At 37.4% G+C, this 121,896-nt stretch overlaps 2 protein-coding genes across 2 annotated transcripts; both read right to left on the reverse strand.

Annotated features, from left to right (window-relative positions):
• Positions 1-11,069: 11,069 nt before the first annotated feature.
• On the reverse strand, positions 11,070-84,603 carry DENND5A (DENN domain containing 5A). Its single transcript, XM_032223077.1, is given in 31 exon segments — positions 11,070-13,801; positions 15,954-16,122; positions 17,022-17,145; positions 19,491-19,573; positions 21,694-21,875; positions 23,256-23,374; positions 25,722-25,867; positions 27,708-27,829; positions 31,934-32,062; positions 33,561-33,645; positions 35,026-35,110; positions 40,832-40,936; positions 41,573-41,646; positions 41,649-41,716; positions 42,569-42,577; positions 44,608-44,689; positions 44,692-44,715; positions 44,718-44,736; positions 50,395-50,488; positions 53,350-53,422; positions 53,425-53,499; positions 55,024-55,182; positions 55,185-55,202; positions 55,205-55,256; positions 56,229-56,444; positions 60,199-60,519; positions 61,182-61,369; positions 67,456-68,116; positions 70,184-70,293; positions 70,820-70,891; positions 83,924-84,603. Coding segments are annotated over 31 exon segments (3,990 nt in total). The 5' UTR covers positions 84,066-84,603; the 3' UTR covers positions 11,070-13,617.
• Positions 84,604-95,452: 10,849 nt separating this feature from the next.
• On the reverse strand, positions 95,453-118,828 carry TMEM41B (transmembrane protein 41B). Its single transcript, XM_032234181.1, has 7 exons — positions 118,628-118,828; positions 111,781-111,898; positions 109,536-109,664; positions 102,516-102,609; positions 100,954-101,058; positions 100,048-100,186; positions 95,453-96,201 (listed from the first exon to the last, which is right to left on the reverse strand). Exons 1-7 carry the CDS (start codon positions 118,731-118,733, stop codon positions 96,032-96,034), a joined length of 861 nt encoding a protein of 286 aa, XP_032090072.1. The 5' UTR covers positions 118,734-118,828; the 3' UTR covers positions 95,453-96,031.
• Between the last annotated feature and the right edge of the window lie 3,068 nt (positions 118,829-121,896).

Consider the following 121,896-nt stretch of genomic DNA (forward strand, 5'->3'; position numbering starts at 1 on the left):
AATAGAAGTACAGGTATTTCAACATAATATAATATAAAAATCTAACTGAAGGTTTTATGGACTAGAAGCTCCTTGGTCTGGGAATGTGATACGTAGCATGCAGTGGAGGATGTTGCACTTCCACGGAAGAAGAAGGCATGCATCTTAGGGATATTCTTTAATCTATTCTTGTCAGTGGAGATTTCGTAACTTTGGTCACTCGAAATGGTTTTGGATAGCTTCACTGAAATAGTTAATAGACAAAAAACGTGATTGCATAGTCCATGCGCTGGTAACTTCTATTTTACATTACTGCATTTAAGTCTGGAACTGATTTTTTTTTTGTACTATCTGTAGTTTATAAACCACATAAAGGCAGCCCGACATATAAGCCAATGCAATACTATACTTTAAATAAGAAGTTGCTATACTTTAGATTTCATACTAAACTTATCTATATCCAAGTATGGGCACACTTTAGTTATTAAAAGATATTTCACACAGTCATTCATTTATTTATTGTCAGAGATGAATCTGGAAGCCATCCCGCAGTCTTCAGGCACTGCATCACCTTCCAGAACAGGTTAAACAACTGTTTCCCATAGCATATTCACTACCAACATTCTAACATTGACTAAGTCTCAGTCTTGGCTCTGATCCTGTCTATTATTGCAGTCAGGCACTGATTAAGCACTTTGATGAATGTGATGAGGAGGCAAGATAATGTTAAGTGCTGTTGGCATAATGATGACTATTTTAACAGTCGGAACGATCTCACACAATAGCATCCTGTAGCATTTAAAACTAGTTGGGGGATAAATAAAAGTGAAAGTCCCTCAGTATAGAAAGCTATACACATATGACAAATGTGTTCACCTACACTTAATCGAGACCTTCCTGAACAATGTTCTGATATTAAAAGCCACTGAAAGATCCAGGAGAATCAATGATTGTGTTCCCCCATGTCTGACTTGAGTGACAGAGTATTTCAATATTAAAACCAGAAATAAATCCTGCTTCAGATGGATTTAGAAAATCATTTTTTATGAAGAATATCTGAATTTGCCATCACTTGCTTTAGTATTTAGCTCAGCTTAGTGTCCTCTACATAATTTAGATTTAGTTTTCATATTTCTATCAAACAAAACCAAAAACATGTCTAGAAATGATAGAAGTCCAACATACTGTATCTAGAGGACTTAAATTTGGGATAACTACTTCAGAGTGTAACTATATGTATTCTATGGTAGTTGGAAGATAGAGTTCCTTCCATAAATTTATCTAATAATGATTGGATCACTGAAGTTGATGCCTTTCACAATTTCTTCATTTCTTCTTTTAGTTCTACATATCTACAGCATGTTGAATATTATGCCTAGTGTATTACATGCATGCATTTGTTTTTTTTTATTTATAAATTTTTATTTTAAACACATAAGCACATCAACAGAAACAAACACATGACTTAAAAACAACATAGGAACAATAAGTTCCATCGTACAGCAGTTCTGAATCGGTTTCTTTGCAGTTAGTGTTTTCCCTTCTATACATTTCTATCTTGCATTCATAATCTCCTTATTCGTTATCCATTTTTATGTACAATTCTTTATTTATTTATACTTATGACCAAATATTATTTACCTATATTGTGCTTTATATTTTTACAGTCATTTATTCTCTTACATACAGTTATAGGTATACATTCACATAGTTATTCTTTTTCTTTGCCATTCTTATATTATTATTATTCTATTTAAAAGGTTATAAGGTATAGTTTGGAATGCTTTGTTTACCATCCGCACCTGCTATGACACCACCTTTCAGGGAGTCTGTACACTAAAGAAACATGTTATATACTCTTGAAACAAAGGAGCCAAATAAGTTGGTATGTTTAAAAATGTGACCCAGCTCCCCACCCTCCAATCCCAACCTCATCTAGTCCCCCCCCCCCGAGGATATCCCAAATATTTACTGAAAAAGAGCAAGCAAGAGACCATAGAAAATGTTCAAGTGGTGCACTATTAGAAAAGAGTATGCTAAATACCTGGAAGCTGCTTTGCCATTCATTTAAATAGCAGATAGGAATCTGAGGAGAAGCTTTTTCGCATGTCAAATGCTTCAGACTTGTCACTACATGCTAGGTTCTCATATAGCTGAGAATGTATCATTGTCTTTCAGATTTATGTACGCCTATAGCCAGTGCATCATAAAACAAATATCTGTGAAGTGTTTAATCTTTTTATTCACTATGAGGCATTTTAAAATGTTCTTTGTTTGAACAGCTGTGCACACACGATTTCTCAGGAAGAGGAAGTATCAGTGTGAGTATCATATTTGTCAACAATAAACATTTTTATAATTATATGTATTTGGATAGGAAATTAAAGCATGACATTGGATTCATTTAGCAGGCTCATTATTGGTTTAACAGTTTAAATCAATACTTTTGCGTCGAAGGCACACACAATTGATCTTGGGCTGTATATTAATTGTGTTCAAAAATAAGATGCAGATTTCTAAGTTACATAAATGTATGTACTGATATAACTTTTAAAAGAAAAAAGCAAACAAATAGAAAATATTGCAAATTATTCTTAATATAGATAAACAGTAAGCTGTAAGACAATGGCAGCGCTGGCTGGCAATGGGTGGCTGTAGTTGGTAGAATCTAGAACAGGTGTGTCAAACTGATGTCAGGGTTCCAAATAACATCCAAAATTAAATCAGAATCCAAGGCAAAGTATTGCTCAAAGTTCCCATTTATTAAGAGAGTCATGTTGGCACACCTGGGAAAACCCAAATCTGAAAGCTTCCGGGTTTTCCCCACCCAGTTGAAAGTTCAAGATCCTGCCCCCACAAATCCATCACATGGTCCAATCTTCCACTGCCATGCTAGTAGTTCCACCCATCCAGTTCTGGTCGGGTGCAGAGGTGTAGAGACAAAGGATGACCTTGGATTCTAGAAAGGAATTTTATTCTGACAACATCACATTCTACTCCTTACTATTCCCCCTCCAGATTCCCCACTAATGAAATATCATAGTAGAATAGAATATTAGTGTGGCAGGCCAAAGATCGCAAAAGGAACCGGCTGCCGGCCTGACAACTCAATTTCTTTGAGGGCTGGATCAACATTGTAGTTCTCTGCTGGCCGGCTGGGGAGACGGGAAAGACCGGGTGCACGGAGGTTGCACGATCCCCCATTCCCCATTTTGTCTGGCAGAGTGTTACAGGCTATCCAGGCCAAAAACGGGGCATTGGGGTATGTACAGTCCCCTGCCGCATTTTTTCTGGCAGAGTGTTGCAGGAGGCCGCTCAGGCTGAAAATGGAGCACGGGGTAGTGGTGCATGCACACCCCATTTTGACCAGCAGAGGCACTGTAGGCCGGTCCTTTATTATTTCCAGGCAGGCCCCAGTGGCCACATTTAAGCACCCCGCCAGCCCACTGGCCTTGCGTTTGACACCCCTGAGCTAGATGAAGTCTGTAGGATAGGCAAACTATCACTCCCTGCTCTCCCCTCCACTCCAAAATATCATAAAAATAGTAAAAACTACAATTGCATAAAATCTCTTCTTAGTGGAAGTAGAAAAACAAATGCACTGGTATAGAATAGGTCAGTGATAGTGAACCTTTTAGGGACCGAGTGCCCAAACTGCAACCCAAAACCCACTTATTTATTGCAAAGTGCAAACAAGGCAATTTAACCTGAATAGGATTTTACTACCAGTGTTGGGATTCAAATAATTTAATAGCTGATTCCTCCTAATGACCTGGTGGGCATGGCTGGGGGATGGTCATGTGACTGAGTAGGCATGGCCAACTCTACATCACTCATATGGGTGGTGGCTGTATGAGACAGGCAGGGTTGAGGAGTGAATCCAGAGGTCTCTGGTGTGTGGGGTGGGATGGGGAATGGGAAGAAAGAAAGATCCAACTTCCCTTAGGGAGGCTTAGAAAGTTTGCCATGCCTGGCATGCTCGCTCACTCCTTTGCCTGGCTTTCCTCCTCCAAGGTCGCCTCTGTGCTAGTTCAGGTTCTCCCTGCCCAGTCTAGCTTGGTGCATGTGGCAGTGCAGCTCAGATTGTCCTTTCTAAGCCCGCTGTCGGTGAAGCTGGGTGCCAGTGAGGGGTTCCTTTTTGCCTAGCTTTATTAGCTGTTGTGGGGAAAACGAATGGGGGCCTAGGAAGGAAGCCTGCGTCAAGCTAGACTAGGAAAGCTGGCTGAGAGAGGAAGAGAAGCTGGGTGATCCAGACCCAGATGCTTCCCAAGTCCAAGTCCCCCTCTCTGCTAGCCCACTTCTTCACATGGGATTGCCCAGCAATGGGAATGGAGAGGGAGAAGGGGGCGGAATTCCTGCGTGCTGCTGTTTCTGTGTAGCACTTTCCCATCAATGCTAATGACCGTCAATGTCCCTTCCCCCTCTCCGATCCCGCTGCATGGGGGATCCTGTGTGAAGAAGGGAACAGAAGCTTTAGCACACAGAAATGGCAGCAACACTGCCCCAGCTCATGGCTTTCTCAAGGGAAAGTCTTCAGGCCTTGCCTCATGAAAGCCACAAGCTGGCGTATGCTGCGTGGCCGAAAAGAGGAGGTGAAAGGAGGAGGTGGGCGGCGGCGGGAGGCTAGCTTATGCCAGCACGCGGCCAAACGGAGGTGGGTGGCGGCGGCGGGGGCACGAGCTGGCATGCTGAGGCATCAGGGGGTGTTGAGCTAGTGGCGGCGGCAGCAGCAGCGCTAAACTGGCGTGTGGCAGGGGCGGCGGCAGCCGGGGGTGAGCTGGCGTGTGGCAGGGGTGGCAGTGAGGTTGGTAGCGGCAGCAGCAGCAGGGTAGCTTACGCCAGCTTGCAGCTTTCGTGAGGGAAGGCCTTCAGGATGGGAAAAAATAGAATTATATTTTCACTATTGAAACTTAGATCTAGCTTTTCATTCAATACCAGTTGTAGGAAATAAAGTAATGCAGGGCCACTAGATGCCAAAAATACTTGTTAACTTTAACAAACCTCACTACCTGAAATTATCACATGGGTTTATAAAGAAACACATATATAATACATTGCATTTATGCTATTTTTGGCATTTAAATTCATTTTTCTGAGAAATGGTATGTAGTTTTCATCAGATTCTCAATAGAGTCCATGGCACAGAAATATTAATTCCTGCTTTTTGTCAGACCTTTTTACCTTGCCATTTCTTTATGTCTCATCTCCATACTCAGCAACAAGAAGACCATCATCTACTGGACTTGAGTACCTTTTAATTTGCTCTTGCTACAAAGTGACAAACTTACTTGGAACTTTATGAAAGACACTGGAATTGTGTAAATTATGGTGCTAGTTCAATGAAATTCAAATAGCAGGGTCCACAGGATCTTGTTCTTTTAAATGACAAACAGTGTCACATCATCATGACCTTGTGAGCATGCATGCAAAGTTGCAATTTGTATAGAAATGATGTGGAGCTTATGTTAACAATGTAACTCTTACATTGAGAGGAGGCGCCAATGTCGTGACAATACAGACATGCGGTCTCAATGCTCCGAGACCGCGGCCTATACTTTTGCTGCTGGGTGGTCCAATAGGACCTAAACCGTCCCGAAGAGACAGTGAACAGGAAGAATACATCTTGCTGACCTCAGGGACATCGCAAAGTCCCTGATCGATGCAAGAGAAGTTCTTCAAGCCGGCAATAAAAAATCCAGCCAAGGCTGACAAAGTCGGGGCGGCTCCAAAACAGAAGGACACAGAAAGAGAAAGTGTTTCCAGCTGGTGAGGAACTTTTACTATTTTAAAAAGAGACTACCTATAAAAAACTTAAAATTAATTTAAATTGGAGAACAGAAGAATCAAGTGGCGGAATTAAATTTGGAATGGTTTTGGACAGTGGTTATCTTACTTTTTAAATGCTATCTTCATGGATGGAATTTATGCAAGCCTTTTGAAACGGATGGATTAAGTTTTCTTCTATTTTTTCTTTTATTATTTTCTGTAACCCATGGTCTAAAATTTTCCTCTTTCATCACTGTAGGTGTTGTTCTAACCCATTTAAAAACTGGACTCTTTTTTCTAACTTGAAATACAAAAAAGATACAAAAAGAAATAAGGAAATTTGCAACAATAACACTGCTACTCAGAGGCTGGAGGGTTTGTGTAGTGGAAATGGAACATTTTTTTTTCTTCACTGATTGTTTTGGCTTGGCATTACAAGGTCTTACTGCTTGGTTATAGAGAGTGATAAGAAGGGAAGCACGCAGATGTCCCTTTGAAGTATATCTCTAAACAGAGAAAAGTGAAAACAAACTGTTTTTTTGTGAATCTATGCTTAATTTTATTAACCTTCCAAGCTAGAGCAGCTGTGTTTGTTAGGTGGATATAATGGCACAATTTCAAAAGCAAACAGAAAATTTAAGCTTGCAAAAGATATTTTCAGAAATACAGAAATTATCAAATACATATGAGAGGATAGAGAAGAAGCTGGAAGACGTAGAACATATAACGGCAAAATATGATGAAGAAGTTGAGGATGTCTATCAAATGGAAAACGTGGTGGTTAAAGTCCAAAAAGTTGAAGTGGAAAATGAATATAAAGAGATTAAATTTGCTGATATTTATGGTGATTGGTTTGTCTCTGAAAATGGAAATAGTGGAATACTGAAAGAGGAATTAAATGGAGGGGAAATTTATTCCAGAGGGCAAGATACAGAAGAAGAAAAAACCAAAGGATCTATGGATTTAAAGATAGAAAATTTATAAGCAATAACATTGATAACACTACTGACAATCAAAGATAAGGTGACTAAGGAAACAGAAGAAGGGCATCAAGATTACACGAGGCATCTTATAAGCAAGGAGTTGCTAAGAGGAGTCCATACAAAGTTGATCAAGGAGATGATTAAAGGACTGGCACCACAAATGGCAGAAGATATGAGACTGTTTTGCTATTGGAAAGATACAGGTTGATAGATGGAAGAATATAATTTAAAACTAGTTAAACTTAGTGAAATTTATTGACAATAGATATAGTTTAAATAAATAATTGATAATGTTACTAATGTATACAATATATAGTGTTACGATGAGTATAATTGGATATGAATATTGAATGGTACCCATGTAAGGAAGATTAGAAATCCCTTTGGATTATAAAAAAAAGGAACCAAGTTAGATACAGTTAAAGTTTTGATTATTAGGGGGAAAATGTTATGATACAGGATATAATTAAATAAAGGAGGGATAAGACTAACAACGTATATATAGATATAGGTATAACATAAGGAAACTGGATATAAATTTTAAGCAGTGATTTGGAAAGGAGGATTAGAAAACTTTGTTATTAAATATTATGGATGTTTAGCTAGGACATAAGGATTTACTGTTACTGGAGGATTTTAGAAATAGTAATTGAAAGGCCAGTATGTGGATATGTATTAAATCTTGGTATATTTTATGATGGACGCTTAAACAATTATATTTGTACATGGTGACATGTACAAATATTTGAGTTAAAATGCTTGAGTTAATATGAATTATGTTTGCTGACTGTGGAAGAGATGCACGAAAGTCTTTTTGTAACCACTTTCTACAGCATGTAAAGAAGGATGTTGTGTTTGTTTTAAATAAAACATAAAAAATCAATAAAAAACAATGCAACTCTGGTTTTCACCATTCTGACCATCCACCTTACTCCTCCTGAGGACTCTGCTGAATTCAAATATGTTTTTCCTGAGAATAGAGCACACTGTTTCTTGTCTGTTGTGAGCCGCCCAGTCCCTATAAACTTGAAACTTGAAACTGTAACAGCCAAAGGGGTCAACAGGAAGAGCAAGTTACCTATTGTAATTATTGTATGCAGATGTTAGCAGCGCTGTTCTCATTGTATATTCATTGAACAGTGATGCAACACAATGGAAAGTGTCTTTATGTTCTAGATTTAATTATTGGTTAAAACAGTGATCTACTTACATATTAATATTATTTAGATTTTTTGCTTCTCCTCTTAAACTCTAATTTATTTTAGTCACGTGTGTGTTTGTGTGTGTTTGCACTACCAGTGTTTTATTAGTTTTTCTGTTCATTTATTAAATTACACTAACATATTTGAACAGAACAGAATAACAGAGTTTGAAGAGATCTTTTAGTCCAACTCCCTACTTAGGCAGGAAACTAGTGGTGGGTTGCTAACCGGTTTACTACCGGTTCGCTCAGGCATGTGCTTGTGTGCACAAGCATCCGGGTGGGTAGGCGGAGCCTCCCGCCACCACCACTACTGGTTCAGCCAAACCGGGCCAAACTGGCAGCAATCCACCTCTGCAGGAAACCCTACACTACTTAAAATGTTTTTTTAAAAAAATCCTTACAGGAATTGTGATTTTCAAATGGTCATTTCTGAATTCATGGATATAGGCTGTGCATCTGCATGGTAGCCAGTGAAAACATTCCCAAGGATTTTCTTATTGTAGTAATAAAGAATCAGACTATAATTAAGGTGACCAGACGTCCCAATTTCAGCGGGACAGTCACGATTTATAACAATTTGTCCCGTGTCCCGGGGCGTTTAAAAAAAGTCCTGATTTTCTGGCTTCATGTTGAAAGCCCAGTGGATTTGCTTAAAAATCCTAACCGGGGCAAGACAAAAGACACCCTGTCTAATCCCTCTCTCTGTCTCAGTACTTTCATTGAAGATATTAAAACATTAAAGCAAGAAAAAGGACTCCCCGCACCCCTTTTACCTCATTTTATAAGAAAAAATGACCAAGTACCATAGAGCTCCAGAAATTACTTGGCTAGAGAAGCCGCGAGTGTTACTTCCTGGATTTTCCGGAAGGGAGCCGCACGGAGGTTGGAGGTCGGCTCGTGTGGGAAAAATGGTGGCAAAGTTTCTTTGAAAAATATTTCCCTGACTAATTTCACAATTTTAATTTGCTCAGTTCTTTGTATTAACATCTACATCATTCTGGATTGATTTGGAGTGCTCACTTGTGCCTGCTGGTAAGTGAGCTGGGTTTTTTTCTTTTATTTTTTTAATGTATTTTAAAATAATATTTTATTTATTGTGCATAGGATTTTTTAAAATTTATTCTGTGTGGATTCTTTTTTTAAATTGTCTTAGACTATTTAAAAAAAAGATTCTATCCAAAATAAATTGAAGTGAAACCATTTTTAAAAATTCTATGCACAATACTTTGAAATATATTGTGCATAGAAAGAACAGTTTGAAATGTTTTATTTCAATTTATTCTGTGTGGATTCTTTTTTTAAATTGTCTTAGACTATTTAAAAAAAGATTCTATCCAAAATACAAAATACCAGCTACAGTTATTCACTTAAGAACTGTGGCAAGAAAGGTGGTATAATAGGCTTAGTGACCAAAGTTACAATAGCATTGAAAAAAGTGACTGATGACCATTTTTCACACTTAGCTACCATTTTCACACTTAGCGACCATTGCAGCATCCTCATGGTCACGCGATCAAAATTTTGATATTTGGCAACAGATTCGTATTTATGATGGTTTCAGTGTCCTGGGGTCATATAATCACCTTTTGACAAAGTCAAATGGGGAAACCAGATTCACTTATGTTACTAACTTATCAGCTGCAGTTATTCACTTAAGAACTGTGGCAAGAAAGGTGGTATAGTGACCAAAGTTACAATGGCATTGAAAAAAGTGACTGATGACCATTTTTCACACTTAGCGACCGTTGCAGCATCCTCATGGTCACACAATCAAAATTGTGATGTTTGGCAACAGTTACAATTTATATTTGTAAATTGTAGTTATGTTGAAATAAAAAAAATATTACAATACTATTTTTGCATTATATGAAAATTTTTGTTGCTCCGTATAAAATTTTTAATCGCCCCCCCCCCCCCAGGTCAAAGGTCTCCCTCTTTACCAATCTGAAAATCTGGTCACCTTATACTTATCTAGTTTATAAATAATTGGATATTGAATTTGAATCTGTGTGGTTTGCATCCTCATCACAGAACAAATCCTGTGGAAAATGAAGTAGCTCTGAAACGGCAACTTATGAATGAATAAAACAGGTTTCTAGCAGAGCTTGCTGCATGCAAGAAGTATTTCATTTATTGAATTTTATTGGAAGTATCAATGTGTGATGAAATACCTCTACATAATTCAAGCCAATACCACAGATGGCATATTAAATTAATCTTGTTTATCATGTTAGAAAAAAGCTTTATTGCAGTTCAAGTAAGCTATATCTATACAGTGTTTAAAAATACAAATTACAATTAGAAAAGGAATTAAATACTTGAAGTTTCTGTTCTATAAAAATGACTAAAATGTGCCAAATTTCTTCATATTTTATTAAAATTACAACTGCATTTTGAGGAAAGTAAAGAACCCTAAGTATAAAATGAAAATTAAAACCATGTAACTTTCAAGATGTTTCATGTTTTCCGATAATTTTAACTATGACAATGAGAATACTAAAAGACAATGAAATTCATTCTTGTAGAGATCAACATAGATGCATTGTCTATATTGTTGGAAATACACAAAGCGCAAGCACAGTTCTGAAGTACTAGTCTGAAACTTAAAATTCTTCACAGTGGAAAAGTATTTCTCCTCTAGATAGAAACATGATTTAAAAGTTTATGTGCTGGTATAGAAGAAAATTCCATTGAAAGGAATGGGCTGCAACTGACTTGTTAGTAAATGGAAAAAGCTATACTTCTCATGATGAATTTCAATTTTGATGACAAATGGTATAGTTGCCTATCAAATAAATACAATGCAGTCCTTGTTATTTTCTTAAACACATGAAAGTATTTAAATCATACAGCTTAAAGGAAGAATTCTGTTAACTGTTATGCTTTAACAACAATAATCTTTTGAGTTGTTGAAACAGCATTCTATGAGAATTAGGTCATCAGTGCCATGTTGAGAATTGAGTATTTCTCTAGTTTTGCAAGATATATATCATTTTGTGTGCACGGTTTGAATATAAAAGTGCTTTTGTGCCCTCCGTTTAGCATAAAAGAATAACTGAACTATATTGATATTGCCTCTATAATTGAGGCATTTTGAGATATTTTGTTTGGAAATGAGTATCTACTGTGTTTTATCTGAAGATGTATAGTTATGAGACAGTGATTTCCTAGACCTTTATTTCTTGTGTTTTCATAAATGCAATTGCACACAATGTTTAAAATATTTTCCTAAATTTATCACTACATGTGCCCTCAGACTGAAGAGGTCTGTCATGTATTGCAAGATTATGGGAGATAAGGTGGATATTGAAAGATTACAAATCTATAATTGATGTTCATAGAACCAGTAACATGGTTCTTAAATACATCATGCTTGACAAATGTGTTGCTTTAGATTCTTTTACCAGAAGCAATTTGTCCCACTGCATATTAGGCCCAGGAACCACCTAAAATTAAGAGTTTTGTATGTGCAATGGGAAGAAATTTAATAAATTTAAATACCACATATGTTTGAAATATGATAGGGCAGCACCAATAATCCTTCAACAGTAGAGAGTGATTTTTGCATTCTTGCATAATGCAAACAAAAACAATGATAATACAACTTTCCAATATTTTCTCTGTATAGATGCTGGTGATAATTGCGATTAAGTCAAGTGTGATATACATTCATACAATTCTTTAGTCACACTCTGCATTAGCTACCATTGTACAAACCTTCTATTAAGTTGTTATCAGAAGACATTTTATACAAAAAAGTTTAAGGAATATGGCATTTCAAAAGAAAGTGCCTAAAAGAATATGTAACAGGTGTTTTTATCTTGACAAGTTTTGTGTGCAGTTAGCTAAGACTTTTCCTGATAAAATTTTGGGGAAAAAAAATGTTTAGATGAACACACAGAGAGATTTCAGTATAGCACAATATATAACAAATAAAATAAGAGTAAAGGTGCTCCTTTGAGAATCAAGCATAGACCCCTTAGGATAAGAGTAAATAGATTAAAAATGAAGTGAAAGAAGGCAATAATGAACACTTATCAAGATAATAATGAAAAACACAAGGTAAGTAAAAATAGTAAAATTTAATACATGTGCTGTACTTTAAGTTACTGGAAAAATGACAACAAAATGTAGGAATTAAGAATAATGCTACTTGAGTAAACTGACAACTGAAGACTCCTTTTTCACAGCTCCATATGTTAAAGCCTAGTGTTCATACAGAAAAGGCCTCCTACTAAAGTACAGAGATTTCAACCCTTGTCCTATGTATCTCAGTATTATCTCTATTAGGTATGCATTTTCTAAGGATTTTAAATTCTCAGCTAATAATAACAGTTGTTTCTAGGCATTCACTAAAAAATTTTCTTGATTGGAATTTTGCTATTTATAAGAATCCACATCTGAACTTTATTAGAATAGGCTAATATTTTTACACAATGTTCACAAGTATCCAAGAAATCTTGCATTTAACAAAGCAAAATTAGAACATAACATTCGGCATATGAAAAGAAAATGTTTGTTATTTTCTGCCTATGAAGTAGGGTTAACCAAGATCTGAAAACCTTTACATGTTAATAGGTTGAGTAACAGCATAAGTAAGTCACAGTAATACTGACCTCACTCATACTCATCCCAAATATTTGACCAAAATGTGTGCTTATAATGCTGTAATAAAATTGTGCCAGTATCATAAATGTCACACAAGTGTGAAATTTTGTTCTATGTGACTCTGCATATTATATGCTATTCCAGCAAGTGTCACATCTTTACACTGTTAGCCATTACATAGGGGATATGCAACCTTAAAATAATCACATTTGTATTTTATGTTCTGAAATATCATTATATATAAACTGATTGAACTTGAAAGGCATGTCCATGCTGAGACATATTTTTCTGCATACTTATTTTGGAGCTTCGGTCTAAGGGACTGCACTCAAGTATATAGCATTCTTTTTTTACAGGCAAAGACCAGATCATGACGAAAAAGTTAAATAAATAAATGCCAGTTAAAACACACTTATAATTTTCTCTGTGCAATTTCATGTATGAAAAAATACTACTGATTTCTGAACATCAAACTGCATGTTTCACTCCTGAAAAATCTGCTAAAAATAATACTGATAAAAAAAGAAAAATTGCTAATGAATTCAGTGCTTTGAGCCTATTAAAAACATTTACATTTCTAAGTTTCTTGCAGCACAGCAGTGACTCAACATTGAAATGCTAAATAGCGTAACTTACATAATAAAATATTAGTTTTTAATTGCTTAGTGACTTAGCAGAAATTGGAATGTGTTAATTACAATTTTTCAGGATACAGTCTGAAGGCAAGTTGAGAGAATGCTAAAAGCTTCTCACTGCACCATTATCTATGGCAAAGAAATATTACAGCTTTAAAATAAGCTGCACAATACTCATCTAACTCTTTCACATGAAAGCGTGTAAAAGCAAATCAGCAAATAAACTCTAAAAGTAATTTATAAGTATCCTTTTTCCTTTTACACACCGGATGTAGAATTTTTGTTATATTTTTGCACACCATTTGGATCTTCATTCCAGAAGAGTTGCATTGAGTCACATGAATATTCTGGATGCAATGTATTAGCAGATATATCTTTGCATACTAACAATAGTTTGTTCCTTGTTGCTTTTATTAAACAGTGCTTGTTTCATGAAGCAAAATCAGATGTCAATTCCTTTGACAAGGGATGCTTCCAGTGTGATATTGAACTCTTGTAATGTTTGCAACACACGGATCAAAGAATTCACAAGCGTGTGATCTTTTATCAATGCTGTATCCTCATACATCTGAGCAGTGATGGGGCAGTCTGCCAACAGAGCAATCCAATGGTGTAACAGATGATCTCTGTAAGGGAAAGTTTTAGAGGTTGAAAACAAGCATGAAATATTATCTTCTTTTGTAAGAAAAATACTAAATTTTCTTATATTATCACTCCTTAACTCAAATTTAGCAATCACATATCTACTACCTAGCTTTGGTATGGACAAGCTAACTTGAAGCTCATTTTTTTTTAGAACTATAACTCTCACAAGTCCCGAATGTTAGCAATCACAACTTTAACAGAAAGTAATTGCATGGTGAGAGCAATTTGTAGATTTCATGCTGATACCTTGCTTCAGAGTTCCAACCAAAATTCTGAAGACAATAAAAAAGAATTCCAAAATCTTTGTTTCCTTTAACATGTATTAAGTTTAACTATTTTAAGTAGAAACAACTCTCTTAAAAAGTATATATAATACTTGGATAGAATTTTTGCTTTAGTTTGTGCAATTCTTACCCTCACAAACAAATAAAATAAAATAAAATATGGGGTGTAGCTGAAAAAATTTCCTCCTCTGAATATTTAGAATTCTGAGACATAGGACTGGAAGCAAGAAGAGGTTTATCTTTTTTTTGGAGGGGGGGATTCTGGGATAATAATACTTTCCAGAAGATTCATATGGTTACTCAAATATTAATTTTTTCAAAGGCCATGCATATGTATACATGTATGTAATTTGTGCATGTGTGTCTGTCTGTCATCTCTCAATGATTTGGGGTTTTAATCAATACTGGCAGATTATGTACCTATTTACTGTGGGTTTTTACTCTATTATTATCTAAAATTAGCTACAGCTTAAATATTTTTCACTAACAGGACTTAGTTCTCAAGTTAAAAAAAACTATTTACTTCTCTCAATAAACCCATAAGCTAAAATAGTTCCAGATGCTAGCAGTTCTGAGGATGACTGGAACTTGATTGTGAAGAAAACTATTAATGAAAGAACTAAAAGGATTTTTTTCATTCAGTTACAATCCCATTATAACATTTGAGGAGCTCAAATACAGTACTTTTATTATAGCATAAGGTACAAAGATTAGAACTGGTGAATGCTCAAAAACAAAAACTCTAACATTTCTTTTTCCAACACATTAATTTCCTTTTCATATCTAGGGTTTCTTATATTTTCAGTCTTTTAATCTATAATTATGAGCATTTATATATACATGTACACCATCTCTCGTTATTTGGGCACTATCTAATAAAATGAAATTCAATGGTGAAAAGAGTAAGGTTTTACATTTAGGCAAGATAAACGAAATGCACAATACAGTATAGGTGGTACCTTCCTCAATAGTAGTAACTGTGAGAGGGATCTTGGAGTCCTAGTGGACAACCATTTAAATATGAGCCAGCAGTGTGCAGCAGTTGCCAAAAAAGCCAACACAGTTCTAAGCTACATAAACAGAGAGATAGAAACAAGATCACGTGAAGTGTTAATACCACTTTATAATGCCTTGGTAAGGCCACACTTGGAATACTGCATTCAGTTTTGGTCACCACGATGTAGAAAAGATGTGGAGACTCTAGAAAGAGTGCAGAGAAGAGCAACCAAGATGATTAAGGGACAGGAGACTAAAACATATGAAGAACAGTTGCAGGAACTGGGTATGTCTAGTTTAATGAAAAGGACTAGGGGAGACATGATAGCAGTGTTCCAACATCTTAGGGGTTGCCACAAAGAAGAGTGAGTCAAAATATTCTCCAAGGCACCTGAGGCTAGAAGAAGCAATTGATGGAAATTAATCAAGGAGAGAAACAATTTAGAACTGAGGAGAAATTTCCTGACAGTTAGAACAATTAATCAGTGGAACAGCTTGCCTCCAGAAGTTGTGAATGCCCAACACTGGAAGTCTTTAAGAAGATGTTGGATAGCCATTTGTCTGGAAAGGTATAGGGTTTCCTGCCTAGGCAGGGGGTTGGACTAGAAGACCTCCAAGGTCCCTTCCACCTCTGCTATTGTATTGTATTTTTTTTTCTTTAACCATACTATTTTAAAAAGGTCCCTTGTCAAAAAATAAATTGTTACATCATCTTCTATTTTAAGCTTTTATTTTAAGCTTCTAAAAGCTAATTAAGTGACCAAATACTTCTTCACAGAACAAGGAAACAAAATAATTAGGGAAACATTCTAGCAAGCAGCTTACATATAAAGCAATAGCCATAGAGTCATACCTAGCTCCAAGGCAAACTAACATCTGAAATTTGCCATCTTTCCCAATGTTTCTAGGAGTGTTGTTGATGGCTGTTACAAAGCGACAAAAACTCCTCGCCCTTTTCTGCCAGTTTTCTTCTGGGACCAGTTCATTCTGATCAAGAGCTTCATAAAATCCTTGTGCTTTTTCTGAAGGTAGACATAAAACACACAAAAAAATGGTCATCTAACCGTATCGGATTGTAACTGATTTATTTTTGTGTTTCTAAATACAAACATAAAAATTTTACTCTTATCACCTAATATCTATGAAGTACAAATAGTCCTTGACTTACAACTACAACTGAGCCCAAAGTTTCTGTTGCTAAGAGACATTTGTTAAGTGAATTTTGCCCCATTTTATTATCTTTCTTGCTACAGTTGTTAAGTGAATGGCTGCAGTTGTTAAGTTGGTGACATGACTGTTAAGTGAATCTGGCTTCCTCATTGAATAAGCTTGTCAGAAGATCACTCAAGGGGATCACATGACCCCAGGACACTGAAACTGTCATAAAGATGAGTCAGTTGACAAGTGTCTGAATTTTGATCATGAGACCATGGGAATACTGCAAGGATTGTCAGACTGAAAAATGGTCATAAGTCGCTTCTTTCAGTGCTATTGTAATTTTGAACGATCATTAAATGAACTGTCGTAAGCTGAGAACTACCTGTAGTATATTATTGTTTTCAACTTTGTTATAATGAGAATTAGTAGAGAATGTATATAATACATAAAAAAGCAAATATCACTGCACTTTCAAATTTAAATTTTGACATTCAAGCAACTGATAAAATATCACTCATATTTTGGCTTAGTGTTCTTCGTATGAAATATTATTTGATGACTTTCTTCCATATTGCCTTGTTTCTTCAAATATTATCTAGAATAATTGCTTCATTTCATTTTCATTTAAGAATGGGTGTTAAAAGTTGTTTCTAGTACTAAATAGTGTTTACCACAATAACCAATAATTCAAATTACAGGCTGATCTAAGAAGACAAAGTAGATACTATAGGATTATATTTCCAAGCAAGTGTTCTGTACTTACCTAGAAAATCCCAAATAAAAACATTTTTGAAGAGCCTAGGAGATTTAAATCCATGCTGAAACACTTGCTCTAGAGCTGAAACAAGTCCACCTTCTCCACAAAGCAAAAGTGTTAAACTGCCTCTCTGCCAATGGAAAATCAAACAAACATATTTTAAGTTGTTTATATATCTATCTAACCATAAACCACTATAGCCTGTGATAACTAACTGAACACTATATACATTTGCCATAAGCTACCTATATTTTATGTTGATTCCACTTATTATATTAAAAAGATTCAGGAGTAAGGCCACAACAGAAATTGAATTTTTTTAATACAGATTAAATTTACTTAAAAGGTAGCAAAATGAGAACTACTGAATGAATAACACACTAGAACAGGGATAGATAATCTATAACTTATATATAACAACAGCCCTTTTACTGTATCAATGGAGACCCCCAGATTGTATCAGCAAGAAAACAATCAACTTTTACCATACAATAGCGGCCTCCAACTTTTTGGGCACCAGGGACCATGGAGAGAGGTTTTTCCATGGACCAGAGGGGGCTTGGTTTCATGTGCTGCCTGCATCCTGTGGATGGGGCTTTATTTGTTTGCACAGCCCAGTTTCTGACATGCTGCGGACCTGTGCCGGACCATGGGCTGGGGGTTGGGGACCTCTACCATATATCGTCAAGAAAGGACAAAATAGGCAAAATACTAGCAGGCAATTGAAACTGTAGGGAGAATAGTAGACAACTTCTGTTTGCTATGGATGCATGCTACTGGGTATCTGTAATAGCATGTAGGAAACACCTTGGGAAAGGACAGAAGAAATATCACCAAAGGAATGCTCAGATATGAGAGGATATAGCCTGCAACTGGAAAGAGCGCAAGCAAAAGGAATCCTCCCTAGCTTCTCAGATTGTAAAGGAGATGGAATTTGAATTTGAACTTTAACTTGTCAGATTCTCTTAATGTAGCTTTACAATAAAATAGAATTAGTTCATTTGATCATGTTTCCTGTTTGTCCTGAAAGGCCAGACCTACAAAGACTGAAGCACCACAGGATATGTGTACTACTTCAAAATAGAAAAACTAGTAAAAAATCTCAAGATGTGCATGAAAATGAAGGAAAGTATTGTTGATCCAGATTCAAACAAATCAAAATCAAAATTGCCTCTATTTCCACAGTGTGGTTCACCCAGCCCAGTGATGGCTAACCTTTTCTGGAGCGAGTGCCCAAAGTGTGCGCACACGCACCCAACCCCCCAAAATGCAATGCGCATGTCATCCCCGCACATGCCCCACCCCTTGCGCCTATGTACACATCCCCCTGCATGTGCTCCTCCCACACATGTGCGCCTCCCCCCCGCACACGCCCCACCCCCGTGTATGTGTGGCAGACATCCGATGAGCAGCTGGCCGGCAGTTGAACTAGAGTGACAGCTCTTGTTGTTCTAACCTAGGCTTCCTGATACAGTAAAATGCACACAGCTCCTTTATTTCAAAGGCTGTGAATTATATTCATTCACAGCCCGTAATGAGTTCCAAATAATAGTAAAGAGTTCTACAGCAGACTGCCAAAGTCCTTCAGGATAAGGCTGATAAGCACCCACCTTTATCTTTCTTAAGTCTGCCAAAGACTTAATTGGCAATTAGCTTGGCAAGGCCACATGGAGCAAAGAGTCCAACAGATTTTCAGAAGGTAAACTGACCAGCATGAACCAAATCGCTCCCTGCAAAGGCTCATGTGCCTTTGCTCCTCCTTTATGTCCTATGGGAGGGGGCCAATCACCTCCAAACCTTACTCCCGAGTCATCCCTTCTGTTTTAACTGTTCTTGCCTTCTGGCAGCCCTGTGCATGTGCGCACTGGGAACAGGGGGAGCGTATTCCTCTGCCTTGCTGCTGTCCAACTCTGGAGACTCCAGAGGCAGCACATAACTTCCAGATGGTGCTGGTCCCCTCTCTGCCTCCGACGCAGAGCCCTCATCTGAGACTTCTCCAGAGTCCAGAACTAGCCCATGTTCTTCTCCAATCTCCTCGCTGTCCAACTCTGCTGCTAGCTCCTCAGTCCACCGATGGATCACAACACACATGCCCACAAAGAGGTTGCTGCGTGCCACCTGTGGCATGTGTGCCATAGGTTCGCCATCAGAGACCTAGCCCCTTCTGATCAGATAACAACAATTTACCAAATTTGTATGTTGCCTGACATAACAATTAAAAGAATTACAGTAAAACATAAATTAGATGTAAATTTATATTTCACCTCTGCTAATACTGATCAAATGAACTTAATAACAGCTTCCAAACACACTTGAAAGTCCTAATAAAAGATGTCACAATATGAAATTATATACAATATTATGTATTTGATAATCCATACCTTTATATTAATTAGCAATTATATTAGTCAATTCTAGGCAGATATCAATCAAGGAAGAAATTATCAACTCCCATTATTGCCATGTATTGCTTACCTCTTTCTCTGGCTTGTGGAAATGTTTGACAATTCCATTTACTGCTTCACCAATAGATTCTTGTATCTGACCTGTATTTAACTCTGCAAAAGGAAATATATATATATTTAAAAAATCTAATCCGATATCTAGATTATACACAGATAAGTCAAGTCCTTTTAAAAATAATAATGGAGAACATATTCTCTCTCTTTTATATAACTTTTTAATTTCAGAGCAGCATACCACAAATAATACTTCTATAATAAACAGCAATAACGTAATAAAATATATTGAACTATCTGTGTAATAGGTTAAAAAATTAACTTTGTAGCTTTGTCCTAGTTTTGAATCAAAGGTCCGAAGAGAGCACCTTAACCTTAAGGACAAATCCTGTTTACTGCAGGAAGTGAAATATCCCCAGCAAATAATTGACAAGCTTCTGCTTGAACACATCTACTGATGGGAAGCCGTCTAGCTCTCTCAATAATTGGTTCTCCTGTAAATCTGTTCTTCCTATTAGGAAGTTTGATTCCCTCTCCCCCAAACATTAAATACTAACTCTTTCCTATTACTTCTGCCTTATGCCAGGGGTGTCAAACTGGCGGCACACGGGCTAGATGCGTCATGCATAGGCTACGCCCACCCCAGCTCTGTGAAGGGGAATAATATCGCGAAACATCACATGACAGCAATGTGACATGGTGAGTTTGACACCCATGCCTTATGCTGTGCAGCAGTATAGAAGAGATTATCTTTTTTGTATCTTTCAAATATTATACAAAAATGGTACACTATCCTCTCTCAGCCTTCTCATGTTTAAACATTCTCAGTTTTTTTAATCACTCCTGTAGGATTTAGCTTCTAATAAAGAACTGGATACACTGGATGGTGGCTGACCAATGCAGACCAGCAGAATCTAATGACTTTTCATGATGTAGAAATTATACTTCTATCAATGGGGCCTAAAACTGCATTTGTCTCTCTTTTTTTTGGCCTTTTTTTGCAGTTAGGTCACATTGTAGATTCTGATTCAGTTAGTGATCAATAATAATATACTTGTGCATTCTGCAGTTGTCTCTAGTAAAACAGAAACATACTTTTTCAGTACTGTTGTAAGTTCAAATGACCGTTAAACAAGACTGTCATTAATCAAGGACTACCTGTATATACTTGTTTGTAATGCACACAAAGTTAAAGCATCAAGATGCCCATATTTGTTACTATCAGCCCTTCCAGGTAAACCAAACAGGACTGGCTGCATCTACCTGATATTGATATTGTAACAATGTGGCTACCAGATGCTCAAAGGCTACTAGTATTCTTGGACGATGGGAAGCCATTCTCAAAATCCCTCTCTTTGGAAGAGAATAGGAGATTTGCAAGATTGATGTCAGCCTTCCCAGGCAAATCAGACAAGAAACAGGACTAGATGAATCAATTCTACTTTATTGTAAAGCTACATTAACAGAATCTTGCAAATCTGAAGGCACAAACTTCCCAACATCATTTTTAAATGTTTCACCCATCAGGATGGGCCCTTCCTAAATGACTTTCTCTGACCATTAGCCACTGGGGGGCTCCTGCCTCTCTTGTCTGATTGCTTCCTAGGCAGCATCTCTTCCCCTCTTTCCCAACGATAATTCCTTTATAGTTATAAAGCAGATACCTGTATATAGGAAAAATTGGTATTTGGCAAATGATGATAGTAGTTACCATCAACTGGCTAAGTGCAATCTTCATAACTTAAACAAGAAAACCTCTAACAAGTTGTTATCTATCCAGCTTGTAACCATTTATGTTTTCAGCTTTATATTATACATTTAATCAATAAATGTTGTCTTTCTTACCTCAGTCAGTAAATAAATCAATACGCAATTCATTTGCAGCAATATTTATGAACTCTCACGTATATTTGACATAATAACCAAGTATAATGCACAGTTTAGTTTTAATAGTATGAAGTTTAGAATTATTTACAACTGATAATTACAGAGAACATATCAGCAGTTTTGAGATCAAATGAGTGGGTCATGCAACTGTTAGGATACTGAGTCCCCCTGAGTATTCTATGCCATTTTTCAGGTAGCTCATTCCATCAATACAGTGAGGGAACCCAAAGGTGCTTTTTTCAAGAGGCAACTGGACTTTCTGGTTTTTCTTTGAAGACTGAGAATCTCCATAGACACTATGAGTGGAAGTAACTACAATCTACCCAGCTTACTTGGCTTGTTGTTGGGTGATATGGTGACAAATCTTCTGATCATGCTGGGGGACTGCTGCAATGGGGGGGTTCTGCATTGTCTTTCATCTGCCTCAGAATGAGATGTCAGCAATTCACCCACTAGGATCCTTTCTAAGCTGCCATCATCTACACCTTTTCCAAGCCATCTTCCACATGGAAACCTGAGGGGAAAAAATAAAGAAAAGAAAGTACTGTAAGGTCATTGTGCTCATACTGTACTTTTAAAAAGACAGCACACAACAGATTTGACTTTCCTCTGTAAGCTGAGTGTGCTCCATTGTAAATATTTCCAATGACTGTATAACTGAGCCAGCAGAATTGTGTTCATGCACTTGAAAATAGACAATTCTTGGGGTATTGAGAGCTACAACTGACCGTCTTGAGTTTTGAAAGATCATTGAAGGCTATTTGAGGATGCAATGTTTCCATTGGAAGAGGCATACCAGGCCCCTCTAGCTCTTTTGTGGGGGAGGGAAGAAACAGAAGACAGCGAATTTCCACAAGGAACCCTTAACTTAGACCACAAACTTAGCAATAAGATTTAATTGATCTACTATAATTTTGACTATTTTGTTGCTACATTTTGGCAATGCGGGTTTAGGATAACAAGAGTTTCAAATAAACTCATTGGGTTGCCTATCTCTGATATAACTGTTTCTGTATCACAGGAACACATAGCCTACCTTTTGGAAATAAAAATAATTGAAAATTGTGGATTTAAGCATACAAATATTTAGAATGGACTACGAATGGGGTGTAATACAGTAGAACAATTTAGGCTGGCAAATACTAATGTAAACAATCAGGATGTGTACTATATAAGCTCCATTCTTCCATTAGATTCCAATTTATACAGAAGTCAATGCACTTTTTTTGTGTAAGACTGAAACTAATAAGAAGTTACTGTAATAGATAAAATATTATCTATTATATGTGAAGTAGAAAATTCCAAATAAATCAACTTGCAACATTTGCACATTCTGTTGATAAAAGATTATGATGATTGATACATCCTTGAAGAGACACCAAATACCTTCTGCACATATAGGATTACTATTTAGAACTGAATTTTATGCCATTTGTAGATTATTATATGTAACAACATTACATTGTTACATATAACAATGCCAAGGTGGCGCAGTGGTTAAATGCAGCACTGCAGACTACTTCAGCTGACTGCAGTTCAGCAGTTCGGCTGTTCAAATCTCACCGGCTGACTCAGCCTTCCATCCTTCCAAGGTGGGTAAAATGAGGACCCGGATTGTTGTTGGGGGCAATATGCTGACTCTGTAAACCGCTTAGAGAGGGCTGAAAGCCCTATGAAGCGGTATATAAGTCTAACTGCTATTACAGGTCATCTGCATTAGTAGCTGATTTATTTTCATAAAATAAGAAAACAAAATGATTCCTATCTGACCAGATGAAATCTTTATTGTTTGGAACAGTTACAGAATGAGGCCATCGTATTTATTGTACTATAAATGAGTTACTCAAGAATTCAAATATTATTTGTACAATGCATAAATTGAAAGGAACCTTACTTGTAAGTGTGACCCGTCACTTCATTTCTGACCATAACATATTCCACTAGCCACTTGGCATACAATCCAGAATTATCATGTCCTATTTGTACCGTAGTAAGTTTTCCCAAATTCTGACACTAAAAATTAGGAAAAATAAAATACATTGAGTAAAAAAAAAACCAAGATGCCTTTATTAATGTACATTAGAAGAGGGAAGATATAACTGGACTTTAGGCAGACATTGGAGATGCACAAAGACAAAGATCTGGTTAAAGTTTCAAAGTCAACTCTGTTTTGCTCTGCAATTGGAAAGCAACAGAAATGTAAGGGGGAGAAGGCAGCTGATACTCTCAGAAGCTTGGAATATTAATATTGGTTAAAAAGATAATATGATAGTTGCTATTTGCTCCAATATGACTCAGTAATTGTTGATGGGATCCTCCCGCTCTGAAGGAACAGGTCCATAACCTGGAAACATATGCCTGCTTCAGGATATCAGAGGAAAGCCATGGGCAGAGAACGCATGTCCAGCATTGGCTAATCTGCCAGCTGCACCCCTTTCTTGATTATAAAGTTATGGCAACATTTATTTATGTCCCAAACACCACTCTAACATGCTCTTTATTGCCTTCAAAATGATCCAAAATTTGCAGATGGTGCACTTTGCAATGATTGGGATATCAATAGCTGACAATTAGCACTATATTTTATCTACTTATTGCTCAAGCTACCAATTAGTTTCCAAGTCCAATCAAAATTCTTTATTACTTATAAAGCTCTATGGGAATAAACTCCAGGTTACTTTAAGATTGTCCCCTTCAAGTGGACTTTGATGATACATGCATTGTAAAAGGGAAGTTTTGCTTAGGGTGTTATTTCCATGACAGATCAAAAGACCACTAAGGGGAATGCATGCAGCAGTTCCTCCTTCCTTTTACAGGAACTGGGCATGGCTAGTCTAGTGAAGACAAGGACCAGGGGAGACATGATAGCAGTGTTCCAATATTTCAGGGGCAGCCACAGAGAGGATGGGGGTCAAGCTATTTTCCAAAGCACCTGAAGGCCAGACAAGGAATAATGGATGGAAACTGACCAAGGAGAGATTCAACCTAGAAATAAGGAGGAACTTTCTGACAATGAGAACAATCAACCAATGGAACAGCTTCCCTTCAGAAATTGTGGGAGCTCCATCACTTGAAACTTTCAAGAAGAGATTGGACAGCCATTTGTCAGAAATGGTGTAGGGTCTCCTACTTGAGTGGGGGTGGGTGGGGTTGGACTAGATAACCTATAAGGTCCCTTCCAACTCTGTTAATCTGTTAGGAATCTGTTCTTTGTACACTAATCCTAGAGAGGTACCAGTTCCTTCCTTGCTGATTTTCCATAAATCATTGAAAGTTATTTTCATTAGACCAGGAGTGTCAAACTCGATTTCATTAAGGGCCACATCAGAGTTGTGTTTGACCTCGGGTGGCCAGAGTAGCATGGCCAGCTCTATGTCACTCGTGTCAGGGACATCTCTGGTGGCCCAAGCGCTGTGCCAGCAAAAACGGGCTCCCAAGCTCTGATTTGTCTGAAACAACCTCATGCAACCCTCTGCCAGTGAAAATGGAGCTTGAGAGTACCCCCTGTGGCCCTCACAAGCTCAGTTTTTGGCTGCAACTGCTTCCTGCAACTCTTTGCCAGTGGAAACAGAGCTCGAGGGGGCCACATGCAGCCCTCCCGAGCTCTATTTTCACTGGCAGAGACCCCGCGGGCAAGTCCTTCGCTGTTTCCAGGATGGCCCCATAGGCCAGATCTAAGCACTCTGCGGGCCCCCGGGCTTTGAGTTTAACACTCCTGTGACAAACCATCAATGACTAATTATTTATGATGATGAATTTTTCGTTTTGGATGACCATCTTTGCCCCCTTTTTGTTCCATGGTAAATTAATTTTTACTTTATAAAAAGCTTGAATCTATTCTATAAATCTGCCAATTTTTTACTAAGGACATAGTAGATTATAGTAGAACTTTCTCAAAACTTCAAATTAAATGCAGATAAGGGAAATTTAGTTTCTCCTTTAGTAAACTTTCTTTTGTGATCATAGTTATCAAGGTTTGCTGGAATCCACAAAAATAAATATTTTCAAAGGCCAATCTATTAAATTCATTCTCTCTCTCTCTCCTTCCTGCCCTCCCCCACAATCTCCATGCTTTTTTTATTTTGTGTTCCCTTTAACTTGAGGTAGATATCCCATGGCTCAGATACTTGTAGTTTTGAAATATAAAGCTGATGAAAATTTAAAGGCCAACTGTCAAAGGTTTGTAAGCTATTCCCTGTTTTTTAAAAAAAAACATTGACGGACTCTTAACCAGCCTCCACTACTTATTTTAGATTATTACAATGTAGCCCTTGATCATTGAAAAATATTTATTTGAAACAAAGCACAAGGCTTAGTGATTGTAAAGTTGCTTTCTTCTGTTCAACAACATGAGAGATACCTCAAATGTCATCTCCAGCATATTTCTTGGAATCTGCAGGATTCCTGTTTCACCCAATTCTCCTGAAATGCATATCCATGGGTTGGCTGTAAACATTGAGCCACCAAGTTTTTTGCTAGGAACAATCAATATATGGTATGGAATCACTGTAAAAAAGAAAACACACATACAGCTGGGTAATTGTCTCCAAAAATAAATGCAGGGGGAACTTTACTGAGCTTATTCAGTAGAATCTGCTACTCCTGAAATGTATATTTCCCCAGTGAAAAACTCCCAGTAAGAAACTTTTCCACTGAAATTTTTCCCACATCATTTTGTCACCTTTTAGGCATTAATGCATTAAGCTTTTTAATTTTATGTTTCAATTGAGTTCTGAAGCCAAGCACATCTGCTTAACTTTTATTGATTTATGTTATAAATTATATTTAAAAAAGTAAGTAATAATTTAGAGTTTTATACGTTTGCTGGGGATATATTTGAAGAGTAATTCAGCAAATTTTGAAATACATACATACATACATACATACTCTTCTTAAATCTCTTTTTAAAAGTATTGCTTAGCAAAGCTGTATTTAGTAACTGAAATCTTTACAAATCATGAACAAGCTAAATAAGGTTTTAAGGAAATGTGTGTAAAATCATCTTTCTTCTTTAATACTTTTAACTTCCAGTATCAGCCCAATACTGGCCCCATGAGCCAAATGAAAAAAAAGCAACAGCATATAGGAAGATGAGAACAGATCTTAATTCTATCCCTTATACAATTTTAGTATTTTACTAAAGTACTAGGTATGAATTATATAAACCAGTTACAACTGTGTTTAGCAAATTTATGGATATGGTTTTATTCTCTGTTTATAAATGAGGCAGTTTCAAAATGCTTTTAAAAATCACTGCTTCTAGAAAACCTATTTACATAATTACACTAATATTTTTGACCCAAGGCAGAAGCAGACACAGTAGGTACCCAAATATGCGCATACAAATACCTGTCTCACAATTAAAAATATTTATATCTATAAACTGCCTTTTGAAAATTACTCTTCCAAAAACCCACTCTATGTAAGACAACTGCATGCTCTATAGCAGTGATGGTGAACCTTTTCGGCTCAGAGTGCCCAAACTGGAATGGGCACCTCTGCATTTGCACATGCCGGTGTGCATGTACATGCCGGCCAGCTGATCTTCTGGTTTCTGATGAGCACACGTTCACCGGCCAGCTGATCTTCGTGCATGCCAAAACCCTGGAACCCCAAAGACCAGCTGGCCGGTGTGCATGCACACAACGGCTACCTGTCTTCGGGGTTCCGGCACATGTGAAGATCAGCATGCATGCTAGAAACCAGAATAGCAGCTGACAATGACGCGAGTGCCCACAGTGAGGCTTCTGCATGCTACCTGGCACATGTGCCATAGGTTCGCCATCACGACCCTATAGCTACTGAATTGCATTCTGTGTCTTGTACTGAGCAATTTTCATTTTAAGTATCCTGAAGCATTTTGGTAGTTTTCCTTTTTTTCATTTCCCACAAAAAGTCATCTTTCTATAACAAACTTTGAGGATATATGAGTATCTGCATAGGGAGAGAAAATGCTCTCTTTCTAGCTTAGTGATAAAAATCAATTACAGTAGTTAAATATATTTTCTATCACATCTCAAAATAAATATAATTATAGCCTCGCTGGCTTGAGAAATCCAAAGTTTAGAATTTGAATAATGTGTTGAGATTAATATTGCTTTATGAATAATAGGCTTATTTTTATTATAAGATAATTTTTAGAAGCTGCATTTCTTGAATTTCATTTTCCTGTGACTTTTCTTCTAAAACGTTTAGCTCTCTACAGTGGTATATATGTACAAATCACATGAAAATAGTATTCCATGGATCTGACAAAGTGGAGTCTGAACTACAAAAGCTTATTGTAGAAAACTGGGAACCACAAGATAATTTGAAATTTTTTCCAATAATAAAAAGTTATACTTACAAATTGTTGTAAAAACATTGGTGAAACAGAAGTAATCTACAGCATTGAATGACAAGAGATGATAAAGAAACTGTTCTTTTTCATCATCGCAACGGAGGAAAGCATAACGCTTGTAGAGTTTTCTGGCAAAGAAAATAAACACTTTATAATTATAATAGAAGTTTTGTTCTGAAGATTGCACTGACAAAAACTAAACCAATGGATTTCTGTTTTAGAGTCTTTTAGATTTTGTGTATGCTTTATATGAATTTTGATCCATATTTCTTTTTAAAGAATGGAAACTATTTTAGAAATATGAACAAATGTGATTGTTGAAGAGTAAAAATCCAGATAAAGAAATTAAATACTGAGAACTTTTGAACCATTAAATATTTCAATCCTAGATTTAGTATCATCAGAAACTATTTGGAATGTACAATGCAAGTGTATTAATGCTCTATTCAGATTTAAGAGTTGTATTTAATGGAATTAACTAGGTGTAGGATGTATAGACTGCCATTTAAAAGAAAATAGAAATAGTAATTAATAGAACAAGAAAGTTGTAGATCAGTGGTCCCCAACCTTTTTATCGCCGCGGACCAGTCAGCCTTTGATAATTTTACCGTGGCCCGCTGAGCGCGCGCAGGGGTGGGGGGGCGTTGTTCACGACGACACATTGATTGTTTATATATCAGATTGTTTTGATTAAACAACTTTTATTTTATTGTATTTAAACATGCCTTACAAAATAAAATACAATTACATAAATATAAAGTGCTTTAATATGCCCCCCCCCCACCCGGACAGACTTATGTTCCTCAAAGACCATCCTGAACCCTCAACCCAGACCAACCTTTCTGCCCGCCCTCCCCCTCCCCACCACATTCGGCGGTCAAAGAACAGAGCGCGCGCGCGCGAATGCCGTGGAGAGAGAGAAAATAAATATATATATAAATATATAACTGTTTGGGAGTAAAAGCGGGGAGGCGCACCTGGCCGGGGGGGGGGAGGAGGAGGAAGGAGGGTGGGAAGGAAGCTGGCAAGTGAAGAACAGAAAGTAATTAGCAAGGATTAAAACGACCTGCCGGAAAAAGGAGAGGGGAAAAAAAAACACCAGATCTGACGGCTAGTCCAGCCTCCACCGGAGGGGCTGCAGAAACACACACCGCCAGTCCTGTCCTTCCTTTCCAACCAGTCTCTCTCCGCGCGCACATACACACACACACACACACACACACACACCACACAAACACACACCCGCCGGCAGATATGCACGCACACACACTTTTTTTTTTTTGCAATTGGCAGAACTACGGTTTTCTTTCTTTTAAAAAAAAATAATTAAATGGAGGTGGGGGGTGTGTGGAGAGAAAGGGAGAGAAGCGGACACATAAAACCGAGCCGCACTCGCAAACCACAGCATGCATCTGGGTGACAAAATTGCAGGGAGAAAGCAGGAAAAGCCAAGGAGAGAGCAAAAAAAGAAAAGAGCCAGACCAAGCGCGGCAGGGCGGGAAGGAAGGCGATGATGATTGGGGGAGGTTTGAAAAAGCAGATCCAAGCGCAAAAGTTACTGAGTCATTTCAGCGGCGGCCGGAACAGTTTTCTTGACTCCCTCCCTCTCTCCCTCTCTCTCTCCTCTCTCACTCTCTCACTCTCTCTTTCCCTGGCGATGGATCGGTGCGGGAGGGGGGGAGAGAGAAGGGAGGAGACGGCGAGGGAGGAAGGGAGAGAGAGCCGAGGGTGGGACCAAAGGGGGGGGGAGAGAAATGCATTTAAGAGGAGCGGATTTAAAAGAGCGATCATGGCCCCCGGCCGCTGCGCGGCCCGGTGCCAGGTACTCCACGGCCCGGCACCGGTCCGCGGACCGGGGGTTGGGGACCACTGTTGTAGATTGATTTACTCTCTTGGCTAAGCACAATTAATTTTATCCTCTATTACCTGAAAAGAATGGGAGAAGAAAGTGCTGAATATTAGTAAATATTTATTTAGTAGATTTAAAGAATGCCTTCACTCAAGAATTCAAAGTAGTATATTTAATGCTTTCTCTTCCTATTTTTTTTCATAACATCAACTATTCTGAGAAATAGATTGGACTGAAAGGGGCTAGGCAAAGGTCACTCATTGAGTTTTGTAGCTTAGGATACTCAATACATTGAATCTTTTTGTTCCTAGTTCTAAACTTAACCATAATTATTTCGCTGCTCTGCCCTAATCTATATGTCCTTTTCTGGAATAGTTTCATTTAAAAAAATCTTCTAATTAATATTTTTTCTTAGATAAATCTATCTCAGAAAATAATTTTATTCCCTCCAAAACTGGAAAAAGACATTAAAAAGAGGTTTTTTGCAATATTTCTCAACATTTCCAAAACCATTATATGTTGATTTAGAAAACTAAAATAAAATTAATAGGCTTATAGATTTTGTGAAAGTATGAATTTTGCCTGGGTAGTATATGACAGAGGTAAATCATTCATGCTTTACCTCTGTCATATACTACCCAGGAAAAATTATACTTTAACAATAAATAAAATACTCAGAAAATGGTTCAACAGTGGACAACACAAGTATGTAAAATAATTCTTGGTTGTGTAAATTATTTACATATGAATGTGTAAGATAGTTGTATATTAAATGTCCACTCTGCCCACTTTAAGATATTAAAATGAGAGTTGCATAGATCAGGAGAAAGTTGAAAGTGGGACTAGGTTACTAAAAGATGTGCATGGTAAAAGAAGAGTTGGGATAAGAATGAATGAATGCTAAATGAAAGTGGATTGAATGCAAATTGAATCGTGAGAAAGAAATACTTGAAGTTATTTGGTCATATATAGAAAAGGAACATCAAGCTGAAAAACAAATATACGAAGGAAGGGAGATTGGACCAAAGAATGAGAAGACCAAGAAAGCCAGGTCTGGAGAGAATTAATGAGATTGTCATGAAGAGAAGTGAGAAGTTTAAAGAAGAGAAGACAAAGTATGAACAATGTATGGATATGGTGGAAGAAAAGATGAGTTGCAAGGTTAAATGATATAATGAATGGATTGGTATAAGTTATATTTAGCTTTCTTTTTTTTCTCTCATGCCAATTCATAATGGCATAGAATTGGAGGGGGACCAACATCGCAATGCTACAGACGTGCGGTCTCGATGCTCCAAGTTCGCAGCTGATACTTTTGCCGCTGGGTGGTCCAATCGGACCTAAACTGTCCTGCAGAGATGGTGAACAGGAAAAATACGTCTTGCTGATCTCAGGGACATCGCAAAGTCCCTGATTGATGCAAGAGAAGTTCTTCAAGCCGGTGACAAAAAATCCAGCCAAGGCTGATGAGGTTGGGGCGGCTCCAAAATGGAAGGATATGGAAAGAGAAAGTGTTTCCAGCTGGTGAGGAATTTTTACCGTTTTAAAAGAGACTGCCTATAAAAAAACTTAAAATTGATTTAAATTGGAGAACAGAAGAAATAAGCAGCTGAATTAAGTTTGGAATGGTTTTGGACAGTGGGTTATCTTACTTTTTAAATGCTATGTTCACGGATGGAATTTATGCAAGCCTTTTAAAATGAATGGATTAAGTTTTCTTCTTCTATTTTTTCCCTTTTATTATTCTTTGTAACCTATGGACTAAAATTCTCCTCTTTCATTACTGTGGGTGTTTTTCTAACTCATTCAAGAATCAGACCCTTTTTTAACTTGAAATACAAAAAAGATACAAAAAGAAACAAAGAAAATTGCAACAATAACACTGCTACTCAGAGGCTGGAGGTTTGTGTATTTGAAACGAAACACTTTTACTTTTCTTACTGATTATCCTGGCTTGGCACTCCAAGGTCTCACTGTTTATAGAGAGTGATAAGAAGAAAAGCATACAGATGTCCCTTTGAAGTATATCTTCAACCAGAGAAAAGTGAAAATAAACTTTATTGTGAATCTATGCTTAATCTTGTAAAAACCTTCCAAGTTAGAGCAGGAGTGTTTGTTAGCTGGAGATAATAGCACAATTTCAACAGCAGAAAGAAACTTTAAGCCTGCAAAAGATATTCTTAGAAATACATAATGGCATAGAATTCTTAGATTAAATTTTTGAACTCATATCTTAATTTGAAAATTATCTTTTAATATAACTATGAAATTCACACCGTATACCTTAAGTTTCTATTAGTTTTGTTATAAGGCATGATAAGTGAATATAAAAGGAAATAAGAATCGATTCATGTCCATTAAGCAAATGATTGTTTCAACGTACTTTGTGAGTTCATAATCAGAAAGAAGGTGTTTCAGATGTCTGGAAAGTAATTTCTTTTCCATGGAGAGCCTAACCCAAGCTCTAGCTTTACCAACATCCGTTTTGATCTCACTTATATTCTGAATATGCCTGAAAGAAAAGCAAAATAGATCATACTGTTGTTATTGCCAAACCTTTTACTGAGCAACAGAAATAGATTCATTAATAATATAGTATCAATTAAGAAAATGTAGTTTCTCTTCTAGCATAAAGATAAAATAGGAAATGTATAAGTGTAAAAGGAATATAAAAGATGCATACAACAAAAATACATACCAAGAAAAAAAGGATTTTTTTTCTACTTAAGTGACATGTAGATTTCCCAAATTCACCTATGACTTGCATTTTCTGCAAGAAGTTTTTCTAACTTCCAATCCCCTGAACTTCATAGTCCAGAGAAATTTGGGCAGTGGTGTCTGCACCTAAGACAATTTTTGAATTGTTTCTTAAAAATTAAGATTTTAGCTAATTATACTAAAAAAATGGGTTTGATTTCTTTTTGTAGAATATTCTGTGAGTTAGAATTTTGAATTCTACACGATAAGACAAGTTTTTAATATTGAAAATAAAGTATGTTCTAGAAAGTGTATAAATATTATGTACTTAGAAATTATGTAGTTTCTATCTGGAAGTTCATACTGACATGGCTAGAATGCCTGGAAGTTAGAAAAAAGAATTCCTTCTTTAAAGCTTAGAACTGGGATGTAACACTGATCCAGTAAAAACATGTCCTTGTGTATTCCTGTACTCTTACATGACCTGAGAGCAGATGCTTCTAACAAGCTGTCTTGCTTGGTTACTCCAGTTTTGTATTATGTATTAGTTAGTAGAACTTTGAATTAATCTGCCCCACCAAATCTAGCCAATAAATATAGTGTGTGTTTAATTATTTATTTTATTTATTTTTTATTTTTGGTAATTATTTTATTCTTCAGTCTCTTAAAGGTATACAAAATCAAAATCTACATTTCATTGTCACTCTAAGGTTGACTATAGACGTATTATTATCTTCATGTATTGTCAACGGGATCCAGCAGATGAAAGCAAATTGTTCTATTTGTGAGTCTTAGCCTGATAACGTTAACAAAAGCTTAAAATGTTTAATAATATATCTTCTGAAACTGTACTGAAATTTTAAATATTCCTTAGAGTATATTACATTAAAGCAAACTATATTTTCATACTGTCTTTGAAAGTTTGAATTTTTCAACAACGATTCAACAAATATTTTATTTAAAGTAGCTATTGTCTCCAATAGGAAGCTAACAACAAATAGATCCTGAGGTAGCGATCTTAAATAAGAGCAGAAATTTTAACAAAACTGGAGTGAGATCATTTTTCAAATTAGCTGAAGTTTAGATTTCAATCTTTACCTGATTTACTAAATGTTATATTCCACTGAATATACCTGGTACATACTTTTTAATAAACTGCCTTAAGATTCTGGTTCTTGCCTAAATACAAAATGATAACATATAATCAAAATAATAAGAGTGAAATTAAATAATAAAATGAAATATTTTAAACTTAGCTGTCCTAAAAATATGATTAAAACTTTATCAGAGCTTTAGGATTTCAAAAATCCAACCTCATGTCCTGGATAAGGGATACTCTTAAAGGAGACATTCCTGGATTGGCATCTGACTTCCTTCTTTCAGCATCTAGAAGAATTCCTAAAGTAAAGATTACCCAACATTTGATTAAAAGTTTAAAAAATGCAAATGCTTTGATTCTGAACATTTGAAGTCATTCTTATATAGGCTCCTATAGTCACATTTTACATTAGTTGTAATGCTCATATTAAGGCATGTTTTTTTCTAAAAGACCTATAGCTTGATCAACAGAGATCTGTGTTTCCTTATTTGACATATTTTCTGAAAAAATCTATTCTACCTTGAGTTTCTTCTACTGAGAGCTGGTAGATACAAGAAAACATGGTAAAAATATTAAGAATGGAAGTTAGTAGATCTGAAATCTATCACATAAAAATCTTCAAAACTATTCTTGAAAATGAATACTGTACAGACTTTGCTTTTAGAACAATTAAATTAGGTTTCCAAAATGCAGTTGGATCTGCATAGCCATAGATAATAGTTGGGGAGAATGGGGGCAGAGGTCACAATATAAGTGATGAGGCTAGCTGAAATTGTTTGCAGGCTTTGAAGTGCAGTTCCAGTGCATACTATGGTATGATTTCAAATGTGTACAATGAGCTAATCAAGTCTGATTAACCAAAGGCACTGCAGAAATGCAGGATATATACTTTTCTTGACTCAAAATAAGCTATATTTTATACATAAGAAACTAGCTCTTGGGTTGTACCAAATGCTATGATATTCTTTTCACTGGTTACCATTATAGTCTTTTGGACAAATTAAACAAGCCAATTAAACAGTTTAAGGGAACTAGAAAGGCAGTTTGACTCAAAACACATCTTTAGTAACTCCAGGTTTTTTTTACTAACATTTAAAACTCTATGTTCCACAATTAGTCCAATAATTGAACTCATCCCAATATATTTGACTTTTAAAATCCTAAAATGAACTTGTAACAGGTACAATGCAGTGAAAATATAAACATATTACTTCAAATACAATGATGGTGCCTTTCTCATAAAGAATTATTTATTTTAAAATAATAATTATAGGTGATAAATTATAGAATATTTATATTTCAGAACAGTTCTCGAAGTAAGGTCCAGAGACTCCTGTGCACCTCCTTACAGGGTTCACAAAGAAAAACAAATATTTTAAAAATGTTGTAATTTCAGTAAATGTGAGTAGATGTAACTCACACAACCAAAGCTCTTTGGTGTCCTCTGTAATTTTTAAGAATGTAAAGAAGTCTTGAAGCTAAAATGTTTTAGAACCACTGTTCTAGAATAATTAATATTACCCTGAGAATAGAATTTACATCAGAATTAAGCTTTCAATAAGTAAATACATAATTATATCTTCTATGTACCTCTGTTTTTATTAGAATTAAGAAATATATTTGTTTTGTTTTTTTCTTGTACAAAATGGCAACATAATTTTTATGGAAGACAACTGTACCTGAGGTACTGAAGCTTCCAGATGTAGGTTTTCGCTGTCTGTTTTCTTGGTAATGTAACAAGTGTGACCACAAAGCAGATTTCCCCTTAGATTAAAAAAAAAGGTTCATTGTCAAATATAAAATAAATTACTAATACAGAGCATGACACATTGTATATCCTGTACTTTATTATAAAAAAGATCACATAAAAAGTATCCACTGTATTCAACCGAGATAATAAAGTTCAGTTATAGAGGAAAAAATATATTCTAAGTCAAGTGTGCATATTTTGGAATAAACTTCAAAAGATTTTCAGACTATTATGAAAATTCCCATGCTCATATTCGAGATCAATTTGAATAATTCTATAGACTGAGATGCAAAAACACCAATTCCCTCAAGAAGTCCACAATGGTGGGAAAAGTGAAAGGAAAGAAGAGGATGGTCAGCAAGACAGATTGACTTAGTTGCATGATGTGTGCATGTTTGGGAACCTTGAAGGGCCAAGATGAGGACAGATCATCCTGGAGATGGTTTATCTATGTGGTCAGAATGGACATCTTGATGGGATGTTTGTTCTGATATTTTGGGGAGTAGTCTATATTCTCTAACAAAGTGAAGAGATTTTTAGTGGTTTATAAACGTATAAACATAAAAATGATAACTCGGTACCAAGACTATGAAAACTATGAATTATAAGCCTACAGACACACATAACATATTTTATACAGAAAGTTGTTCTTCATTTTAAAACAAACAAAATGGATTATCACCTTTTATTATCTTTTTTCTTTTGGCAAAGGGAAATTAATGTAAGGAGCAAGTCTGATTCAATTTATTTAAAAAGTGATTTTCTCAATCATTCATTCTCATTCTCAATCTCAATCTTTTAAACACTATGTGATGGGGTCATTTTATAATACATACTGTAAATTCACATTTCACATGACAGTATGGATTATTATTCTTTGTAATACAAACACAACAATTCTCGGCATATTATTTGAGGGGGGAAAGGATGCCTATTTGAAATTTGTCAATAATATTATCTCTGTCCTAGGACAGGGACATCATTACAATTTTAGTTTACATTATTTTTTTATATACCCACTATTATATTTTATTTCTTTCAAAATTTTATTTTGGTCCAAAGTCCTTATACAATATGCTCAGGTTGTTCAGAGTCCTGAGTTAATCTCAAAGCCTTTACTAGATTTTTGGGTTTCCTGTAATATAATACAGAGAGCACACTGTAATATAGTTTTATAAAAGGTAATTCCATAAAATTATATGGAACATTGTCATAATTCCACCCAGAAAGTTCTATTAAGATAGGAATAAAAACTTGGAAGTGAGTGCCCTAATCACTATAGATAGCTAAAACATAATGTAATGGGACACAAAATAATCACATAAGAAAAAGTGTTCAACGTGTGGAGAAAATACTTGATTTACAAATGGGTGAATTATTATTCTGCCTATTTCTGCCATTATACTAAAAACATCAAGCACTTAATAATAATCATGGAAGCAAACTTTCCTAGCCAGTTTCTAATAACAAAAGAGAAAGGTAGAGCATCCATTCACAGAAAGAAATTTTATATCAATCCAATTGTCTGTCCAATCTTTATGGAAGCAGGAGATGAACAACCATAAGGCAAATGTCTCAGATATATGGCCAAATGAGAAAAGCTTATATATTTCCTTGTTTGTTTATATAGAAACTGTTATTCTTCAACAAAATAGCAAGATAAAAATACAGTTAAGAATAAAAATAACACCAAGAACAAAAACAAATCTTATTACACATCCACAAATGAAAATACCTCTATTTTTTTCCTCTTTTTAATTTATTCTTGGTTTTTTTTTTTCCTAAGCTCTGTACTTTTTTGTTTGATTATTGCAATGGGCTCTACATGGGGGCTACCCCTGAAAAGCATTTGGAGACTACAGCTAGTGCAGAATGCAGCCGCGCGAGCGATATTGGTTGTACCGAGATACACCCATATCACACCTGTCCTCCGCGAGCTGCACTGGCTGCCAATTGGTCTCCGGACGCAATTCAAGGTGTTGGTCATTACCTTTAAAGCCCTACATGGCTCAGGACCAGCGTATTTGTGAGACCGCCTACTGCCACATACCTCCCAACGGCCTATAAGATCCCACAGGGTGGGCCTCCTTAGGACGCCGTCAGCCAGACAGTGTCGGCTGGCGGGGCCCCGGAGGAGAGCCTTCTCTGTGGCTGCTATCCCCAGAGGTCCGGACCTCACCCACCCTCATGGCCTTCAGAAAAGCTGTTAAAACCTGTCTGTTCTGGCAGGCCTGGGGCCGTTGACCTTATTATGTGAGGTCCAGCCCGATCAGAAAGTATGCGTGTTGGAGAATTTTTAAATTATTATTTTTTATTTTGCTTTTCTTTTCTTGTTCTTTGTAAGCCGCCGGAGTCCTCCGGGATTCGGCGGCCTATAAATCTAATAAATTGAATTGAATTGAATTGAATTTTTTGCCTTGATACTTTTTGTTCAATGAACACACATATCATAAGTAGAAACTTTTATGTTAAAGAGAAACTTTTAAATCAAACTTTTGATTTAAACTTTTAAACATTTAGTATTTGTATTTGAATATTTTTGTAGGTATAATTTATCTTGTTAGAAAAATTGTGCTAATATAGCTAAAAATAATGGACAATTTGAACATATATTTATCATTTATTGTATGGTTTCTAAAACTCCTTGTATTTAGTTTTCAGCCCAAAAATGCGGACCCAGCGCGCAACAAGTACGTGTGCAGTGTGGCCACAAGCGAACAGGCAGTAGTAACTGCCAGAACCCACCCCTGGTACAGAGTTGCCAGAATGCCTCCTCCTCTCTGCTCACTGCTTTCAATCACACTGTGGTAGACCCCATCTAAGGAGATAAACATGACCATGTAAAACCTGGTCCTCTCTGTCCTTGTGGACAGGTGTCAAAGCAATGTTTCACTGGTTCTTATTCACCTGTGCACCCACTGTATGTTGAGAGCTGATCAGAAGGGACCAATAAAGTACAGGACTCCTCTCTCTCTCTTACACACAAACACACACACACACACACACACACGAAACATAAGGCCTTTAAAACACAGTTTACAAGTGAACTAGTAAAATGATTATCTTTCTTTGTTTAGTAGGTGAATTGACAAGAGTTCTGCCAGTTTCCTGTTTTCATCTAAGTCACAGGTAAATTGCTATTGTTGGCTTTTCACCTTTCTGTTCAAGTACAAAAGAGAGTCAATGGGGGATTTCTTAGTGGAAAGTTACATGCCTTCAAACACCCACAAAAATGGAAATGACTGCTATTTGTGCTCTAGAACAAGGGAACTGAGAGCAGAGACAACTGTTGCTCAGTCATGATATCTGGCCAGAGCTGAAGAGTGGCCTGGAATCCAGATATTCCGTGCAGGAAGACTCAGTCAGCCCACAACCATAGAGCTTAGTCCCAGAGCGGCCACTGCCGGAAGACTTGGCAGCAGATCTCCGGAGTTTGGAAGCCGGTTATGCTTGGAGTGTGGTGCCAGTGGGGGCAGCGCAGCCCTGGTGGCGCCCTGGCTCTGCAGGGAGAGGTTGGCAGGGCATGGTGAGGCTGGGAGGCACACGAGCTGGGGTGGAACAGGCACTCGTGCAACCTCCCTTTCCAGCTGGGCAGAGCACCACGCGGCTTAGCACCTTTGGGATATTGCTGGGTTGGTGAGTGGCGTTCTGCCCGGTTGGAAAGGGGGGTTGCCAGGCAGCTGCTCATGAGCGTGTTCACCTCATGGGTGCTGTGTTGCACTGCTGTGACAGCAGAACACAGCCATTTGCCCCTGAGGCTGTGCCAGGCTCTTCGGGCACCCGCTTGCAAGAGAGCAGTCACCCAGTAACCTCAAACCAATAACCCTCCCCCCCAATAATAAGACCCAAGCAACATTTGGGGGGGTCAAAGGAAAATAAGACCCTGTCTTATTTTTGAGGAAACATGGTATTTGAGTGGATTTATATTGGAAATTCAGTGAGGAAGGCATAGTCCCCAACTCTTACTCTAAGAGAGGGTTTTTCTTTGAAAAAAGAAGAAAAAGTAACCATTAGAATTCTACAACAGTTGAACAGGAATTGGAAATAAGGGATTAAGTATGCCTAGAAGTAGAGTCCTTAATAGAGCACCTCCTGCTGAAAAATATGCTTCTTTTCTAGAAAATTCCAACAAAGGATTCTGTGCAGGTGCATTATTCATACACAGGAACCACAAAGAAGATAATTTTTTTAAATGCTCAGGTACCAATTGTTACAGTTATAAAATTTTGGGGAAACAATTCAAAGACAGAAGCTTTCCCCAAAAAGCTGATAATCTCAAATTTAATTTAGATGATGATAAGATTCATGTTCAGCTTCTTGGTGTCAACTGAGAAAGAGAAGTAGGTAGAGTGAATATGGATATCCACAATTTTTTTCCTGGGAGTTGGATACATATCTAGTATTATACTGCATTGTTTTAATTTGTGGCTTAATGTCAATACAAAATGTGTTTTGTTTTCATTAAATGTGCTTTGTTATCTAATATCATGTTCCACAACAGTTCGATAGTACAGTGATTTTAAGAATCTATTTAAATTTTGGCAATACCATCTATATCGTAAGTTTAATTATATGTATTTATCTTTAAAGTAGGACTATGAGAAGCTGGCAGAGTCACATATACATTTATGTAGCTTACTTCTGTCCAATGTAAAAGTCAAATTATGCAAAAGCCTTTGGTTCAGGCGTGGAAGCTCTTCATTACACATATAGAATTTCAGAAATGTCTAGCTAATTGAAATCTAATATTTATACAAATTTTAAAACAATAGCTACCAGTTCAGAATTAGTAAGGATCTTAATCAAACTTCCAAGCTATATTATTGTATGTATGTATATTGTAGGCATTGTATGTAATGCATAACAATATTTCTAAATTCAAACCAAAGTAGACATCATAGCTGGAGATTCTCTAATTTAATTACTGCTAATCCATCTTGTATGTGTGAACTAAAGGCTCATGCATATTTTGACTTAATGAAGTATGAGATGTTAGTATACTTCTATTTAAGGTACACTACAACCCAGATTTCACAATCTTGCCTTAAATCCAAGGTAGGACAAGTTTTTAATTCTAATTTAAATATTGATGGTTTCTATAATTACAATTGCTATTTACCACTGCAAGTAATACAAAATATGTTTTATATAATAAGGGCAAATATCCCTGAGAACAATACATCTCCATGTAACACCTACACAATGAACAACAGGTATGCTGACTCCCAGTGCTGGAACGGGGGTCATGAAAAGAGCACAAAAAACTGTGTGAGGTGAAAACAAATGAATGCCACATTATATGGAATTATGATTAAGAGCACATTTTCAAAAGCCTAGGGAGAAGAATGATATGTATGTACATGGGAATAATAACAAAGAAAATGATCCCAGAACTGACAATGATCAAACACCTCAAAATAATTTGATAATAAATAAAAATGACAAATGATGAAGAAAAGTGATAATTAGGTAACAAAAAGGATCCAGTTAGCAAGGGAATAGGCAAAAGCTGTATATGGTATGAGGTGTTAAAAGAAGCTATCCTCATGAGTATTATAAAAGGCATAGCTTTCTGGAAAATATTTTAGAATTAGGTTAATATGGGTATAAACCAAAACTGGTTTTGCAAAGAATACTGGATCTGTTGAATCTTCCATCAGATTCCTGAATACTCTACCACAACAGGACCGTTCAGCACTGTTTGCCAACATTGTCAATCAGTTCAAAGAATTAACCTTATGTATGGTTGGCCGCTTGGTGGTCTGAAAAGCCCAAATCTGAGTTGTAGCAGAGTATACTGATGCTCTATCTTCTAGGATGAAAGTAGTACAGCTTCTATCCTATGCAGCATATAAACGGAAGGGAAAAGTCAGACAGCATATCCTTCACACACAGAAACTATTACAATTTAGAAGTGGATTCAGACAAAGGGAGCCCTACTTGAATGACCAAAAATATTTTTTAATGTTTTTTTATTTCAAATGTATTGCTCTAACTTTGTATTCATGCATAATCAACAAGGTGTTTACAGAGAAAATCTGCAGTTTCTTTCTCTAAAACAGGTATTTCTGAAACAAATTCATTTTATCATCTTCTAGTTAAAGCTCACAGTAAAGTTGTCAGAAAAAAACCAATTAGGAATGATAGAGTTGGATCCAAAATTACTACAAGTAGATTTCTGGTCAAAGAAAGGGTCTTACAAACACATTTTTATCAGTTCAGCCTTTTCTCTGTGCATTGTGAATGCTCTAAAAAATCTGCACTGAATATTTAGGGAACTCATTGAAGAATAAGTCAGTGATATTGGAAGGTGGAAGAGTAATGGAAAATCTGCAAGTATTGATGACTATATCTTTTTTGTTCATGGCAGCCTCTTCTGGATCCAACTCTATATAAATAGTTCTCATTATATTAATATCTCAAAGCCTATAAAAAGTGTAATCAGCATTAAATATCCCTAAAAGTACATTTCTTACCTGCTTCACTTGAAGTCCGTGGCTCCATATTCTTTCCAAAAGATCACAGAGACTGGCTATCAATGTGTTTTCTCCACCCCTGTAATGTTCACCTCACCATGACCAAGTTCTACTGCTTCTCGGCCCATTTTTTCCACAAGCATCCTTTTGTCTTTTAAAATAGAAAGCACATGCAAAAGTTATGACTGCTTTTGAAAAAGTCAGAATCATCTATTACCTCAAATGAGCTAAATAAGCAGCAATACAATTAGTTGTTGAACTGATTACAGTATGAAATATACTATATTTCATAGATATAAAATCACCAAGTTTTTTTTCCATTATCACACTTTGCCAGTACTGATTACTTATCTGCTGTAAACATTCATCTGCCAAAAAAAAAATTAAAATATTTGATTGACTCAGTATTTTTTCTGCTATGATTTATCATTTATATCTGCTTTCATTTGGTATGTGTGCTAACCCACAGCATCCGTTCTGCATTATTTGAATAACAAGCAAGAAAATTGCTAAGTATAATACATAGGGAGCTGAATCTCAACAAGGAGGAAGTATATACTCTTCCTGTTGTATTTCAATATCTGCTAAAAGCCACTCTTGAGCACTAGGAAATCCATAGAATATCATGATTGGTATGTGTTTCCAAAAAGGGAAATCAAAGGGGAAAAGTTTTCATTATATAAGAAACTTTCCTACATCCTGCTCAATACCGGTAGGTTAAAATAATGTGCTTACATATGTGTGAGATATTGGAGGTTCTCCCTTTTTATCCATAAATGTTAAAAGTATGATCATTTGTAAAGGAAAAGTAGAGGAATCTAAAACATTAGCACGCTATCTTCGAAATGCCTAAGCTATACAGTTCATCTGATGTACATGAATTCAGAAAAGAGAATTATATTACCTCTGAATTTCTGCAACATATCAAACCCTTAGATAGACAAACAATATATCAAACAATATGAACAATGTGTTTCATTTTTCTAATTGAAATACCTACTTGTCCTAGAATTTTCCATTGGGCAAGCTAGTCTTTGTCTATTTGCATGGATCATTATCTCAAAAGTAACTCTAAAGGGGACATACCTTCTTCACTTGATAAAAGCTGAATTATCCACTCTTCATGTAGAAAATCTGGGTAGCCAGAGATACTCTTGGTGAAAGAGAGGAGCAGCCAAACACACTAAGGATTTTTTCTTTTTCCTAACAGTGAATTTTTAACAGACTGCTAGAATAGAAATCTGAGGCTAAGGTCAGGTCGGGTTTGATGCCTGCTGTTCTACAGTTTAAAGGGGTTTTGTGGTTGCTGCTGTTGTTGTTCCTAGTTTTTCCATAGGAATCATTTATTACACTGATTATGGAGGGCTAGTCATAAACTGTCTGTGGAGGAGTTAACATGTGGAGATATACCTGAAACTGTTGTTACATCAAAATACCAAGAGAATAAAATTTCACTGCAGCAAAATAGAAGAGCTGGATGCTTTCTGATACTTCACTTTTTAAGGTAATCCCGTTGCTAGCATTCTACAATGAAACATTTTTCACTCAGAAATTGTTAAACAAATCTTCCTTTTTTTAGGATTCATGAATATGCTTTTCCAGTTTCATGTTTTATCAGAGAATGCCAATAAAAGAGCCTAAGAAAAATCTGACCCTGCAGAATATTTTGCAGTTGCCCCAGGAAGCAGAAATGTTTGGTAACAGATTTAATCACTATACTATTCTTAACCTACCTAATTAGCCTATAAACAGACAAAATATGGAATAGTACAAATAGCACAACAATACTGCCTTGATGATGATGACTTAAATGAATGTACACTATGGGAATTCACATTTGAAACAAATGAAGCTTTTTGTCGAAATCCTGTGGACTGCAGATGTTCACATGGTACCTATGGAGATTCTCAATCATCCAGGTCAATGGTTATCCCAGATGTGTTTTTCAAAGGCAACTGAACTTTTTCTTGAAAATCTTCAATTCTGACTGAATGATGGGGAATGGAAGGATTTATATTTTTTTGTAGTCAACTGGTGTTAGCACTCTGAAGGTTAGCACGGATGACTACAAAGAATATAAATCCTTCCATTCCCACCATTCAGTCAAAGCTGAAGAAACTTTCTGGGTGAGAAGCAAAATGTTTTTTTTAAAAAAACAAAGGAAGTTCAGTTGCCTTTTGAAAAGCACCTTTGGGACATGTTCACATGGTGAATTTTTGTTACTGGAGAAGATGAATGCAACAATTGTTTGCTAAAAAGCTTATAATTATTATTATAAAGGTGTTGGAATAAACCAAATTAAATATTCAAGATTATAGGGATATATGGAATAAGGAACTGTAATATATAAGACACAATATTAATGGAACATATTTGGGGCAGTTATGTATTATAATCTAGATTTAAAATCATGGTTAACAAAAATAGCAATCACTAAACCACTCCAAGTCTTTTTATGATCACTGCTTGTATAGAACAGAAAATGTGACTTAAATCATAAGATATAGCTATGTTTCATATGCTTCTTTGTTTAGGCAGAAGATATTTCACATTAATTTTATTCTGGAAGGCTCATTGTATTTTGTAGAGTCAGAAATGGGACAACAGAAATGGATAGTATATATATATATATATATATAGTGGTATCTGATTTTGGCATTGTCAGTAAAAACTGAACATTAATTAGTGGTCTTTTTCTGAAGTTGTTCCTATTCATCATATCACGTTAGTAGTATTATACTACTTGTGCATTTGAGTCTAAAAATTGAAGTTAAAATATGGAGAAAACTGTATGTTATTAGAATATTCCATGATTAGAATAATCACATTAGCAGAATGTCCTAATCCACAGACTCATTTCCATCCCAATCAGGGACATTTTGTATTCATTTAAATGATCAGTTCTACCTCATTGGTGTGAAGATGTTACATCAAAGGATATCAGTATTATGAGAAATAATCTACTATAATGTCCAGCTATTTGACTGCTCTGAATAGCAGAACTAGAAACAATATTGTCAAGAAAGATATCATACCTTATTTCGGCATCTTTCAGCAATCCTTCAACAAATTTCCAATTGGTCTGGGCAATTACTGATGGTGACAGATTAGACAATTGGGCTGGCGGATAGTGCTGCCCAAATTCGAGCTTCTTGGATGTATTTCTATAGAAGAAAAGAGCACAAAAGAGATATAAAGATATATTCTTAATTTAACAAGAAAGCAAAATATATCTCATAAAACAAGACTACATTTTATGATGGATTGCAAATAATATTTTTAATTAATGTTCCCACTCAGTTTTAAATAGCCTGACTGTAATTATGGTACATTTCACTGCAAAAGTAATACTTTCTCACTGTTACAGAATTATGTTTCTTATGTTTTGAAATAGCACAGTAAGGTGTTACACACCTGTAACTGAGGTTCTTCCAGTGGCCTTCTGTGCAATGTGTCATTGAGAGCTGAGCTGTTTTTAGAGGAAGGATATTCTACCCCTATATGTATGAAAATGCTAAGAAGGTACCTCATGCCTTTCATTAGCTGATGTAGACCCTTAAGGGAATGATTGCCTGTGAGAGGATAGAGGGTGGGTTGTGTGAATGCGCAGATAATGTGTCAACAACGTACAATTGCAGTAAGCAACATGTTCTTCTATGCAATGATTCTGTGCATCACACAAATGGGTGACTAATAAGTACACTTATAGAGGGCAAGTAAGTAAAAAATAGAAACTAAAAGACAGTTTTCTACTTCCAAAGGCTTCACTAATTCTTACCCTGATTTCCAGCTTATTGTTGAAAAATATGTGATCATGTTGCAGTTTAGTAAATATTTGGTAAGAGAAATGTCTAAGCCACAAAGCTGTAAAATAGTAAAGACCTAGCTCTTTTTGATGAGGGCAGGACCTTGTCAGCTAGCATTCTAGATGGGTAGTAGCTGCCACCCAAAGAACAAGCTATTGAAATGAAATCTCTGCTCTTGCTTGAGGGAAAATCACAAAGGGCAAGTCAAAAAATGCTGCAGAAACCAAGAGGCACTATTACAGGAGATATCTGTATATGGGGTCAAAGAGGCTGCGCAGCTGGCCAGGGCTCCAAAGTAGATGGAGTCAGGCAAGATATGGTAGGAGTAGAGATCACTGAATGAGCCATTAGAAGGAAGGAGAGTCCTGCAGTCTGGTGCTGGTCCCTATTTGTAGCCCAGCTGCCTCATTCCTAGAGCCTTAAGGATAGATTGCTGTTGATTTTGGCCTCAATTTAACTCAAAATCAGTTGTTAGTGAATTCTAGGTTTACCTGTAATTTATCTACATTTATCCACAAAGTAGTAGTGGATAGACTGAGCTAGCATATATTACTAAAAGATTGTTAGGTGAAGGTTGAAATTTAACACTCTCAGAGATCTGTCATGCTAGGTTTTGGGTAGCATAACAGTGGTGAAGCAACTTAGTGTTGGGCAATGAATGATAGATTTACAGTTATCAGAATTGCTACTTTTCTGATGATATGTGTAAGCTGGTATAAGTTGAAAGATTCTACTTGTGTATTGTTCTTCATGCTGATGGGCTTCCTGATTTTTGATGTAATTCTCCTACTATTGCGCTTGAAGATATAAATCTCTATGCTCTGAGATGAGGTTCTAGGAAGGCCTGGAATCCATGGCTTCCATGGTAACCTCATGCTCGCCCCACCATTGCTGGTCTGACACCAATAGTTAGTTCAACTGGATTTTGGTTTAACCTCAGAATAATTTGATAGTGATCTGAATATGAGGATGTTGCTGGTGAGTCCTTTGCTATGGTCAGATCATTTCCTGGTGTGAATGCCACTAGGATATTCATAAAGTTGTAGGGCTGATATAAGATTTAGTTAAGATGCTGTATACCAGCCAACAAGCCAGCATCTTAACCTTTGTACCTTTAAGGTGCTTATTAATACAGGTTGTCCCTAACTTTAAACCCACAATTGAGCCCAACATTTTCATTGTTACGTAAAACAATTGTTAAGTGAGCTTTGTCCCCTTTTATGAACTTTCTTGCCACAGTTGTTAAGTGAATCACTATAGAGGTTAAGTTAATAACATGGTTGTTAAGTAAATCTGGCTTCCTCATTGATTTTGTTGTCAGAAGGTTGCAAAAGGTGTTCACAGAATGTCATAGGGCCACTGTGATGCATGTGCACATGTTACAAATATGGCAAAAGGTCTTAGGTCTCACCTCTTTCGGCTGCATGAATTGCATTCAAAGGGTGACTGGACTGATGCTGTTTAATGTGGTATTGGATTATTTCAGCTTGTGGACTCTGGTGAGTAGTGAGCACAGTACTTTTCTAGCATGACATTGCCCCTTGCGAAATGCTTCTCTTTTGTGACTTGGGGAAGAGATCTGAGTAGTTTGATTGGGTAAGTGGTCAGCATTTCATAAAAGAGAATTATGCTTCATGAATTGAAGATGGCAGTGGTGCAGCACCTTCATAAGGGGTTGTTGAGAAGGTGGTGGGGCTTCAGTTACACAGAGCCATAGAGGGAGGATATTTTTTTGTTTCTTGTTTTTTATATATGACTTATCTGTTTGTAGCATGCTGCCCCAAGTCAGCTTTCAGCTATATAAATTTGATTAATAAATAAATTTAACCCCTCTTCAGTCAAGTTCAGAGATGGAAATAACTTTGATAATTCTGGAAGATAAAATTCATCAAAACTTGGAGAGAGGTACTGTGATCCTCTAATCCTTTTGGACCTCATGATGATCTTCAGCATCTTCATTTCCTTCTGTAATGCTTGTGAGTGCTGGGAATTCGGAACATGCTTTATGATGTTTCATAGTGCTGATAAAAAATATTTGTGGGGGCTCTCCTGCAAGATGTCAAAAGGCTTAATCATCTCTACTATTTAAAATGTATATAAATTTAATATGTATATGTATATCAGTTTTGGATTAGATACTGTCACTATGCAGATGTTATTCAGTAGTGTATCTCCACTTGACACTAATTGGAGGTGTCACAGAAGTCCTGAGACTGTAAGTGCTGAAATGGATTGGAAAAGGCTGAGGTGGTACCCTACGAAATATGAGTTGCTCGGTCCAGAAATTATCTGTCTTGTGAGCTTCTAATTTTAACCTTGGTGAGGGGGCATTCCCCTTGATGGAGCAGTTGTTCCTGACTCACTGGAAGTTCTGACTCACTACAGGATGTGCAATTTGAACCATGAGTAGGGAAGCTTTTCTCCAACATTACCGTCACCTGCTGAACCAATTGAGGCCCTACCTATAGTGAGAGGCTCTGGCAACCAGTGATTCATAATTGTATCCACTATTTGAAGGGACCCACAACAATGCACTTCAGGCTCCATCCATGTAAGGCTTTAAAGGTGGCAAGAAGGTGACAATTGTACCTGGAAGGTAACTAGCAATCAATGTAACTCAGTAGCATTAATGTTACAAGGATGAATTAGCATATCTACCTATAACTACCCCGAGCTACTGCATGTTGTAAAAACTGAAGGTTTCTATAGTATCTTCCATAGTAGTATGATAATGTAATCCACAATGTCTTCTAGCAAAATGCATTGTCAAAGGAAACTGTCTTAAATCAGGAGATAGGGCATATACACAAGCAGAGGTGTAGGATATCCTATCACCCAAAGAGCTCAGCCAGAATGTCCTAAATAATACACTGCACAGTACTCATTTGTGAGATAGACAGATAACATGACCAAAATTATGCTAAATTTATGCTATATACATAATGTATTTGGATTAAAGAAAGAATTTTTTTTCAAACCAGTTTCTATAAATATTGGAATTCTATGAAACAGTGTTTGTGTGTATGTAATTTTGTCTAGTACACATATATATTCAGTATTTTGCTATATGGATACAGACATAAACAAACCAGAATAAATAGTGACACAGATTTAATAGAGTACCTAAAACCAATTTTGCAGGTTTATGTTTAAATATAATAGCAGCTGACATTTTCAAAAGAAAATCTAGCTGCTGATGAGATAAAAAGATAGCAAAATAACACACTACTATATAAATCAAAAATCAAATAACGGATATTAAGTAGAAGCATGATGATCAGAATAAAATTTTAAATATTCATATGCAAGAACAGGATAGAGGTGATTTACGATACTTCATGTCTTTGTAGTAAAAAGAATGATGCAATATAATGTACAATTAACAGAAGTTTTAACAAGATAAAGGAATATAATTGTTACATGAATGTATAGCACAGTTAAAAAATTGAAAATCAGAAATGTAAATCACAGTTTTATGAATAATTCTACTCCAGAAATTATTATTTTCCTTTAAAACTATTATCATTTATATCACATTGATTTTTTTTCTTTTTCTTTTGCTCAGTACCTTTAGAGTACAGTGAAACCTTGATTTAATAGACCAGGTTAGCGGATTGGATATCCATTATTTCTCAGTTGTCTGCTAAATTATAACATGTGATCACAACAATTTATATCATCTGCAAGTGTAATGATGTCATGATACCAATTAACCATTACAATCTAAGACTAATAAAAGTTATGTAGTTGTATCATTTGTATGATGGTGTCATTTTACAAATGATTTAAATTGACATGATTGAGCAATTGTTAAAAATGTTTGTGAAATTTGATGTATTGCCTACAAAGTTTATTGTATCATGGTTTGGTAAATTGAGTTTCAATGTATTTTCATGATAGATAATAATTGTTTAATGGAAAGTAGCCACATGACTGATTTTTGACAACTAATATAGGCAATTTTTAGCCCAAACATTTAGGTAAAAGAATATCCCATCTCATAATTCAGTTAGGTATCGTGGCGGGTTTGACTCCTAGTAACAGTATGGACAAAATACCTCCTTCTTGATTTATTTCTGATAATAATCTATAGTTCTCCAAAGAATTCCAATTATTTCTTTGATATATTCATTCACCTTATTCATTCTGTTATTCTTTTCTACTTAACCTTACCAAGCACAATATTTTTTCTAGTCCATCATCCTGCTGGTAAAAAAATGTCCAAAATATGTAAGTATATGGTTTAATGATCATTGCTTCAGAGAGCATTCAGAATGAACATAGCCTCCAGTTTGTTAGTAACCACCTGTAGATTACTGATTGTATTAATCTACATTGCATAAGTAGAAATAAGGATCATACACTTATTTCTCTAGTTCCCTTTCCTTCTGAACCACTCTGTTCTTCAGTCTGTTTTTCCTGTAACTTCTGTATATAGTATAAACCACATTCTGATATGATTATACAATCAAGGGCTGGCTGAACATAGCAAAGCAAAGGGAAACCTCTTTACATTCTCTTGCTCTCTTCATATCTATCTTATATGATTTATCCACCCTGCCCCTCCCCTCCCAGGAGTCCCCATGCGGCCCGTTTGAGATGCCAGGTAAGTACAGGGCCCAACGGAGGCTCAGTGAGAGGAAAAAACAGGCCTCCGGAGCCAGTGGAGACAATTTTTGCCCTCCCAGAGGCTCAAGAAAAGCCTCTGGAGCCCGGAGAGGGTGAAAACACCCCTCTACCATTGTGCAGGAGGCAGACTAGGCTATGCACCCATGGCCACGTCCATCCAGGAACCGGGCAGAGAACCCGTTGCTAAAAAATTTAAAGCCCACCCTGAAGGAATCAAAGCCATATATCAATCATTCTCCTGACTAAATAACATAATTTTAAAGCTTTGGAATGTATTTTTCCTTTTTTTTTGGGGGGGGGGGGTAGAACAAAATCAGGAAAAATTGCATTACTATTTATAGAAAATGTTTATTCTATAGCTGGATAATGTAACAGAACAGTTTTTACCTCTCTCTGATCGTTGTCAAGACGCAGGTGTTCTGTGTCTGTTTCTGTCTGTCCTTTCCTCCTCCACTGTGCAGGTGCATTGCGTTTGGTCCATCTAGAAAATCAAAAGTGGTATTCTTTTAGGTACATTAGATACAAATATATTCATCCCTATCTGGAAGTGCTAATAGTAATACAAGTTTAATTGTCAACATGTCGTCAGCACCAAGTATGCTAATAAGAGTGAAAACTATGATGTGGAACTACGGAGTCAAACACAGGAGAAAATAATTAAGGTATCTTTTTTTTTGTTCATCCATATAAATTGAACTATGTTTGACTGTGAGATGCTTGCTGTTGTTTAACTTTTAAAGGGAATGAGACTTGCTTGTATGCTTTGTTTGCTTTTCCCCAGTGAAAACCTAAACTTTTAAAATCTACTTTAATTACAATTCCTAAATGTTTACATTTTAATTAATAAACATTTCATTTTCTAGACAATGTCTGCATTTGCATAACACACTTAAACTGGGTCAAATGAGTTGTGATGGTATGTTGTGACAGCAGGGCAACAGAATAGGAGAGTTGATTTTATTCCAAACTGACTTAGGGTGAAACTTTCCCTCATCAGCTGTATCAAAGCCGGTTGACAGAGAACAAACCTCTTTTACGCAGCTGTGAAACAGCAACTAAATTCTATACAGACTCCAGAAGAACAGGTACTCTCTCTTTCTCTCTGTTCTTTATTTTTTGCACCTTGTGAAATATTAAAGGAGGACGTCTGAGAGAGAAAAACATAGAAGGAAATCAGCATTCCCCAGGCACTTTTGCAGTGACCACAGGTTTCATAATTGGCTGCTCCTCCTTTTCACCTGGATACAGATGATCATATGCTATGATTGTCGGGTCGTAAGAATCAAAAAAGAACATGGAACTCGGGAGTTTCCTTTATTGTGGAGCTAGTTCTGGGAAGTTTTCTTTTATTGTTTCTCACTTATAGACTTGCCAAACTAAAGCTACTATTTGCAACACTATAGATGTATTCTGGGAATCGTTAGTCTTTCTCCTAACCAAATTTTTCATGCTTTACTGCCTCTTTGCCCTCTGGAATGTAGACCATCCCTCCTGGGAATCCAGACTACATCCCACCCAATGGTGGGATTCAATTTTTTTTACTACCGGGTTCTGTGGGCGTTGGCTTGGTGGGCGTGGCAGGGGAAGGATATTGTAACATCCCATTCTCTCCCCACCACACCAACTTGCTTTCCAGCTCTATTCTCCTGTGCAGGGCAACAAAAGAAGACCCAGACTCCTTTCTAGACTCCTTTCAGTCTGGTTTCAGGCCTGGATACTGCACCGAAATCACCCTTGGTCGCGTTGACCGATGATCTCTGGCGGGCCAGGATAGAGGACATTCCTCTATCCTGGTGCTCCTTGACCTCTCAGCGGCCTTCGATACCATCGACCATGGTATCCTTCTGCGACGGCTGGAAGAGGTGGGAGTGGGAGGCACTGTTTTACGGTGGTTCTCCTCTTACCTCTCTGGCAGGTCTCAGCCCATGTTGGTTGGAGGACAAAGGTCGACCCCTAGGCCCCTTAAATATGGGGTGACGCAGGGCTCGGTCTTGTCCCCCCTCCTATTCAATATCTACATGAAGCCACTGGGTGAGATCATTCGCGGCACGGGATTTAAATACCATCACTATGCGGATGATACTCAATTGTATCTCTCCGCCCCATGCAACTCAGTGTAGTGGTGGAAGTGATGTGCCAGTGCCTGGAAGCTGTCAGGGTCTGGATGGGAGGAACAAACTTGCACTCAATCCTGACAAGACCGAGTGGCTGTGGATGTTGCCCCACAAGGACAGTCCAGATATTCCATCCCTAAGCCTGGGGGGTGAAACTCTACACCCCTCAGAGAGGGTCCGCAACTGGGTGTCCTCCTGGACCTGCAGCTGACATTGGAACATCACTTGTCAGCTGTGACCAGGGGGGCCTTTGCCCAGGTCTGCCTGGTGCACCCGTTGCGGCCCTACCTGGACCGGGAAGCACTTCAAACGGTCACTCACGCCCTCATCACCTCAAGACCTGACTACTGTAACGCGCTCTACATGGGGCTGCCCCTGAAAAGTGTTCGGAGACTACAATTGGTCCAGAATGCAGCCGTTGCGAGCGATATTGGGTGTACCAAGATCACCCATGTTACACCTATCCTCCGCGAGCTGCACTGGCTTCCTATCGGTCTCCAAACGCGTTTCAAGGTGCTGGTTATTACCTTTAAAGCCCTACATGGCCTAGGACCCGGATATCTGCGAGACCGTCTTCTGCTGCATACCTCCCAACGGCCGATAAGATCACACAGGGTGGGCCTTCTCCAGGTGCTGTCGACCAGACAATGCCGTCTGGTGGCTCCCCGGGGGAGGGCTTTCTCTGTGGCCGCTCCGACCCTATGGAATGATCTACCCCCAGAGATCCAGACCCTTCCCACTCTCACGGCCTTCCGAAAGGCTACCAAAACCTGGCTATTCTGGCAGGCCTGGGGCTGTTGACCTCATGAATGAGGTCCAGCCCCACCTAGTTTGAGTGCATGAAGTGATCTTTTAATCTGTTTTAATCTGTTTTTTTTCTCTATTTTTAATTCTTTATTTTTTTAAAAATTGTATTTCTGTAAGCCGCCCGGAGTCCTTCGGGATTGGGCGGCCTATAAATTTATTAAATACTTAATACTTAAATACAGTCGATTAGCTGGGACTTGGGAGGCAGCAAATAGATTGGGGGCGGAGCCAGCCAGAGGTGATATTTGCTGGTTCTCCGAACTACTCAAAATTTCTGCTACCAGTTCTCCAGAACCTGTCAGAATTGGCTGAATACCACCTCTGATCCCACCACATCAACACACTGAATTACTGCAAGTCAATCAGCAGAAGCCAATTCAGTCACCTATGTCATATTAATACAGCAATACAAAATACTCACTTATTGCTTGCTGGTCCCGTTGAAAGTACATCGGATTGTAGCTTGGGGAAAAAGCCAGGTTCATATTTTCCTGTCCAATCTTCATATCTAATAAATGAGGAAGGACTGCAGTATGGTCTATTTTTGCCAGTCTTAACTCGATAGCTTTTTCTGGGAGGGAGGGGGAAATAAACATTGAATCATATTATTATTTAGCATAGCTGATGTTAAATTGTGAAATAAAAGAATGAAAATCTAAATCCTAAAATATGAATTAGGACATTACTGCTAGAAATACATATTCTGCACAAATACATAAAAGGAGTGTCTCAATACAATTATATTGCATGCAGTAGTTCGTTAAAACACATTGACCCTACATCATTTTTCTCAACTGTTTGATAATGTAATTTGCTTGCATCCTGACTTTATGTCATTACACTATGTATTGTTAGTAGAATACGAGCAACAGAAAGTGGATTACACAGATTACAAATTACAGTTTCTGACATAGTATATCATAATGTGAGCATACTGGTAATAATTGCATGGCTTATTTTATTGAAAATTATGATTTGGAATGCATGTCCCAAAAGTGCTTTGATTAAAAGGCAACTGGATTTTCTTGTTTTTTTTTTCTTTGATAACGTTTTGCTTCTCATCAAAGAAGCTTCTTCAGTTCTAACTGAACTTAGAACTGAAGAAGCTTCTTCAATGAGAAGGGAAACTTTTTCATAAAGTTTTCACAAAGTCATAAAGTTTGAAGTTTCATTTTATTTATATGCCGCCCTATTCCCTAAAAGGGACTCCACCAGTATGAACTGGTGTCCTCTAGGATGTTGTGGATGCATAAGAGAGTAGAAATCCATAAGCTTGTGAAACCTATATGTTACATCCTCCAAAATAGTGATAATGGTAGATCCAGAATAAGCTTTTGGAGGAAACTATGCAACATTCTGAATGAATATTATCCAGGAGAAAAAAATACTTTATTTAGTGATTAGGCAAGAGAGTACAAAAAAATTGACTGTGCTGAGACTTAAGAACAAATGAGAATAGTGATTTTTGTGAATAGTTGCTTAGACAAAGTCTACTTGTTTCAAATAGATGGTTTAATAATTAGCCCATTGATGTCTCTATATGGAAAAGAAATAAATTTAAAAGCATGACTGAGTTCATTATTTATGATGAAATATGAGTTTACTGAACGATATAAGGGCTGTGATGGCTTCTGGATATGGGACAACTATATGATGGCAATGGATAATTAAAATGTATCTTAGAAAGGAAATAATGAAATAAACTAGTGAATGTATAGTGACTGCAGGAAGAGAAAGTACAAGTACTGTATGCAAATAATAAATAATGAGAGGCTGTGATAACAATTTTGATAAAATTAATAATTGTTCTATAAGTGGATAAGGACAGCTATTCAAAGAACCTCCAGCAGAATGACTAGAAAGATATAATAAATGATATAGATGTAAATTAGTTGTAGGTACATTTCTTTTCTTACCTTTTTTTTTTTAATTTTCTAAACTCATGTCTTGCTTACCCAATTTATCATTTAAAAATGTTGCTGCAGTTGTATTTTAAATACACATAAGTGAATAGTAGCTAAGTTTTATTACTACATTATTAGTGTCCTGTACCTCTTACATTTATTTAAATAGAATTCAAATTTGCAACTCTTACCAGCTTCATCAATGGTACTGCATTTTTGATACATGGATGTGCGCAAAGTTGGTGTTCGAACATTTAACAATCTTATTTTATCAACTCTAAAATCAAACACTCTCAAGATAGGATCTTTATCTTCTCCATCATGACACATAATCTTGTTGTCAATAAAGAAGCAAACATCTGCGTTTCCAAAATCTTGAGAGGAAAGGCAAATAAGGTTCAGGCTGATCAGACAAGAAGGATGCCTAATAAAATGAAAGAAGCGGTATTTATGTTTCTTTAAATTGTAATTGCTTTTTTTAAAAACGACATGAATGCTTTCATTCATCTGAAGTTATTTTCTATTTTATCATATTCTAAATACAATGCACTCTGAAAAACATTAAAGATTCTATGTTTTTCCAACTGCTAAAATTGTATAATTCTAAGAAAAAAATGGAATGCATACAAAGGAAGTGACAACAATCATAAACATTTGAAAACAACTTACACTAGGATTCAATTACTGTACTTGATCAATTTTTAATTAATGGAAATTATAACATCTGCACTTTTCTATTTTGCTGGAAGAATTCCTGTACCAAACTGTACATACAAGAAAACTGCTTCAAATGAAATCAGATCTTTAGTCATTTAGTTAGTAAACAGTCAAAGATTTCAAACATGAATCTTATATACATCCTTGATCAGAAGATATTTAAGCAGTAAGTAAAAGCATATTTTCCTTTAAAATGTTGTGACATTTCAGGAATTGTATCAACAATATACAAAGAAGAAGGGAATTACTATTGGATGAAAAATACTTTAAGCCATCATGTTCTCATATAAGCCTTCTGGATGTGGCCATGACAACTAATACAGAAAATATATTATAGCAGATATAGCCATTAAATGTTTCCTCAAATCTTAATAATATATCTACTAACATGAGTAGTATCTGAAACAAAACATTGAGCTATAATTTGTAGAAATATATTGTGATTCATCTGAACAATACCATTTCTTATTGTTCATAAGGCATAGCCACCCACAATTTATCAAATGGTTCTAATGAAACTTAAATGTATCAATGGTTGTTCTCAAGAATTTTTAAATAATCTTTCTGTGCCCCATTTCAGATCTCCTATTTCCACTTTTACAAGCTATAGTATAGACATTTGCCGTGAGCCTGTATAAATCTTCTTCCTCATTTTAAGAATATATATTTTCATACTCACTTTATCAAAGTTCTGCATCTGTTCTCTATTAGTAAACCACGACTCTTTGTCCTGACTGGGCTGAATAACAAATACTTCATAATCTGCAAACATCTGAGTGAAACGATTTGCAAAAACTTCCCGTATTTGAATGTTGAGCTGGTAAATCTTTAATTCTTCTTCATCACACTGCATTTTCAGATCCTTCTTGCTACTCATCTCTTCTCGAAGTTCAACCTTTAAGGAAAGAAATGCTCATATAGTGGTTCAACTTTACTATCTTGAGGAATCAAAATGTATAAATGCTACTTAAACTGAAATGACAAGAGCTTTACCAAATAGTATTCCATTGTCTTATACACTGCTAGGCAAAATATAAAGTAACTGCATCTATATACAATAGATTAGCACTTATATACATGATTAAAAATAGAGTCCAAGGGAAATTGTCTTTACAATATTTAGATCTTCATACTCATATTCCTGCTAGGAGAGGGAAGAAAAATGAGTCTATGTTTGAGTATGTGAGAATATGTGACAGAGGTAAGTGATATCAGGGACTACATATTATATGCAAGCAATTTTAATCAGTAGCATCAATTCAAATTTTTGTCCCGGCCTGGCCCCTTTCTTTAAATTATCCTGATAACTGATCCAAGAATGTAAATGGTGGCATATGCATGATAACATGACATGTGCATGTGTTTGCCCCTCTACCTTTTATCCATGGATATCCCCACAAATATAAAAGTAAGATGTACTGTGTGGAGGAAAATCTCCAGATAAATTCAGCAGGATTTGAAAACATTAGACTAACAAGATGGACAAACTGGTATATACTGTCTCTATTTTTTATTTCTTTTCCTTTGGAGGGAGGGTGGCCATCTTAAATTTTGAATTATATTTTTCTATTAAAATGTTTTTATCCTACCGTTTCCCTGAAAATAAGACAGGGTCTTATTTTCTTTTGACACATGAAAATATGGCCTTGCCCTTATTATTGGGAGGTGTCTTGTAATTTTGGGGATGCAGGAGGTGGCAAGTATGGGACTGCATGTCCTGTCGCACCCATCACCTCCCTCCCTGTTCTTTGCGCTGGCCAAGCAGCTGGCCGGCACTGCTCTGATGTGTCCCATCACCGCCCTGCATCGGGTTGGGCTTTCTTGTGAGGGGGACAATCTGGGGAGCAAGAGATTTAGGAAGCCTGGCTGGCGTGGGGCAGGTTCTCCAGTGAAGCGTCTGATTCATCCCCAGGGGTGAGTGTTTTGCCTTCTCTTTGCCCTGGCTTGGAAGCTGCAGAGGAAGCCTGCCATACCCAGTGAGGGGGGGAGAAGAGACAGCAAGAGAAGCCACGTCTCACTCCATACCTCTCATTTCTCCTCCACCCCACCTGCCACTCCTCTCACTAAAGTGATGGTGAAGGAAAGCAGCCTGGATTCTGTTAGCATTGGGGTGGGGTGGGAGGAATTGGGCTGCAAAACATGTGTTCTACCAAGACTTGCAGCTCCATTGCGTTTCTTGCTGTTTTGTTTAGGGAAGCACCCTGTAAAAAAAAATCTTGCAAGTTCAACTCCCCTGCACAAAACAGTGAGGAACATGATGTAGCTGAAAGTCTTGGGTAGGACGCGTGTCCTCGCCCCAATGCTTACAGAATCCAGGCTGCTTCCCTTCCCCATCGTCTCTTTAGCGAGACGGGTGGCAGGTGAGGTGGGGGAGAAGTGAGAGGCATGGAGCGAGACATGGCTCCTCTTGCTGTCACTTCTTCTCCCCCCCCCTCCCCTGTCGCCAGGCATAACAGGCTTCCTATGCAGCTTCCAAGCCAGGGCAGAGAGATGACGAAGGGCAAAACGTTCTCCCCTGGGGATGAATCAGATGCTTCACTAGAGAAACAGCTCCACACCATCCCAGGCTTCCTAAATCTCTTGCTCTCCAGATCATCCGCCCTGCAAAGAAAGCCCAACCGATGCAAACGCCGCTCCAGCCACCTCTTCATCCTGGTGAAGTTACGTTTTTTAAAGGATGATCTGCAGTTGGGGGGGGGATTTGCTGCATATTAGCAGTGGCGTCTCCTCACAGGGCTTCTCCCGATGTCCAGGTGCGAAGCAACATCCTGTAAAGGAAAGCATGGAAATCCATACAACTGGGGATGTCGGAAGAAGCCTTGTGAGAAGACGCTGCTGCTGATGTGCATGAAATCTCCCCCCCTCCACCTTCAGATGGTCTTGTGGGCTGACTGGAGAGGTCTTCAATGAACTTCGCTCTGTCTGTGTCTCTGCAGGCGGCAGCATCTCCTCACAGGGCTCATTCTTCCTTCTCTCTGGTCTGATTCTCAAATATTTCAAGCAAAACACTGCCAAGAGAGGGAAGTATCTCTTCTCCCTCCCTTGCAAACTTTGCGTGTAGGCATAACGTTTCACAAAAATTCCTTAATGCGCAGCTGCTGGATCCCTCGCTTTGTATTTTTTATACACATACCGACTTACCCACCCTTCCTGGGAATGCCGTTTCCCACTCCCAAGGAAAGAAGAGCACTGGGGCCGCACTGGACTTTCCGCCCTGCCCTGACTCCTGTCAGCCTCAACTTTGCTCCTGAACCCTGCGGGCCACTTCTCTGCTGAGCTCAGCCGAAGGGGGGGCTGAGGGCAAGGGTGAGATGAAGCTGATTGCTTCCTCTTTGCCTCCTCTCCCAAAGCAGTCTCAGGGGCAGCCACTTTTGCAGCAGGAGACTCGAGCCGGCCTTTCGAAGGGTACTGTAGCAGCAGCTATCCACAATTTTTTTACCCATATTTTGTCCCAATCCATGTGGCTCACTGGCCCATGTGGGTCGGGATGAAATAATGATCAAAAAAATTGTGGATAGCTGCTGCTACAGTACCCTTCGGAAGGCCACTGCAAGGCACGTGGAGTGCATCACTTGGCCTCCTGCTGCTTTTGTGGCCACAATTAATGGCAAAAGCAGCCGCACTTTGCAGAGGCCACGGCCTGAGGAGCACCCGCTGCTGATCCGATTAAGGAGCCAAGAAACGCTGAGGTGACTGGGGATGGAAAGGGCTTCCTCCTGTACTTGCCATGGCACCCTTTCATTAGGGCTTATTTTGGGGGGAGGGTGTATATTTACACCCACCTCGAAAACCAGGCCTGTCCTTATTAGCAGGACATGTCGTATTTTCGGGGAAACACGGTACATACTTCTTTTTTAAGATTCTGTGATACTTCCCCCCCCCCTCACAATTAGATTTTACTTATTTGTCTTTTAAAAAGATGAAAACAGTCATATTTGATATATTTAGTAGCCAGTTTCCATTCATTATTCCACATAAACCTTCTAATAGAAGAGAATGCATAGGCTATTTACAGTATACATTATCAAATATATCACATGTTATTTAGTACCAAAATGTGCTGTTATGAGTGTTAAACAGGTTGTCCTTACTCCTTAATGGTATAAGAAGAAATAAAAGGGAAAAATTGACATATCAGAAAAGCACTCTTTTTGTGTCAACATCTAAGAAATAGTTAACTGGTACCTAGCCACTGAGAAATGGAAGAAAAAATTAGGAGGAAAACATCCTGAAATCGGTGAGAAAATGCTTACCAATTAATGAAACAATCTCATTATTATCTTTATAGGTAGCAAACTTTTAAGTTTAGTAGACAGTATATAGGTAGACTGGGAATAAAGCTAATTAGCCAGCAATGTCCAGGGGGGGGGGCCATGGGGGAGCAAGGCAGCAATTGCAGCTGGGTGATCAAAGCTTTGCCTCTTGTGCACATGTGCGATGTCAACACATAAACAACATGAGCAGGACTTTGTCTCCATTGTCACCATAATCAACTTGCTTTTCTGACTCCTGTCCAGGGACTGACTGATTTAAAACATTCATGTGACCACCAAGGATGGCGCTGTTAGTTCAAGATAACATTTCCGAACAATCCTACATTAATCATGCATGTACTGTTGCAGAACCCCTGTAACTATTATGCAATTTACCTTTTCTAGACTAACTCCTGTTCTTTTAACAAGCGCTTGCAGTCTTGCTAGGGTTTCATTTTCTTTCAGTAGTTCGTAAGAATTCATAGTTGGTCCTCCTATGTTGCCATTTCTCTTATCAGATACTATGTCACAGGTCCTGAGACTTTTCATCATCTTGGAGGCACTTTCATTACAATGTAGGTTTCCCTCAGGTGGAATCCCAAAAGCCATAAGTACTTCAGAGACTTCCTGAATGAATTCAAGCTTATTTGGAAATTGAGGCAAGTCTTCTGGCAACTCAACATAATGGTTGTCTATATCCACAAAACATAAATTTGCCTAAAAATTAAAGTAGGAAGAGAGGTAAGAGTAATCATAAGCAGAGGTTAAACATTTAGCAGCATCTGTTTGAAATATGCATACTATATCTTATTTAGTGAAAGACATGGAAATTTAAGAACAAAAATAATGTAAAACAATGCAACCTTTTTTTTCTTATGCCCCCCATCTAATATATCTCTGTAACTAGCCTCATAGTTGCTGATATGATTATTATAATTATATCTAAAAATATAGCCCACATTGAGGACCACTGATCTAAAGGATCACAAGTATTCCATACTCAATATAAAATAGATATTTCCCTTGTTGCAAAAACATTTAAGTATTCCCACTTCACTCTCTCCACAGTGATTTCCAATGGCAGCAATATACTATCTGGCTGTTTTTTCCCTCCATCATCAGAGCAACAGAAAGCAGAAGAAATTTTAATTCCTCCTGATATATGATAAACCATAGGCTAATCATAGGAGCGGTTGTCCTATTAAGCAAATAATGAGGCTTTGAAGAGGTTGAGGAAAGAATAGATGAGTGATGATTCTGGTTACAAGGCATTTCCTCCCTTAGTAAACTATCACTCTTCTTCTAAGGACTCATGCGCACAGCAAAAATACATTTGAAATGTATTCAGCATGAAATTAAGCTTGATAAAAATTTCTCACCTCTTGAGGGAGCTCGAGTTTAGACCGGTCATCAAGCCCATTAGAGTGCAATCCCATTAAATATGGGACAGGAGCATCTAGAAAATGTAGGAGAGAGGCCGGAAGGATGGGAACATATACATGCTGCCATTGGAATGGAAACATCAGTGCTGTGATTGTCTCTGCCACAGTCATCAGTCTCTGGTAATCTAAAAAGCAGATCAATTGAAAACAATCCTTTGAAAATTATCCTCAAAATTTGATTGGCACAAACAGAGCATTTATTCACTGACTTCTAGGAAACAAATAGATTGAATGAAAATGCAAAAAAGATAGATTGAATTATTTGTATCTTAAATTAAATATTAAAGTTGTTAAAGAATAGGGACTCAATATGAAATAAAATGTGTATTTTATATCTATGTACTATGTATGTATGTATGTATGTATGTATGTATGTATGCATAATATACATATTATTGTACAATCCAAATTATAAATAAGAAAATAAGTATTTTTTTTAAGGATGCCATTTTTATATTAACTTGATTTGAATGGAGACAGATAATTTTTTATTTCTCTTAACATCTATTGCAGTGGTGGGTTCTGGCCGGTACGCCCCGGTACGGATGTACCAGTGGCAGCTGGGAGCAGCCACCATGGTACTGGAACAGTGCTATGGAGGGCCCACCTGCCCGCCCTTGTTCCTTACAGAGCATACGGCACCTGTGAGATCTCCACTGAGCAGCTGGAGCGTTGCAGGGCACTGGGTGTGCAGGGGTGCACAGCGCGCGTGCCTGTGGTGGATGCCCGGCCCCGTCACAGCGTACCAGTTGCGACGGGATCCAGAACCCACCACTGATCTATTGTATTGTAAGTATACCAGCAGGGTGAAGGAATAGAGGTTCTGTAAAATCCACGGAATCTGCTATGTGGTATTGTAATTTCAATGGATTAAGTCATACCCCCTGGGGTTTTTTAATACTACATGAAATAATTGTTTCAATTACAATATTCATAAAGCCTATTCATAATATCATTGTACTAATCTTAAGAACATCCTTTATTTTAATCCGCATAATCAGCATATGTTCACATAGCTTAACTACTGTAGGCCAGTGGTTCCCAAACTTGGCAACTTTAAGACTTGTGGACTTCAACTCCCAGAATTCTCTAGCCAGCTCTGCCAAGTTTGGGAACCACTGCTGTAGGCTAAGCCACAGATTTATTTTATCTCACCACTCAGAAATGTGATCAATCACAATTAATGTATCACAGGTCCCAATGACATTATTTGAGTTCAATATACATAGAAGTATGATCTTGACGGAGGAAACAACTATACTTTCTGTTGCTACCCAGCATAATATGTTTGAAATCTATAGTATTATCAGTCAACTGGTGAAACTATTTCATTGGCTTGGATCCTATATAACCTGGGGGAAAGAATCTGATTGTTGGAAATCATGGTTGGAGCAGCTAAAACTCTGATAAGCACTATAAAGAGGAGAACACTGTTGAGACAAGAAATTTGAGAAATTTTAAGATAAAACAATTCCTTCACCTAGCTCAACAGTTATTTCTCAGAACTGCCAGAAAGCTGCATACTGTGCTCTAAACTGGGAGAGGAAGTAAGTGATTAAAAACAATCCTAATACATATACACATAGATGTGAAACTATTAATACAATTAATATTTAGATTTAGGTCAAATGCATATTTGAAAGCTTACATTAATTAATGCAAAAAACACAGAAGGAATTGGCACTCACAATTATAGTATTGCAGCTATGGAATATATGTGACCGCTGAGGCACCTCTTTCCTCCCAAACTACTGCTGTGCAGTACTTGAATACATGCACCTTGCTGATACATCGTCACTACACTATGTTTGTCATTATGCATTCCCTGGATAACAATTTAGAACAAATATAGCCATAGCAGATTCACCAATAAACCCTGGTCCTGATGCAACTCCTGCCCCAGAAATATTATTCTCAAATCTTAATATATATTTAGCATATGTAGAAGAAGAAATCTGGAAAAAAAACAACCACATTTTGCTTTGAAAACCCTCCAAAAATCATACTAAGCTCAATTTGAATATTTTAATAATGAGATAATTGGAAAACTCAGTGACTTCTATCAATATTTTTTTCACTAAAGGTTGTTAATTCAGTATCTAATGAACTTGGTGGGATTTAATTTTTAGTAAGCATTGTACACTTCTATTCAGGTATTATCTAATACCTGAATACCTGAGAAATTTTATCAAGGTAGTTTTTAAAAACAACCATTAAAAATCATCTGCCTTTATTCAGAAGACATTGAAAACTGAACAGTTAAAATATTTAAATATACAGAATTTTGCAAAATATTCCTGAGTTTAGCAGGAACTTTCATTCAACACTGAAGCACTGTATGTCTTTAGTAATTGTAAGCTCAGTAATCAGCCCTGACTATACTTTATTTAACTACCTTTAGCTCCTAAAGCTTAACTTTAATATAATTTTTATGCTACACAATCCAAATAAAGCTAACAAACTCCAATCTTAATAAGTAATGAGTATAAATAATAAAACATCACATTTAAAATATTCTCCTATAAGTTTCATGTTCCATTTTAATACAAGTCATTAAAAAGGTTATAATAGTACCATTATTATTAACTTTGAAGCCTGGTTCAGAAATTTATTTACCATATATTTCTTTTGTCTAGTCTTGTAATGGTAGTGTGTAAGCTCTATGACAAAATGTATGTACCGTATTTTTCGGAGTATAAGATGCACTGGAGTATAAGATGCACCAAGATTTTGAAGAGTTTTTGCACTCTGCAAACCTCCCAAAAACAACCTGTTTTTCGTGAAAACGGGCTGTTTTTTTTTTAAAGGGCATGAATAACTCTTAGGAGGCTTGTAGAGTGTTCCTGGGGGATGGGGAGGGGCAAAAACGAGCAAAAAATGGTCCATTTTTTCTCAAAAAAAGGGCATTAGGAAGCTTATAGAGTGCTCCCTGGGGCTGGGGGAGCAAAATTGAGCAAAAAACGGCCCATTTTTTTGCTCATTACTGCCCTCCCCAGCCCCCAGGAGCTCTCTGAAAGCCTCCTACAAGCTATGCACAGCCATTTTGGTGAAGGGGCGGGGTTTCAAGAGGCAAAAAAATGCTGTATTCAGTGTATAAGAAGCACCCAGATTTTCAGCCCCTTTTTTGAGGGAAAAAGGTGCGTCTTATACTCCGAAAAATACGGTATGTGTGTGCATGAATTAGTAATAAAATAATAAAGGATATAAGGTAATGTATATATGTAAAATATATAAATAATGAAATATTGTTATAATTATAATTATTATAATGAAAGTATTATTATTAATAGTATTAAATGATACACCTTCAAATTGATGCAAAAAAGAATGTAAAATATCTGTTGGGTAGTACATGCTGCTTAGATCTGGATGTAGAAAATAGTTCTGTACTCCTACAGGTTTCAGTTGGTTCAGGCCTATTGTACTAGGCCAAACTGTATTTTGGTCTTGAACGTTCAAGCTGACAAGCTCTTTACTCAGAGCGTCGCACAGGCGCTGTACACTGCACATGCATGCGCAGATGGCCTGTTTCCTCCAAATACAGGTAAGGAATGAGGGCGGGCCCTCCAAAGCACCGTTCCGGTACGGTGGCTGCTGCTTCTGGCAGGCACCGGTACGAGCGTACCGAGGTGTCCCACCTGAAACCCACCACTGATACAGAGAGAACACCAAAAAATCATGCCTTATCACATTTTATTTCATTGATTATGTCCCACTAAATTGACTCTTAGCTACCACATAGATTTTCTCTATTATGCTGTATCAAACCAAATGACTATTTGGCTAGTTCTATTTCTATAGCAACTAACCATATACCTCATAATACAACATGATTTCAATAGCACAAGTTACTATATATTACAATTATTGGGGGGCAGAGGGAAAGAGTTTATTTATTTATCACATTTATATGGTTTCCCATCTCACAAAAGTGTCCCTGGGAGTGTATAATAGGAGTTTCCAACCCCCGGGTCGTGGAAACCAGGCTGTGTAAGTGGTGGGCAAGAGAAGAGGTGTGTGCAGCTCTACTTGCACAAGCAGCAGGTGTTCCCACTTGTGTGCACATCTCCATTTGCGCGAGCAGCAGGTGCTCATGCTCGTGTACGAAATTTCATGGATTTGTGTGTGCTGCTGATATGTGCACCTGTTGCTCACATGGAACCATCCCCTCCCCCCCCCCGTCAGTCCACAAAGTTGGAGAGGTTAGGGGCTGCCAGTGTAGAACAATCAATTAAAATAATAAATACATAAAACAATCAATATTAGAAGTATAAAGCAGTCATCATTAAAAAAAAAATCACAAGGCACAGGAGAGCGTGATACAACCGTCAAAGGATTTTATCAGTTCCCTGGAATCCCCAAGTCTGATGATGAAGCCAGATCTTGAGGGACTTTCTGAACATCAGCATGTCATTATGGGATTTAAAGGTCAAAACCAGAACCTTGAATTGTACTCAGAATCAAAGTGGCAATTAATTCTCCCCGTTCTATCTCTAAGCCAATTCCAAAATTTTTACAATTATTGCTGGATTCCAAAATTTTTACAATTATTGGAATCAGACTGAATCAATTCACTGCAGGATAAATGCCTCTTCATTGTGGTTATGGACCAAAGTCAAATATACTAAATCCAGTGCAGTTTAGTAAAGAGGAGTTTTTCAATTCCCCAATCTAAGACATGGAAAGTAGGACAGGAAAAGTCATCCAACATCCATGCCTATGTGAGGAGTAGAATAAACCTATTCTCTAGGTTCATACAACATACTAAACTGCAAACTAGACAATCAGTTTGTACTGCATAAGGCTAGCAACAACATCTCTGATGTAGCATTCTCAACATCACTTTTAAGAACATGTTTATTAATAATGATATGTAGAAATAACTTTCTTCTGAGATGTTTCTTAAGCTTCCCAACAGAGCTATAGCCCTGGTGTCCCCTGGGGATCTCCCAGGTGTTGCTACTGGCTGAGACTTTGATAAAGCAGTGCAACATTATAACAACAGCCAAATATTACCTGAAGACATTTTGCACAGGTTACCAATCGTGCAATATATATTTGGTCAAATACTTTTTCATTACAGAATCTAGCAAAATGAACACATTATTATGCAAATGTTTGTGTAGAAAATTAGTTTGCATGCTTTTAAATTATGACTATATTGGTTTGGTAGACTTTTCCGTTTTATTTTTTTCTGCTTCAGCATGAAGCAGGGCAAGGAATAAAGCCATATCTTGTGTCTTTGAAACTTTATTGGATTATTTTAGATATTCATGGAAAACAGCCTTTTCCCTTTCAAAAGATTTTAAAACAAGTGAAGCATGATAAAATATACATATTCTAAGTAGCTGCTCAGAGTTAAGTTCAAGTCTTTATTCTGTGTTTGGTAAGAAAAGGCAAAAAATAAAACGACCAATTACATTTTCTCATTCGGGACCACTCATTTATTGAAAGCCAATAAAACAAAACTAAGAAATAGAAAACTGGTGGGACTACCAAATAGACAAAGTGAACTAAATGAAGAAACTAAAGTACCCTGGGACTTTAGCACTCCAACAGACAAGTAGCTGGCAAAAGCATCCCAGACTTAACAATTATCGATAAGAAAAATTAAAAAGTCAGGATAGTGAATCCTGTAGTACCTGGAGACATCAGAAGAGAAGACAAAGAACTGGAGCAAAAAACCAAACAAACTGTAAATAGAAGAATGTCTGTAGCAAAAGAGCAAAGATAGTACCAATGGTAATAGATACCTTGGGTGAAATCCCAAAACATCTGTAGCATCACTTGAACACAATTGGCATTGACAAAATCATTATTGGTGAATTACAAAAGGCAGCTTTACTTGGTACAGCTTACATTCTATGACAATACATTTAACACCATCAAACAATAACATCTGCCTATCCCAAATCCTTGGGAAGAATTTAAAAGGTGAATAAAATTGCCAAATCCAGTCTAAACATCTGGCTGACTGTCTGATCAACAATAATTATCACCAGTCAATTACAAAATAGTTCACTTCCTGTAATGATGCCTTTAACATCATCAAACAACATCTGCCTATCCTAGGTCTTTGGGAAGGGCTTGACAGGCAAATAAAAATGCCAAATCCGGTCTAAACATCTGACTACACAACAACAACAACAACAACAATGTAGTATTTTAATGAACTTGCCCATCATTTGAGATTTAAAACAGCTATACTCACGTTGTGAATAAAGCAATATCTGAAATTCCAAAAGAGCACAGGTGAAGAGTTGAAGCATATTCTCCACTCCGAGTAACTCAAAAACATCTTTGACTGGAAAATCAAATAATGGCAATTCATTGGTGCTTGGCCTCTGGCAGATTATAGGTCCATAAACTCCTGAAAACCTTAGAGATCTTCCTGCTGGAGGGAGAGGAACTTCATACAGAATGTTGTAAATAAAGCTTTCCAATGGTAATGGTGGTGGCTGAGGTGAAGTTACAGCTTGATGGAGTTGTTCAAGCACTTTCCTACATGCCTTCATGAAAGACATTGGAGTGATCAGACAAATACACTTAGAGACATAGAGCGTGTCTCTACTAATGTCGTATGAGTTAAATCGCTGTAGTTTCGATACAGAAGTACCATTACAATCCTCTATAGTGCTAAGGTTATCTTTATCATTGGTGGACGGAGCATGAAGAATATCATATTCCGCATTGTGCATGAGATACAATGTCTGCATTGCGCTACAGATTTGTTTACTGGTAACTTCCTCATAAAACGTTAGAGAAAATCCAAATGTCCGTGATCCATCTTCACGTGTAATGATGAATGAATGAAACTGAGGTTCTCTGGCATCAGCTTGTGTCTTGAAAGACAGACCCTTAGGCATACATAGCTAGGTAAGAGAGAAAGAAAAATTGGAGAGAAAAAAATATATATCACTTACTTGAATACATTTTTCACTCTCAGTATTAAAATTGATTTGAATCTTATGTTTCTTTCTACGGTTCATATTTATAGAAGAAACCTTTCCTTTGTCCTCATTCCCATTTGCAGTCTCCCAACATCCCCCCCAAAAAAATTTATTAGCCAAACCTTTCAAAATACTGTGAGATATAGTGCAAGAGGAGTAAAGATACTGAAGAAGTTATAAAAACCACACCCAATATAATTCAAATAAGTAAAGGAACAGCTCAGGTTCAAAACCATCAGATTTCATTTGGAATAAGACTGCACAATGCTCTAGATTCAATTCAGGAGAGGTGCTTTGGAACATACAAGGGCACAAATGCTGCACTGTATTAGGACTGTGTTTCATCAGTGAGAAGTGGCTGATTTAATGAGTTGTAGACAAATAGTGCATTCATATTCCCATGAACAACCTCTTTTGATCAAATCTACAGCCTTATATATTCCTTAAAATGTCAAACAGGGAAATAAAATCTTGAATCCAAAATCATTCCTATTATTTTTAAAAATGCCTCCAAACCATCATTAAATAGACAGAATTGTAAATGGTCACTTGTTCCTCTTAAAATAGAGAGACAGATTTGTGGTCAACATATTTATTAGTACTATTTAATTTGCCACATATTAGAACAAGTGGATTTAACTTTATAACTACTCTGAAAATTCTTATTCTGAATTCTATTCACATTAGTGTCTTAACCCCACCCCAAATTTACAAATATTAATTTTAAGCATTTTTTCACATTTTCCATTTTTTCCTTCAACTTCAATTTTTAAAATATTGGTAAAAATACCAAAGTGCTTATCTTGTTCTTAGCTATAACACTAAAAAAACCCTCTAAAAACTGTAATTCTTTCCCACAGATTAAAAATAAACATGATGAGCATGCTACACAGACATGCACCCAGACAAAACTATCTCATTTGTATTTAAGGAACTTATAAACCTGAAATGGATAAATATTGCAGAATCCTAACCCATTATTACGTATCAATAGCTAATTTCTATAGTTGTGCCCTAAAGTAGTTTTCTATCATTTAAACAGGTAAGAAGAAAAACCTTTAAAATAGATCATGGGGAAATGACAGAGTTGGGACGAGATAAAAAGATTTTATCTATATGACATTTTGCATCTCTAAATTGACTTTTCCTCCTTTTTCTATCATTTGGGAGACAAATCTTTATTTTGTTTCACTTTATTTTATGGAATAGTGTTCATTCTTAAGTTATTTAACAGATTAAAGTTAAAATAAATAACTTTAAAATAAATATCTTAAATACTCCTAGGAATTTTTGGTCCTGTTCTAATTCTTGGGGAACCCAAAGGGATGAAAAATAATTGCTGACAATCTATATGCAATCGAAAGGGTACATGTTCTGTACCTCAGTTGTAGTTTAAGTACTGGATAAGTAGGTATAGAAGGTAGTTTGAAGTTTATGTTCAACATCAGACATGTGCTATATCTTGTTTTATTGCATATACGTATATGTGGATGGAAGCAGAATCCAGAAAATGATACAGAGGTGCATACAATTCTGAAAAATGTAGTGATTGTTTAACAGACATATATATATATATATATATATATATATATATATATATATATATATATATATATATATATATACATACATACATACATACATACATACATACATACATACATACATACATACATATATATATATAGTGTATATCTGCATCTTTTTTTCTTGAAACTCATTTCCTATCATTCCAGAATTTCTGTGTAAATTCATCTAAATTCATTATTTTTGGACTCTCTAATACAACAGTATTTTAAACAACTTTCTAGTTGAAGGACCAGTTACAGTTCTATTTAGATTCTTGTGCTTCAGTATGACTTGCAGGTGAAAAAAAAACCCTAAGAGCTGAATTATACAACCAAATATGCCGTTGGGATGTATGTACAGTCATTATCACACCATATTGATTCAAGAGCAAAAATGGGGTGTAAAATATAAATTACCAACCATTCCCACGGCATCCTGATCAAAGGGATTCCATTCTACATTTTCTGGATAACGAGCCAGAACTTTGGATTTGAATGTGCGTCTTAATGGAGTTTGTTCAAAATTTTCACCTGAAAAATTGAAAAAGAAGTGATCAGTCACAGTATTTTCATTCAAACGTTATTAATGTAGATGCTAGAAAGAACATAATTAGGAAGTAAAGAAATATTTGAATTTAGTCCTTTTAATAGAAGCAGGAAGTGCAAAGTAGTTATTAGCAAGAAAGAGGAAGCAGAATGAAATTATAGTATTGCTAGTGCCTTGCATATAATTATCTCATTGCGCTTTTCCTTATATAAATGTAACACAAGCTACTTCATTTATTTTAAATATTTATTTGTACTTTAAAACCAATTCCCACTTTCAAATTAGTTAGGAAAAGCACATATTGATAAAAGATGCAAAACTTAAATAAAAACTTTAAATATACATAGCATCAATTTTAATTTTATTTGGTTTTTATAAGGCTGGAATCCATCATCCGTTATAAAACAATTCTGTGAAGAAAAATCAAGAAGGCACAGATGGTCAAGGGACAGAAATACTAGAAAAGAAATATGAACCAGAGTTTTGATTATTTTTCCTCCTGGTTTTTACCTTCTGCTGAACTTGAAATGAAACGGCCACCACCATCTTGGGCTTTAGAGGCCTGTATATACTGGCATAAAGCTATATAACAAATAAAAAGAACACTGTGTTATAATTTAATAGCGTCAATACTTAATATGTCTACAAATCTATTTCTTAAAAATTATTGAAAAATAATCATTATTATTATCTAATTCCACTGTATTTTCTCTATGTCTGCTGAATATGTTTAGACAAAGTAATATCTAAAAGAAGAGATACTGTAATTTCTACATATTTTACAAAAGAATCAGCTGCATTCTTTACAGCAAGCTATGTAACAGAAACACTCACTTTAAATATGGAGTAATAACTTTAGATCATTAACTATAAAATGCATTCTAGGTCACGTGTGGGCAACTTGTTGCTCTTTTTGCCGAGTTTCATCTCCCTGCAGTTATGGCTAGCATGTGGTATTGGGAGCCTATAGCTCATTGACATTTAAAGGCCAAAAGTAGACACCCTTGTTCTAGGATAACTCATAAATAAAAACTCATTCGTTCTCCCAGCTATAATTAATTGGTTATTAAAATTACTAAAGGAATATACTCCTTAGGAATGTATGGTTTTGTGCAATCAATGTAATTTCATATATAATGGGGAAAGGAAAGCTATATATCAGGGGTGGGTTACTTCCAGAATTACTGCCGGTTCAGTGCACACAAAAATTTTGCTCTGTGCATGTGCATGTTAAAAAAAGAAAAAAATACATTTGTACAATTACAATTGTTCTGCGCACGCGCAGAACCAAAAATAAAGATGGCAGCCCTGTAGGAAAACTGGTTTGGGGGTGAGGCAGGCCTGGGTTGCTGCTGCTTCCACCGACCCAGATCGCCAAACCACTACTGGTTCGACCGAACCAATCTGAACTGGTAGGAACCCATCTTTGCTATATATGTATGTGCCTTCTAGTAAATGTTGACTCCTGGCCTGAATAATCCCTGCAGTTTTTTATAGAGAGCCAGTTTGATGTTGTGGTTAAGATCAGAGGTGGTATTCAGCAGGTTCTGACCAGTTCTGGAGAATTGCTAGCGAAAATTTTGTGTGGTTTGGAGAACCAGTAAATACCACCTCTGACTGGCCCCACCCCCATCTATTCTCTGGCTCCTGAATCAAAGCTGATCAGGAAGAAATTGGGATTTTGCAGTAACCTTTTCCTGGAGTGGGGAGGGAATAGAGATTTTACAGTATCCTTCCCCTGCCATGTCCAAGCCATGCCCACCAAGCCACGCCCACAGAACCAGTAGTAAAAAATTTTGAATTCCACCACTGGTTAAGATACCAAATTAGAAACCAGGAGACCGTGAGTTCTAGTCCAACACTGGGCCCAAAGTCAGTTGGGTGACCTTGGGCCAATCACTCATTCTCTCAGTCCTAGAAGTAGGCAATAGTAAATAACTTCTGAAAAAATGTTGACATTAAAAGCCACAAGTAGACCACCCTTGATCTAGATTAACTGTCCAAATAAATACTCATACAGCTATTATTAACAGAATTAATTAATTCTCTAGAATTCAGAATGCACACATCTCTTCTTTTCAACATTGTTGCAACTGCTCGTTTGTTTGTACCTTCTTCTGGATTAACCTGAACCAAATCATGATTTCTTTTGCAACTATAAAACCAAGTAGTTAGCATTTTAAAAGGCATATAAATAAGTACTAATAGCAAAGAGGAGGAATAACAGGTCCAGCAATCCCTCAAACTAACAGAAGGAACACCCTACTGGCAATATGGGTTTCAAAAGATAACACGAATCTGACTTCCAAAGAATTCTACTATGTCAGAATTGAAATGACATATTATAAATAATATCATATAGTTATATTATCTAAAAATGCTTTATTGGTAAAACAGCTCCTCATTATATAGCTATACTGCATTGGCAAATTTTACATTACATAAAGAAAAACAGTACAGTAATCTTAAATACCACTGAAGAAACTTAAACCAGAAACATACTAAGAGAATTTAATAAAGCCAATATTTTTACAGCAATATTTGTCACACTTTATTTCCTAGGAATGAAATCTTAAAAGGAAGGGATTTTTAACTCCAAAAATAAAAGTTGTCACCTTCACAAATTGAATAGGCAATGAGTATGCCAAGTGTGACAGCTGTTAAAACAATAGAGGAGGAATACATGAAGCATGTTTCAAAAAGCTTAAAGCTTTTATCACCATCTGCATAGTGGGACTGTGGAGGAACCATTTATTGTCCAATGCATTCTGATTAAGGGGCAAGCAGTGCTGATTTTGGAACAGTTGCTGTTAGAGTCTTTAATTAGTTAAAATGATTTCAGTTTCAGCTTATATCCTTATTCAAATTGCTTGGAAAACCTTATATTATTTATACAAAAATGTTCAATTATCATAAGAACATACAACTTCACAAACATAAAACTGATTATGAAAAATGAAACATTAAATGAGATAACTCTGTATACATGAAATAGTGCCCGAAAGAATGAAATGTGTTTTTATATATACTTATATTGATAACATATAAATTTCAAGGAAACTTATAAGTCTAGTTGCCTTTTGAAAAAGCACTTTTGGGACAACCTGGATGACTGAGAATCTCCATAGACATATACATTTTAATTTGTATTAGCCAATGACGTAGTTCAAAGCATGCAATATTTAAAACATGAAATGATAGCACTTTATCACTAATATCTAAAATTATAATTCAATGAAATATTTTAAAAATCAAAAACTGAACAGCTTCTCAAATGCACTAAAGCTTTAATTGACTTGTATATATAAAAGGAAAGAGAAAGTCATTGTGTGGTTTGTTGCAAAGTGCAATGTTTGAACCAAGTGAGAGATAGAGAATTCCTCAATCTTTTCCTCTCAGCCTTCTTCCTTTTCCTTATAGTCTGTTCCTTTCACTTATACAAGATAAATCTTCAAACTGAATTATTTATGCAACTGCTCTTTAAATCCTTCACAGTCTGAGAACCAGTTACAGGTGTTCAGAATAATATTTTTGTTCATATTTTAGTGCATGTATTCTTTTATGCAAGCAATGACAAAATCATAAGGTGAACATTACAAGAAAGATTAAATATAAATTCAGCGTTAGTCCATTAATAATTATTTGTTAAATTTATTTCAATATTTATAATACTGGTAAACTATATAACTAACACTGATAAAACTAGCAGGAGTAGCCATTATAGAGATTCAATGTGTTTTCTTGTTGAAATAGTATCAGGACTTTTGTAAAAGAAAATATGGAAGAACACTTAGATCTTAACAAATCTGAGAGAATGAACATACATTTTTGATCAAGAAGTAACTTTGGTGAACATTCTGAATGATTATTGCATAACTAATTATTATTATGGTTGATCACAAAATCACCCAGATGTTTACATTGGAATTTGCATATTTATTCACCTATTGAGTACTTCCCAAGAATCTAGGATAGACAGATGTTTTGTTTGATCGTATTAAAGGTATAGATTTATCTGATTTACATTTGGTCATTTAAAAATCACTCAAAGTTACAACAACCTCCGGAAGGGAACTAAACAGCCCATAAAGCACTTCCAGCCATCATAAAACATCATGTGGCTCCCCCCCCCCCTGCAATCACAGCTTGGCAACCTGTTACATGTAGACCTGTGGCCAAGTGTCCCACAATGATGTGATTGCTATTTGTAATCTTCTCCGCCAGCTTTCCCAGAAAGTCAATGGGGAAGCCAGTAGGGAAGGTTGCAAAGTGCTGCTGTCTGTTGAAATGACTCCCTCTCATTTCTGGAGGCTGGCTGAAAGAGCTGTCTACTGAGCAGAGCTGAACTCTGGCAGTGTGAAGAAAATGTAGCTCCATTCCTGAGGCTACCAGAGCAGTTCTCTTCTGCACATGGAGAGGAATAAAAATCCTCCTCCTTCTCTGGGGAAACAGAGGTCAGGCATAGGAACACTATTAAAGAATTGTGAATGAAGACTGATGAGCGATATTTAATAATTCTATACCATTTCTCAATCTGAGTTAACTTTTTGTGCTTACCATTTTTTTATTAGTTTAACTACCCTGAGCTTGCAGCGTCCCCTAGTATAGGAGGCCAATAAAACATATTTCTAGATGTAATTAGAATATGCAGGCCGCTCTGCTTATGCAGAGGGGGGAATGGGGAAGAATCCCTCCCCAAAAAGGACAGTTTATTACAAAATTTAGTCAACAATATACATATGAATAAAAAAAGATTTATAAAAGTTTCTTAGAGAATTAAAGGAATCATGTAATTCTTAAAAATCTTGATCTCCCTTTGGGATTGTAAATACAACCATGCACACAATTGTTTTGTCATGTTAGCCATAAAGCCATAAACAACACTCTCATACTGTACTGCAGCTCCAAAACACTTTAACTGAGCACAGCTGTTGTTACATCAGCTACACCATTCTTCCCCAATGTATCAGCTACCATATCACGTCCGTCTCAGTTACTTCTAAAACAAAAGAACTCATTGGTGTTCAGAACATGGTATACAACACAACGTTCTTGAGAGAGAGGGGGGGGGAATAAACGATCTACAACAAATTCATTTTTAAATGTCATTATGATTCTAATCTCATTTTCTTGCAACACTACCAAAATAAAACAACTCCAGTTTATAAAAAAACTACCCAGTAATTTTTAATATTACTGAAACAAATTTTAACACTTACACAAAACACTCCTACCAGTAATGTACCCTTAAAAACAGTGGAAAAATTGACTCAGCAGAGAAATATACTAATATGTGAACTTTTATGAAGTTCTGATAAGATATTAAGATACAGACTTCTGCTGAGTTATTAGCTAAATTGCCCATGGAAAAATATCTTACATTACTGATTTTTGGAGGAATGAGCTCATAACCTGTTACAGGAAAATATTGTCTCTTCCACCAAAGCCAGATTACAACTAGAGAAATTTGTCATGAATGTGAGAAATGCATGTTCAAATGTTTATGCTTAGAAATAGGGCGTTGGTACTTAACTGATACGCTTCTTCTAATAGGGTAGACTTCATGTTTTACAGGGATATGCAATGGATAAGTTCTTTTAAAACTTAAACAATTCATTTTTGCTGGAAGCAATCTGTGCTACTATTTTTAAATAGATAAACTAAATTATGAATAGAAGTTTCTAGTCCTAAATCCTGTTTTTCACTAAAAAATGAAATGTAGCTTTCAGCATGTACCATTAAGAACATATATAACAGCAAATACAGTAGGAAAAGAAAAACAATAAATATAGAGATATATAAAAAACAAAAAAAGGGAAACTAAAGTGATTTATTCAACAAAAAGGAATATTTTTATAGTGATAGAAACAAATCAAAGGAAAGAAGGCAGCCATATAACTGATATGGTAGCACCAGTACTTCTGTGCAGTTACAAACTGTTGCCTAAAATAACAGCCCAGAGGTTTGGACTTCCAGAGGTGAGTCTCTATCAGATACAGTAAATGAGAGAGAACAGATGACTTCACTAAACTGAAATTAAAAAGGGGGAAATGAAGAAAACTGCTCTAACAAAGGAATTCCATCTTCATAATAAAAGATTTCCAAAAACTCAGTAACACCATTCTGATTCAGATGAAGCTTCCAGAGCAAAATGTCCTTTCTTTCTTCTCTATAATATAGAAGCTAATTATTTCCTAGTATGTAATTCTTGATACAGGTAGTCCTCAACCTATGACAACAATTGAGCTCAAAATTTATGTTGCTAAGTGAGACATTTAAGTGAGTTTTGCCCCATTTTATGACTTTTCTTACCACAGTTAAATGAATCAATGCACTTGTTAAATTAGTAAGCAGTTTGTTAAGTGAATCTGGTTTCCCCATTGACTTTGCTTGTCAGAAGGTTGCAAAAAGTGATCACATGACCCAGGACACAGCAACTGTCACAAATATGAACCAGTTGCCAAGCATCCCAATTTTGATCAGGTGACCATGGGAATGCTGCAATGGTCGTAAGTGTGAAAAAATGTGTTGTAAGTCAAAGACTGCCAATACTTGTAAGTAAGCCAAGCATTTTAGGTGTACATCCAAAAAACCTCCAGGTGGGCTTATCCATTAGTATACTTTAAAAAAAATAATACAGGTAATTCTTGACTTACAACCATTCATTTAGTGACCATTAAAGGTTACAAGGACACTGAAAGAAGTGCCTAAAGACTGCTCTTTGTACTTACAATCTTTGCAGCTTCCCTACAGGCATGTGATCAAAATTTAGGTGCTTGGCAAACAATATGTATTCAAGGTAGTTGCAGCATCTCAGATCATGTACTCGCTATTTGCAATTTTCTAGCCTGCTTTTCATAAACTACATCAATAGGTGAGCTGGATTTACTTAATGACTGTGTGTTTCCTATAACAATGGCAGTGATTCGCTTAACAACTGTGACAAAAAAGGGTTGTTGAAGGGAGCATAAATCATTTAACAACTCTCATGCTTAACAACACAAATTCTGGTTCCATAAACTGAGGACTACCTATATTCCAAATGTATATGATAATACTTTTAAAAAAATGCCATGACAAATGGATTATCCATTAATTACCCACAAAGAAGTCAATTGTGAAAATTTAAACTACAAACATTTCAAGAGTCAGCTTATTTGTGGTGGTACATTTTATAGAGTATTTTGGTTAAAAATTTATGGATCAGCTTATCTACAGATGGGCTGTATACGAGTATATGCAGCACATGAAATTAAAGCATGTGACACAGATACTCAATTTAAAATCATGTACTTGTGATGTTCATAGCTTTACTTAGGAAAAATTTAATTGATTGTATGTGGTTTATGAATTATTAAGATTATATTAAATAGTGGTACAGCTGGTGGAGCTGCTGATGGAATTACAGCATTATTTTGTTGTGGATTACTGAAAAACAATTGTATTTTATTACTAGATATAAAAAGCAATTAAAATTAAATTCTTAAAGGAAAAATAAAATTAACATTTTATTAAAATGTATACCTCATGATTGGTTACATTGGAACCAGCCACACAAGTTGGAATTAAATTCTTTTTAAATTATTGGTTGATTGAGCTGCAACCACAACCTGTATTTTTTACAGGCCCAATGGGTCAACCGGAAGTTCGGAAGTGATCCTTTTCCAGCTTCTGGAATACCTCTGGAGGTCCTGGGAGGCCTTTTTCACCCTCCTCAGGTTTCAGAAAAGCCTTTCAGAGCTTGGGGAGGGCGAAAAACAGGCCCAACAGGCCAACCGGAAGTTCAGAAACCATCCCTTTCTGGCTGGGAAAACATGAGAGAAAACTGAGCTATGTATGTTACATTTTGCCTCTGAACAAAAGACAGAATGTAATATCTAACAAACCAATGAATAAAAACAGTTTAAAACAACTGGCAGCTAGGAAGGCACAGTATTCTATTACAACTTTGCAACAACAAATGTCTTTTATCATTGTTAGTGATCCTAGCAATAAATGACAACATTCCCACAGTCAAATTTAGTTATTCTGAGAACATTACGTTACACTTAACCCAAAACTGCCTACTATGTATGTCAGATTACTGTTTATACTTAGGAATCATTTTGCTTTATTTAGAACACTATTTCCCTTTGCCTTTTTCCACTGAAATGCCAACTTTTACTTCAACAATTGCCACTTAAAAGATAAACTGTTTGAATAGCACAGAGAACTTTCTATAATTAAAAATACAAACAGTGGAGGAAAAGCTACACAATATATCCAGTAGGATATATTTCAAGAAGCTTGAGCGTCTACTGAACAAAGAACGGATTTTGGAACAAATTTGAGCAGAAATCCATATAACTCTTAAATCTAAAGCATAAGCATAAATAGACAAATTGTTTTAATAATAAATATCCTTTAAAAAAAACCACAAGGAAATATTCTGCTTGTTTTCATTTTTCCCTTCCTACTTCATACTAATACAAAATTTACTTTGCATAGTTGTGATACAGCACCTTGTATAGACCTAACGGTAGCTAATTTCAGGATCATTAATCAAGAAATCATGGAATGCTAGTAATCGTTATGAGCACTCATTATTTAAACAATTTATTGTTTAAAATTCAAGTGGATTTAATTCATGGGGGGTAGACTTACAGTGGTATGTAGTTTTAGCTATTGGAGTATTCCCACATTATATGATTATGATCTGGGTGCTCAGTTATCCAGCTCATGACTACAACATTGTAGCATGCCTGGTTACATGATCATCATTTGTAACATTATCTGCTAGCTTCCAACAAGTAAGGTCAATGGGGAAACCAGCAGGGAAGGTTGCAAGTTCTCCTATAAGTTGACCCTGCTGGTTTTTCTCCCAGGGAGCTCCATTATGGAGTATGAGATCTTGAGGATCTCATACGTTATTGTAACCCTACATCCCTGGCTATTGCTATTGCTATCTGCACTCTGTAGAGGCCCTCGCAACCTAGCTTGCTCTTAGAAGTCACTGCACGACATCATCTCACATCACCTGCAGACCTTTATCTTTTATAAAATAAATATCTTTATTTATCCTTCTGTTATCTTCACTCCCCCTCTTATTGGTATTATTATTATGATTATCATTATTCTATTGCTTTGCATGTACACTTAGAGCTTCTGCACCATGGACAAATTCCTTGTGTATCTAATCACATTTGGCCAAAGAAAGTATTTAATTCAATTCAATTCCCATCTCACTCTATAGCACCTCTGTGTACCAGCCTTCTGCCCCGCAGCCCTAAGCACACCCGTGCACTCTTTGCTTGGAATTTCCGCCTCTTCCTGCTTACCGAACTACATAATCCTGGAGTTATGGTGGTAAAGTGTGATGACACACTTTGTGGCCGCATTGCTTAACAATGTAAATTAGTGTTATAATTGCAGTTGTAACTCAAGAACTACATTTATGTACAAATAGTCAATCAGTCTACTTCACTGTATAAGTACATGACATTCTTACTATGCGCTACAATGCACTGAGAATATTCACTCATGGTTGAGTCAACAGAAGATTTCTAAACATGAAATTCAAAAGGAAATTAAAAGCAGAAGTTGTAGAAATGATCACTTTGTTTGAACTACAAAAACTCTTGGGTAATAAAGCAATGATTTCTACATTTAAGATTAATTTGCAAAAAAAAAAAAATCCTAGTAATTATATTAAAATTTGAGGATAAGGGTGTCTAGGATAATATTTCATCTATGATAGGTTACAGAAAGTTTACGTCTTAATAATTTTCACAAAATATCCCTGGATAAAATAAAACAGGTTAAAGAAATTAATCAGATTTTCTAGGTACTAACTCATTTTATATTTTCATTAAGGCCAAATCTGATAGTACTAACAGTATGGACATGCAATTTTAAATGCCTATTCAGTAGTAAGTTGTCAATGGTAAAGTAATGGCAAGAGGAAAGAAACACAAAACATAAATACAGTGAACAACAATTAATACTCCAATCTAAGTAACTGTGCAAAACCAAAATATGTTACTGCACCCCTTTATTTTAGCTTATTGAAATATGAACAAAATGCAACATTTGCAAGTGGCATAAAAGTAGTCTTTGCTTTAAGAACTAATAAAGACAAATATTTTCAGACAAGACAGCAATACATTAGACCACAGGGTTCTTATAATACATTTTCTTCTCAATTTTTTGTATGTACACTCTATTGAACGTACACTATATATAGAAACAAAAACAGGCTAATTCAAACTTAGGCTAATTATTAGATGAGGCACTCTCTAGAAAGGTCTATTTATGAGAACTGAAGGGTGCAAGGTAATGTATTCATAAAGATTTTAAAGGGATTGGGGCAAGTGTTATATAGTATCTCTTTAGAAGCTATGCCTTCATTACATCACCATATAAGCTCATGTACTGTAAGGATACAATGATTTGCAAAGCAATTATATGGAACACAAAAACATGAAATGTATGATAAATTTTAATATAAATAGTAAATGATGTTACATAAGCAATGACTGATTATTTTCATATTACGTTGGCCCTTTCCCACTCTCCTTGGATTCCAATTAATATCTGAATTACAGATTGTGCTAGCTTCAGCTCACAGAATGAGAGTATCTATAGCAGGGGAATTCAACTGGGAGCGCGAGATGAAAAAACTTGGGTTTAGAAGTTTCAAAATTGTAGTGTATATGCATAAGTATATGCATATAATTTTTTACTTTTGTAAGGGGTGCGAGAATATATCAGAAGCATTCTAGGGGTGCGGGATATAAAAAAGGTTGGGAACCCCCGATCTATAATATAATGCTGCATATGGTTTGAGATCCAATGGGATCTTATTGCATACATTCAATTAATTCAGTATACTGACAATCAAAAATTTCAAGTGTATTGAAGCAAGAAATACTAAGTGATTCAGCTTGGCATGCACACTGATATCTTTACAGTTTGTGATTTTTTTTCTCCTAGACCAGTTTGTCTCAATCTTCCTAATGCTGTGACCCTTTAATACAGTTCCTCATGTTGTGGTGACCCCCAACCATAAAATTATTTTATTTTTCCGTATTTTTTCAAATATATGTGTTTTCCGATGGTCTTAGGCGACCCCTGTGAAAGAGTCATTCAACCCCCAAAGGGGTCCCGACCCACAGGTTAAGAACCACTGTCCTAGACACTTTAAACATTTTAAGGGAAATATAATATAATTACATATAATCTTTGAAAGCGCAGGAAGAAAATAACACCTGACTTTCATGAATTTTATCAAAATATTTTGAAAATAATTCTATCACTGCATGAACCTGACAGATAAACATACATATCATTTTAATAAGAGAACCAAAATTTAAAATATTGCTAACAGTAAATGAAAAAAATATCCTTTATGTTAAACAAGAATACTTTATAATAAAAAATTAACATAAAGGAACTAACAGTGTTATTCCACATAATATTTCAGAAATTACAGTAATTTAAGTTATTCATAAGTATGAACAAAGAATAAAGTCAGATTGGTATTTATTTGACAAGCTCTGGGTGATTTGAAGTACATTAGCAAGGATATTCAACTCCAGATAGGATCCATAATGAAATGCTTCCATAATCTATACAGTACTGTATGCTGCTGATAAAAATAAGACTGTTATAACCAGGAATATGAGAGTATGTTCAGGGTTGTCAGCTCCACTCAGTTTTATAAACAGTAAATACTTATTTAAACTGTTTTTGAAATAAACTATATGGGTTAGGATTCTTTACATTTGTTTACATATTTAACAATTTTCATAACCCATACCAATACTAAAAAAACCTCTGTGTGACTATCAGCGATCAGCGCTTTAAATTGGGTCCAAAAAACTGCTGATATATTACACTGTAACTTTATTAAAGGGATTATTATTATTTTACATGGCATGTTCTTTTAGCTATTAAATTTTGTGCCAGTAGTAGATTCCATGTTCTCTACAATTATAACCCATATAGAACAGTATTTAATCAGGTTGAAGTGGTATTGTGATCAAAGCATCCTGATCCAGATAGGATGGTAAATGGCATACTACTTCAAACTGGAGAAATGTTGACTATATGGTTGTCTTCTTAAAATGCCACATTATGGTTTGCTTAATTAAATATTGTATTAAACAATAAATGTTTATACCACATTTTAGTTTAGTTTTATGCTGTTATGATAGATCCTGGGGTTGTAAAAAGTAAATGATTTCACAAGCCTATCATTTTAATATAGAACATTATTAAAGGCAGTATATATAAAGTTGATTGCATTATAATGGAAAGTTATATTCCCAATCCTGTATATTTCACTTTAAAAAATATAATATGATTATACAAAGTAATTAAATCCTGGAAGTACTTCACACATAACAATGAAACAAAATTAAAATATATTTTTAGTAATTCTTATGCTAGCTTAGAAAATATTATGGTTATATACTGAATCCATTTCCTAACTACATAAATGTTACTCTCTCAACTGGGAGATTAGTTTATCCAGCCATTCTTGAATATGTGCAGAAGATAGAAAATAATTTAAAATATTGGCAGGTGCCCCAAAAGCCATAATAGTTTTGCAATACTTCTGTAACTTCTTCTACTTCTTCTTTCTCTTCTGCATGCAATTTAATCATTTCTTTAAAAAAATGTGTCAAGTTAATATGTTTAAGTATAACACCACTCTCCACAGAAATGGATGTTAAGTCAAAAATACACAAATCAAAGACTGTTAATCTGAAAACAGAACAGTTTTTGAAAACAGGAAAAACCAAGAAAAGTGTTTCCTGTATCTTATGTGGTGACTGCCACAATCTTAAAAAGCAGGCTCTGCCCTCCAAAGTACCAACTGGAGCAATTAGGGAGTTCTGATAGCTCAAGGAGAGGAAAAAATAAGCTCCTGTTGTGGCCAAAACAAAGCAGCAGCTGTTTTCAGCCTCATCCCAGAGAGCACCCTGGGATGCGCACCAAGCAGGGGAAACCCCCATACTCCCCACCCACCCACATCTGTCACTGTCCTCTTAGGCAGCCCGAGTGAGGGTGGATCGATGCTCAAAAGAAGTTCGAGCTCCGTTATGTTAAACTAAGCCGCCCTTGGCGGGGTCAACGCAGCACACCCAAGGCATTTGTGAAGCTTTTTACGTTAGTGTGGTTGTCAAAAGCGAATATGTGTGTGTGTGTGTGTGTGTCCCTCCCTCTCTTTCCCCCTCTCCCCCTCTCTGTTTCTCCGTGTGTATCTCTCTGTGTGTGTGTGTGTGTGTGTGTTTCTCCACACACTCTTTTTCTCTCCCCCCTCCCCCTCTCTCTGTGTGTGTTTCTCCTCTTCCTCTGTCTCTCTCACTCTCTTTCTCACTGTGTGTGTGCGTGCGTGTGTGTACGGTATGTCCATATAAGAGAGACCTAGTGAAAGAGATGTACGGGGGGGGGGGGGGGGGAAGAGAAAGTGCGCGTTATCTGCCCGGGCCCTAAGAGGGGCAAAGCACCATCTACAGTCGTCCCCGCTCCTCCCTTCCTCCAGGGCATCCAAACGACGCCATGCATCCGGCGGCAGCAAATTCCCGGGTCTGTCCAAGCTTCCAGAGACTGCGGGGCTGAGTAACTCACCGGAGAGCTCGTCCGGTTCCAGGCCAGTCTCGGTGTCCAACCCACAGATCACGAAGTAGTCGGCGAACCGGCCGGGAGCAGACGGAGAGGAGCTGCCGCCGCCGCCACCGACCCCGTCGCTTCCTCCCCCTCCTCCGCTCATGCTGGAGAAGCCCCCGCGAGGCGGGACAGCTCAAGTCGTCCAGCTGGGAAAGAAGAGATTAGGGGACGCCGCCGCCGCCGCGGCGCTCGCTCCGTTAGCTGTGCCTGCTTCAACGGCCCTCGCTTCTGCCGCCGGCGCCGCCGCTGCTGCCTCCATGACGGAGCGGCCAGGGCCGCGCGCCGGGCTGTGAAGCAGGCCCGACAGACCAGCGGACAAACACGCATAACAGGACGCTCCCTCGCCGCCGCCCCCTCCCCTCCCGCTCGCCCTCCCTCCCTGCCCAGATGTTTCGAGGAGGGGGGGGTTAGGAATGGAAGCAAGAACCGCAATGCTGCACATGTGCAGTGAGCAAAAAGGATGACGTGATCCTTTGCGGGTGGATGTCTGAGGGGTGGAGCGATGTACGAGGAGATCAAGGCCGTTCCTCTGTCGGTTCTTTCTTCGGTACCCAGAGAGTAGCGTTCCCGTCAGGAGGGGTTTCCATCTTTCTTCTATGGAAACGTTCGCCTATTACTATTTCTTTGGGCCCTTCTATTTCCTCGTCTTTTCGGTTCACCCCGTTTTTTTCCTTTATTGGAAGGACACCCCCCCCCTCTTTATACCGTAATTGCATCGCTCCATTTCCCCCCCCCTTTAACTTTCCTTCCAAGTACAGGATGAGTTCCATCCAGAGTTTGATTATGGCAACCTCTCCGTGAGACATACCCCCCCGGTTCTCTAGAGGATAACAACTTCATCTTGAGGGCGCTGTTCTACTTAAAACGATCCCACATGGACCCATCTCCTTGCCACTTTTTACCACCTTCCTAGTTCCCACTTTCACCTTCCTAGTTCCCACTTTAAATTATTGTCAAATTGTTATTATTGTCATATCATTGCCCAAAGAGCTGGGGAGGTATGAGATCCTTTGCAAGAAGAGGAATAGTGAGGAGCACGAAATCCAAGAAATTCTACTGGCCAGCTTTGTATGTATGGGTTTCAACCAATACCTGGGATACATATCACCTGAAAGTGATCACGTGCATGCAGTGATGATTCGAGAGTTGTCTCTCATTATGGCCTGAAGCACTGTCTTTTAATCCTAAAAATTGAAGTGTGTTTTTAATATAAGTCCTCAGGGTCCATAACAAATCAAATGTATTTGCAGATTTGTTACCACTTTTGAGTTTTGTTTCCTATATTTTAAAGAGCATTTCTTTTTTCCTTTAAATGTTTTCCCTCTCTTAAACATTTAAAAGATATATATTTGTTCCACAACCCTCTTATAGGGAGATAATTGTGCTTTTTATTCCGTTTTCTATCTTAACTTTCATTCCATTTATTCTTTGCCATATTTTCCAAATAACCTGAAATTTGAAGAATATTTGTTTGTCTGCCTTTTATTTTTTCAGCTCTGTGATTTAGAATGAAATATCAGCCATTGAGAGAAAAGTATACTAAATTAATACTAAATGCTAAATAGTACTCATAACCATACAATAGTCTCACCTTACTTTGAACTGTCTTACCAAAAATGCAAGAATTTTAAGAATATATAAAAATTAAAAGGCTTGTTTTATGTTTCAAACACCAGTAGTCCTTTTGCTGCAGTTTAGGGTACTGGTTGTTTTTTTTCTCTTAGAGGTTTAAAACATAATTGTTCCACAGTCTTCTTTTAGGAAGAGGTAATTGTGTTTTTGGTTATTACCTTTAAATCATTTGAATTATTACCCTTTACATCTATTTAACAATGTCACCTGATGGGATCTAGGAAGTGGGTTGAGACATTCTCTTTTGGAACAACATCCTGCTCTACCTCCTCCTCAAATATAACTGACTCTACCTCAGGATATGTTCAAGAGTTTGAAAACTTGGATTTTTCTCCAGGCCTTACATTAGAGTGGCTGGTGACTCTGTATGTTTTATTGTCTTTTACTGTATGTTTCCGTGTATATGACAATACTTTTTTTTAAAAAAGTTTACCTAAAAATGGAAGGATGTCTTATACACGGGGGGCTGAGAGAACCGCCACTTGTCCAGGGTCAGGTTGGCCATTGTGGGAGGCATGGCCCATCCCCATCTTCCAGCTCTGCCACACATGTGGGACGAGTCTCCCACCGTGACCAACCTGACCCAGTTGTTAAATTACACCCACCCCACCCCTGGCTATGAAAGTAGATCCGGTGTGCTGCACTGCAATGGAGAAATGGGAAATGGAGTGGCCGGCATGAGGGAAGTAGGAGGGAGAAGAGGGAAAGCAGCCTCCTTCCCTTGCGCCAGCTACTTGGTTTCCCATTTTTCCATTGCAGCACAGTGCTGCAGATGCCCTCACTTCTCTGAAGCATTTCTTTCCCTCCCTGATTTCCAGCTCTGTCACATTTTTTCATTGCATTTCTCGCCATTGTGTGCAGGGAAATAAGTTTGTGGGACTAGAAAAAAAGTTCAATCAATTGCAAGTTCTCGTGAAAAAAAAAAGATCTTGCGAAGTTGGAATTGATTATTGTTTTAAGTCCCACGAACTTTTGTTTCCTTGCACATGATGGCAAGAAATGCGATGGAGCTGGAAATCAGATAGGCAAAGAAATGCTTGGAGCAAGTGAGGGCCTCTGGGCACCAGACGCTGAAACAGGCCCGTCTCTATCCAGCAATTGCTGAGGCCCACCGGAGGGAAGGCTGGCATCTACCGGCACTTAAACACAACAGCATTCCAGCTCTGGCTGGGAAGGGGCATCCGGCATAGGCACTGCAGGCAGGACACCTGTTTGCTTCAGCACCCTTTCTGACCATCTGGCATTCCACTGGCACTTTGGCCCTAGGCTGCCGCCTTATGTGCAGGCTCCGCCCCATCCCCTGAGACACTTTTCGCTGAATTTCTGAATTTGGGGTTAAAAAAAAGTAGGGGAGCGTCCTATATATGGGTGTGTGTTATAGATGGAAAAATATGGTAATTGTTTTATTATATACCACTCAAAAGTTATTACAGTTTCTAAAATAAAAGTTTGGTGCCAAATAATAATGAACAAAACATCTGAAAAACTATTTTCAAAATGATGTGGACACTGAGTACGGAAAGTAGTACGTAGCAAGTTGTAACCTGCTCTACATTTGTTTTGCTCCAGTTCTGTATTGCTATAAGATTGAAACACTGTGGAAACTAGCTAAATTACTCTAGCAACATTCTTTACTTGCTCTAAGTGTCCATAAGGTTCAGAATGTAAGAAGTCATGTAAGGAGCTGTTGGCAATTTTTCTTTAGATTTTATTAAAATAGTTTATACATATAAGAAGAAATATATTCAAAGAAAGAAAAATACACTGTACTAATTTATTTTCAAGAACACACTGTACTGCTTACCAGGACAGTGGTAAATAAAATATATACCTTCTGTTTGAAGCAGAATTTTTACCTAGCAGAGATGTTCTCTGTGTAGGCCAAGCCAGATTCCTCCACACACCAGCCCTTGTCTCCTATATAATGAAATGCTTTATTTAAAAAGAATAGGTGGAATGCCAAAGAATAGAGGAAAAATTTCAGCCAGAGAGAAGTGGAAAGATTTAAATTTAACAGCCAGAGAGAAGACAAGAGACTCACCTCAGTTAGAATTGAAGAAGTTAAAGAACGCACTGATTTCAACCACAAGCAATCTAATTCTTCTCAGTATTAAAGATCATGGTGAACTCCTGGCTAGGATTGAACTGGACTGTACCAGAAGTAACTTCAGGACTTTTCCCACAAGGTAGAAAGAACACACATACTGCTAAAGTAGGAGCCAGTATAATCTGATATTGTTAAGTCATTGTGCTCAAGCAGTGGGAATAATTCATGGCCCAACTGTTTGGCCAGGTTTTTGAATAAGTCTTTCTTGAGTCCCATGACCACAGAGTGTGGGAGAGAGGGTGCAGAAGCTGATGGATTCCAGATCTTTGGTGACAGCAGAAAAATAGATTGTGATCACACCAGATGTTATTGATGATAGACCACGTACATCAGAAAAAAATGTATTTCACAAGGACTATAATACCAGAGTTTCTCTATCTTCCCTCTCATAGCCTCCCACCCCAATCAAATCCATTTCTTGTTTAGGGCTTACTGGTATTTACTAACTGCCCTTGCATTCCTTCTTTAAAGTTTTTGCTGTGCTTCTCTATACTTGAAGTAGAGTTAAGCCAGTAATGGTTTTCTCTTACCTTTGCTACCGATTTGGAACTGGGAGTCCATGCGTGCTCGCTTGTGGAGCTTCTCCACATGTGCAGAGCATCCGCAATGACATCTGGGTGTGTGGGTGGAGTGCCACCCTACTGGTTTGCCTGAACTGGGGCAAACCGGCAGAATACCCCCTCTGAGTGAAACCCAATCAAGTCTTGGATAACATGTCAAACATCACCTCTACCATACCACTGAGGCAAGTGTCCTAAACAAACCAGGCTCCCAATACTTCAAATGTGAAAAGTGGAATTTTCCCAGGAGAAATTTTCCCAGGTGAAAACTCAAATAAATCAGATTTAATCTAAAACTCATGAGCAAATTTTTAAAAAGAGGAGCCCAGAAAAACTCCCAATAAAGATTTCCTTGAATTCAGTCTGGATGCTATTCCATCCACAAAATGACTGAAAATTGTTATGAATGTCCATTGTGAGTCTGATTTTAAAACCATCCATGCATCCATCTCATAACCAAGATAAAACCCAATCTGCCACAATTAATCTCATATGGTCCAACTAATAATCTGATCTCCATTCCCCAGGAAGACATCTAAATCTTCAAGGGTTCTAGATGTATTTTCTTCCATTTGCTTAACTATAGATTTTACTTATATTTGCCTTGTACTATATATTTAATTTCTAGGTAAGATGCTATAAATCTATATGGAGTTCAGCCATTCAGCTTTGAAATCATGACATATGGCTCGGTGCATTTGGAAAATCTAGTAAATTAAGTTATATTCAACCAGGAGACCTTCATATGTTGCTGCAGTACAACTTCTAAAAGGGGAATTAATCCATCCATCCATCAATTGGTTTGTTGACAGTAATTTGCTAGTGCTTAGTTTATGAAACCTCATTCCCCTTGAGAGTCAGATGACAGCAACACTGCTACCCCACAAGTAAATCTTAAAGATCTGGCTTTTTTCCCCAAGTGTTAAGGCCAGATTATTAGCAAAGCCTGATATACATATGTATGCTTTGCTATAATATTGTTATGCTTTGTATTATGAATGGTATTAGAGTTACAGGATTAGTAGCTATATAAATTCTATGAACAAACAAATCAATATAAAAACTCCTGTGTTTTTAATAGTTATTCCTCTGGCTATTCTAACATAAAAATAAATTGGATCTGACTAATTTAACACATGTTTCATGTCATTCTCTTCCAAAAAGAGTAAATGCTAAAAGAAGAATGAAAATTATCACTTTCAAAGACTAATAAAATGAAAACATCAATATTAGTCTGAAGTTATTAATATATGCTGGGATATTTATACTTTTGCAGGCTATATTTGGAAATACTATAGCCTTCTACAAGGTATTGATATATCCCTGCCCGTAGAAGAGTAGTTCTTCTATTCTTACTCCACAGTAATCCCATCTATGAAATTATTTTGAGTAATGAAAATGCAGAAAAAACAAAACTTTGCACAATACTACCTCTGGTTTGTCCGCCTATTTTTTGGGTGTGTGTGTGTGTGTGTGTGTGTTAAGATGCAAGTTACCATCTTACCCTAAAAGATTCGTATCAAGTAGGAAAAAGAATTATTTTGCATCTTTATTTTCTTTTAGCTGGAAACCAATTGCTTCATACTCTCTGCAGGCTACTGCATTGATATGTATTTTGAAGGCTACCCAAATATTCCTAAATGTTTTTCAGATTAGGTAATAATAGATAGTTCATTCTACATGAACACTGACAAATAACTGAGTCTGAATTTATCTGATCTGGATTCAAGACCTTTTAATCTTCCCTTTTCACTTAACTCATCCATTCATCATTCTTATATATTTGTGCTAATAAAGGAGAATATTTTTAGTAGGGTTGAAATGGGGAGTCCTTGGTGTTCTCTGAGCTTGATTGTTTTCTTGCAGATGTTTCATTACCCAAAGTAGGTAACATTAGTGCTAGCAGTCCAGCACTGATTATGTTACCTAGTTTGGGGAATGAAACATCTGCAAGAAAACAACCAAACTCAGAGAACACCAAGGACCCCTTATATATTTTGCAATTTGATCCTCATTCATTCTCTCTCTCATACTGTTCATTTCTGTATTTTCTATTCAGTTCAGATTCATTTACTGTACCATCTATTCTTGACCCTTTTTGTTATTTTACCCCATATTTTCCAGACATACAAAAATTTCAGTTATACAACAATAATAGGCATATGTATCTCTTATTGCATTCATTAATAAAACTTCAATTCCAAAGTTGTACATAACATTCCATAATTCAAATCTATTCACTTTATCATACATTTTCTGTAAATCAATACATGTACAATAAACATTCTCACATGTCTCTGAATGACCAAATTCATCAGATAAGTTAACTATTAAATAAATTGACATCATTACAGAATGTTCATGCTTTATGGGTTTGCATGACTTTTAAGTTTTTTTTAGAAAGGAAAAGTGTTTTATTTCAGTTTCAGAGTTAATTGTATGTTTATTCTACTTAGATCTGGCATATCAATGTTTTTCACTGCTGTTTCTTTTTTATATTTTAAATACTGAAAAAATCTTTTGCATTTACTTGACACCATCTATAGATAATCGTATAAGAGTAAAACCACTCTTTCGGAAACACTGAAAGTTACACTGGCACTGAACAAGGGGGACAAGAGGTGGGTTTCAGCCGGCCCTGTCCGGTACGCGTGTACCAGATAGGGCCGGCTTGACTTTGCTTATTGGAAGCCAGCCTGAAATCATGTCATTGTCACATCAGGTCCTTACCTAACAACCTCACTTTATGACAGCAATGAAGACTGCCAGGGTAGCTGTCGCTAAGGGGTGATCACATGATATTGTGCTTAGCAATGGAAATTCTGATCCCAATTACTGTGGTTAAGCAAAGACTCTTTGTATTATTTTTTTGTTTGCCGGGTTTTTTTTAAAAAAATCATGGTTTAATTAACATTCATATTTTAATTGTTAACTGTTCTCTTTTAAGAAAAATAAAACATTCTGTACTGTTTTTTATTGTTGTCTCAAAAATAAAAATGGTTTCAGTTTCTCACATTTAAAAATAAAGCACTTCCCCAAATGTTTGGATCGAAATAGTCTGTATTCAAATACTAGGTTACATATATTTGGTAAGAAGAAACTCCTGCTGTCTACATGAAATTCAAAAACATACACACTGTTCCACAACTTCCTGCCTTTTCACTTTGAATAGAAAGGCATATTTACCTTGAATCTTTTATTTTGAGAGGATGGCCCCAAGTGCAAAATCTCATACATGTGAAGGCTTTCCAAAATAAATAAACACATGAAAACAATTAAAATGTCCATTCTCACTTGCAGGAATACAAAGAACTTACAAGATTGGGATGTTTGGCCATTTTTATTTTAGGATACTATCAAAGAATTGATGTATTGCTGCCTCTCAACATATACAGCCCTAATTTTATACCAAGAAATAGATCAAACGAAGATGCTGTAAAACCAACAGAATAAACCAGATAAAAATAAGACATGCAGAACAATAATATGCAGAAGAGCCTCTTTAGATGATTTCAGTGGATACAATGAATATTCCCTTTTGTGCTGCTCTGTAATAGTATATGCAGAAAATGTGCTGTTGTCATCTTTTTACATTCAACAAGAATGTTAGCTGCTCAAAATCTTTACAGCAGTAAAATAGCAGATTTTTATTTTAATCCTTGTAGCTTTTGTGTTCCAAACTAGGCACTTTTGCTGATCTTTTGTAATGCCTGATAGGAAGACTAACTGAACAATGGAAATTCAATCCTCATTATCAATCTTCTCTGCCACAAAGAGAGATGGCTAAGAAAGGCTGTGAAAAAGAAAGCTTGCTGTGGTTATTGGGTCAATAGCTTAACTATTTTAATTATAGTTTATTTAAAAAATATTTAAAATGTACAACCCTGTATTATGAACTGCAAAGTGTTATTAAAACCCTAAACAAACCAATTCAAGTTATACAATATCCTGAACAACAAAGGCAGAATATATTATTGCCTCTATATTGGCAGAATTCATCAAGAACATTACACTTTCCCCCAGTAAATAGAACTGTAAACATTTAACTACCGTAATTAGACTAAAATAATTCATATCAAATTCATGGCATTAATTACAGATACATTTTCAGACGTACCTGAATAAATCTCTTAAAAGATCTAAGCAGTATAAAATTCTTCCTAGTTGACATAATACTGCATGTACTGCTAAAAAAAGTTGCAGCAGTGAATTGAATAAAAGGAACTTTATGCTTGGGAAAATTAAGCACGTTAATTATATTCTTATAAATTTACACATAATCCTGCAATAAAATGATTCAATACATATTATAAAAAGTGGCAGAATGTTCTTCCCACACTCTTAGATTGCAAGGACTTCACTGAAAATAAGGCAGTTTTCAAGATGGCCAGGGAGTAGAGATTGCAGAATCTTGTATTTTGCTGACATACATATTAATAAAAAGTCATTAAAGATTAAATAATTGCTACTTCAGGTAATCTCAAGTAACTTCAGTCTAATAAAGCACTTTCCTATTATGTCCATTAAAAAAAAACCAAGATTATCACTATAATTTAAATTAAGTCTGAATAAATCCCATGTTCCATCCCATCAGTGAAAATTATTCCCAATTCACTTTCTTTTAAAAATTTTTTTAAAAACCCAAAACTTTAATAACATAACGCAACAGTATTAATTTGGCCTTTTGCCTATCAGATTGTTGGTCAATCATCCTGAAGGCCTCAAGATATTTTATTCCTAAATTGTCCACATTCTCTCAGCTATTGTGCTCAAGTCAGTACAAGTAGGACTTACAACCATTCATTTAGAACTGAAGTTACATTAAAAAAAATAACATATGACGGTTTTTCACACTTATAACTGTTACGGCAACCCCATGGTTACACAATCAAGATTTGAATGCTTGGCCTGTATTTATGACTGTTGCAGTGTCCAGGGGTCATGTGATCACCTTGGTGACCTTGTGACAAGCAAAGTCAATGGCGAAGCCAGATTCACTTAACCATGATACTAACCTAGCTGCAATGCTATGCAATGCAATGCTTAACAACTGTGGCAGGAAAGGTTATAAAATGCAGCAAAATTCACTTAATTGTCTTGCTTAGCTATGGAAATTTTGGCTCAATTGTGGTCAAAAGACAAGGATTAACCAGTAAACCACCACTACTAATCTGAAATTAAAGCACATAGTATTACAGCTGCACCTTCAACAAAGTAATGGAATGCTTTTGATTCAAAACTGAAAGACACTATACATCTTAGGTCAGCTGGGAAACAAGTACTAATGGAATGTCATTCAGACAGAAAATAGCTACTACACAGCCCAATTAGATTATTTTTAATAATTAGATACCATGTTGTGTTTGGTAGTTGTATGGCTTTATTGGTTGATGCTGTGATAATTTCACATTGTTGTAAATTGCCCAAGTCTTAAGAAGCAGGCGGTATAGAAATCTGGGTAATAAAAAATATAATGTCTTGCACATTTGGTTTGCATGTTGGCCTTGTTTCAGAGAGGGTCAAAAATGTTGACAAGTGGGGTTTTTTTTGCTTGTATGATCTGTAAGACTTCATTCATTTGACTGCATCTACAGGTGGTCCTCATTTAATGACTACTCATTCAAACATACAATGGCACTGAATGAGTGATTGTTATGGCTGGACCTGCCAGCGCCAGTGGCGTATTGACCATTAAGCAGACTAAGCATGTGCTTAGGGCACCAGGCCCAAAGGGGGCACCACAAAGTTGAGAAAGAAAACAAAAAACCAATGAAGATTTGTACAGTATGTACAAAGGAGGGGCATCAAGATTTGTCAATGCTTAGTGCACCAGTAAGCCTTAATGCGCCATTGGCCAGCATGTGTCCCCATGGCTACTTGATCATGAATTATGAACTTCTCTGTCAGCTTCCCAGAATCAAAATCAAAGGAGAAGTTGGTAGGAAGTCATGATCATACATGGTCCTCACTTAACAATGGCAACTGACACTGCTGGAACTACTGTCACTAAGTGTCATGGTCACATGGTTTTTTTCAATGTATGACATCACTTAACAACAGAATTTCCAGTTCCAATTAGTGTCATTCAACATGGACTACTTGTAATAAAAATAGAAGTGCATGGAACAATCAGCATTAGACATAGAACATGTCAAATTCGCTGTGTCATGTTGCGTCACATGATGTATCGTGACACTTTTCCCCTTGGCAGAGCTGGGGTGGGTGTGGCCTGCACGTGACACATCCAACCCACAGACCACCAGTTTGACGCCCCTGATAATGTGTTTCCCCAAAAATAAGGCAGGGTCTTATTTTCTTTGACCCCAAAATAAGCGCTTGGCCTTATTTTCAGGGAGGTCATATTATTTTTGAGGTGCAGAAGGTGGTGAGCGTGGTCACTTATGGCTGTTGCTGTGTTGCAATATTTTCGAGGAGGGCTTATTTTCAGTGGAGGACTTATATTAGCGCATGCGCTCAAAAGCCCGATTGGACTTATTATCCAGGGAGGTTTTATTTTGGGGGAAATAGGGTATAGAGGAATGGTTGATAAGTAGAAGTAGTTATGACGTAGAACAGTATATTAGATCTCATAAATGGAGGAAAAATATTCCATGACAATAGTAATTCAGCAAAAAGTATCATTACTTTTGAAAGTAAAACCCCTAAAGAGTACTTAAAATTCAAAAGCCAATCTTCATTCCATTTTTAATATGCTACTCTTCCATTAGAAAAGTGATACATTATAATAGCAAGGCCTATTTACAAAATATACAATTTCTGCAGGTTAATCTTTGCCCAGTAAACAAATAACACTTCTTTCATTGCAGACTGAATTTGTTCATACCTAGGCACTTCTCATTAATTTCAACTGCTTTGTAAAATATGACTGAAGGAATCTGGGCTTTAAGGGGAACTTGGAAAATATCTTTGGCATTTTAGATTCAAGCAATTCATTGAATTTTTACTTAGCCAGATTGTATTTATAAGTTTTAAAAATGGTACAGCATCTGGAAACGTTAATCAATCCTGCAACCCAATAGAAAATGACTGCAAAATAAACGGCCAATCCTACGCATCCTCCTACAAAACTACCACTATAAAATGTATTATGATGACTGCTTTTTGACAGACAATTAAGTTTCATAAAATTTTAGCCAAATAACTGAAATGCTCACAAACAAGGAAAGAATATTAAAAGTAGTATTTTTATGTGCCATGATAAATTAGCTCCATTTCAAGAAAACAAAAAATAATATCCTACAATTAAATCACTCTTTACAAAAATGAGCAAAAAACAAAGATCCAGAAATTTCTGAAAAACACTGGTCAAGCCCCCTAATCATGTGTTCAACAAAGACTTTATGCATAAACAAATGATGCAGTCTTTTTACTCCATTGGGATTATAGAATTCATTGTGCAATTTGTAATTTCTTAGGATTAATCAGTGATGAGGAAAAGATGGAAGAAACAAATTATTCACATTAAATGATCAAAAAGGCATCAGTCAAAGTATAAATTCAGATTCAATATTATAGATTAAAATGGACAATGCCTCAGAATTCTTCAAAAAGTATGGTTCACCTTAAAATTTTCTTCCAGCTGTGGATTTTGTCTCCCCACCCCCATAAATATAACTGAACAAAAGATCTAAAAACTTCTGTGTGTCTTCAGCTTCCTCTTTCTAAGTTACTTAACATCCATTTGAAAAGGAATCACAGAAGTAGTGCGGATCCTGAGATGAAATGGAAAACGAAGATCCAGGTTGATCCTTATGTAAATTTTTGTTTAAGTTTATTCTGGAAAATTGCTGGTAGAATGGACAGAATTGCCAGAACCATAAGAATAAAGACTGAGTTCCAGGAAACAGCTTCACCTGCTGTAGTAAGCTGATAAAGTGTGGTTCCAGCTTTAATTGCTACAAAAGATGGTGGTGCAACACCTGGAAACAAAAGGTAAAAATATTTTGGTTAGAAATTATAAATAGCTTCAAAGCAGAATCACACTTTTAATATTAGCAACTGATTGTTATTTTATCTAATCCAAAGCAGTTGTAACAGAAAATGTGGACAGCTATGTTAAATTCCTGCGTACATTCTTCTTCTTACAAGAGAATACAAGACGTTATGAAACCAGCATCCAAAAAAAGATTGCCTTACATCTACAAGTTAAAGCAGATACTTTGCTTTTCAAATTTGTATGCCACCTGACTCCCAATGACTCTTATAGGTGGCATACATATTACTTAACAAAATAATGAATGAATGAAAACAATAAGTAGAAATCCTGGATGAAAAATTTGTATTAGTTGGCTAAATTAGTTAAATGAATTAAGTTAAGTGAGCTACAACTTCTACATTCTGGGCACAAAACAAACAAACATGACAGGTTTCTTTTTAAATCTATTTTATTCATTTTCACATTCCATTTTACAATCACTTATATACAGGGTATTTGCTATAAAAGAAAAAATATATAAAAAAAATAAAAAAAATAAAAAAGAAAACACAACTCATCATTCACAACCCCACCTGACACTTCCATCCTCCATACACCCCATCTACCCCCTCCAACTTTCCTTTCCTCCCTCTAACGCTCCCCTCCTACTTCCCTTTCCCCTCAAACCTTCCTTCTCCCCTTACTCCCAACACGTCCTCCTTGCATTCCCCTTACTCCTTCCTTACTCCTCCCTCCTCTTTCCCTCTACCTCCCTCCTTGGTGTATTCCTTTATTCAAGTGTTGTTTATTATAATCTGATAAAAAGTAAAATAAACCAAGGAAAAAAAAATATAAAGAAAAGAGAAAAAAAGGAAAAAAAAAGAACAACCATATATAAGTGCATTCTTGTTCTTATTGCGACTATGTTAACACCCACCCACCCACCCCCCATAAATCCCCATCCCTACTCCTCCCGACTTCCCAGGGCCCACACCTGGCACTGCCTTCTATCTAAAGTATCTTATGTTCGTATGGATTAAAAATAAAAGTAATATATTAAAGGGGAAAAAAAACCAAAAAAAAAAAAAAAAAGAAAAAAAAGAAAAGAACAAAGAAAAAAGAAAAAGAAAAAGAAAAAAAAAAAGAAACTCTTTGTGTTAAGCTCAGCCCCCCATCTTTATCTATGCTTAAATAGTATAAGTCATTCTATCTATATTTTATTCTCGTCTCTTGCTTCTTTGTTATTTACCCCGACCTCCTGTAGACTCTCCCATTCCTCTTCCTTAACCTTGTATTCAGATAAACATTTATCCAAATTTGTATAGACATCAATATACAATCTAACTCAAACATAATCCCTTCTATTAAAATTTAAGCAGCGTGGATCATTCCACATATTCAAATATTACTTTACAGAAGAATAATCAAACTTTCCCTTTCTTAACCTTAATTTCAAACAATAATTCAAAATAATCTGACCAAACTTTCCCTTCTTAGTAAAATTTAAGCAGCGTGGATCAAGTATTACTTTACACAAAAATCAGTTTGCATTCTATCTTGAAATGATCCCGACCAGCTTTCCCTTCTAATAGGATTTAAACAACGTAAATCATTCAGTATATACATTCAGTATCACCCACCAATATACGTAAATCATTCCGCATGCATTTTACCCTCATCCCTTGCTTCTCAAATATTTGCCACTATCAAATTTATGCAAACATTAGTTTAAAATCTAGCTCAAAATAATTTCACCAAGCTTTCCCTTCTAATAAAAATTAAATAGCATAGATCATTCCACATATTCAAATAATAGTTTCAGCAAGAATCAGTTTACCTTCTATTTTAAAATAATCTCTTCAAACTTTCCCTTCTAACAAGATTTAAACAGCGTAAATCATTCTGCATACATTTTACATATATACATTCAATATCACCCCACCAATAAATTCCGCTTTTTCTGCCGGAGAGAGGTCGCAAACCCCCATTCAATCCACAACTTTAGTGAATATTTTAGAATGTCTAAATCCTCAAACTCCGCTTTTCTGCTTCTCCGAAGGAGGGGGAGCTACCCCCTCCATCTTGCAGCCATGTGGTCTGTTGCTTGCCTTCTCCTTCGGCTTGTCTCTCCTCTTTTCCAAGTGAATCAGGAAGTCCCGCCTTCAAAGTCTTGTAATAGAAATCTCGATCCTCCGAAACAGAATTGAGACGAAGTCTTTGATTCTCAAATGTGACCGTAATGCCGGCTGGGGCCTCCCATTTATATTGAATCTGATGATTTCTAAGCTCTTTAGTTAAAAAGGTATAGTCCCTTCTTGCCTTTAACATCTGGAAAGGTATTTCTTTGAAGACAATCAAGTTCTGGCCATCAACTCTCAAACTATTATTGTAAAATTTTTGCATGATCGCGTTTCTGGATTCTTTTGTGGAGAAATATATAATTATGTCCCTCGGGAGCTGTCGCTGTTCCGCTACCAACGAATTCTGGCGATAAATTTTCCGAATCTGCCAATCAAAGTTAAGTCCCGGGCTTCCCACCGCATGGCTGAGGGCTTCAACAAAGGTCTGTTTCAGATTCTCTCGCTCCTTTTCGCGGAATCCTCTGACTCTTATTGCGAATGCCTTCTTATTAAAGTTTATCATAACGAGCTGTTCTTGAGTGTCTCTAATTTTTTGTTGTAATATTTGAATATTAGTAGTCAAATTAGAATTAGCCTCTTCCAAACTTTCTAATTTATTCTCTATTTCAGCGGTATAATCTGACAGGGCAGACATGGCTGCAAACGTATTCGCCTTCATTTGGTCAATTTTAGACTTTAAATCACCATATAGCTCCAATACAAATTCCTTAATTTCTTGTTTAAAATCATTAAACATTTGAAAAAAAAATTCCTGTGTTAAGAATTCTCCAGTAGAGGGCGTAGGAGACAAGGGCTGCGATGCCAGTGTAAATTCTTTAAGTTCATTCACAGATTCTTTAGGCACATTTGTAGAGAGACGCTTCGATTTTGACCTGGGTGCCATTATAAATAAACAAATAAACAGCGCTTTCGCTCCCCTCTGTTTCCAAAAAAAACAAAAAAAAAATTATTTTGTTAAGGAGCGGTCTGCAGGAAGGTAAAACCGGCTACGTACATCCCCTATCAGTCACCAATGGAGAGAAATCGCCATTTTGAAGTCCGTTTAAACAAAGAAGCCTCTAAGACAAATGGTGCTGGTATTTACGATAGTAATAAAAGCATAAATCTCACAGGGGTGGGACCCGCCCGTATTAATCTTAGCTTCAAACAACTTTGCTTTGTCCTGGGGGGGGGGTCGCCTGTCTAGGGCTGCCAAAAAAAGGCAGCTGAGAAGAACTGGCTGGAGATAAAAGCTCCGCTCACGCTGGATCTAATCTCTGTCCACAGCCAAAAAAAGAGAGAAAGGCTGTGAATTACGAATAGACCCTAGCACACAGAGCTACTCCCTGCCCCTTTATGCCAAAAAGGGGTGATATCTATGATCTTATTTAGATATACAGACCAGATCTCTGAGAGGAGCTCGGTTGAGCCCTCCTCGGCGACAGGCTCCTCCCCCCGGATCCCAAACATGACAGGTTTCTATTATGTTATCTACCCACCTTATTTCAACAATTCAAAATAGATTTTTGTGGAAGATACAAAATTTTAATAGTGATGTGGTAGGTTATTTTTTTATACTTGTGCTTGTATAAGCACTTCTTATTTAAAAAAATTCAAATATGAAAATTATCCAAAATATCTATAATTGGCCCAACAGATGGCACTATGCACTAATAAATCATGCATACAAGGAAACATGTATATTTTAAAATATGAAACAGAATTCTTACCAAGAAAAGTACCAATAAAAAATACTTTTAATGGCACATTTATTACAGGAGAAGTTATATTGATGAACCAATTAGGAAGGAAAGGAGTGATTCTCAAAAATATTATGTAGTTAATGAGATGTTCTCTGTGTCTTTCAACCTGTGGGACATAAGAATACCAAATTAAAATAATCTTGCTTTGAAATTCAGCAGTTTCATCTTAACCAAGTAATAAATCCCATTACTGGAGCTTAGGAGTGTTAGCCTTTGTGTAATTAAATCAGTTCCAGCCACAGAAAAGGGAGATATCAATGACCTCAGCCACCTAAAATTCTAGAGGAGAATAAAAAACAAAAAAGAATAATGCTATAATACTTTGGTAGCAGAGTGCAAGATTCCCACATTTCATAGAATTCCTAATTAGCCCATGAAACATATTTTGTTTTTCCAACAAATCTTGATCTGTTAAAAGCTGTCATTCATTGAAAGACATATTCATCCAATTGTTTTGTACATGGTTAATCTTTAAACCTAAATACTATAAAAGTTCTTAAGGCATTCCACCTGATTGCTTGTTGACTAGAAAAATAGGACAAGATTCAGAGATGAAGTAACAAAACTCTGTTCATATGATAGGTCCTTCTTGCCTTTTTCCACCATTATTCTGCCTTTCAGAAAATGAAAGCAAAGGGACTAGAGACATTGAATGACAAAAGGGAGGCAGTACCAGTGTTGGAAAACTGGGTAATCAGCAGGGCTTCCACATGCAAAAAATACATGAGTATTTCAGTTCATGTGAGACACATTAATACTACAACCGGTTGTAGGAATAAACTAGCTTCTATGACCAGAGATAGGAAAAAATGATGAGATATCCTTTTATTAATTTAATGGTTCAGAATATATGTTCCGTCAGAGTGATCTTACCTGTTTTGACCATTTTACTGCTTTCTCTGTTAAATATCTATATACAACTGGTCTTCCAACTAAATACGATAGCATATAACAAAAAGAAGCTCCAAGTCCAGAGCACTGCAAATAAATGGAAAAGCTGTATCTTACAGAGAGATACTCAATTTAATGTAATTAACATGCAACAATGATTTGTAACGAAATGAAATAAATTTCAAAATAATACAAAAAGTTGATGTGTACATTTAAAATTGCTCCTTCTTTGCATTTGTGTCCATTTAAACTGTCCGAAAGGAAATGTTTAAAACACAAGTCTGAGTTTGACTGCATGGGGAAAAAAAGTCTCTAACACACAAACAAAAAACAAAAGAGATAGTAGCAGCACATTTTTGACAACAGAAAAAGCCTGAGAAAGCAAGACACTATATTCCTTGCATCGGAACACCTTAAGATGGGCACCAAGCAAACAAGCATTAAAAGAGAGCACCCAAAGTAACTATCACCGTTACGAAGGCAAAATTCCTAACTGCTACTTATCTTAATTCTAAATGTGATGCCGTAACTTGTAACAGTTTAGAAAAATTCAATGAACAAGTTTCAATGAGGCAGAAATTCTCAAATAATCTGGACTTCAATTATCTAAGCTGTGCCCAGAAATACCTGCATAAGGCTAGGCCGTTTTAAAAGTAAAAATAAACAAGTTTCTAGTCTAGCTAAAACATTGATATGTTTTTTTAAGTAGCTTTACAAGAAACACATTACAGTAACCTAATCTTTATCTTACCAAACAATCAGTAAGCGGAGACGATATTTTTATTGGAAAGTCTGTTTAGCTAAGGGTGCTTTATGCTACAGTAAATGCATGATGCTGAGAGATGTGAATTTCAACTCAATCCAAACTGTTTGATCTCAAATTCCTTGACAGAACTTACTTGATCTACACTACCTTGATCTGTTACATTCAGGCTCAATTAATGCAATGCCTTATACGTTATATGTTTTCCAACAATGTAGGAAAAGAGCACAGTGTATATTTACCCATGTTATAGCAGCTATATTCTTTGTTTATTTTCTACAGAATACAAGCCTCTTTTAAACTTTAGTAGTCAGAGACAAAGCCATGTATTTGTTAGCATGTTCATGTCATAAATCCTAGCAGGTCTTATTACTCATGTCATATTTGTGGCAGCTTTGGACAATGGCGTTAGGCATTTTCACTAATAATTATATTTTTGAAGCCTTCCTAAAAAAAGGTATGGAAAATGACCTCTGAAAGTTTTTAACAGATATAAATATCCAGATGTTGGTTGTGTTCAATATTATTTGCAATAGTTATTTCTATATTATTACTGAGTTACCATTTTGAATGGCATTACTGTTATTTTAAATACATTTGAATTCCCTTGGAAGCATTTAAAAAGTACAAATATATTCCCATGCCATTTATTAGGTAAGAATAGACCATTACATTCACCATTACAAAACCATGATTCACATACTCTGCTTTTTCACAATAGCTTAAGTGTTAAGTGTTTTTAAAAAGAAAGAGCATATTACCCTTGGCAATAAATACTTACCAGACAAACAAGAAATAGAGCTAATGGAAAAGGATAAAGAAATCCTGAAAGTATACTCAAAAATATAGATCCAGGAATGGCAAATGTTTGCAGGCTAGATGATGGGTCTGGTTAAGAACAAATTTCGATAAATTATTGAACAAACAAATCCTTCTGTTAAGTCTTATAGTATAATTTTATAGATTTCTGAAGGGTAGACATGTTTTCAACTATAAAAGATTAAAATGCAAGATAAAGTTTGAAAATTTTTTTCCTGAATAAGCAGTAATAAATTTCCATTTAATATTCTGTATGACAGAATATTAACAAATTGACCATTGGCTTACCTGAATGGTCGTTCTCTACGCGCTGCGGGAGTGTCCAAGCATGAGACATACTCAAGCTATGTAGTCTCAGGGTGGGAAGAAGAAATGTCCAGGCCCGTGGGAGTCGCGATGACCCGTTGTAAAACTCTTCTCCTGAAGGAAGCCTCTGCAGATGCAAAGGCATCCAGTCTGTAGTTCCTCACGAAAGGAGATGGTGATGACCATGTCGCAGCCCTGCATATCCCATCGATGAGCGCTTGCGTGGCCCATGTGGCCGAGGCACTCCTCGTTGAGTGTGCTGTAATGCAAGGAGAAACCGGTCTAGCCTGTTGCTCGGAGGCTAGCTTGATAAATGCCCATATGTAGCTTCCTATAGTAGAAGATGAGACTTTTCTGCCCATGGAAACGGGCTGAAAAGACACAAAGAATGATTTCGACATGTGAAAAGAAGTTTTTTTCTTGCATATGCGCACAGCATGGCGAACATCAGGCTTATGCCACACTTGCTCCCTTGGATGTCTGGGTCGCAGACAAAAATCAGGAAGAATCACGTCTTGTGATCTATGGAAGACACAAAAGACAGGTCCAGTCTGAGAACAACCCTGTCCAGATGCTCAACACAAAGGTCCTCTCTGACTGAAAGAGCGGCTAGCTCGGAAATCCTGCGGGCCGAGGTAACAGCTATAACAAAGGCCATCTTGAGAGACAGGTGACCCAAACCGATGGATCTAAGCGGTTTGAAAGAGCTGCGGTCAGAGTCTGTAGGACAACGGACAAATCCCAGGTCAGGAATCGGTGAATTGTAGGAGGACTGAGGTTGGTAGCCCCCTTGAGGAAGCTACGAACCTGAGGATGTCTACTAAGGGACAGATGTGAGTCCGTGGACAGAATGGTGCTAAGGCTGCCATCTGCTGATGGAGTGTGTTGAGCACGAGGCCTTTGTCCAAGCCCTCCTGGAGAAAATCCAGAAGTTGCAGAATGGTTGCGGAAGTGGCGATAACGTGATGAGACTGGCCCCAAGTTGAGAAAGCAGACTAGGTCGCCTCGTAAATTCTGACAGTGGAGGGCTGCCTGGATGGTACGGGTGACCTTGTCTGAAAATCTGCTGAGCCTCAGGAGGTCCCCCTCAAGTAACAAACGGCTAGCTGCAGCCACTGGGAGTCCGGATGTTGAGTGGCCCCTTGGCTGAGAGACATTAGCTCCTGAGGTATGCGCCAGTGCTTGGTCACCAACAGGCTGACAGGGTCGGTGAACCAGAACCTCCTAGGCCAGTATGGAGCTACGAGCAACACTTCCGCTTCCTCCGCCAGAATTTTCCTGATCACCAGTGGTATCAAGGGAAGAGGCGGGAATACATACAAGAGGCCGAGAGGCCAGCGACGTTGTAGGGCGTCTGTCCCTTCCGCGCCAGGGCAATGAAACCTGGCGAAAAACTGGGGAAGATGCGTGTTGGCTGGGGTGGTGAATAGGTCGACTCTCGGGAGGCCGAACCTCTGCTACAACTGACAGCACAACGATGGATGGAGTTGCCACTCCGAGTTGTTGATGATAGTCCTGTTCAGTCAGTCCGTGGCCACGTTGTTCTCTCCAGAGATGTGGTCTGCCTGCAGCGATGCCAGGTGACACTCTGCCCATTGGCCTAGTGCTTCCACTTTTGCCATCAGGGCCTGAAATTGAGTGCTACCTTGGTAGTTTATATATGCCTTTGTAGCAATGTTGCCGGTCAGTATTAGGACATCGCGACCCTTGATGTGGTGATGAAAATGACGCAGGGCAAACATGGCGGCCTGGAGCTCCAGCCAATTTATGTTGTGGGCGAGCTCCACCTGCAGCCATGTACCTTGAATTACTTGAGTCTGGAGATGAGCACCCCAACCATATAGGCTGGTGTCCGTTGTTATGACCAGGCACTCCAGTTCCTTGAAGGATTCCCGTAGCAGATCCTCCGACTGCCACCACCTGAGTGACTGAACCCCTTTGGGGGAAGGTGCACCACTCTCCTGGAGTTGCTGGCCCTGTGTCTCTGGATCAGTAGGAGGAGCTATTGGAGCTCTTGCGCATGCAGACGTGCTCAGGAAACCACTGAAATGCATGACATTAATTTTCCGAACAATTGGGAGAAAGAGACGATGGACGCTGACTCGGTCGCTCGGATGTGTCTCACCAGAGATCTGATGCTGTCTACCTGCTCCCGTGTGAAAAAGACTTTGCACCTCCTGGCGTCGATCACCGTGCCAAGATGTTGAATTCTGGATGTTGGAGTCAGGTGGCTCGTCGAGATTGACTGAGAACCTGTGGTGTTGGAGAACGCGGATGGTGATGTCAAGATCTCTTTGGGCTTGCCCCCTGGATGAGTGAATGAGAATGTCATCCAGGTAGTATTCGAGTCTCACTGGGACATATCGGAGATGCGCTGCGATGGTAGCCAGAAGCTTGGTAAATGTCCTTGGGGCAATGAGAGGCCGAAGGGGAGGGCCCTGTATTGATAGTGCTGGTTGGCAAACTGGAACCTCAGGAACTTGCTGTGCGCTGGATGAATGGGAACATGCAGGTACGCCTCCTTCAAGTTGATGGAAGTTAGGAGGTCCCCTGCTTGATGCAACCCAGTATGATCTGAAGTGACTGAATCTTGGATAGATGTTGAGTTTCGTGAGTATTGCCCTTACTCCCCCTGAAGACTTTGAGAACAGGAAGAGGATCAAGTAGAACCCCCTGCCCTCCTGACCCCTGGGGACCTTCTTGATGGCTGCTATCTCCAGCAAATGTCCTATCTCCGCCCGCATCACCTGGCGCTTGTGGGCAGACTTGGGAATGGGACAACAGACAAAGGTCCGTGGGGGAAATGAGAGGAATTCCAGGGTCAAGCCGTAACGGACTCTATTCAGAATCCAAGTGTCCGTCAGTGTCTCCTCCCATTGAGCGGTGTATAGTTGGAAACGACCACCTATGGGAGGGGACCGGTGACGGTCACTTCGACTTCCGAAAGGAACGGATGGAATACTCCCCTCGGAAGGACCTGCGGTTGCCCTGTTGCCTGTTCTTGTGCCTTGGGGACGATCCTGAGATTGGGAGTATGGCCGATCAAATCCCCCGAAGGAGGTTGGAGGGTCTGCATTCCGAAAGGGCTGCCTCCGAAAGGTCTGACCCTTGCGGTCTGGCTTTTTGGTGACCGCTGTTAAGATTTTACGTTTATCCTTGGATTCAATTAAGACCGAATCCAAGGCCTCCCCAAAACGCTTTCCCCCTTTAAAGGGAGCGGAAGCAAGCTTCCACTTTGCCTTCATGTCCGCCTGCCAGTGGCGAAGCCACAGCAGGCGACGCGAGGTGACATTGGAGGAGAGGGCTCTGGAGGAAAATTTTATGGCATTAAGTGAGGCATCAGCAGAGTACTTGACAGCCACTATGATTTTATTCACATCCTGGCGTGTCCTGGTGTCCCCTGCTGGTAGGCTGGACAGCAGTTTGCGGAGCCAAAACAGCGCTGCCCTGCTAAAGTAAGAAGAAGATGCTCTCTTGGCCCATGCAATAGCCAGGTGAATTTCATGAGAAGCCTTCTCCGCCCTCTTATCCTCAACCTTTAAGCCTTCCAGCAGGTTGGCTGGAAGCACTGAATTGGAAGTTAATGCTACAATGGGATCATCCACCTGATCATCCTCAAGGCTACTCTCCATGGTATACCGCTTCTTATCTACCCCAGTGGGATTAGCCATAGAACCTGGTTGGGCCCATTGGTGCTGGATAACATCCAGGAACAGCTGGGGGGCTGGGAGCAGATTCTGAGCAGAAGTGGTCTCCTTGAAGAGTCCCGCACCCGAATCCCGGGGACCAATAGCATCTTTGTTGCCCTGATCAATGGAAGTCTTGTTTGCCTGAGCTGGGAGACCCATTTGGGTGGCGGAAGCCCTGGCCTTGGTAAGGAAAGCCCTAAGCATAGAAGGCTTGAATAAGCCTGAGAAGGCGGGCGTATCGGGAAGAAGATTTTCGTCCTCTGAAAGATCAGGAGCATCCTGTTCCCCTTCCTCTGCCTCCGATACCTCGAAGGAGCCGGGGAGGCAGCTCTAGCCAGTGGATTCTTAGGCCCAGCGGCGCGGGCCTTGCTAGGATTGGTGGTCTGAATGAGCAATTTGATGCCTAACTGTTGGATGCGATCCGTAATCCCCTGGGAAATTGCACGTGCGAGTACATCCTGAATTTCCCTGGACAGCTGAGGCCCTTGATCCCTAGGCGAGCTTGGTCCAGCCCCAGATGGAGGCAAAGATTCCTCCTCCATAATGGAGCAGACCTCATTCATGGACTCCTCAGCCAGAGAGGGGCAGGGGGACCCAAGAGATGCCCTAGAGGGATTGAGCGAGAACCCAAAGTCCTCTTCACCTGCCAGGGATGGGGACCTATCTCGTAGGGGAGTGGGAAGGGAAGGACCTGCAAACTCCTCCCTGAGTGGAGAAGGATCCCCTGCCTGTGTTTGGTCTGATTGAGCCTTTTGAAATTGTTTTTCAAGGGCCCTTTGGCGCCTCTCAGCCATCTTCTCAGCAACTTTGGACACCTTCCTGGGCTTCGGTTGCTTCCCCTTGGATGGGCACCCAGCCCCTTCACTCTTAGCAGCAGGATTGAGCCTGCTGTGCTTACTAGAGGTGGATCCTGCCTGGGAATTCACTTCAGCTTCAATGATGCTGGCCATGATGTCACGCACAGATGCAGGACTGGCTTGAAGAGCTGGCAAAAGAAATGAGGCTTTAGGGCCGAACATGGCTTGGCCACATTCAGAAGGATGCCTTTAGACGTTATCAATGTCCCAGTCAAGAAGCAAAGGCAAGACAAAATGGCGGATCCATGCTATTTCTAAATACCAGGGAATGGCCAGGCAATAGCCAAAGTCCCTACAGCCGCTTGATGAATGTCCTGCGGAGGGGGAGGCCTGTCTGGAGACCCGGAACGAGGCCAGTTGATTAGGACCCCACCCAGCGATGTTCTGCTGAGGAAACAGGCTGCCGTAGCTTGAAAACACCTCAGGAATAAAGCACGCCAATTTTTTTCTGCTTCAAAATGACCACCGCACGTCTGGAACGGCAGCGGGGAAACTGTCGGCTATTCCAAAGACTCAGGAGAGCCAACGGCTATCTACCAGTCCTCCGACAGCTCTTTGGGGGACCTTGACTACCTACCTGTCCCCAAAGGCTCGCCAACAGCCGCTAGCGAGCCTCCCACGGTGTTGCTGTGATTGCAGCTACGCAAAAACCAACCACGCTCCAGGCAGCCTGTTTCACGCTTCTGAAGGCAATGGGGCAATCTACTCCTTGACAGATTGGAATAAAATAATAAAGGAGCTAAGGGAATCTAATCTAACTAAACACAAAAATAATAAAGGCTACACTACACTGACTTGGAGAGTCGAACTGCTGCTCAAGGACTGGTACTCCCCAAACATCCTTTTAGGGCGACTGAGTTTTTTAAACAGAGCCTCTGATGGGAGCAAGAGGCATGGCTACACAAACTTTGAACTCTGTCTTTGGGCAGCAAGCTGAAGTTAACCCATGCTTGGACACTCCAAGCAACGCCTATGAGAAAGACTGAATCATAATCTAAAATCCAAGGTTAGGATTACTATTTTAAACTATTAAAAATACTGAGAATTCTTACCATTGACACAAAAAAATTAGGCTTGAACTATAATCATCATTCATCGGTAAATGTCTACATCAATGAATCAACACTACCTCTTTACAGGCCACTTTACTTCTGTGAAAAATTGAAGCAATTTTTTAAAACTGCCTTATTGGTAATATAAATTGCTGGTAGATGGGAGTAATGTTCTTGAATTTAATTGCTAAACATTGTTCATATGAGAATTCTAATATAACATTAACTTTTAATAGATAATTGTTTCAATGTGCACGCTGGCCAGCTGACTTCGGCCTTCTTTTGAAGCCATTTTTCGCCCTCTGGAGGCTTCCCTGAAGCCTCTGGAGCACAAAAAAACCAGCCCTACGCACAAACCGGAAGTTCAGGAATAGACTTCTGGTTTGCTCATAGGGCCATTTTTTGCCCTCTGGAGCCTTCAGGGAAGCCATTTCTAAAGGCATTTCTTTCATCCATTAAAGTCAATGTGGCATTCTTGATGTTCACTGAACTGGCAGATACTTCATTACCCAACTAGGTAACATCAGCAGTTCAAATGAATGGTGGCGTTTGCTGCCTTGGTGCTTCCTTGCCAGTTTGTATGATTTACTTCTTAGTGGTTCTTTGACTAGAATACTGTTTGCTTATCTGAATGTTGGCTGCTGAAGGGGATCTATCTTTTTCTTTCCTAGTTTTTTAACAGTCATTTTTTTGGGTATAGTATAACAATTGCACTTAAGAGTAATATACCCTTCACAGTACTTTGCAATCCTCTAAACAGTTTACAGAGTCAGCATACTGCCCCACAATCTGGGTCCTCATTTTACTAACTTCGGAAGGATGGAAGGCTGAGACAATCTTAAGCTGGTGAGAATTGAACTGCCAAACTGGTAGTAGTTGGCAGTCAGCAGAATTAGCCTGTAATATTCCATTCTAACCACTGCGCCACCACAGTATGTTAACATGGTTTATCTCTATGCATCTATTTCACTCTTTTATCTTACAAGTGAAACCATAGCATTAAAAGCATTATTAATATATCATAATTAATTTACATCACATTCCACAGCAATTTGTATATATTTTTAAGGAAGGATACAAGACATAGGTAGTAAAATAGGCCACTAATACTTGAACATAGAAAGTATCCTTGTATTTAGAGAGTACTTTTCCTAAAGCTTTAGCATCATCCATGTCTCTAGGAACTTTCATACATTCTCTCTCCTCTCTGTAGGGGAAAAATAAACAATTTTATTAATAGATAAAGTGAACTCTTGTCTCCAGTCAGCAAAACGTTACTACATATACACTACCTTGATATTATAATTCCCAGTTTTTAATGAAAGCTTCGATCCCATTGAAATAATTTTGGAGCTCTGCATCGCTCAATTTATGTAACTAATTCATCTATCCAGCGTCAAATCTTGCTACCAGTAGTCCTCTTGTATAGTCACTGCAACACGTCTACTTCAGAAATCATTAGATTGTTTTAGATGACCAAAGTCTTCCAACTTAATTTTCTGGCAATTATTAATCAATTTCAAAGTCATCATTCTAAACAAGGTTCCAGAACAGATTTCAGCAAAAAATAAACCTCTCAGATTCAATCATTTTCATCATTGTACAACAGACAAAAAATGATGTTTTATGCTGTGATAAAAATATTATTTTATTTATTTATTTGTATGGCCACCTATCTTAAAATATAAAACTCTGAGCAACTCGTAGTACCGTGCTTCTCCAAAAACACAGCCCACCCCAATAATAAGCCCAACCCTAACTGAGGTTTCATAGGATCCACTTGATAATAACATTTCAGGAAATGTATCTGGAGTGTGCCAACTGATGGGATTGGCAAATACTCTCAGAGAGAACCTGGTCCCATGCCATATAGGGCTTTAGAAGCAATAATCAGCACCTCGAATTGCACCCAGAAAGAAACTGTGAGCCAGGGCAGCTCACTCAACAGGGGTGTGAAGTGGGCAAACTTAGGGGGATCCATCATGCTATTGCATTCTGTACGCTATAGGTTTTGGTGACCTTCAAAGGCAGACACTGTACAACACATTGCAGTCGTCCAGATGGAAAGTGACTAAGATATGAAGATACTGTGAGCAGGATTTTCTCAGTCCAGGAAATGGTGCGATTGGCGCACAAGGCGAATCTGTGCAAAGGCCATCCTGCTGGCCATGAGTGCTATCTACTTGAGTAGGGGCCATGAGACCAGGAGGACCCTCAAATTATACACCAGTTCAGTCTAGGGAAGAGCAACCGTGCCCAGAGTCAAAGCTGACATATCAACAGATCCTGGGGACCCAAAACCCAAAGTCAATCAATCTTGCGAGGATTGAGTTAAAACTGTTCCTCTCTATCCAGACCCTCAAATCTCCAGGCAGTCAGTCAGCAGTGCAACAGTATAACCTTCACAGCCCAGGATAGAGAAATGTAACTGTGTAAATCAGCATAATGATAATACTGCACCCTGTGCTATCAAATGATCTTGCTAATAGTTTCATATTAAAGAGAAGATGCAAGAGACTCAAGCTCTCAGGCATCCCACATTACAAGAGTCTAGGGCTCAATCTCTCCCTCCCCACCAAGACGCACTGGAACTGGCTATGGAGAAAGGAGAAGCACAACTGCAATGCAGGGCCTTCTACTCCCAACGGCCATAGCTAGTACAGAAGAATAGCATAATTGATGGACTTGAAAGCCACAGAAAGATTTAGGAGAGCCAGAATAGTTACACCACCCCTGTTCCAGGAACCTTCAAAAGTCATCTGCAAGACAACCAATTCCATTGCAGTTCTGTACTACAACTTGGACCCCAAATGAAAAGGGTTCAGATAATTCACTTTACCGAGGAACCTCTGAAGCTGAGTGCCAATCATCCTCTCAGCAACCTTCTCCAAAAAGGGAAGGTTGGAGACTGGATGAAAGTTACGTGTTCAATCCAAGGGTGGCTTCTTAAGATTATTTTAAGATTATCTTTATGCTATTGGAACTTCCATCCAGTTTACTTACAAACTGGTCAACCTTTTAAATCTGAATTAGCAAGGATGCAGGTAATCAATATCAACGTATCTCAAATGATTTTTATAGTTAACATGCATATTTTATCATTTGAAAAAACTATTATCTGTAAATAACTATACAACAATAATTTGCTAACAAGAGAAAACTAAATGTAATTTGTTGGGATTTTTTGAAATTGATATTATATCATATGTTTTTCTAGGGGATACTTAGAATCTTTTAATACCTCACAAGACTCTGTATAACTTCTCTAAGTGTATACAATTACAGATGTTAAAAATGGAATGAATTTGTCATGGTATACTTACTCACTAAGTTGAGGAAAGTTTTTATATACCATCAACATAACAGAAGCAGCTGTTAAGAAGATGGATATTAAGATGAGGAGCGACATTCGTGCAGATCCACCTTCTTTATGTGCTTTTCCTGAAATGCAATGAAAATGTAATTAATTTTTTATTTATTTATTTGAATCCTGTCTTTATTATTTTTTGCAAATAACTTAAGGCACTAAAGATGTTGAACACAAATTCTTCCTATTTTCCTTACAACCCTGTGAGGTGGGTTGGACTAAGGGACTGTCAGCCCAACCCAGCTCACCCAAAGTCACCCAGCTGGCTTTCATAGCTAAAGCTGGGCTCATGGTCTCCCGCTTTCTAGCTTGATGTCTCCCGCTTTCTAGCTTGATGGTCTCCCGCTTTCTAGCTTGATGTCTTAACCACTAGACCATAAACTTACATGAGAAATTGCAGTGAGAAGGGACACTGATAATCTACACAGATTTCTCTAGGATTATAATCCAAGTTACATTTGAAAATATATATAAAATCAAGGTGAGGAGCCAAAACGCAACATCAAGTTTTATTAAATGTAATTTAATGAATGTAAGAATATCTATGTAACATAAAGAAACAGAAGGGAGCTGAAATCCAAGCTGAATTTTTGGCCTCCAAGTGAAGATGCAGTGCAGTAAAGTAAGGAGTCCAGAGTGCCTCACAGGGATGGGGGAGACCCTCGAAGACTTGGTACAACCTGTTTAGGAAGGGTGAAGGCCTGAAAATCCTGCTTGATTTTGGCAGGGAGGATTTTTAGACTCTCAGTGGAGAGGCAGTAGGGTACAGTAAGGAGCATAGGATGCCTGGCCGGGGTGGGGTAGGGTGGGGGGAGTGCAGGCTACAAATGTGCAAATGTCTCTTTGCTGAGGGGCTGAAAATACTGCTTAGATTTCGGCAGGGAGAATTTTCAACTCCTAAGCGGAGAAACTTGCATACAATGTGTGCCAGGCCTTCTACAGTCTCCTCCACCCATGTGAGGTACCCTGTGCTCCTTACCTGGAACTCTGTCTACTTAACAGCCCATGAGATCACTTAAAAACTGCAACCAGGAGGGCCACGATTGCAGTAGTTGAGCAAAGCAATCATGTGACATCTTACTTAACAACTGCTTTGCTGAATGAACAAGATTCTAGTCCCAATTGTGGTCATAAATCAGCAGTTACCTGTATTATAGACACTGGACAGTTATGGTTCTACAAAACCCTTAATGCTAATGCTGAAAAGACAAAGATTTTGGAATCTGGGTAACAAAAGTTGTGGGACGTAAAACAAAACAAGTTCCTTCTTATTGATATCTGGGCACTCTTTTCATGGACTCAAATACTTGGGGCTCTTATTATCAGGCTCAAAAAAAAGATCGACCATTAGTCAAAATAATGTATTAGATATGTAATGGAGCTCTCCCTTACAGAAGCACTTACCAGATTACAATTTCAAAAAAATGAATTCAGCTACCAGGAATGGTCAGTTCCCTGAAATACCATATGTGTTTCTGTGCATATTGTAATAAAACCACATAACTATTTTCATATTATTCATTGGCCTTTTTCCACTTCTGCCCATGGAAAAAATTTGAAGCACCTCTTAAAGGAAAAAATATCTTGTCCTGATTCAAATACAATTAAATATTTGATTAATTTAAACAAGGAAAGTTAATTAAGGAGGCTGATAAATTTTGCTTGAGAGGCTGGTAGATGATTATTTTCTTAAAAGTTCTTTTATTTTGTTTTATAATCACTATCATATAATGCTCTAGATATTTGACTTATTTCTATATATTTTAATGTATTTTAGAAGGCCAGTTTGGTGTAGTGGTTAGAAATTAAGAAATTAGAGAGATTAAATTCTAGTTCTGTCTTAATCATAAAGCCAAATGGTGACCTTGGACTCTCATCTCCTCTCAGCTAGGGAGAAGGCAATCTTGCCTTCATTTAAAAAAAAATCTTGCCAAGAAAACTGCAAAAAGTAATCTAGGCAGTCAGCAGGAGTCAGTCAACTGACTCAAAGGCACACATGCGCGCACACACACACACACACACACACAGAGCATTTAAATTAAGGTTGGATATCATTTTACTTCTGCATTTTTGTTAATTCCTACATTGTTGATTCACAATTGGAAAAAAATAGATTAAACTGAATTGAATTACAAAAATTGTCTGGTTTTATAGAAGCATGTGTCTTATAGCATGCTTTGCGAAGCCAGCCAGTATAGGCGGATAATTCATGGTTGATTATTTAACATAATATGTAAACCTGGCCAGTTGTGTATAGCAATGCTTTAAAAATCTTCATTAGAAAAAAAAAACAAGGATTTAACATCTTATGTTAGCAAAACTTTCTCTATAAAGGTTATATTTAACATATATGATAGCAACCACATAAAATAAACACTTCACTTACTGAACTATTCAATAACATTAATATTAAAACATAAAACTTGAGTTTAAAACTGCAATGCAAATTTTAAAAAGTTAAGAAAATGTTAAAACTTAATTACATTTCTTCATTGCCCAAATAAATAGCTGTAAAACTGATAACATATGTACTTTATAGCACAAATTTTTAAATGCCAAGTACCGCAGAACGTAATACACTATCCCAGATGTTGGTGTGTTTTGATTTATAAAGTTTAACTCCAATTACCCTTACATAATGAACATAGATTGCTTAACAGTCTGCCTCAGCCTCAGGCTCCTCTTGTTACTTTTGGCTGCTTGGATGAAACAGTTGTTTCCTTGACAATTTGCTGGAGTTCCTTCTAGTGAAGCTTTTCTTTTAATCCTTTACTTTCTCATTAAAGCTTAATACTACTTCACAGGTCTCATCAGCCACCACCATTGGTCACTTTAGAAGGTTTTCTGTCCATCTTTTAGATCTTTCAACTATGAGCTATAATTTTCCTCCAACTAATGAAGCCTATCCAAAATGATTTATCCATTCAGTTTTTAAATTTTTGAGTTTTAATACATGCTAACAAAACCCAGTTTTTGCCCTATAAGTATCATTTCACTGAGATGAGTTGCAGATTATAATCATTACCAAACATACAAAAATAAAACATAACATTTTTTCATACATGCATACACAGGTATTCAACACTATTCCACGTTATGGTAAAAAAGAAATTATGCAATGCAGAAAAAAGAAATTAAGCAAAAGAAATTAAAGGTAGGAGATAAGAAAAAAAAATGTAACCAGATCTGTGTAGTACTAAAGACTGCAAGCCACTTCATTTAACAACTGGAATGATATAGAAGTCTGTAAAATAAATTGTTTACACTGACATTATTAGTATGGTTGTACAATTAGCCAGATATTTAGACTGGATCTGGTACTTTTGTCCAATTATTGAATCCTTTTCACGGACCTGGGATAGGAAGTTGTTTAATAATATTAACAGCAGGACGCAAGCTGTTCCAAGTAAAGCTGCCTTTTGCAAATATATTATTATTACATTTATGTTCTGCCCAACTCCCAGCAATTCTGGGCAGTTAACAAATGATGAAAACCTGACAATAAAAACAAAAAGAAACAGAAAAGTATAGCGATGACAGAATAAAAAACTGTGCGTTACAAAAGAATACGATCTGTTAAAAAGAGGCTGGAGTCATCCCTACAAGAGGCCTGATAAAAATCAGTCACTACATAATATCTCTTCATATTTAAACAGGTAGTCCTTGACTTATGACCACAATGAAGACTTACAGTCATAGGTTGTGACAGTTGTAAAGCAGATTATTGTGTGACTGACCTATTTTTACTACTTTTTTGCAGTTAAGGAAGTCACCATGGTGATTAAATGAATCCATGATCACAAAGGAAGCCTGTTGTTCTCTATGGGACTTTTTTTTGTTGCCAAAAACCAGAAACAAACACAAATTGTAAATCGTGATCATATGATTATAGGATGCCACAAGCAGTCATAAATGCAGACCAGTTACCAACTGACCGAAACATATAACTATGGGAGGATGTCAGATGGAACCAGGTGAAAACTACCTGGGGGGGGGGGGGCTCCCTTTGAACAATCTAAGCTATTGGTCAAGGACTATCTGTATTTGCAAACCATAATTGCTTCTATCATACCAATACATCTCTCTTTTTCAGGGTGCTTATTCTCCATCCAGCTGTGACTTTTTAAATCTTTTCCATCTTTTTGATCTATTCACTTTTCTTAAATCTGTTTTTTAATTTTGTCCTCAATCATTCTCCCCACATGACCAATTTCAATGTACATGTTCCTTTACTGATCACTCATTTTTGTATTCAGTCTACAATCACCTGTCATCTATTCATTCCTGACATACAGTAGTATTTAAAAGTTTGTGAACAGTTTTGAATTTTCAGCATTTCTGCATACATGTGACCTAAAACATGATATGATCTCCATCCGTATCCTAAAATTAAACAGATACAACCTAATCAACCAAATTAATTAAAAATTATACTTGTTTATTTATTTATTGAGGAAAAATAAATCACATTTTATGACATGTTTATGTAGAAATATTGAAAATTCAAAAGCGTTCAAAAGCTGTTCAGCACTGCTGTCTAGGTTTTTTGTTTCGTCATGCTTCTTAAATAATCCATTCTCATTGCATTTAGCTTGCTGTTATATTTTTCTGACATCTCCAATGTGGGCAGAAACATGCTCTTATATAAAGCCCTAGATTAGATGAATTTACTAGTTTTAATTACAACTAAGGCATTTGTAGCCCTCCTAAGGTGGGCTGTGATCAGCTTGAGCACATTTTGCAAGAATGCCACAAGAACAGGAAAAGCCCAAGTTTTACTCCAAGCAAACTCATATTGAAAACCAGGATACCTCATCTACAGCCTAATTTGCAAGCTAACTAGACACAGGGACAGTTTCCCCCTCTATTGAACACTTAATACTTGCAGTTCTGTCTAACATATACATACAATATATATTAACTCATACAGTGGGGCTGTATTATTATTTATCCTTTTTATTAGCGTCTTTACTTCCCCCATATATTGGAATTATTATTCTCTCTGATGCTTTGCAAGTACACAGGATACTTCTATTATAAAGACAAATCACACTTTATCAAATATTGAATTCAATTCAATTCATACTGTTCTCTGTGTATATCCCCGACTAGGAGGTATATGCAGTGTGCTGGCTCATACAAAACATATACAAGACATGGCTTCCAGAAGAACCTGAAATCATGGCTTTGTCATCTGGCCCAAGAATCTGTGTAGAGCCTGCTAAGTGGCTAGACTTTTAGGAAAATCAGTGGTACTTTTCCACTGATCGTTTTTAATATTTTTATCTGTAATGGCTTTGTGACTATTTTTGATTTGTGTTGCTTTCTGTATTTCATCTTTGTAAGCTGCTGAGAGACATGATAATGAGATGGGTAATTATATAAATTTAATAAAAATGCTAGAGATACAATATTCACATGCTTCAACACTAGACAGGATTAATTGCTTATACATTAATAAAACAGGGCTATAGACAATAAGTGAAGAAATGTTCTTATATGTTCCTATTTCTGTCTTTAGAATTTTTTTTTAAATAGAGCTTCCTCACCAGTATGCCTAAGAAAGGCAGAATAAATTATCGTCAGCAAAGTTTATAACTATTTTTTAAATTACAAATTATGAAGATATAAATTACTGGACAACTGGGAAAGGAGACAAAAATAATACTGAAAGTACACCATAAATGGACATCTTTTTCTAATGCAAGTATAATATATGGCCATATTTATGCATAGCAACACTTTAGATTTCAAAAGTTGATATTTCTAAGTTTTAGGCATTGTTGATAGTGTCAGAAACAACAGTAAGGCTGATACAACATGCTCAGCATGAATAGATAACACTAAATGGCGGGATTCATAGATTCCTAGAACACACTAAGCAAAATAAAAATACCATATGATTATCATTACTTCAAAACAGATTTCACAGAAAAACTGACTGAAACTGGGAAATCTTATGTTCTCCATGTGCAAGTACAACTACATTATGACTTGTAATGTTTGATTTACATGATAAAATACAGCTGATAGTTAAAAGTGAAGAATGTTTTCCTTTGCTTCCAAACTACAATACACATTCTAGACTATAACAATTGGCAGGAAACCTTCATTCACCTAACATTTTGTATTTGCATAGCTCAGCATGCTAAAATATGATTGGTTAGGGCAGTTATAATTAGGCATGTGGCAATTAAGTTAATTTCAGTAAAAAAAACTTAGCATGATGCTGTGCAATAAACCACAGATTAATAAATTCTAAAAATAAAGTTATGATCGTATTTACAAAGCCTGTGTAGGTTGTCCATTCCATTAGATTTAGTCAACTGTTACTGCAATTCCTCGAGTTAATTGCCCAATATCACCTATGGATATTCATGATGAGGAAGCCTGGATTAACTCATGGGAAAACCTGCCCTCACGCCACATCATGATTCCAAGACTGTACAGTATAATTTCACAGATAGTTACGGTTCCGGATAGGGCTCAGAGCCAGAACACGTTTCCAACTGCCGTTGGAACAACAACATGTGAAATGCAGGCATCCAGTATGACCTTGTCACCATGATGTAGCCTCCCCTCCAATCCGCCAAATAGAACAAGCCAGGGCAAACGTAAACCCTTATGAATTGATGCCTGGGAGAAGAACCTGTTGTCCTGTAAGTCCTTTCTCTCCTCCTCCTCGTACAATGCAAATCTATCGGAACTGGGTAACCCAGCCCAGCAGGTCCAACAAAGCCTGCTTCATTCCAGAAATGCCCCGCATTCCTCGCTTGTAGTCCCCTTCCACGTCCGCTTCTGACCTGCAATCAACTGCTGATGCCGTTCCAAGGCAGCCTCTGCCTCCTGTAGCCTCTCCGCCTCCATCGTCCGCCCCAAGGCTGCCTGCGTTGAGCCCCGCTGAGCCATACTCCCCTCGGCGACGGAGCCAACCAACCACTGTCGCCGGCCGGCAACCAACAGGCCCGGATCTACCTTCCCCCGCGCCAAGAACCGCGAGAGGAGGCGGGGTCGGTGACGGCTCCTTCCTCCACGCCACCACCTCGCCTGATGTATTTGGCGCAGGCGCAGAGTTGCATTCGCCGCGGAGCCGCTTTTGCTTACCTCGCAACTGCGTTGTTGCTCCGGTTGGGCTTGAGGGAGGCGCTGGGTGTTTCGCAAACTTGACCTTCTTCTGCAAAAGGCGTAGCAGGCGAAGGAGCTGCGAGTTGATCAAAGTACTTGAGATAACGCAAGGGAGTACGGACGTGCATGAAATGGTTCTCTGAACCTAGGAGTGTTAAATCACATATTCCCAACTTTTTAAATAAACGAAAAACTCTCGGATGGGGTGATCAACCACAACCCTAGAGTATTTGTTTAAAACCATAGCGATATTGGCTGAATTATTTTTCTTTCTCCTCGCCTAATATGGCTATAGTACAAACTTTCCTTCATGTATAAAACACTGAGAACAAGCAAGGCAACCGTTAGTCCTCGACTTATGACCATAACCATAACCAAATTTCTATTGTGAAGTGAGACTTTTGTTGAGTTTTGTCCCATTTTACCAACTTTCTTTCACTTGTTAAGTGAATCATTGCAGTTGATAAGTTAGTAGTATGGTTGTTAAGTGAATTTGCCTTCCCCGTTGATTTTGCTTGTCAGAAGATGGCAAAAGGTGATCGCATGACCTTGGGACACAGCAATGATCATAAGTATGAGTCAGTTGCCAAGCATCTGAATTTTGATCACCTGATCCAGTGGTGGGATTCACATTTTTTTACTACCGGTTCTGTGGGTGTGACATGGCTTGGGTGTGGTTTAGTGGGCATGGCAGGGGAAGGATAGTGTAAAATCTCCATTCCCTTCCCACTCCAGGGGAAGGTTACTGCAAAATCCTCATTTCCTCCTGATCAGATGGGACTCAGAAGGCAGAGAATAGATGGGAGTGGGGCCAGTCATAGGTGGTATCTATGAACTACTCAAAATTTCCGCTACCGATTCTCCAGAACTGGTCAAAACCTGTTGAATACCACCTCTGACGTGATCATGGGGATGCTACAAAGGTGGTGTGAAAAACGGTCCTAAGTCACTTTTTTCAGTTCTGTTGTAATTTTGAACAGTCACTAAATGAACTGTTGTAAATTAAGGACTACCTGTATTTAGTACAGCTATAGATTGGCTACAGACATCTGGTGCTGTTGTTATGACGTTTTTTTATGTTGAGGAGAAACTAGAAAATTAAGTTTAAAATACCCTGGCAATAATAATTATGTAGCATGGCTTCATTTCCAATCCAGTTTATTTATTTATTTTATATGGCTAACCTATATTTCATGAGACTGGACAGCTTATAATAGAATTGATGAAATTCACCTAATGCACAAAAACACACAGCAGTTAGGAATCATGAAAAAATCTCATTAACATAACTAGGAAACAGGGTCTTGGGGTTGGTGTTGAGACTTGAGTAGAAAAACCAAGAATTGTAAAATTGAAGTAAGCTCCATTAAGTACTGTCTCAAGAAAACCAGAACAGGATATACAGTATATCCTGTATATGACTTGGTGACTGATGCAATATTTGTGGGTGTTATGCAACCTAATAAAAGGCCACCGACTTTCAAAACTGAAAAAGCAACATCAACCATCAACTTCTGTTTGCTGCAAATTACTCTTCTCCAACTTGGTGCCTCTAGCTGCAAACGAGACTAGAGCCTCCATAATCCAATGTCTGTAACATAAAACAGACTGGGAGAGGCTATTCTAGAGAATGCAAAGCACATTTAGAACTTTGTAAAAGGGTGGAAGGATATCAGGAATGCTGCTTTCTGTGTTCATCAGAGAAAAACAAAGAGCTAACAAACTAGTTCCCCGCTCAATGCAATGCTCCCCAAAATAATGAAAATTTTCAGGAGAGAAATTAGATTTAGTTATTGATCATAAAGTTGCCACTAAGCTTGATTCAAGTGAGAAAGCTTATTGTCTAAAATTTGTGGCTTTCTGGGTTCAGAAACTCAATTAACTCAGGCTTGGTTAAGACAAGAGACTACCAGCCCTGCCTGGAAACTGCAAAACATGCCATGAGTCATTGTAAAATTATGTTTACATTGTCACCAAGAAGCCTACATGAATGTGTCTGTGAAGTCACCAGCTGCTAAGCTCTTAAAGGAGTGTTTACCTTTTATGAAGACAGTAAGTATATGAGATGTTGCTAAAGGAGTTATAGACTTAATCCAGGTACTTTAAGTTCATCCTCCATTGTCTCTAATTTTAACAATGCACTTACTTTTATTAACTTTAAGCAATTCTTTAGCACATTGATTTTTATTTTATTCCACACATTTATATTTTAACTTTCTTTGATTATAGAACTCAAAATACTGTTCCCAGATAGATTCGAATTCTGGAATTGATCAGATCTACCTTGGTTTAATTTCTTCAAGCTGTTTATAGGACCCTTCTGTTGCACATACTGGTACATGAATCTGTGTTGTCTTCTAGTTGCTTGGAATACCAGTGCCAATTGGTTAGGACTTAGATCTGCAAGCTAACTGCAACATTACAATGCAAAGCAGACAGTTGAGTGTCTTTCTCAAACATAAATAAGTCAAAACTATCATTTGAATTGTCTGATTTTTCAGCAATCTAATGAACAAAAAATATAAACTAAAGATTATTTTAAAAAAATAAAATAAAACATTGGAGAATCTCCCTGCTGGCTTTCACATAATCAGTGTTACCAATTATTTGCAAATAAGGTGTCTTAGATTTTTAAAATTATCATGCCAACATGCCAGAGTATTGGTGCACAGAAAAAAGTAGTGTAGATAATAAACCTTCATTTCTTGCCCCGTTTTCATTGATGTTGGTAGAAAATGAGGATGGTATTGGGAATATATAAATAGGCACTCAGTGACTAATAGCCTGCATAAGTTGAAGAAAAGCAGGAACCAATACTTCCTTATATACATACTACATTGATGAATTTTGCATGTGTGTGCATAACTATGCATGAGAAAAAGAGTGAAATCTAGGCTCAAAGGAAAATCCAACAGATTTACATTAGAGAGATCCAAGACCAAGTTTT

Source organism: Thamnophis elegans, chromosome 1, assembly GCF_009769535.1.
Source record: "Thamnophis elegans isolate rThaEle1 chromosome 1, rThaEle1.pri, whole genome shotgun sequence".
NCBI classification, from domain to species: Eukaryota; Metazoa; Chordata; class Lepidosauria; order Squamata; family Colubridae; genus Thamnophis; species Thamnophis elegans.

Coding starts and splice junctions, on each gene's coding strand:
- TMEM41B (XM_032234181.1), bottom strand. CDS start 118,733: ATGGCTCAGCGGGGCTCAACGCAGGCAGCCTTGGGGCGGACGATGGAG. Junction 111,899..118,627: donor GCATCAGCAGTTGATTGCAG/GTCAGAAGCGGA, acceptor ATTGCATTTCAG/GAAAAGCACATAAAGAAGGT. Junction 100,187..100,953: donor CAGTAAAATGGTCAAAACAG/GTAAGATCACTC, acceptor TATGTCCCACAG/GTTGAAAGACACAGAGAACA.